The 144,179-nt window shown below is 44.5% G+C and overlaps 2 protein-coding genes across 2 annotated transcripts; both read right to left on the minus strand.

Moving 5' to 3' along the window:
* Window positions 1-57,228: 57,228 nt before the first annotated feature.
* On the minus strand, window positions 57,229-119,722 carry LOC143144393 (uncharacterized). The gene is made up of 2 exons (XM_076306744.1): window positions 118,274-119,722; window positions 57,229-61,455 (listed from the first exon to the last, which is right to left on the minus strand). Exons 1-2 carry the CDS (start codon window positions 119,085-119,087, stop codon window positions 61,151-61,153), a joined length of 1,119 nt encoding a protein of 372 aa, XP_076162859.1. The 5' UTR covers window positions 119,088-119,722; the 3' UTR covers window positions 57,229-61,150.
* Window positions 119,723-130,982: 11,260 nt separating this feature from the next.
* On the minus strand, window positions 130,983-133,375 carry LOC143144947 (uncharacterized). The gene is made up of 4 exons (XM_076307828.1): window positions 132,742-133,375; window positions 131,401-131,877; window positions 131,279-131,352; window positions 130,983-131,186 (listed from the first exon to the last, which is right to left on the minus strand). The coding sequence occupies exons 1-4, from the start codon at window positions 133,373-133,375 to the stop codon at window positions 130,983-130,985; spliced, it is 1,389 nt and encodes a 462-aa protein (XP_076163943.1).
* Window positions 133,376-144,179: the final 10,804 nt, after the last annotated feature.

The following is a 144,179-nucleotide window of genomic DNA, read 5'->3' on the forward strand; positions in this document are numbered from 1 at the left end:
TACATTAAAAGCAAAAAAATTACTCTAGTGATCGTTATTCCTCGCTTTCGTAATCTAAAAAAACAAAAAAATCAAATTTAATGCATTCAGAACACTATTACATTAAAAGCAAAAAAATTACTCTAGTGATCGTTATTCCTCGCTTTCGTAATCTAAAAAAACGAAAAAATCAAATTTAATGCATTCAGAACACTATTACATTAAAAGCAAAAAAATTACTCTAGTGATCGTTATTCCTCGCTTTCGTAATCTAAAAAAACTAAAAAATCAAATTTAATGCATATCAGAACACTATTGCATTAAGAGGAAAAAAATTACACTAGTGATCGTTATTCCTCGCTTTCGTAATCTAAAGAAATAAAAAATCAAATTTAATGCATTCAGAACACTATTGCATTAAAAGCAAAGAAATTACACTAGTGATCGTTATTCCTTGTCTCCATAGTCGAATATATCTCGCGACCGTGACGGCAGCTTCGAAAACGTCTGGCAGACACACGTTCTCTGGAAAAACCATCGCCCACGATCCCGACAGGCAACGAACAACAGCCCGCGCAAGGTGTCGCGGGATCCTCGCGCGCGTCGGGAAAATGATTGACAAGTATGCGACTCGAGCGAGGCGCAGGACGCGGCGCAGCGAAAAGTAGCAAAGCTATTCCTGCGGTTGGTGTTTCCCTGTGGCTCTCGACGCCAGGCCCGCCAACCAGCACCCTCTCCCACGTGTCGGGCATATCATTAATCTTGCTGTGTTTTCTCGCGCCACTCGGATGTAGATTTAGACTCGGGACTCTCCGCGAAGATCTCTGAAAACGTAGGTAAACGCGTACAAGAGTCGCACCAGGATGACTCCAGAGACGTTTGCCCATGCTTCGAGGATGCAGATCGAACGTGGTCGCTGCCCTCCCCATTGTGAACATCCGCCCGGATGTCGCGCGCAAATCTGCCCGAAGGATGCCCCGAAGGGAATGACACTCGCGAGGTCACCTCTTCTCGAGAATTTTTCAACCGGTGATGCGGTAAATAGTGTCTAAATATCGGTTAGGAATTATTTTCGGGGAGTATCGATTGTTCTATCAAGTATGTATTTGGGCCGTAGAGTATGCGAATACAGAGTAAATTGCAATGTAAATACACTCTCTAAATTGCAGATATGGATTCTATGTCTTCGTTAATAAGAGAAGTGGTTATATTTAACGTGTGTGGTTATGGTACCGTAGCATTGATCATGCAGAGAGGTGTGCAGGTGTACGGGGTACTCACCAGGTGAGAGTGACTAATCAACAGAGTGGCATTGGGAAGTTAAAGTTCTTTTATTTAAGAAACTTCTCGAGCCTTGAAATAATTAAAAATTGTCGACAGTGAAGGTCTGAAATATGAGTATCCAGTATTTACGATATCTATTTGTAATTTCCTATAATTATTATGTTACATGTTACCTTTCTTTCTCTTTTTTCTCGCGATAAGTTGTACTCGTATCGAGCGATTACTTTAATAAATGTATAAAGCGATTAACGGAATTTTTATTTTTCCTTTTAGTTAGGGACCTAACTAAAAAGACCCTGCGCACGGTTGCTGATTTACCATCCTTAAATTAAAAAATATTCAACAAAAATCATTCGTATTTATTCATCTCCTTTATACAAAAACATGAATGCAAACGAAATGCATTCTCACAAAAATGCATATAAAATATTCCATACTTATTAATGTGCACAACTACATACTCTTCCCATCGTGCATTAAAACTTGTACGTAAACATCGTCAGAAATATTTTTCAAAGTATGTACTTTTAACATACGTATAAAAAATTTATATTACACGTGCTATGTCGCAAAATTTTCCAAACGCCATCTTTTTTTCGATCCGAGATAAACACAAACGATACCTTACATCGAATGCAAATGAATTTTTTACTACGAATAAAAAACGAAATAGAGTTCAAACTGAAAGCACATTCGACAGGAGAAAGATAGCCTTGATCTCCGATATTTAAAAGTCTCACCTCCCAACAATTCTTCACTGTATTTTCCATCGTACCACTACTATATAGTTACTAGAATTTTCCTCCACTATATCTCCTATCGTATAGACTACGGTGTAGTCAATACAATTTTCCTCCAGTAAATTTCCTATCGTACAACTACAATATAGTTAATAGAATTTTCCTCCTGTATATTTCCTATCGTACAATCACGATATAGTCAATACAATTTTCCTTCCACTATATTTCCTATTGTACAAGTACGATATATCTAATACAATTTTCCTCCACTATATTTCCTATCGTACAATCACGATATAGTCAATACAATTTTCCTTCCACTATATTTCCTATTGTACAACCACGATATAGTCAATACAATTTTCCTCCACTATATTTCCTATCGTATAGACTACGGTATAGTCAATACAATTTTCTTTCCACTATATTTCCTATTGTACAACTACAATATATCTAATACAATTTTCCTCCACCATATTTCCTATCGTACAACCACGATATATTTAACACAATTTCCCTCCACTACATTTCCTCTCGTACGACTACAATATATCAAACACAATTTCCCTCCACTACGTTTCCCATCGTACGACTACAACACATCAAATACAATTTTCCTCCACTATGTTTCCTCCCGTACGACCACGACACAAACACTCGCATTACATATTCTCCGTATCGTCGGAAAAAGTACCCGGATATTAACCTTTTTTTCGGCACGAGAGTTGTCTCCCCTTGACCAGTAGATCTAATCACGGCAAACGGATGTCAGGACTCGCAGTCGGCACGAATGTTATTCAATATTTCTAAAACACGGTTACAGCGCGTACGCAGGTTGCGTTAACCAATTTAAATCGCATTGAACGGTGGCCGAGCGAAACCGGAACGCGATCGAGCCTGATGAAGAAACGCTGCGTGCCGTGTTGATGCGCGTCCGGTTAGCTGTCGCAGCTTTTTACCGTTTACCAAGCACCGCAGCCACGGCGACCGATTTTTTCGCAATTTCGTGTAACTGATGACGTTTTGATGGGAACGATGTTTGCTGGCGAGTTAACGACCCCTCGACTGCCCGATTCTAATGAAGAAATTCATGTCCGACGCTCGAGAGACGAGAGTATTACGAACGGTTTTTACTCCTGCTACCCGGCTAAGGACACTTTGATGATGTTTGCGTATTAACTAATGATCCTCTCCACCTGTGACTCCCTTAATGGAGGAAATTGTGCCTGAAATTGATGCACTGGCTGTCGTGTGCCGTTGTTAACGACGTGTGCCCGCTTCTTGCGTAATGTGTTACCTTCTTACCCATTTTTACGCTCGCTGATGTTGCAGGTGTCCCGTAATATCGATGGTTTCGGAATACGAAATATCGTATCGCGATATCACGGTAGCCACTGACGCGAGTACCGTGTAAACTTTCCACTCGAAATTACGAGAAACTCGACGAACGTTGCACGGAAGCTTCCAACCATCGCGCGGGGGTTGCGACGATTCGAAAGGTTCGACTTCTTTGTTCGAATAATATTATTTTTCCTGGTCGCGATTCTTTCATTTCGCTTCGATACGAAATTACGTTCCACGAGATTCTCGGTATTCAATTTTTTTATATTTTTCACTATCAAAGATTGATCTACCTCGTTATCATATCTACCATATTTTTAGATTTTTTAAATTTCTTTAAAATCAACACGTTCAAAATTGCGATCGTTCGTTCGAGTGAATCGTTCCTAATCGCAGTGTTCGTCTTCTTCTTTGTTGGATAATTACGTTACGCGAAATTGAAATGCGAAATATTTCTATGTTACTTTTTCCATTAGTCTGTCTCGCTTGGAATATTTTCTAATTGTTTTCGTATTGGTAAAGTTCGTACCGAAATTGCGATTCGTGTTAGAAGGATTCGTAAAATAGTTTATTCGGTGGAGATGCGAACTTTCTAAACCGAGAAGTTATTAAATCAACGGTTAGAGAGTAATGTTCTCCTCGCCGATATTAATTACTCGATGCATACATAATGGCCCTCGTGGCTAATTCTTTCGCTCGCGCTAGACTTTCTTCCACCCGATAGATCTTCGAGCAATTTGTTCTGAATTGCAGATTTTCCTTGTTCGTAATCGCCGCGGGTATTTTTTCTTTTCTTTCTTTCATTTTCTTTTTTTTTTTTCGTTTTTTTTCCCCTCGGTCGCCCCGTCAATGTGTAATGTGTCGCGATTACAAGCAGCGATTAGATACTTACTTGTCACCAATGAGTTAATGAGCTTTATTGATCGTCGCTCGCGATACGAGTGTACCGTGATAAGAGAACAAATTAAACGCGATTCAATTAAGCGATAATCATAATTCAGTAGCGTTTCAGCGAACACGCTCCTAAACATCCGCGTATAATAAATTTCTTTCGCGATCCGCGATGAATAAAACTTTCATTAAGGAGGTACACCGGGTCGATCTTTCGAGAACAATGCAACGAAGGAGTTGATGATGTTTTATACGGATATCGATACCAACGGAATATTAACATTGGCGTCATCGACCGCCACATTCGTTCATGAATGACGCCAACGTTTCCGTTACTTTTCAATTGGAACGCGTACGACGGTACATTCTTCACGCCACTCAACTATGAATAACCATATCTAGAAATCCACCGGGTAATTGAAAGCGCGAACATTTTTACGATCGGCTCGAATAGATCGGTGGGAATGTAACATCGATGGAGGAAAAATAAAATAATACGAACGAGACACCGTTTACGAGAAACGATCGAATTTCGTCGAGTTCGCCGCACACGCTTGCACGGTCATTGAAATCACCGTCGAATCCGAATAGAATTTCAGATACACGCACATCGTTCATCTACATAAGTTCCGTTTATGCATTCCATGTTAATATTTCGATCAGGTGAATCTACATGAGAAACGTACATCTGGGAAAATATAAAAAAAAAAAATCAATATCATACATATTTAAAGAATCGTCGAGATAAGGAACGGTTTAAAAAATGACACAGTCGGACATTCGTACGCGGATCGCATCTAAATTTCATATTTTCGAGCGCGGTAAATTTCAAACTGTACACTTTTCCATTGTGTAGATCCGTTCCATTGTCGGTGGTAAATCATGAGAAAACATCGACCACGGGGAGAATATTTACAAACTCCACTTGCCAGTCGATGCGATAGTAATTAATGGTAACCGCTCTGATCGTTTCTGTTGCAACTTTGGAAGGCTTCGACGATTTTCCAAGCGTCGAGAATTTCTATAGAAAATTCTCGGTGGATCGTTATAAAAAGAATATGGGAAGAAAAATGTAAAAAGAAAAGAAAAAAAAAAAAAAATGAATCTCCCCGTCGACGTACGTTCGTCGTGCCGAACGTTCTTTTTCCAATCGATTCGTTACGAAATCCCCCTTTTTCCCCTTTTCCAGCGCACGATCGTCGTCGACGTCGCGCGTGCGCGTGGAAAGTGGGCAGACCAACACGAATGGTAATTACGGGACGTGTATGCACTTCATTAGCACTTACCAGTCGTTGCGTAACGGTCGGCGTGTCATTTTAATGTGAGCACGATCAAAGATTAATGGACGGCGTCGCGGCTGTTACAGAAGGACTCCGAGAAAACGCGCATACCCGCGTGAAAGACGCCAGCCATCGTGATCGACCGTGAATAAAAGGATTGGATCAAATTAAAAAAGATGAAACGCCGGACCGCGCGCGCGTTCCTTTCTCGTCCTGGAAAACACAATCGGCTTAAACTCGGACATTTTCTGTCCCCGCGCTCGGCGAACGTCTCGCAGATTCTTTTTTTTTTTTTTTTTTTTCGAAATTATTACGAATCAACGACGACGTTGCTCCGCGACAATAAACCGCTTCACCAAAGGGTCGAGAAGCCTCTTTTCACTCGCGTTTAAAAGGAACATTGTTGTTCCGATATTCGACGACTTTAACGGCGAATTAAGTCAAATTTCCGTGCAGAGTAACAGAGAAAAGTCGCGAGTCGTGTACCGTCACTGAATGGAGTCTTAATTAATTGCTTAATTCACAAAGATTGGGATTGGAGAAGCTCGTTCCTTGAATTTAAAGAAATTGAAAGGGTTGCAGACGTTAGCTCGTGTATGATTTTTATAATAAATTTCCTCAAGTAAAATTTTGAAAGTGTTACTGAAAACTTATCGTAAATTTCAATTCTTTATGGTTCTTGTTGCGTTAAATAATTCCCTCGAAAAGTTTCGAAATATTGTTCCTTCGGTATGGAGGTATTGAAAGGGGTTGAAGATTGCCTTGTTTGTATTTGTAACATGACTTACAATATGGAAACTTTGAGACTTACTGGTTTCAATTTTTCCGAAATATTACGTTAAATAATTTTCTCGAAACACTCGATACCGTTCCCTATTCTCCTCGAGTACAAAAATTGAAGGGGGTTGATTGTCACTATTATTGTACAAAACATACTTTTAACGAGGTACTGTCTCTACCTTGGAATACCGTGTTAAACAATTCTATCGCAGAATCTTGCTTTTAGTGTTCTAGTTACCTAAAGTACGGTAATTAAAAGGGGTTGGAAGCAAATTATGCACGATTACTCGGTTTGCATTAACAACGACTCGACGAGTTTCTTCTCGAAATTTTCGACTATCGATAGAGTTTAAATATATTAATATCTATATTCTAAAGAATCCCTCGAGGGACCTAGAGCGTCGTTTTGAACAATTCCTCCAATGTATTCCTTTCTCGAGTAAACACCGAAAGGTTGGTCTCCGTTCATAAAGCAACGAATCGTCATCGAGCATCCCTCGAGTGTTCGCGATCGCTCGACTTGCATCGACAACGTCCAAACAAGTGCAACACGCAAAAACAATCGACTTACGGCGCACAATTGAACTTTGAGACCGCCTGTAGAGGCCGAGGCAGGAATGTGCAAGGTAATGCAAGGTGTGCAGCGCTGCAACGGGTCGTCGGTTGTAACATAGTTCACGTCGGACTGCCTCTCCCCTGTGCGTACAATCGCAAATGAGCCCGCGATATTAATGGGCGATCATTAATCCTTTACCGCCTTTAACATATTTTTTTTTTTTCTCTTTCTTTTTTTTTTACACGATCGATTCGCATTCCTCCCGACGGAGACGCCTCGTCGCGAACTGTATCTTGAAAAAACGATCGAGAAGAGCTCAACGCGAGGACACGAGTCATCCTCGGAGAGTAATTGCTCGTCACAATTAACCACGACGTTATTACGGAAGCTCGATTCGCTCGTGACGAGAATCGCGCGTAATCCTGCGAAACGAATAATAAAGTTCCACGGTACCGTAGATATTCGAGACGTTGATCGATCCTCCGATGTCGTACACATTTAAATAAATCACCCTCGAGATAAAGAAACGTTGAAAATCGATTCACCGAAGCATACGACGTTTCTTGTTTCGGTACGTGAAACACCATTCTCGAACCATTCCGTGGACCCGCAGATTCGTTGCAACTGACACGAAATCGCTCGAGAAATCTTTCGAATCCTGGGGTGTTTCTTCGAAATCGATCGTCCACGTTCGTGGATCTCTTGGAATATTCAACGAGCTGTTCCGTTTCGATGTACCGGTAAGAATCTCTAAAAGAACGATACCCTCGAACGTTCGGGACACTTGAAGGTCACTCGGGTTTCATTTAAATCGCGCTTATATATTCTTAACGATCCGAGTTCGCGGTATGAAATATCTTACGATCGGCGGAGGGACCAAAGGAGGTCGAGAGGATCATTAGAGTTCCACGGAGGAAAATTCTTGCACCGAGACGTGAAGGACACTTCAAGGTCACTCGGTTCTAAAACGACACCTATCTATTTTCATCGATCTGGAATTTAATTCGTAAAAAAAGAATCTTTTTTGTAAATTCTACTCCATTTCGTAGATTTTGTACTACCTCGAAGCGTCCTCTACATCCTCGCCGATTTTTCTCCGCGAAAGCTCGACGAGTTCGTGAACTTTCCTCGTGACACGTTACGTTGAATATTTTAATCCTGGATCAAATTTATAAGTGGAAATAATTAAACGAAAACGATTCGCGAACTCGCGCGTTGGTTTCTCGATCGTATCGCACGCAAGACGATCGTACGAAAAACGCAATTTGCATAGAACAATCGCGAGCCCGTTGACGAGCGTCGTGAACGCAAAATGGCGACACGCCGCCTCGAGACCACTGTAGCTCTGTATGCACCACACAAACCTCTCTAGAACCGAATTTGTCGCCTCTTATCAAACAAATTCGGATCTACAGGGTAGATGTAGAGCATTAACTGGGCCTTCTCATATCGGCATCTTACGACATTAATCATTCGCCCTACTCTCTTGTTTACGATTCTTAGCACGTGCCGGTTCTAACCTCTTCGTTGGCCCAGTAAGTCGTCAGACGTACTTCCGTGTCTCGTCGTTCACCGGAACACCTGAAAATATTCAACGATCAGTATTTTCGTTGCAACGCGAGTCTGGTAAACTCGATTAAAAAATATTCACCGATTTAATTCCACCGAGTGACTTATGATCGATTTTACGAACAAGTTTTCGAAATACGTTCGATCGTCGCGAGATTCTCGATCTGCCACCGTTGTGTTTTTTTTTTTTTCGAATTTTTCTTTTTTTTTTTTTTACACTCGCCCCGGAGAAACCGAGTACCCTCGAAGGATCCGATAAACAGTTAAAATTGGCGCTCTCACTAGCCCAGATCAAGAATGCCAGAAGTTGCAGAGTCATTCGAAAATAGACCGGTTGTGCCGAGTCATTCTTCCAGCGAGCAGGGAAGCATCTATTTGTGCCGAGTGTGTCGTGAAACGATCCTCTCCGCGCGCCTGAGAAAATCTATCCTACAAATGATCCTTACAGGACCTGTAATCCTACCGACGAATATATTTTCACGTGCAAACACACCGATCGTGCACTTTCTTTCAAAATAATGGACAAGAAAATTGAATTTTTTGGAAGAAACCGTCTATCTCAAATTTGTATTCTAATCTCGACGTGGACTCTTTTTTTTTATCTAAATACTTACAATATCACGGTATTTTAACTAACCGAGAATCAAAGGATTCTTCGAAAGTAAAGATAGCAATAATCGTCTCTCGACTCGTTTAAGCTTACAAGATGGCGATCGCGAACTACATTAGTCTAAAGTACTTAAATCATCGAATCGTTCTCTCAACCCTTCGAAAATATTCCGGGGACGCTAATGAACACGGCAAGATTCAACCCTCGGGATCATCGATACCGAAGCAACGAGCCGTCAAAGGCAACGTCAGGATTCGGTGGCTTCGATAATCCGTTGAAGATAAATCCTGTTATGTCACTTGGCACACTTCCCGAGCGTGTATCATAGCGGGCTATCTTAGCGACAATAATCATATTACACCTGCAACCGCCGATAGTGATTGATGCTCGTCCCTGGGACCGAAGCCACCTGAGCGTTAACGGCTCACGGATGACACAGCTGAATGCTAGCAAGGTCGTGTTCTCCTTCGTCCTCGTTCTCTTCTTATTCCTTAGCGGTACAGCTCCTTTTATTTGAGCACGCGATGTCGATGTACCTTGCGTTTCCAGGTTACTTGGTCATCCCGAGCGGTTGATGTTTACCTGAAATCATCGCGAGACCGTGGTTAGACTTACAGAGACATCGAGGACCTGGAGTGTCTCTTGCGAACAAAATGGACGCCGGAGACACTGGCTGAACTGATTACTCTATCAAAGACTTTGCTGCCTCTGTGATTTTCAATGGTCGAATACTGACTCTATGTGTACAAATGTTTATCATCGGTGTTTCTTTTAATCTTGGGATGAAATAAAAGTTGAAGAAGTTTGGGAAATTGTTGACACAGGTCATCGAGAGATAGAAGAGAGTAACATTATTTTTTTAATGTGGAGAAATATTGTAAACCTGGAGTAGATTTGTCGACAGTGCTAATATTTAGAGTCTACTATGAATATTACTCTAAATATTAGAGTAGACTCTAATATTATGTAACATGTACGAAAGTTTGTCATCGTTGTTTCTTTTAATCTTGGGATGCCAGAAAAGTTGAAGTAATTTGAGAAATTGTTGACACAGGTCATCGAGAGATGGAAGAAAGTCCATTTTCTTTCAATCTAGAAAAATATTCTAAACCATAAGTAGATTTGTCGTCAGTGTTTTAGTCCTTTGATGTAAAGAAATTTAAATGAAAATGTTTCCATGGAAGATTGTTATAGATTTCAAGTATCGCGTAAAATCGTTCCTTCGAAGTTGTTAGTACATCGTGTTGCGAATGTGGAAGAATTAAAAGGGATTCGAAAATGTCTGCATAATCTTCGAGAGGAAATTCAATTTAGAAAATTGAACAGTGCCAGAAGAAATTTGATACTTCGTAGTCCTAATCCTGTTTTTGTACAAATATTTTCAATTCGGTCTGGGGCTGTTTGTTTGTCGAATTAAGGTGACCGTCTTTGAACGTTAAGCGCACAGTATAAGAGGGATCGAACGACAGGACCATTTGTCAGATTAGGGATATTCGTCTATTCCCTAAGTTTCAGAGGATAGAAGCTTCGTAAGCTGTCAAAATATTTTACAGGATCACTTTGCTCGGGGAATTGAAACCGATAGGCTTCCAGGATTCTTCGAACTTTGTGTCGAAAGTGTTAATCCTCTCGAAATCCTCTCCTTCTGTTTGCTAATCGGGATTAACTCGAATTAAGGGAGGTCGAGTTTCGGACCGATGTCAAAACGCTTCAAAGTTAACACTAGATTTACCAACCAGTCGAAATGTCCGATTCCAACTGCTTTCGTAATGAAACTTACTTCAATAGCATGTTTTCCGAAGTCGTTATAACTTTTTCTATTCTACACATATAGTCAATTTTACAAATTTCTCTTTTTCTCGTCAATCACTTTTTTTCAGATACATATTAGATATAAAATATTCCAAAATCTGTCGATAGTTCTATTATTAAACTCTTCTTTGTGCATTCCACACTTCCCTGAATCTCTGTTCATAAATTTGAAAGTTTGCAATATTTATCGTTCAAAGAAAAATACATCAGTTTACAAAGAGACTATACGTGAAAAATATTCAAAGCTGAGAAACGAAACTATAATTTTATAGTTTATAGAGTTAATTTTATAGTAACAGAGATTTTCTATTTATAATTGTTTAAGCATTGGTAGCCCCGTTTGCTCGATGCGCGCGCAACCGTTACTTCGGAGTGGGGAAATAAATTGAGCGATACGAGCGAGAGATTACTCTTTAACAAGCTGTCCAAAATTTGTCGGAAACCTTAATCCTTGGGAAGCCGACTTTAACGATGACATTCGAAACGAATCCTCGCGCGCACTTATTCACGGCCAGGTAGACGTTGATTTGTTCCCTTGAGAAGCCAATAATCTCCCCACGGGGATCAATAAGCCAACACGGATTGAAAATATGAATTTGAAAAAGTTCTCGATTCACCGTAACCGGAGAAAAGAATATCGACAACTCCAACCGATTACAGACTCGTGATTCGATATCCTGTAAAATTACATAATCGTGAATTAAACGAAAATGAGCAAATTAACGTATTCATAAACGGAAAAGAAGTTTTTACTTTCGAAACGTTTGATATTTCGTACCCTCTCTTCGAATAAAAATGATCGATAGCACTATATACTGTTCAAAATTTAAGCAATGCATTTAAGATGTTTCAAAGTATCTTTAAACACAATCTCAAGTTTTCTAAACATGAATTCCATTATTGCACACTTTTTAATATATTTCAGTCCCAATTTCGACTCTTGTAGTTCCCTTCGAACAATACAACAATCTGTTCCTCTGCTCTATAAAATCTTTTCAACGCTATATTCTACAACTACTACTTTCTTACACTTGCTTCGTGCACATCTAGGAACCTACTTCGCCCATACTATTTTCTACTTTCCGTATCACGGAGTAACAAATTACTACACTTTAAAGAAGATAAAAAACGTTGAGTAAAGTATCTCGTTGAGCCAAAATAAATAATTTGAAAATACAACCGTGGTAAATATTTAAATATTAGAAGAATTCAACCCTCTACGCTGACTCTAAATTGACTCTGACTCTAAAATTTCCAAAGGGAAGAATCGAATAGGAAATTGAAGGGTGTCTCTCCACGAGTTTTCCACAGTTTTCCCACCTTGAAGCGTGCCACGCAGAGGGCGTGCTCGTTCCAGAAATCCATGGAATCCGATAGGTGGAGCGTGATCGGTGGTTGCTGGAGGTTTTGCAGCGTTTCCTTCTATCGACCCGGTTCACCCCTTGGCTCGCCATTACTGTCGGGTCTGCACCCCGACTCTGGCGACGCTATTATCGTTGTCCCCCTGTTCACATAATTTTCGGTATTAGAACTGTTGCTCCGAAGCCATCGAAAACTTTTCCACCCGTTACCACCCTGCAACCCCTTTCGTTGGACCGCTTGGCGCGAGTTACAGCCGAGTAATGGAACTCGCGCGAACGAGCGCGTTCACCGACTGTAATGCTTTGGAAAATACTGCGCGGAAATGGCGAACGACCGATAAGAAAATGTGCTCGATAAGGAGAGAGGAATCGCGAGAATACCGCACCGATGTGAACATTTTTCATATCGTTCGCGAGGCAGTTAAGGGAATTACTTCAAAGAGGTCGAGCGGAAACGAATTTACGATTTTGGACATTTTTAAGTTTCTTTTAAGAAAGAATAGGCAGTACGGGTTTTAATTTGAATCGAAGAAAGAGTTACTACCTGAAACGAAGTATGGATCGTTTTCTTTCCGTGATATCCTATGGATGATTTTTGAATTTCGATGCGAATACAGTTTGCACTTGTTTCGTACCTGAAATAAGATCGTATCGGGAGAATTCTTTCTCGTTTGGTGTATAAGAGCGTTTGCAACGTATTACGTACCCAAATGGACGAGAATCGATCGCAGATGGAAATTGGTTCCGTGCTCGGTGTTGATTCGAGTTCCTGGAATAGAAAGATCGTCTTGAGCGGTGCTCCTCGCGCGATAAAAATCTTGTATTTTTTTTATCCTGTATAAGGTAACCAGGAAATCCGTAAGAGAGCACATCGGTACGCTCGAAAATCTCCCGCCAAACGTAAATGAAATATAGAGTACCGTGTAAGTGGCGATAAAAGCGGCCGAGTCAGCATCAATCAACCGATGAGAGCTTTCACCGTTGCGAGCCCCTCTTCGAACAATCGACATCCGCAACCTACCCCGTTCTGAAAAATAAACCAATCGTGAAACAACTTTTACTCGCGCGGCCCGCTCCTCGGGAAAAGTTTTTACTTTCGTTCTACTAAGATCCAATTTCCTTCTCTTAACGCGGCTCCAGTTACGACGAATCGTGACTCATCGGCACCGTTTCGCGGGAAGGGACGCAAATTTCGCGAAGAATAACTACAATCGAGAACCAACGTCGCGAAAATAAGTATAAAATCGGTTCACGTCGAGTTCAAACTCCATCGAGTAAAGAATTCATTTCGGGCAAAAATTCAATCGTAAAATTTCTCTAACTTAAAATAAGTATTTAAAGTATTAAAAAATGTTCACTCAACTGGAAACTCGAAACTCGAAGGTATAATTATCTCCCTAAGGATACAATTTCGAAATTATAAAATTTCCATAGTTTGAAGTACGTATTTGTAAAGTGATCGATTTAAAAAATATTCATTCTCTGAAATTTCTAAGAAAGTATAATTACCACTTTAAGAATGCACTTTCGAATACACAAAATTTCTATAGTTTAAAGTACATATTTGCAAAATGATCGATTTAAAAAATATTCATTCAACTGAAAATTGGATGAAAATATAATTATCTTCCTAAAGATACCCTTTTGAAAACACAAAATTTCTATAGCTTAAAATACGCGTTCGCACAGTAATCTATCTGAAAAACATTCATTCTCTGAAATTTCGAAGAAAGTATAATCACCACTCTAAAGATGCACTTTCGAAAACACAAAATTTCTATAGCTTAAAATACGTATTCGCAAAATGATGAATTTAAAAACTATTCACTCAACTGAAAACTCGAAGAAAGTATATAATTACCAGCCTAAAGATACACTTAAAAATCCACACACTGTCAAACTTGGAAAATCACCGATTCGCCCCAAACATCGGTCCGTTTTCTCGCACTCGAACAAAGACACGTGCAATTCGAAATCACGAAAGAACGTTACGAACAGTATACTCGAAACTTGGAGCGTAATGTCAACACGTTTGTGAAATCGCGTTCAAAAATTCCCCGCGCCGTTCCAACGGTGATCTTCGGCCAGGGAATCTCCAGAGGGAAAAAGTAGGCACAAATTCAAAGTGAAACATCCGCTCGCGAAATCCCCCATGGACTTTGTTCGTAGGTGACGAATGAAAATCGACGACGAAATCGGAGCGGTTCGAGCCAACCGCGATCGCGATAAAATCACCATGGATTCGAACGAACGGTCCAGGGTCCACGATCGGTTCTATCGCGTCGAAGACTCGCGGATAAGGCTTATACTCGGTGTTGGTCGATCCTCCGTAACAACACAAAGAGGAACACCGGCTGCTCCGATGGCTGGACGGGACGTCATGGCTGAACCGACGAATAAACCAATAAACGGCGCAACCATCTGCTCGCCAGCCGGCGTACATCTCTCTTCCTCCCCTTGGTCCCCGCGGCCTTCTGTCCTCGCCATTCTTCTCCCCTTCGTCCCTCTCTCGCTCACTCTCTCACTCTCTCTTTCTCTCTCTTCAGTCTTTCCCTCTCGCTCGATCCTGCTCCCTGTTCCCCGGTTCCTCGTGAACGCCCCACCGGGGCTCCCCTCGACGCCACCACCATTTTATGGAATCCTGATATGAAATCCACGCGAGGGCTCAGCATCCGTGGGGAACTGCCGCGGCTTTCATTCAACGACAATAAGGGAGCCGAACCAATCCACGATACGCGCGACGGAACCGCGATTTTCGACCGCGGTGAAATTTTCAGAGATAACGCCACCCTCACGGTATCCGGAACAAGGTTCGAGGGGTTGATCGTACCGGGGTTTTCTCTTTTCTCTTTTTTTTTTTTATTTTGCTTCGAGGAACGAGGAAATACGAGGGAGGAGAGGCCAGAGTGGATTTAACGCGATGCGTGTACCAGGGAGGGGGCTGACATGGCGTCGATACCCTGTGTTACTGTTGCGAGTGGAGCGAATTGTGCACGATTGTATATGGTTTGGATGGAATAGTTGCGAAGAATTTTTTTAAAGCTGTTGAGAACGTAGAGGGTGATATTACAACGATATTTTGTGTCTTTCAGTTTAGTGTAAGTTTAGGAAAGTTTAGTGTAGAATTTAATTTGAACAATTCGATAGTTGGATAAACATTTTTGGAGTTGAGTGTTTTTTTTTCGGAGGTAGAGGAGAGGTGAGAGTGGTAATTATAGATTTAACGCGATGTATAGGAGAACTTGATGTATAGGAAAACTCGATGTTCATACCCTGTGCTTCTATTGCGAGTGTATTGAATTGTGTACGATTGTATATAGTTTGGTTGGAATAGTTGCGAAGAATTTCTTTTAAAGCTGTTCACAACGTAGAGGGTGATATTACAACGATATTTTGTGTTTTAGAAAGTTCAGTGTAGAATTTAATTTAAACGGTTCGATAATTGTATAGAATTTTTTGAAGTTGAGAAAGTGTTCTCTTTTTTGTCAAGAAATAGGGAAATACGAAGGGAGAAGGGTGGTGAAAGTGGATTTAACGCGATGTGTGGGGGATGACGTCGCGTCGATACGTCGTGTTTTTCTTGCGAGTGAATTGACTCCATGGTTTTGTTCAGAGCTGTACATAGTTTAAATTAAATAATCGCGAAGGAATTTTTCAACACGCTGAGAAGGTAAATGAAAAAAATATTGGAACAAAAATTGAACGATTTTATAGAATTGCCTCGGGTGTCTTCATTTCTGTAGCGATATAACTTGTAAAATTTTTATTGAAATGTTGACCGTATTGAAAATTATACTAAGAATAGTTAAAAATTACCATATCGTAAGCATTCAAAAATTATTCGAATACTCTCCACTGGAGACCAACCAAACGACTTACTCCGATTTAAAATTATGACTGCACCGTGCGTGTTCGATTCGAAATACAATAATAATTTGCAGCGAAATAATGTAAACGTTGGAAAGTAAAATGGAGTTGGAAAGCAATGGTGGATATTTTCTCCGAATTTGGAAATACGTGACACGCTGGGCCGCCGAATCGAAGGCCGATCGGCCGCCATTATTCCGTCCCTATTAGCTACAAAGGTCCGCGATACCTGCTCCGAAACCGGACAACGAAAAAGTTGAACAATAGTACAGCGTGCATCTCCGCTATATTGCCGCAATAAAACTAAGTTGGCGCTGCGTCCATAAAACCGGACGCGGAATTCCGAGAAGATTCTCGGCGGCCCGTTAACTTTGCATTTTAACGGGGAGCCAGGTTCCAACGACCTAATAGCTCTTCTTCGTTGTTGTTCACAGTTTGCAGAATCACAAACGCTTCGAGTTTTATTCGGTTAACGTTTCGAGCCTATCCGAACGATTCATTTTCACCGAGCTCCGCGCGAAGCACGTTTCCAATTCCTGCAAACGGTCTCCCTTGTATCGAGATACATTTTCGACCGAGTATAGCGAACGAGTTGAAAAGAAAATATTTTCTGAAGAATATAAATATAACGACTAAGAATACTTCGATAAATTCTTTGTAGTACGTACCCAGCGATCGAGCTCAAAATTGATGTCAAACTGATGGACAAAGATTGGAAGAAAGATTTCTCTGTTTGTACATTATCAAAAATAAATCTCAAGAATTGTAATCGTACGAGCTCTTGTATCTTTCATTTTTTATTGCTAATGTTTCTGAACCTTCATCGAATAATGAACCCTGTAACCGTTAGAATATACGAATAGCGTGTATTCGGTAAGTATATAATCATCGTTTAGAAAATGGAGTTCTATTATTTCGTCAACGTCCATTCGAGATTTCTATACGAATACGTAACCGAGAGATTAACAACGTATATTTAAAAATCTTTGAAAAGTTATAACATCGAAGATATTTAGCCGAGAGTATGTTTCGTGTGTTTAAAAATTTTTGAAAAATTCCAGCATCGAATAGATTAACACGAAAGCCTCGATCAACGAATGGAACGAAGTTCCTAGTTGATATTGCGCGAAAAACTATTCGAAGATGAATACGCGCGTGGTTTTGCGGCGCTGTGTATCGGTGTCAGTGGTGGGAATCCACTTGCGCCCATATGGTGGACTGTAAAAGACTAACGAGACCTCGTTGCGTCTCCCATGGTCGAATTGCGGCGCGTGACGTCACTTCTCGCGGAAACGCCTTAATTTACGACCGCGACGCTTTAATTTTTAGACATCAGACGCCGTGGAATTGCGTGGAAACGTCGAATGAACCTCCCGGGAAAGTCCTGCGCGAACGAATCCAACTATCGTTGACAGAGAGACCGGGAGATCAAATCCAATTCAATTCCCATAGCAGAGTAAAACCAGTTCCTCGAGACGAAATTCATTTTACTCGACGGATACCCGATCTCCATAAATTCTGACGCGAAATTTACCGCAGATATGTCTCTTTTCAAATATTTCGCAGCCTAAGAAAATATTACTGATATTAGAAAATAATATAAACAATTGGAGTGCTTCAGAAGGAACCCTTTCCGGAGCAAGGTAACTTCTTTCTGAACGTATATAGTTACTTGTGAGACTTCAAGGTTGAGTCAAAACGTAGTCTTTCGGAAGAATTTAACCATTGTAATCGTTAACCTTGAGTAATAAAATTCTGAAGAATTTTCCCAAGAAAATTTTCGATAAACTGAACTCAATATTTAGGAATAACTGAAACATTTCTTCCTATAATTATTATCGACTCCTCGGTCGTGAAATATAGCGCGAGCCACGGTATTCAAATATATAATATCGCGTTGAAATAAAATAAATCGATAGCGGTTACAAAACGCTCGCAAGGACATCGGTGCTCGGTGAATACGTTACATCGGGCAATAATTCAAATTATCGTTTCAATTTTGTACGTTCAGGTTCTTTGTCGAGTGCTTGTCGATGTCACTTAGGGCGCTACGAGGGAACCGTTCAATTATGAGTATTCATTTACCAGTGTATTTGTTCATTGAAGGATTCGAGGCTCGCGAAAAAAGGAACTGGCTCGTTTCCTCCGTTGGATTTCGATTACGATAGGAGATCGGCGAACCGGCACGCGAGCTTTTGCACAAACGGATCGTTGAGCGTTTTCACGGGGCAACGAGCGAGCCTGTAGCTTTTCGACGAGTGTACCGCGCCACGGTTAACTTTCGTTGAATCTGCATCGCGCCCACGCTCATTTCCATTTCATCGGAACGAAAACGGGACTCTGATGGGGCGTTACACCCGGAGGCTGAATTTTACAGTCACGCGGCTGCGGAACTTCACAGGCTACGTTGCGTTCGAGCAACTGAAAATAGTCCGCGGAACCGGAACAAACAACCACAGGAAGGTTACAAAAATGGTAAAGTTCTGATCGAATTGTCCTGTGGAAATTACTAATAATGTTTGGTAACGTGTATATTCCCCCTTTCGATAGCGATTATGGTACGAGTAAAAAAATTACATCGTAGAGTACAATGGAAAAATAATATACAGGGCTTGTAACTCGCGGAACTGGAACAAACAATAGGAAGGTAACAAAAATGGTAAAGTTCTGATCGAATTGTTCTGTGGAAATTACTAATAATGTTTGGTAACGTGTATATTCCCCCTTTCGATAGCGATTATGATACAACTAAAAAAATTACATCGTAGAGTACAATGGAAAAATAATATACAGGGCTTGCAACTCGCGGAACTGGAACAAACAATAGGAAGGTTACAAAAATGGTAAAGTTCGGGTCGAATTGTTCTATGGAAATTACTAATAATGTTTGGTAACGTGTATATTCCCCCTTTCGATAGCGATTATGGTACGAGTAAAAAAATTACATCGTACAGTACAATGGAAAAATAATATACATGGTTAGCAACTCGTGGAACTGGAACAAATAACGACAGGAAGGTAACAAAAATGGTAGAGTTCAGGTCGAATTGTTCTGTGGAAATTACTAATAATGTTTGGTAACGTGTATATTCCCCCTTTCGATAGCGATTATGGTACGAGTAAAAAAATTACATCGTAGAGTACAATGGAAAAATAATATACAGGGCTTGCAACTCGCGGAACTGGAACAAACAATAGGAAGGTTACAAAAATGGTAAAGTTCGGGTCGAATTGTTCTATGGAAATTACTAATAATGTTTGGTAACGTGTATATACCCCCTTTCGAAAGCGATTATGGTACGAGTAAAAAAATTACATCGTAGAGTACAATGGAAAAATAATATACAGGGCTTGTAACTCGCGGAACTGGAACAAACAATAGGAAGGTAACAAAAATGGTAAAGTTCTGATCGAATTGTTCTATGGAAATTACTAATAATGTTTGGTAACGTGTATATTCCCCCTTTCGATAGCGATTATGGTACGAGTAAAAAAATTACATCGCAGAGTACAATGGAAAAATAATATACAGGGCTTGTAACTCGCGGAACTGGAACAAACAATAGGAAGGTTACAAAAATGGTAAAGTTCAGGTCGAATTGTCCTGGTGAAATTACAAATAATGTTTAGTAACTAGTACATTTCCCCTTTTGATAGTGATTGTGTAAGTCGAAAAATTGTATCGTAGAGTAGAATGAAGGAATAATAACAAAAGTGTTTATTTTCTTTGCTTTGTGGAATCCAATGGAAAATTGAACGAAACGAAAATTTTAATCGTGCGTAGAACTACAAAATTACATTGTAGAGCAAAATGAAATAATAATAATAATAAATATGTTTTCTTTGCTTTATGGAATCCAATGGAAAATTGAAGCAAATTTTAATCGTGCGTAGAACTACAAAATTACATTGCAGAGCAGAATGAAATAATAATAATAAATATGTTTTCTTTGCTTTATGAAATCTAATGGAAAATTGAAGCAAATTTTAATCGTGCGTAGAACTACAAATTACATTGTAGAGCAGAATGAAATAATAATAATAATAAATATGTTTCCTTTGCTTTGTGGAATCCAATGGAAAATTGAAGCAAATTTTAATTCAATTCAATCTACATTGAGGAATGAAAAAATAATAGCAAAGTATTTTCTTTGTTTGGAGCAATCCGGTGGCTAGTCGAAAGCAAACGTAAATTTTCCTCGTGCGTACAACTTGACTAATGAAAAAGTAATAACAAAAGTATTTCCTTTGCTCCGCGCAATCAAATAGAAAGTTGAAGGTAAGCGTAAATTTTCCTGGTGCGCGAACCTTACGACATACACGTAACGACTAGTCGCACGATGAATTGCAACGACAGGCGATCGATTCAACCAACGATTGTTTTTGACCACACACGCAACAATTTTCCAAACTACCGTGTCAAACGACTCGTCCTACGACAACTCCGTACACGTTACGATTATCGTTCGAACAGTCGTATCGAACAAATCGTACGATAAACTGTAACGTGTATGGCCCCTATTACGTTCAAGCACCGAAATAGTTTTCCACGCGAAAATAACGAAAATGGTAACGATCTGCGCCGATTCCCCTATAGAAACGCGATTTGTATCGACACAATCCGTACAATCTACAAAAAGAATTTTATTTTCCAAAAAACTAGGCTCCACGAAGCCAACAAATTTATATTCTACAATTTCACGAGATAAATATTCTAACGCGATAGAACAGTATCTATGCAAATAAATTGCATAGATACGTCAAATAAATTGCGTAGGTACGGTTCTACGTAATTTATTCGCACAGATATATAATTATAATTTTTTTAATTGTGTCAATATCAATGGTAGAAGCGATACGCGCTCGTGTTAATGCGCGTTTTATTTCAAAAGCAACCCTTTGCTCCGGAATTAATTAAAAATGAGGCAGATCCTGACCGATACGTTGCACGCAATGGAAGCAAACCTTTCCGTTTTTGAATAATAGCAACGATCGTGATATTAATTTTAAATTAAGTTAGGTACGCGATGGTGTACCTAAACTTGGAATTTCATGCTAACAAGATCTACAGAACACAAGCTGAATCTTCTTGCCGTACGTTCTTATCTTTCGTACCGCTAAATTCTGTGATTTTATTTCACACATCGCATATAACTGTTTCAAACAAACGGCCAACACCTTCATCTCCAACCAACGCTCGTGTTATTCGCGTGTTTATACGTGAATTTTTAACGCGTTTTCTCTCCCCCCCACATCTTCCTTTTTCTTTTACGTGTCATATTTATGCATTTAAGTTCTTTATTTGTGCACCAACTGCACCTGCTGGGTTATTAGCGACGATGGTTTAATGCTCTAGGCGAAGGGGCGTGGACACGAGTTAAATACTGTTGAGAAACACTTAAAAAACTGCATTATCAATTTCGTGACTCTGTAGAAATTTTCTTCCGAGCTCGCTTCTCACAGATTACCACAGATATTATTTTCCATCGCACAACACCACTTTCCTTAATATATTCACTCTGTTACACGTAGATCAGTGTTAATAGTAATGCAAAAGATATTATTATTCCTATTACATTCACAGACACAATTCGTGCACATATTAAATTCTTTATATTCATCGATGATAATATTAAACACAAAATTTTGCTCCAAAAAGAATGAAAAAAGATTCACGTACATTGGATACTTGTATTTTCTTGTCCATGATAGTGATATCATCGATGATTGTTCCGTGTGCAATAAATCGTGAAAAAAGAGTTATATGGGAGATCACACCTCTTTATTTACTATATTCACTCTGTTACACATAGATCAGTGTTAACAATAATGCAAAAGATATTACTATTCCTATTCCATTCACAGACACAATTCCTATACATATTAAATTCTTTATGTCCATCGATGATAATATTAAACACAAAATTTTGCTCCAAAAATAACGAAAAGAGATTCACATACATTGAATACTCGTATTTTCTTGTCCGTAATCGTAATATCATCGACGATTGTTCCGTGTGCAATAAATTGTGAAAAAAGAGGTATATAAGAGATAACACCATTTTGCTTACTATATTCACTCTGTTACACATAGATCAGTGTTAACAGTAATGCAAAAGATATTATTATTCCTATTAAATTCACACACACAATTCCTGTACATATTAAATTCTTTATATTCATCGATGATAATATTAAACACAAAATTTTGCTCCAAAAAGAATGAAAAAAAATTCACATACATTGGATACTTGTATTTTCTTGTCCGTGATCGTAATATCATCGACGATTGTTCCGTGTGTAATAAATCGTGAAAAAAGAGTTATATGGGAGATCACACCTCTTTATTTACTATATTCACTCTGTTACACATAGATCAGTGTTAACAATAATGCAAAAGATATTACTATTCCTATTCCATTCACAGACACAATTCCTATACATATTAAATTCTTTATGTCCATCGATGATAATATTAAACACAAAATTTTGCTCCAAAAATAACGAAAAGAGATTCACATACATTGAATACTCGTATTTTCTTGTCCGTAATCGTAATATCATCGACGATTGTTCCGTGTGCAATAAATTGTGAAAAAAGAGGTATATAAGAGATAACACCATTTTGCTTACTATATTCACTCTGTTACACATAGATCAGTGTTAACAGTAATGCAAAAGATATTATTATTCCTATTAAATTCACACACACAATTCCTGTACATATTAAATTCTTTATATTCATCGATGATAATATTAAACACAAAATTTTGCTCCAAAAAGAATGAAAAAAAATTCACATACATTGGATACTTGTATTTTCTTGTCCGTGATCGTAATATCATCGACGATTGTTCCGTGTGTAATAAATCGTGAAAAAAGAGTTATATGGGAGATCACACCTCTTTATTTACTATATTCACTCTGTTACACATAGATCAGTGTTAACAATAATGCAAAAGATATTACTATTCCTATTCCATTCACAGACACAATTCCTATACATATTAAATTCTTTATGTCCATCGATGATAATATTAAACACAAAATTTTGCTCCAAAAATAACGAAAAGAGATTCACATACATTGAATACTCGTATTTTCTTGTCCGTAATCGTAATATCATCGACGATTGTTCCGTGTGCAATAAATTGTGAAAAAAGAGGTATATAAGAGATAACACCATTTTGCTTACTATATTCACTCTGTTACACATAGATCAGTGTTAACAGTAATGCAAAAGATATTATTATTCCTATTAAATTCACACACACAATTCCTGTACATATTAAATTCTTTATATTCATCGATGATAATATTAAACACAAAATTTTGCTCCAAAAAGAATGAAAAAAAATTCACATACATTGGATACTTGTATTTTCTTGTCCGTGATCGTAATATCATCGACGATTGTTCCGTGTGTAATAAATCGTGAAAAAAGTGGTAGATTCGTAAAGATGCGTGTTACGTTGCGTGAACCGATTTCGAAAAACACCGATTGCATTCGCGTGGGAGTGACCGAGGACACACGCGTGCATACGAATGGAATTGTTACGTGTCAGAACGGCACACGCGACGAAAAAGCGCGTTGAAAGATTGTGAGTGATGCTTTTAATGTCGAAAAATCACGGGCCGTGTATTCTTTGACGCGGCGGAGGACAACAACATCGATCACCTGACGCTTTGTCGCGTCATGCCGCTCCTTGTTCATTCAGGTGTCGATTCACCGGGCCTGTCGATATGTTTTAACTAATAACACGCTTGGGAAACGGTTTGCACGGTGCATATCGGTTTCCAATGTCAATAGAACGATCCATGGACGAAATCGAGACCCATACAATCGCGAAACACAATGGAATTGTTCGTATTGTTGCGATATAATTTCCTTAAGTCCAATTCTGATCTTCGAATCGAGCAAACACAGTCTAACGAAATACTCGCACTTCGATGTTCGAAGATTATCTAATTCTATCTTATTCTCAGTTTCGTGGTATCTTTAATAGACTGTTCAATGTAATATTGTTCCTTTCTATCAATCCATTTTCTGTAAAATTATTTTTCTAATACAAAATTGTCCCGTTCCCTCGCAAAACACCATTTTCGAAACACAGATGACGACAAATGAAACCAACATGCGGAGATTTAGTCACGTTTATCGTACGTTCAATGTTTAACCATTGTGAAACGTTTTATTGTATAAATTGTAACGGTAGCGGTTAGAAAGTTATCTTTCGTTCGTAGCTCGAAATTTTTACCCGGAATGAAGTTTCCAACGTCTTTGTTTCGAATAAAATTGCAAGATGTGAGAAACTCGGTCTCTTCGTTCGATATTCTTGAATAGTTTTCACCTGGTTCGTATTCAAGGTTTTCTTTCGAAAGAACAGTTTCGAGGCTGTGAACGAGCCCCGAGAAAATCTGTAGGAAGCCAGAAAATCGAGGATTAATCGACACGAGAGGAAAATGGACCATCGTGGCTGACGTTCCAACGAGTTTAGGGTTCGGAAGGCTAGACGCGGAATGTGGACCGAGTGAGTCCTTGATTGGATTCATAGCCGGTTTGCCCTCGTGTGCACACGTCCGCTGGATATTGTCGCCTTCCTGGGCGGACTCGAAGACGATTCGCTGAATGGAACCGACGTAGGACGTTCGAAAAGGAACGCTATAAATAATTGCGACGGCTCGAAACTCTTGTTGTCGAGTTCTCTCGAAAATTGCGCTGTAATCTCGTCCGGGGAACTCGAACTATATTGTGTAGAATGTTGTGACTTGTAAACAACGAATCGATAAAATTATCGTAAACACGGAGAGATGCTATAAATAATTGCAGTGATTCGAAACTCTTTTTGTCGAGTTCTCTGGAATCGTCCGGGGAACTCGAACTATATTATGTAGAATGTTGTAACTTGTAAACAACGAATCGATAAAATTATCGTAAACACCAAAGAAATGCTATAAATAATTGCAGCGATTCGAAACTCTTGTCGAGTTCTCTCGAAAATTGCGCTGTAATCTCGTTCGGGGAACTTGAACTATATTGTGTAGAATGTTGTGACTTGTAAACAACGAATCGATAAAATTATCGTAAACAGGGAGAGATGCTATAAATAATTCCAGTGATTCGAAACTCTTTTTGTCGAGTTCTCTGGAATCGTCCGGGGAACTCGAACTATATTATGTAGAATGTTGTGAGTTGTAAACAACGAATCGATAAAATTACCGTAAACAGGGAGAGATGCTATAAATAATTCCAGTGATTCGAAACTCTTTTTGTCGAGTTCTCTGGAATCGTCCGGGGAACTCGAATTATATTATGTAGAATGTTGTGACTTGTAAACAACGAATCGATAAAATTATCGTAAACACCAAAGAAATGCTATAAATAATTGCAGCGATTCGAAACTCTTGTTGACGAGTTCTCTCGAAAATTGCGGTGTAATCTCGTCCGGGGAACTCGAACTATATTATGTAGAAAATGATGTAGAATGTTGGGACTTGTAAACAATGAATCGATAAAATGGTCATAAACACCAAAGAAATGCTACAAATAATTGCAGCGACTCGAAACTCTTGTCGAGTTCTCTAAAATATTGCGGTGTAATCTCGTCCGGGGAACTCGAACTATATTATGTAGAAAATTATGTAGAATGTTGGGACTTGTAAACAACGAATCGATAAAATTATCGTAAACACCAAAGAAATGCTACAAATAATTGCAGCGATTCGAAACTCTTGTCGAGTTCTCTAAAATATTGCGGTGCAATGTCGTCCGAGGAACTCGAACGAAAATTATGCAGAAATTTGTGACCCGTAAACAACGAATCGATAAAATTATCGTAAACTCAAAAAGATTCTGTAAATAATTCTATCTACTCTAAAATTTCTAGTCGAGTTCTCTCGAATTATGCAGAAAGTTGACTCGTAAACAACGAATCGATAAAACTATCGTAAATACGAAAGGAACTCTAGGATAGAGATAAAGAAAGGAATATTTTTAAAAACTACAACGTTTCGAAACATTCGCTAGTGGATGTAAAATCAAACTTAATTAGTCAATGTACAATTCTAATAATTCTAAGTACGCACATTTTCTAACACGGTGAAAAATTGCGGCAATTCTCCTACAATACAGTTTCCATATAACACAATTCGATAAACTTGAATAACTTTCGTATAACACGAATGTCTATCGCACTGTTTAGGTTTCGATAAACACGAAACGAATTGACCGTGTTACAAAACAGTTGAGTGTATTAATGATGTTTGGATTACAAGACTGATATTAATTGAGACGAGTGTTGAACCAAGCCGAAACATTGATATTAAACATTGAGCCCTTGCGACTTCGATGAAACATCTCAACGTTAAGATATTGAAAATTAAATAACATTGAAACTTCTCAATGTCGAAGAAGAATTCTACCAACGTGGCAAGTATCTGTAGATTTTGTCGAGGATAAGAAAATTTACAGTGGCCATTTTGAACATTTCGTACTCGATAGAGTATCACAGTGTACTATTATATACTGCATTCTACGATCAACGACGTCATACACAATAGATAGCCTTTTTCAATCAATTTAATGGCCACTCTGCAACAGACGTGCCGGGAAATCGATCCATTTCCAACGTCGTAACTACCGTCTCTATAACACGAGTGACCGTTGAAAGAAAGCAAGAATATCGAGAAAATTTCCACCTATAAATGAAAAATTAATAACCCAGAACCATTCTTGTTGTTCCAAGTCATAAATTTTTACTTCCATACTTCTCAGCGACCGTACCGTAACGATATCACTATATCTACCCACACGTTACTCGTACATACTTAATACCAAATCTTCCATTTCTTTACTCACTATCACCTGATCCCGTACAGTTACAATATTTCATTTCCCTGTCCGTTCGTTCCAAGCCGCATGGAAAACTAATCCAAGAGACGATCAGATCGCGCTAAGAACTCGTTAAAGTCTCTCGCTCGAAAACGATATCAAACTATACGTTTCGAGAGATCTTGGAATTTTGCGAGAACATTTCCACACTTTGGTAATTATTTGTTCGCGCGACGGAGTAACAAACCGCGACAAGTGTTCGATCGAATCGTCGTCGGTTTCGTCTGGAAAAATTGCTCACGATCGCGTGTACGTTATCGTAACGAGAAAACGGTCGATCGATCGGGACAATAATTCCGCGGTCACCTTTTTCACCACTTGCGAAACGAACCGAAACCGAACTGTGCCGCGGGTGAGGAGTCGCCGAGCAAATCGATCGGCGTCCCGCCAGATTCCGAGATGCTGGCCGAAACTGACGGAATTTGCCAACGTTGGCGCCACTGGGCCACTTCTTTGCCCGTTTCAAACGGAAACGTAACGACCAACCGGGCCCAGAACCCGTGTCCGCGCCGCGTACGGGGGAAATTTGCATCCGGTTGAAAATTTCGATCAACGAACAAAGGACGAACCACTTTTTACCACTAGAGGAAAAAGAAACATTTTTCTCCCGGAGAGAACGACAGAATAAACGAACGTTGTAAACCATTCGCGTCTATGAACAGAAATTTAATCGTCCAATGGAATAAATTGTTTGATTTTACGAGAACAATCGCGTAACGGATCAATATTTATAAATTGTGAAACAATTCTGTAATAGGAATATCCATTTTGTAATACGAATTTTTTGCTCGACGAGAACGGATGAAAAGTCGTTTGTTTCGTTTGTTATTCGAAATTCGAATTTGTGAGAATTCTTGGTACCCAAGAATGCAGTTCTAGCGTTAACGTTAATAAAACGGTGTATGCTGGGTGTGTAATTCGACAGCGTTTACAACGAACGACCTTAACGGTTAGACTGAACGTATTAAATTAATGGAAAGTACAATTGAGTTGCGAAAAAAATGTTTGCGAGTATAGAATGCGTTGTGATAGAATCTATCTTAATTTTGTCCTCCTTTGCAAGATCTAATTTTACTCAATTTGGTGAACGTGTAAACCTATATGTTACGAGGCACGAACGGACAAACCTAACCTTAATTCGGTCGTTTGTAAGGTACACCAGTGTTTACAGCGCTGCAAAGGCGTTTAATACGCGTACTATTTTGGTTCGATACTCCCTTGTTCGGATGTATCGTACCGACTCGATGCGCCATTGTTTACACCGAGCGTTTGATACGAATCGAGTATGTACATACGTAAGTACATGGTACGTATATTGAGCGGTGTAAACTAGCTCGATAGAGTCGTGAAGGATCGAAAAGTATCGATTTCGAGTTAGAATTCTGATCTAGGTGGTTAAATTCGTCGAATCTTAGATATTCACTTCGAATAAAAAGAAACGTATATGTTAGAATCGATGTTGATCATCTTCCAAGGTCAGATCGAACGAATCGGTGTTTACTTTGAAAAATTTAAGGTTAAGTGTGCCTGAAATTGTTACGTGAAAAATTTAAGGTTAAGTGTGGGTGATTGAGTTAGAGAGTACATTTGATATCGCTAATTTGACTTTAATCTTCTTGGAATCTAGAATTAATTTATGCTTCGATTAATACAACTATGAAGTTAATACAACCCTTTAACATCGCACAAGACAGGTAGATGTTTAACCGTAAGGCGGGAAAAATGAATGTGGATTAGATTTTCGATTAAGTTGGATAATCTAACATATATATTGTTGATTCATATAACATAGGAGAAAGAGATAGTTCGAATATCGTTCTACGATTATTCTATCACGATATGCAAAAACCCAGCGTAAAAGAATATATTCCGATACTACTTCGAATACCACAATCGATCAAATATTTCCACGAGGTACTTCGACTTCTCCAAAGACGATTGAAAATTATTCAGAGTATAGTGCGCCATCTGGTGAACAAATATCCTCGATTCGAAAACAAATGTCGAGTAGCAGCTTCTTGAATCGACCTACGCCATTGCAAATAAAAGACACGTGGTAAATAAAAAAGATAAGAGTGTAGTATACTTCATCTAGTAAACAAATATCTTCGAGTAGACAAGATGTGATTAAATGCGCAAATGTGGATCTTGAATCAGCCTACGCCATTGTAAATATAAGACTCGTGGTAAATAAAAAAGATAAAAGAGTATATTATACGTAATATAGTGAACAAATATCTTCGAGCAGACAAAATATGATCAAATACGTAAATGTCGATTTTGAATTAGCCTACGCCATTGCAAATATAAGACTTATGATAAATAAAAAAGATAAAATAGTATATTATACGTAATATAGTAAACAAATATCTTCTAGCAAACAAGAGGCGATTAAATGCACAAATGTCGGTTTTGAATCAGCTCACGCCATTGCAAATATAAGACTCGTGGTAAATAAAAAAGATAAAAGAGTATATTATACGTAATATAGTAAACAAATATCTTCGAGCCGACAAGATACGATGAAATGTACAAATGACGATTTTGAATTAACCTACGCCATTGCAAATATAAGACTTATGATAAATAAAATAGATAAAAGAGTATATTATACGTAATATAGTAAACAAATATCTTCGAGCAGACAAGATACGTTGAAATGTACAAACGTCGATGAACGGCCGGCCGCATCGGGCTACGCCATTGCGAAAGCATACTCACTGGAAGAAAAAGCGTCGACTGGCCTTGGAACATTTCGGAGCACGTCGACGGAACGTTGCCAGAGATCGCAATAAAGTTCCCACCACCGCGTCGGTCCCCGTTGCCAGTCGGTAGCAATGGATCCCCGACGAGTCTGCGCTCTGGGGGTTGAAAACACATGCATTAACATCGACGCGCATACCGTAACCCCCAAAAGAGGATCTCGAGGCTCTCCGATCGGGCCGGGGAATGCAACGTACGTGACGAGTCCAAAGAAACCTTAACGAATACGCAGCTCCCGTGTCATCCGCGTGTTTCCTCTTCACCCACGAAATAAAAGACCCTCAGTGTCGAAGTCCACACCGCGACGACGATCCCCCGAACATCCAACAACGGTTCCCCCGATTCGGGACCACTTTCCACTTCGAATAAGAATCTCCGACTAGCGAGACAATGTCTACGGTCCACCTTGACATCCATTTTAGCGTCGCGCTAAACCGCACAAGGACGGACACCCCGTGTGACGAGTTGTTGTCGTAGATCGGCGCACCCTCGAATCTTCGAGCACGTCTACGGTCTACTCGATCGTTCACGTAACTGGTCACGAATATCACCGTATTCTCGCCTCGTTTCCAAGGTCTTGGTTAACGCACCAAGAGAAGAGATCAACATCGCGACGTTCACCGACGCTCACCGTTCTCGCGCACAAGCGCCATAGGATTCCCGAGTCTGCGTGCTGGCAAACCCGAGAACACCACGGTCGGATCGACGCTGGGCGTCGCCATCGCGGGGTTGAAACGGCCGGAACCGTGCGGGGTGGTGATATTCCAAGGGCTGGAGTAGAGGGGGGTTAAACCTCGATGCGGAAAGCGGAGCAGACAGTGGCGTGGTCCGATCGGCTCCACGGAGACCCGCAGACTGTTCGGTGGTCCGACTGCGTCCCTACGCGGGCCAGGAACAGTCATTAACATAAATTCTCTTCGGTGACAGTTATTTCCCACCACTCTTCGCCCGACTCCACCGAAATAATATTAGTCCGCCGCGAAAGTTCTGTCCCGTACGAGTAGCCACACCGTGGAATTTAATTTTTTTAACAGCTCCGTCGTACCGATTCGTTCGTGCCCCGCTTTGGGAACAATACTCGGACGGAATTCGACGAATGGAGCTCCGTTTCGACCGTGAACGCCCGAGATGGAGACATTTTTACAGTCTTGAAAATCATTCTGAGAAGTAAATTTCAGGATTACGTAGTCACGTTTAGAAGTTTTGAACGAGTGTGTATTGCGGTCGATAGAAAGGAACTTGGAACTTTAATTTAAATTTTGTGGCTATGGAATCTAGAGATATCTAAATTGCAAACTTGCGGGATTTGTTGAGAATTTAAGAACGAATATGTAGTGTATTTAAGGAATATATGTTGTACAGCCTCGAAAATGATTCTGAAAAGCAAACTTATTGTAAATTAAGAATTTAGTAACGTTTAGAATTTTAGAACGAGTGTGTATTGTGGTCGATAGAAAGGAACTTGGAACTTTAATTTGAATTTTGTGGCTATGGAATCTAGAGATATCTAAATTGCAAACTTGCGGGATTTGTTGAGAATTTAAGAACGAATATGTAGTGTATTTAAGGAATATATATTATACACCCTCGAAAATGATTCTGAAAAGCAAACTTATTGTAAATTAAGAATTTAGTAACGTTTAGAAGTTTTGAACGAGTGTGTATCGCGGTCGATAGAAAGGAACTTTAATTTGATTTTGCAGGCATGCAATTTAGAGATATCTAAATTGCAAACTTGCGAGACTTGTTGAGAATTTAAGAACGAATATATATCGTATTTAACGGGAAAGAACTTTGATTTGATCTCGTGGGTACGTAACGCAAGATAAGGGATGAAAGTTCTGATAGTTTCGAAAAAAATTTAATTTGTAAATTAGAAATATGTATTATTAAGTATCATTAAGAACTTTGCTCTCGTGAATATGGAAGACAAGGTCTGAAACAAGAGTTTCCGTAATTGAAAGAAAATTAAAATTGCAAATTCGAAGAATCAAGTTTAGAAAAGTATAAGCATAGAGACAGTGTTGCGAGAGAAACGTCGGTTAATAAATAATCGTTTATAGGAAGAAAAGCTATACTTTCGAATAGTTTATTTACGACACGCTCGGCCCGGAGATACGTCGAAAGCTGTAACAAGTACGCAACAGCTCTAACGTTTCTGATATTTACTCCACTCTCTCCAATTATGGAAAGCTGAAGTAAATCTAACAAGGGACATACCCAAAATGTCACGCTCACTTTTTAACGGGACTTTGCGCAATGATAGCGCCTGGAATACCGATGTTAATGATACGTGATTTTATATACGTAAACGATCAACGGATTAGGAGATATTCAACGTTAAAATTTGTCGAGATTGTGCATCCACGGTAATCCAAGGAACATTGACAGATGACTTTGTAACGCATTATGTTTCGTACGTGAGTTAAAATCTTATTCGAACAAGGCTCGATCTTTTTAGCTCGAATTCCTTTCGAACGTAATTCCCACAGTAATTCAATCATTGATCAAATATAGTTTATAATATTTCACACTTTGTAAATACAGCTTGCAATTATTAACCAAACGTAGATCATACGTTACGAAAATTCATTGTTTCGTTCTTTTGAAACTTTATCGATAAATACCTCCTAAGCTATTTATCGTCTACGCCTAAATTGTATACTAATAACTTTGGTGTTTTCAACCATCAAAGGGTCAATACTGACCTAATTATTTCCAGATGGTTGTCAAGATACACCGGATAACATATGTTTACCATTTTGGACGCACGACGAGAAATTGTCGACAACCTCGTCGCTAATCGACAAATATTGTTTTCCATGAATTGAATGAAACTTCGTACCGTGGTTAAAACAATTTATAGATACACGATAATTCCTCGTAATCTGCTCCAAAACTGTCCCCTCGTGTCTAACGTTCGTGCTTCAAAATGGCCATCCGCAAAGGGTTAACCTAGTTACATATTCATCCGAAATGGTCCCGTATTAAGCACATGCACGATAGTTTCTTCCATTTCTGTTTCGGGGGGTTTGTTGTCCTCGATTATTCAGATTTCACCTAAATCTAAACCCATCCAAATCTAATTTAAATATTCGAAAATAATCTCACCGTATGAAATATCCAATTAGTAAATATTTCGTTCAATTTTTCCTGTGAAAGAAATATCATTCTTGTGGTACTTTTATGGTAAAATACGTTCACCTCGCTAACTTGTTTAAAAATTGTTCCAGCGGAACGGACATTTTAGAACTCCGATAATAAAAGCTGCACGGAAACAGTTATTTCGGAACTTTTATTAGAAAAAGTTCCGCTCCGACTGTTCCAACGGAATCAATTGTGAAAGTTCTATAACTGTTTCGAGCCTCGGCCTTTTTCCGAATGTAATACCACTGCTAATAATAATAACGTTCTCGCGACGAAAAAAGAAAAATACGTGTACGGAGCCGCGCGAAGGTGAGACTGGGGTGTTATTAAGCCTAACCTATCGCGGTAGAGAGAAACGAAGTTCAAGATTCGCGAATAGGATGTGCATAATTGAAGTTAGCTTGAAACAAAGGGGTATGGATTCAAAAGGAAGTACAGTGTCAGCGAACGCCTGGAGCGATGCACCATAGAAAATATTGCCCATGGAGAGGATTCTTGGCGCGTGTTTCTTAGAAGCGATAAGATTCCTATTTTTAGTCGGTGGAAGAAGTGGGTGGACAGAACTTATGCAGCGATCTAATGCATCGACCAGTCGCGCGAGATTTCAACCGGTCGGTCTCGATCGGTCCTTATCGATGATACTTCGAAAGCGTCGATGTAACAGTGACCGCGCGATTCGTCTCTTTGCTTCGGCGAACGGAGCCACGATGTTGATGCTACGGTGATTCGCGATCGGCAGTCATCCCCACTACTGTTTATGTTTTTTTAACTTGGGTGACCGCCGACAAGGTTAGGTTAATAACAGCGCGTTGTGGTACCTTGCCCTTGCACCGAACGTACGCTTAATTTGCTATCTCCGCGCGATACTTTTTTCTTACTTCTTGGATCCATTTTTCTTTTTTCAGTGTATACAATCTTGGTATAATAAAGAAGCGTCATTATCATTATTATGATTGTTATGATCGTTATGATCGTTATGATCGTTATGATCGTTATGCAAGTTATGATTGTTATAATTGTTATGATTGTTATAATAGTTATGATCGTTATGATCGTTATGATCGTTATGATCGTTATGATCGTTATGATAGTTATGATCGTTATGATCGTTATGATCGTTATGATTAGTATGATTACTATGATTACTATGATTAGTATGATTACTATGATTATTATGATTGTCATAATTACTATGATTACTATGATGGTCATGACTACCCTGATTACCATGATTTCTATGATGATCATAATTACCCTGATTACTATGATTACTATGATGGTCATAATTACCCTGATTACTATGATGGTCATAATTACCCTAATTACTATGATTACTACGATGGCCATGATTACTATGGTTACTATGGTTACTACGATGACTACGATTATTACAATTATTATGGTTACTATGGTTACTATGATGATTATGATTATTACGATTATTATAGTTATTATGGTTACTCTGATTATTATGATTATTACGATTATTACGATTATTATGGTTAGTATGATCATAACTATGATTGTCGTTGCGTATCATGCTCCCCATAATTATTATTTCTATTATTATTACCATTATTAGTACTTAATTATTATCATTATATGATAGTACAATCAAAATATCTCATCATCTATATCAGTACTATTATCGTTACAATTATTATCACTTCATTACTATCATTATTATTATTTTTATTATTATAATCATAATTATCATAATTGTAATCATTATCGCCATTATTATCATTTCTAAGAATATATATACTTCGTTTATTTTCCCCTTGGAGCGGCCCGTTTAAGTTCAACCACCCACGATAGAAAATTCCCCACCCATGACCTGCATATTGATAATTGGCGGTCCCGATTTCGAAACATCGCGCGAGGCATTATTGTACCAGAATGCGGTACCGTGTTCCAAATATCAGATTCAATATAACCGGGACCAGGATGTAATAAATCCTTTTGTAACAACAAGGTAAACGCGATGGTCACGCTTGAACCGAGAACTCCACCCGATGAAGTTTTATTGTAAGGTCACCTGCATGCTGATCAATGGCAGCGCAAACATTGCGGCACCCCAGTCCTATTTATATTCCGCATTCCTCGTGGCAGTATCTTGTTCATGATATTGACCATGACCTTGAGCCTGTCGACGTATTCGGATAGACAGCCTCCGAAGACTGCATAGTCACGAATAATAGTCATTGATCTTGGTCGTGAGATATTACGTTGCGATAACCGATGTGTCTGCTTTCGATCCGAGCACACTGGTATATGAAACTTGTAGTGCATCAGGCTCTAGTGTTATCATTTTTGTTTCGCTATTTTTCTGATATCGAGTTTTGTGTCAAGGTTATCATTGTTTTCAGTATTCTTGACACAGTACAGTAACATTTAATTAAGCAATGGAATTGAATCAGTGTCGTGGAACTGGAATATCTATAAATGTTGAATATATTGGTAAATACAACAAGGAAAGTATTGAAGCTGATAGTGGAACAGTAATTTAAATGTTGAATATCGGTTGAAGTCAAACTGTTATCAATAGTCGATAATGGTATCTTACTGTCTGTCGATATAACAGAAATCTTCATAGCGATTGTAATTTATGTTTGACCGACAGAATCCTCAATGTTATTGACTGAGTTTGGAGCGCGTTTTCAATTCTCTTAGAGTTTGAAACTTAGATCAAATGCTTGGGAAAATTCATTATTTTTGAAGCAACCAAGATTACGTGTTTAATTTACATTTTTTTGTATATAAAGTTACATTTTATTCGTAATGATATTGTTTCTTTTATAGAGAAATAGATAAATTTCAAAAACGAAAACATAATAAAATTAAATTTGACATAAATGTATTTAAGAAATGTTTGAGTAACCATTTTTTTACTTCAAAATTCAGTTAAAATTTATATACACGCAACGACGAGTTTTCTACCTTTATCGACGTCTAACATTACCGACTTTGATGGTTCGGTTGAACGTAGTTCCTAATATTAACGCTCTTAAACGAAGATGTCGTTCCAAAGCCACTGATATTTTACGAGGTCGATACTTCATTTCGGGAGGCAGAAACTTAACAACTATATTAAAAGAATTATCGACATTTCAACTCTAGAAAAGTTCAAATACTCGGCACCAATCAATTTCAGAAAATTAAATATTCCCATTTTATTTCCAAAAACTCAAATATTCCTTATAAATATTTTACTAGTGTTCGTTTCTCAAATAAACGATACTTTCGATCGCGTATCTCACGTCTCTTTAAAATCTATTTCTATTCCTTAAAAATACTACTGTCTTTCGTATCTAGAAATATTCAAATTTATGCACACAGTTTGTATTATCCTTCGTGTAAAATTATAATTCGCTGTGTCAAAGAGTCTAAGCGATGTATTATACCGTGATTGAAACGAAAGGGTTCTTATTTTCCCCTGCACAATTTGTTTACGCGGAAGTTTTAGATATTCGTGCAATATTCCTACGCCAATGTGGCACGTCCAGGTGGTCGTAGGTCACGCGTGGCCGACTCCACCCTTCGAGTGGTAGGCTTAACCAGAAAGGCCCACCTCTCGTCACCATCAACCCCCACTTCCTCTTGACATAATTTGATTCATGATGGCTGTACACCGACCAAGACGCCATCTTATAGCGAGCCACTGAAATCGTTGAGAGCCTCTATCGCTTGATACTGTAGAACGCAAACAAAATTAGATCTATTATCGGCTTAGCGAGCAGTCCTTACAGAACCTGTTCTTGTTGCTTCGTAGATGGCAGAATTTCTCGTTCGCCCAAGGCCAACTTTATGCTTTTACTTACTTCCGTTGCAATCCATCTACGGATCGACAATCTTTGAATGAAAACCTTAGACACACACGCGCAAATTTTACCAGTTTTCGATAATAATTGTTACCTTTAATATTTTTTTCGTTATTTCTCGAAATCAAACGCGATTCAAATTTTTGAGCAGAACTGTTTCAAAATTTTTCATCGAAACTTTTCTCCATTTTTCGTTGCATTTGTTATGAAAATTTTACTCGAGAATCGTTGAATTAATATTTTCGAGTTATTAATTTCGATACGATCAATTTTGTAACCTCGGTATCGCAAGTTGGTATATTTTACGGCTACCATTTTGTCAAGCATATTTTTAAAGTTTCACGAAACAAGCTTCGTATTGTACGTCTGGTGGTTACGCAATCTCATAACGACGCTCGTCGACCTAAACACGCGCACGTGTCACATCACGTTTTCAGTCATCCTGACACCCACGGGTTGCGCCGGCTGAAGTCTTACCTTCGTGCTCCCATGGGGCCAGTATTCCAGAACATGTAACTGACACTGGTCAGAGGAGAAGCACGGTTTCTTCCTCATTGAAACTGACGCTGACTGAATCCGTAGAACACGCGAAACGCTTGTGTTTCTCGAGCTTTCGGTTGAATTCCAACGGCGCAAATGCAGAAACATTTTAGACGAAAAAATGGAACCCAAGTGTCGCGCAACAAGACCAATTGTTTCGCGTATCGTGGATACCCAAGATGTCTCGCGAACTTCTTCTCAACGTGGACGAACTTGAAAGCGACGAATCTAAAAAATCGATGTCACTCGGTTGGGTGTCTCTCGCCCTCCAAGGTCCCTCTTAACGTGAAAAGATTTACGTCGATCGATCGGGTACTCTGACCTCCTTCTCGACGCAATGGAACTTAAAACCGACGAAACTAAAATTGATATCGATCGAACGAAAATGATTATCGTAACAGACCTTGAGCGACCTCGTTATTGGAATCTCGTGATAATTTCAAAAATCCTTCGAACTCCTTCTCAACCTAAATGAACTTAAAACCGACTAATCCGAAAAATTGAAGTCCATAAATTGAGAATAGTAATAGAACTCGGTCAATATCGCTATCGGGGTCTCTGCCTTCCACAATTCCTTTCGAACTCCTTTTTAACAGAGCCGAACTTAAAACCGACTAATCTATAAAATTGACCTCGATCGAATGGATAACGTAAGAGAACTCGGTCAACATCGCTATTAGAGTCTCGGTTTTCGCAATTCCTCTGAAACGGTTTCTCAACGTAAAAGTACTTAAAGCCGAGCGATCTAAAAAATTGACGTCGATCGACCGGGTATCGCAACGGAACTCGGTCAACATCGCTATTAGAGTCTCTCGCCGCCCACATTTCCTTTCGAACTCCTAACGGAGGTGGTTCGAGTCCCTCTCGAAAACGACCGGTCTAAAAAATGAAAATCGGTCAACACGGAGACAAGTTCTCCCACAGTTTCTCAGCGAAGCGGGTCGCTTCGATTCGCTGCCAAGATTCCGGTGTCTCTGGAACGCGGTGACAAGAAGCGCCACGGACAACGTGACAGGTTTCGCCGAGACGCGACAGCCAGCGCAACCCAGACCACGACAATGGGAGATGGCGTTGACACTTCGATAGCTCGTGAATCAATATAGCAGCGGACGGGGGGGGGGGAGGGGTTTCTTAGAAAAATGACGATAGAATGGACGCAGTTGTTTGCGGCTCGGCCGCCCCCGCCTCCCGCCGCCCCTCGCGTTCCGAAGCTGCTGCCAAATCTCAGCCCGTCACCGGCTCGCGTGATTGATATCTACTTCGCTTCCTCCTTCCTTTTATCCGCACCATTCTCATAGAAAACTATACCGTTTGCGCTTTTGTTTCGAAACGAAAGCCCGTCTCGTGCCCGTTGAAGATTCTACGCGACCTTCAGCTTCCAATTGTCGACCATTTTTTTTTGTCTACTTGCCCTCGTGCTTACGCGAAATTAACGCTTCGATGGAAGATCAAAAGTTCAACTTTTCGATGGAGCGAACCGAGCAATGGAAATTTTCGTTAAACTTCCTAATCGAACCTTTTCTCAAGTTTTCTCAAGTTACTCCGTAAAACGAACAAAATACGAAACAAAAGTTACCAAAGTAGACTATTCCATTCTCGTATCAATTTCGTTCACTTCACGGTTTTAGCAAACGTTAGAAATCTGACGAATACCTTTCAAATATTTAGTCTCTCCTTATTCAAACTTTAAAGTTCATCGAATCACAATATCCTCCCGATAAGTCAGTTCAAACTCTAAGTAAAACGTTACAGAATTATCAATCTCCGATAATATATTCCTCTCAATTTTCCATTCCGATCGTACCGGTCTGTTTCGATACCTCTCTCAAAGATTCCCCGATATCTGGACCAGTTGACTCTCTCGCGGTAAATTCTCAATTTCATCGATAACGGTTGCCCAAGATCGGTTAAATTCCACGTGTTCGGGTACAACACTCGGAGCTTTCCAAACTCCCGTGAATTGGAACTCGTGGCAATTGGGTCAGGAAGGTTTCCAAGACTGAACTCTGCGAAGCTGTACTCGTTCCGTAATCGTCTGGAGCGTTGACGGCCGGGATGACACTCGTCGCGCAATTTCGCGCAACAACGAGACCTTTACCGAACGGTGGCACGGCGAAAAGCATCGACCGACCACCACCGACGTGCCCAACCCTCTGGCAACGACGTCGACGTCGACGAGTTAGACGAGCGGGGCGATGGAGTACGAGCCGAGTTCTGCGGCCGTCACGTCGGAGTGACGAGTGCCTCCCTCCGACTCGGTTCCTCGCCTCACCCCCCCTCGCCCAACCGACGCCCACGCAAGCCCATCCGGCGGGCCAACAACCCAACGTCGCCCAGCGCCACCTACAACCACCCACCAGAGGGCCCTCCGGGTTCTCCGGAACCGCGGCGCGCGTTTCCCCCCTCCCCACGGCCAGCCTCTCCTCCCCCCTTTCGCTCTTTGGTTCTCTTCCTCTTCTCCCGCGTCTTCTCTTCGTTCCTTCAGCCACGGCCGACTAGTAGTCGAGGAATTCGAGTTGCTATAAATCTCCCTTGACGGGCGCGATGCCAGGACGTCGGCGGGGTGAGCGGGCCGGGAGGGTGGGGGCTGGTGGTGGAGGTGGAGGTGGAGGAGGAGGAGACGTGGGTCGCGGAGGGCCACGAGGAACGTGGAACGGGCGAGAGCGGGGTGGCAGCCCAGGATACCGGGGATGGGGGAGGGAAGAGGTGAAAAGGAAGGGAACGCGCGCGTTTCAGCCGCACCAGGAATTGTAATAGTTTTGCTCGCCAGGGTTAACGCAGTCTGCGGCCGTGAGAGTCACCCCGCGAGAACAGAAAGAAATACTCCGATGCCCGCTTCACCAACCCCCGTTGCTTTTCGGGCTCAGCCTCGAGTCTTTTGTCGTCAGAGGATACGGTACGCACCAATCTACCACGTGGACACGCACCTACCATTCTTACACGAAGGATCCACGAACCGAGCTACGAGGGGACGTTACGATCGATCCGGATCTTCTCGTTGTTCGCGCACGACCAAGTTTTTCACCGGTCGTGTTTCCAGGACGAATGTCGCGGTCAGGTTGCTTAGGGTTTCTAGACGTTGCGGAGGAAGCCACGAGGTCGAGGCAACTGTTTCCGCAAGGGGAAAGATACTTGGGAGTATCGAACCTTTTACCAAGTTCAACAACGAATTCGAGCTCTGGTTCGATGTCCAGGACAATGGTCTTGCTTGAAAATGGTTTAGGATTCTTGGACTGTGGACGAAGTCCTTTTTGTGGAGTTGTAGAATCCGAGCGTTAGGACCGGATCACCTTCTTCTTCGATTGAATATCCTCTGTTAAAGGATGACTTTTCCTTTCTTTTCGCGTGATAAGAAAATCTCGTAAGACGATATATAGAAATGTTGGTTCGTGAAAATAATGAGACATATTGTTAGTCGATGCCAGCCGGATTTTATCTGGTAAGCTTTCGACCTAACATCTTAGCCTTCTTCTTTACTCTTTTCAATGAACGTGTTCGGAAATGTTTCGGTGTACTCTGTATCTTCGTTTAATTGTTCTACTCGCACATCGTGTTTTAGAATCTTTGGAATAGAAGTCCTTTTTGACACAAATTGGACTATACACTCCCAGCTCTGTTCTTAGTGAGAATGATCAGGTGCACGGTGTATATCCGACAGTTCTGCGTGTAGATGTTGTTCCAGAATCGTTAAGCTACTTCTGAATTCTCTTTTTATAAAAATTACGTTCTGTAATCCAAGCACCAGGATCGATTAACACTCTGTCGATCTTTTTCACTTCTATCGAAAACGTTCACTGTAGATGGTTCAAGCTGACTCTATGGCCTAAGTCATATTACTGGAAATCGTGCCGAAAAAGTTAACAGTGCCAGGTTTCCATATTTAAAGATGTTCACCTAAAAAGTAGAAAAAATGTAGACTAAACAGTAGAAATATTCCACAGGATTACTGACGAAAGAAACTCTGTTTAAAAGTTTACAAGCTTTAGATCTTTGTGTTTTCTAAGGGCTTAAAGAATCGTGGCTTTGGAGCGCCGGTCACCAGTGACCCCCACGTCAGTTTTCCATACTTAAAGATGTTCACCTAAAAAGTAGAAAAAATGTAGCTTAAACAATAGAAATATTCCACAATATTACTAACGAGAGTAACGCTGTTTAAAAGTTTACAAGCTTCAGTCTTTGTATCTTCTAAACGCTTTAGAGAATCGTGGGCTTCAGTGACCCCCACGTCAGTCTTCCATACTTGAGGATGATCACCCCAAGCTCAAAAAGAAGAAAAGATGTAGCCTAAACAGTAGAAATATTCCACAATATTACAAACAAGAAAAACTCTTTTTAAAAATATACAAGCTTCAGTCTTTGTATCTTCTAAACACTTTAGAGAATCGTATCTTTGGAGCACCAGTCACCAGTGACCCCCACGTCAGTCTTCCATACTTAATTTTGTAACTACACGCTTAAACCGATCACCAGCGACCACGGTGGTGTTCAACGTATTAACCTTCGTAATGTTCCGCCATTGGGGAACGAAACGCGAGCGAATTACAAATCGATGAGACTGAAAGAGACATCCTTCGAGGGGTGGGCAGAGAGTAGCGCAGAAGTTTCCAGGTGTCGACCGAGTCGTCGTTGCACGTCAGCCAACGACCAGGTCGCGAGTTCATCAAGTAAGTTGAATTGAAGAAGAACTTGTTTCCTTTGCCCGCGATTCGAGATCCAGATAACAACGGCCACGATTCGACTATCGTGCCCCGTGTCTATCTCCTAATGACCTGTGCCGTGAATCGTGGCCACCTTTAATTTACCGATGTTACGTCGATAAAGCTGCCATTTGCCGATGGAGATTTAAATTCCAGGTCTAATTCACCCCCGTCCACCCTTTGGCGCTCTTGCACGGACGAAATCGGGGGTAGAGGTTACGGTTCCGGGAAACTATGCCGCCATTGCGTTCCGCGATTTCGTTTGCACTCGTTGATTCGTATCTCGGGATCTTTTCCATCGAGAATCCTACGACTTTTCACGAAATTAACGAAACACGATACTTCGTGTTGCACGAGAAACAAATCGATCCATTGAATTTTACGGAAAGGTGAATAGAAGCTGATGTTATTAGCGTAACATAGACAATTTTGTAACAGTGTATTAAATATATAGTATAACTTGTTACAGTTGTGTAGTGTAACTAGTAGAATTGTAATCGATTGAACATCCTCTGTTGAAAGATGACTTTTCTTTTCTTTTCTCGTGATGAGAAAATCTCTTGAGACGATTATAGAAATTTTGGTTCGTGAAAATAATGAAACATATTGTTAGTCTTCGATGCGAGGAAATATCTTCGAATATTTCACAATTGGGAAACTTTGAATTTCGGTTGAATTTTTGTATTACACGCCGATCTTTGTTAAAAATGTACACGCGTAACCGTTATCCTTCTACGACAACAGGATACTCTCGAGTCTGCGTTAAACAATGAAACAGTAAAGGGTTGCTTCCGTTGTTTCGTCATTAGCCCGGTAAATATGCAAAAGGGTTTCCGAGAACCTTCTCAATCGCTGCCACTGATTTATGGTCGAACCCTTTTGCTCGAAATTTGCGACAAGACCATGCAAATGCAACCGTAGCAATAACCGTACAAAAGAGGAGGACGTCCTTTGCATTTGCCTCGCGTGCCTCGACCCTTTGAAGGGCCCAAGGTCCGTCGTTCGATGGGAATCGTTTCGACTCGCCGAGAAGTCTCGCTAAAATCCAAGGTTTTAACAACAATCGAAGGCAACTAGAAACTTCGATCCTCTGCTACCGTAAAATTTCAAGTCTCACGAAAATTCACAGATTCGAAGAACTTAACATTTGTGTCTCCAACGGTTCGACCTCGATCTGGATCTCTTACAAATTTTATGAAAAACAAATTGGAAAAAATATGTTCGAAATGTTTGAAAAAAAAAAGAAAAATGATTAATTAAACGAGAGAAATAAGTTTAGTTATTATTCAAGAGGTACACGGATTTCTTTTCTTAACCTCGAGCTTCCCGACGCGTGATTTTCAACTTTTTAAGGTAGCACGTTCGAAAGTTCGTTGAGCGTCCGTAGCCAAGTTTCTGTAATCGGAAAGTGCCAAATAATTTAATAAAACCGTGTAACTCGTCCCCAGGGGAAGTATTCTTCCCGTAATCGTTCCGCATCGGGGTCAGGAACTCCGCGTCAGCAACGATAGGAACGCGCGTGGGTAGCAAAAAAAGAGAGAGAGAGAGAGAGAAAAAAGAAAAAATGAAAATTACCTCGAAGATAGCGCGCGAGAGTGGTTGCAGTTTGCAGGATCGATAGATCGGTAGGGGAATGTGGTGAAACGCGGCTGTAAATCGGATTCGCAGCGGGACCGTTATCCGAGCCGATGCCACGGAACGGTACTTTTCTCCAAAACAGAGTGCCGGGGCTGTATAACCGCGCTTCGAGAGCATAAATCAATTAAATTATAAATTACTATACAGAAGTTGAGCAAAACGACCACCTGTTGAGGACAGGACGAGGAAGGTACGACGAATGGGGAGGGCGCGGGGTGGGGGTAGCTATCTCGTAAATTCTCTGCTCCTACCTCGCTGTATCCATGTGTAGAAGTGTTTACTCCTTACTTCCTCTCTTCTTTCATCGTGATCTCCTAGAAAGTTATTTACGAGCCCCTATTGTTGCCCCTCGTGTTACGAGCACGATGTTAATTAGACTGTTGCGTTCAACCCTTAATTCCATTCGGATGTATTGAGTTCCAAACGGATAACACCGCTCGTGATTCTTTCCTTGCGCCGGCTCGCAACAACTTCGTATCACGCGGTGCGTTTCCATCGTTTCTTCGAAGAGTCGTTGCCCCCTGCGTCGCGAGGGGAATATTAATTAGACCGCCCTTCGACCCTGGATATCGTTCGGATGTACAACGAGTACTTCTCTTTTCTCAATACTCGACTATTTTGATACTTGGTCAGGTTGAAGAAATTTTTCGTAAATTCGTTTCGTTCGTGGTGGTTTAGGTGCGTTGAATTTTTAGTTACGGAGGACCGAACGATACCGCTTATTTTTACATCGAGAGGATTTTTGACGAGTTAAATCATTTATATATATAACGTCTTATTTCGTCTGCAGGTTCTTGGTGGAAAATGGGTTGAATTGTTTCTATAATAACAAAGAAACAACATTCAATGTTATTATTCACACCGTTCTTTTTCTCATCACTTTTCTCACATGTCTCTATCCTTTACACTTTGTCTTCTCTTCTCTCACTCCCGCCACATGTCTACTCATTCACTTGTCTTCCTACCAATCGAGATCTAACTTATCGACGCTAACTTCACTATTACTGAGGGTGCTTTCCTTACATATATACTAATGAAAAATTTTTGCATACAGAGGGGAGATTATAAATAATTTCTCCGCCCTCCTCCGTACCAAATATTATTCGTAAGAATATTTTCTCGATACCGAGGAAGAATAGACACCTTGAATATTGGGTTCGGAAAGTGACTTCGTTTTCCAAAATGGAGAATATATAACTTAATAAAATGTTTACACACTCTGAAAAAATCGTTCATTTCCACCAAAAAAAAAAAAAACGAAATGACTTTCCGAACAACCCAATAGTTACAGAAGTATCCAATGATCGTTCCCCATATGCTAAAGAAAAACTCGTCGTAACGAACCTCGACCGAAAACTGCCCTTGAAATCCAGACACAAAGGGGTAGGAAGAAAAGAGAAGGTTCCGAAACACCGAGAACAGTTCTCGAAAATTTTATTTTGCAAAAACAATAGAGGAGTGGAGAAACGTCGCTTCCTGTTTTTCTCTCGCTTCGGTTCTCGTCGAGAGCGGTCGCAATTTGCAGTTTTCGAGGGGATCGTTTATGTTTAAGCTTTGACGCGGATTTGGTAGATAAGCGTATAATTGGGAATGCGAAGAAAGTAGTAGGTAGGGACATTGAGAGCTGCCAGGGATGATTAATTCTCGCCTGGAAAGCGCCAGACCCTTTGGAACTCGGTTGTAGCGCCCCTTCCACCCGTCTTCACCCCATCCCCGAGCGAACCAGCCCTCTTCGGTTCTCGTGCAGCCGCCCCGTTCCACTCCACCCTCTGAGCCGCTCTTACCACCGACAGACTTTCTCGTTTCGTTTGTTCTCCGCCCGTGTCATTCGTTATTACATCGTAGAAACTCGCGGATATTTGGAATTCCGAGTGACGTCTAAAGGCCGTTGCTTTAACCGGTAACCCGGCTTCTTACCGCAGCGGCCTCTTTGTCTGCCACGGCTTTTTACCACCATCGTCGTTATTCTCGCCCGTTCTGCCATTTCTTGCGGATATTTTCTCACGACTTTCCGTTTTCGGGAAGACACCGAGCGTTCAATTTCGAAATACATGAATACAAAGCGACGGAGTGGTTCGTGGACTGGAGTTACCCGATTCTGTTACTCGTACGAGTTAACACGTCGTTATTCATCGACGAGTTAGATCCCTGGATACACGGACAGTTACGTGGCCCGCGATGCACCGGAAATAGGGCAGTTTCGGTGGTAAACCGCGAGTAAAAACCGTGGGACAAATTTTTTCGACACACTCGGGGCTCGCTCCCTCGTTCGAAGGTATCGGATTTTTTTCCCGTCGCGGTTACCGCAGAATCTCTCCCCTTCGTTCTCTTATGGGTAATCTGTAAGAAAATTAGAAGCTTCGAGGAGAGGTACCTAAAGACTCAGACCCTCGAGAAATCTGGAACGCCAGGATTTATATACACGGTTCGAAGCTTCGACGAATCGGATACTCCCAAGGCAAGATACTCGAGAGCTTGTTGTCTTGATATTCGAATGTTATGTTTTTATTTTCTTGGTGTGTCTTTCCAAGCACCGAGTAACCTCTCTGTTGCACTTCCTTTATATTGTGCGTATTTAGAAGAGGTATAGAATTGTACTTTAAAGAGTGCTCGGTATAGTTACGTTAAAATATATATCTAAGGTATTTGGTACCAAAGCTTGAGGGGGACATCAAGACAGATACATAAAGCGCTGGAATCCACAAAAATTAGGCATTCCTCGCTGAGAACATTCAAACGATATTGCACTTGATGCACAATATCATGTATCTCGAAATGAAACAATAACTACCGGATGTTCATTCGTACTATTTACTTCGTTTCAAAGTCACCTTGAAACACACACGGTACACTACGTACTCACGAAAAGCTCCAGGAAGACACCAAGGCAGAAACACAACGCGCCGAAATCCCCAAAAATTAAACATTCTTCGGCAAGAACATTCAATCAATCAGATTATCTTCCATATTATTTACATCGATTCAAAGTCACCTTAAAACACATAACGATACGCTACGTACTCACGAAAAGCTCCAAGAAGACACCAAGGCAGAAACACAACGCGCCGAAATCCCCAAAAATTAAACATTCTTCGACAAGAACATTCAATCGATCAGATTATCTTCCATATTATTTACATCGATTCAAAGTCACCTTAAAACACACAACGATACGCTACGTACTCACGAAAAGCTCCAGGAAGACACCAAGGCAAAAACACAACGCGCCGAAATCCCCAAAAATTAAACATTCTTCGGCAAGAACATTCAATCGATCAGATTATCTTCCATATTATTTACATCGATTCAAAGTCACCTTAAAACACACAACGATACGCTACGTACTCACCAAAAGCTCCAAGAAGACACCTAGGCAGAAACACAACGCGCCGAAATCCCCAAAAATTAAACATTCTTCGGCAAGAACATTCAATCGATTAGATTATCTTGTATACTATTTACATCGATTCAAAGTCACCTTAAAACACACACGTCGGTACCAAAACAAGCACGCGCGAAAAGCTCGGGGAGACACCAAGGCAGAAACACAACGCGCCGAAATCCCCAAAAAAGAAACATTCCTCGGTACTCTTTACATCGACCGAAAGCCCTATCGCTCTCATCTAAAAATATACATCCACGTTGAGATGTACATCGAAGGTGATCGGTAGCGAGGCAAGTACGCGCGAAAAGCTCGGGAGAGATACCAAGGCAGAAACACAACGCGCCGAAATCCCCAAAAATGAAACATTCCTCGGTACTCTTTACATCGATCGAAAGCCCTATCGCCATCGTCAAAAAATATACACCCACGTTGAGATGTACATCGAAGGTGATCGGTAGCGAGGCAAGTACGCGCGAAAAGCTCGGGAGAGATACCAAGGCAGAAACACAACGCGCCGAAATCCCCAAAAATGAAACATTCCTCGGTACTCTTTACATCGATCGAAAGCCCTATCGCCATCGTCAAAAAATATACACCCACGTTGAGATGTACATCGAAGGTGGTCGGTAGCGAGGCAAGTACGCGCGAAGGGGAGACATCAAAGAAGAAACGTAGCGTGCCGAAATCGGTTCTAAACTCTCTCCCGGCGAGGGTTACCGAGCGGATCCGGGCACCATCGGTCTCCCCGCGATACGTTCCGGTTTTCCCAAGCGGTGTGCAATTTTTCCCCCGGTTGGTCGCGAGGAAGCACACGAGGGGGGGCCAGGTTTCTCCCGGTGGTTTCGCGTATACGTCGCGTCGGCAGGAGCGGGTCCTCGCGTGACGCGGGGAGTGCTCGCGATATCGGTGACTATTTGCATACGGCTATCGTCTTTCCTTTGTTGCGGGCTCGCCTCCCACGTACGTGGCGAGGCTGTCACTCAGCTCTCGGGGCCTCTCTCCTCGGCCTTCACTCACATCAGCCGCGGATCAGGGGGCTCCTCTCTATCTTACCTCGCCGTTTCTTTTCTTCCTCTCCGTACCCACCGTACCCCTCGCGTCCCTCTTCCGCCTGACGGCCGTCCTCGTCCCTTCGATTTCAAACCTCCCTACGGAACAGACCGTACACCCTGTCTTCGCTACCTTGCCTGCATTCCTGCATACAATTACACGGGGCTGCGCTTATGCATTTCGTGCGTAACGCTCGCTCGCTCGCTCGATCCCTGGCGGACTTTCGACGCGAACCACGCCGACTTCTGTCCGCCCCGATCCTCTCCACCGGTGAACCATCTTTTCGAAAAGTCACGAGGGACTCCCGAAAACTCGAAAGTGAACGAAAAGCAAGGATTACGATTTTTCTTTTATCGAGCTTCCGTCTGTTTTACACCGAAACGCGATTCGAAGGCGAATTCGAAGCTCGAAGAAGATGGTTCTTCAACGTACCCCTTTAATTTTTATACGAAATAATCTTTTATATATATATCATATAGCGCGTGCAAAAGCATAGTTTCTTCATTTAGTAGAAACGTATCGTAATCTTGATCATCGATACCTAAAAATATCTATGGAAATAAATTACACCGGAAGTCCAGTTTCGAAATGACTTCGGTACGATGCAACGAAGTAACGATAAACATTGAATAACAAATGAATAAATTTACGACGAAGTTTTCCGTGCTTATTTATCACGAGTGAAGCGAAACGATGTATGAAAGAAAAAAAAAGAAAAAGAAAAAGGAAGTCGACCTCGTTAATTGGACAAAATTGACGCACGCTCTGTTCTCGCGCGAGTAATTGCCCCGCTGGAACCAGAGCTATCGGTCACCTTCTTGAAAAAAGGTGCACCGGTTACACCGTATCTGGAACGGGATACAAACTTCGAAAGCGTCGAAGCGTCCCGATTACGACATACAGGACTCGCAGGGCCCGCGGGTGTAATATTCAAATTTTCAAATAAACGCAACCGGTGGCCACCGCGGCGTCGTCGCGTATGTCGATGACTATCGCGGCTCGCTGCCAAATTGGGTAACTCGGTCAAACGTTTCAGCCCCGCGGAGATTTACATACAAATTGAAGTCGCGCGAGGAGCATCGATCGCGGCTGCGAAATATGGTAATCTCGCGCTATGCGGCCGCTGCCATCGATGACTTCGGGAAACGTGCTCGGCAAATTGAATTACACTCGCTGCTGACGTCGCGGGGATTCGTGTCCTTATCCAGCCACCGTTCCAGTCGTTCCAGCTTGCATCTTTCGCGCGTTCTTCGAATCTTTCTCGAACCACCCTGCCCCCCACAATACACCGCCGTTCTGTAATTAATTAACTCCGATATTCCCTTGGTCGTTTCGTTGCACCGTGTAGACGAAGCGAGATTTGCACGCTCGGGTCCTCTTCGACCCATCGTGTCCTCGTAACGTATTATTTTTACAATCGATATACTTTTGTAGCTTCCAAGGTTCTCTTAGTATAATATATTGTAAAGTTACAGATAGGAGTTTTAGACACGTTTGGAATACTTTTTGATTAAACTTTTGTATTTTTGTTTGTCTTTCTATTTTATTGTACAGTTCAAAAATAAGTTCCATAGATTCGAGATCTTTTCCATTCATTTTTCTATCATTAATATGCTCCTGTATTATTTCCTTAAGAGGAAATTTTAAACGAATTCTATATATTCGCGACATTTTTCACCCTAAGACCCGCGTAACCGAAAATGCAGTAAGGTTAATGTAAGGTATTTCGCTGTTAGGTATTCCAAACGTTCGTTTGCTCCTTGAGAACATCCAAAGGTGATCGAACGATTCGAAAATTGGTTTTAATAGCGATCGGTGATAAATGCAGCGGACGCGGAGCTCTTATTTTCGAGGCGACTGAAGGAGATGGAGCAAAGGGACCACTTGGGACGAGAGTTAGCATAATTGAGTACTCTTCTGATCCAGTTGTACCGCTAATTGAGCACACCCGAATTCGCGTCGAATCTAAATACATCGAAGAAGTAATCCCTTCGCCTGATCGCGATTGGTGACAAATTCGGTACCGGATTATCATCGTTCTCGAGCGAAAGAACAAACTAAAAATATTTTTCTCCGTCAAGCTCAAGAAAGATCAATACTATTCGTTGTTCGAACTTACCCTTGGTGCGTTCCTCGGGTCGCTTTAGACCCATGGTATCCTCGTATTATTTTTCTACAATTAAAACCATTTCGATACACTCGACTGTGTACTCCAGTATCTTAGTCCTTTTATTCTCTCGTAATCTTAAAAGAACTTAAAGTTTAACTCGAGACGCCTAGAATTATTCAAGATCTAATTTTAACGTATAAAATTCTTAATAATTTAATTCAATGTCCAGATATTCTTCCACACTTTAAATTATATGTGTCTCTTCGTAGTCTGCGAAGTCGTCCTTTGCTTATGCTGGAATCACATCGTACTGTATATAGTCAACAAAACTGTATTAGCTGTATAATTATTCATGTGAGTTTTCGGTATCATTCAATTTCTTTTTTTCACTTCTAACATTTAAACGACGACTGCATAAGATTTTGTAGACGTATCTATATCTCTCAGCTAGCATGTAACGTTAATACTTCTACTTACAAATTTACAAATTTACAAATTTACGAATTTACAAATTTACAAATTTACAAATTTACAAATTTACAAATTTACAAATTTACAAATTTACAAATTTACAAATTTACAAATACTTCTGCCCAACATTTTCTACCAACGATAAAACGTTCAATGTCTATACATCCCCATTTTCCTCCTTTCTCTTCTTGCGTCTCTATATACCTGCACTCTGTTTACACATTTCAAATTCATATTTGAAATAATCTTTCCATATAATTTACTAAAGTTCGTCGACCCGTGAACCAATAATAATAGTAACAAATATAAGAACACTTTTTCCCCAAAGAACTCGAGTGTACAGCGAAACGGAAGAACAATGCGACGAGGTTGACACAGTCCGGTCGCTGAGAACGCTCGATGCGAGCGTTTCAAAGGCGAGTTCCTAACGAGGCAGGAATTAATCTCGAAAGATTGCTCGCGATGGAACTGTGCGTTTCTCGGCGATCGGCGTCTCGAACGGCGGGGGGGGGGGGGGGGAGACGATGGAAAAGGCGTTTTCGCCATCGCGATTTTTTCCCCGCTGGTACGATCGGTGGCCACGATACCCGGGCGTCAAGACAAGAATCTCGACGTTATGGCCGGACAGCCGATCAAAACGTTTGGCCCGAACCGCGGCGCGCAAAACGGGCAAAAGAAGAGCAAGTGGAGTAGGGGGGTCGCGCGGAGAGAGAGAGAAAGAAAGAAAGAAAGAGAAAGAGAGAGAGAGAGAGAGAGAGAGAGAGAGAGAGAGAGAGAGAGAGAGAGAGAGAGAGAGAGAGAAGAGAGGGAGAGGCGGGTGTTCCCCGTAGCGCGCGATACTCCTCGGGCGAGGAGCGGTTTCGTGGCCACGGATGCCGGGTGTCCGTCCGTACGTCGGTGGCTGGTCGCCTGACCGGGGATGGAATGGAATGGACTCCAGGCGGAATGGGACGAGGACGGAGGCCGCATTAATAAAACATTAAGGTTTTGTAGACGATGTATCGATGTAGTGTTTATATTATCTTCTTTGATGTCGACATGTGAATTGGACAGATTTGTTATTCAGACTCCGTACATAAAAGTGGTGAAGTCTTGCTCCGCTCCGTTTGTGGACAGGGGGGGCCTCGGACGCTCGACGAACCACGACCACGAGGAACCTCCACGACCGCGACGAAGACGACGACCACGACCACGACGACGACGACGACGACGACGACGAAGACTCGCCACGGACGGTCAAACGGAACGAACAAACGCGACGCGGACGGGACGGACAGACGGACGGATGGACGGGCTGCTTCCAAGTTCTCTTCTGGTTCCTGGCGTCGCCTGTCACTCAACCGATCGACCGTTGAAGGAACGAGAAAGAGAGCCAGGCGGTGCGTAGCCCGAGGAGGGGCACCACTCCTCCTCCGTCTCACCTCCCCTCGCCCGAGGGGACCCCCTTTCGCGACTTTCTGCGATCGAACGCGGAAAAACTGACACACCGACGCTAGAAGTTTGCCAAACGGGGCCGGGAGCGGCGTCCTAGCGACTCGCGGACTGTTAATGGATTTCCAGAGGCCACCGATCGGGCTTTGTGGAAATCGAGTGAGTTTTTCTCGAACGTTGGAACGGGAAACGCGTGGACACGGTGACCGACTCGTAACGTCGAACGAACCTCGCGCACGGTTTCGTGTCTTGTGCAACGCGACTGGACGCCTACAACCGATACCCGGATAACGCGAAGCTTACCTACCACACCCTGCCGCGATAAATACCGAGACGAACGTACCGGTGTAACGCCGACGGTCAACGAATTCCTCGTTCAAACACCGGGGACGATCGCGTGGAATGTATTTTTCTCGCGCGGGGATTCCTTTTCGGGAGAATCGAGTTTGCGAGTTTTTTAGGTTAGGCGCGCACGAGCGAGCGTTACACGAACATGCTTCTACGTCTCGGCGTTAAGAACGTTTCGATGGAACGAGCTGCTTGGATTCTATGCGCCGAATAGAAAAGACGAAGCGAGCAGTGGTATCTTAACGAAGCGTGGCGGTGTTCCGCACGGAGAACCACTGGGTTTCTTACACGTTGCGCGCGCACTCTTGGACCTTCGAATTTTCGCCTGGTGGAAACTCGCCCTGGGAAAATATTGCATTGGGCATATCGAGAATATGTGATTTGATAAAATGTCTATAGAAAAATAAAATGTCCGAAGAAAAACGAAACGACTTTCCGAACAACTCGATATTTTGTCTCGCGTTCTCGTTGCGTTTTTCTACGGGGAATCATTTCGCGTTCGAAATTCGTTCAAAGTTTGGAAAGTATTATTTGTCTGGGTAATATTTTGTAAAAAGATTTCAGGTGTCCATGCGCACGTACCACACCTGGTCGAGTAGTGAATATGAAACTGAAGTATTGAACTATGAAAAAAATGTTCAGTATTTATATCTCCGACTTTTAACCAACTGTTGCAGCTCTGGATTGCCATAGAGAATTTGTCAAACTATTGCAATAGAATAAATGGAAATTCATTTTTAATGTCTTCAATTTTCAGAGTACATATATCGAATAATCGGTTAAACTGTCTATGATACGTTCACTGTAACGTTTATTCGTTTCGTATTCGTGTTATAAGGCGCGTTGAAATGGTACTTGTAAATAGTGAGCGAAATCGTTCGGATTGTTCCATTGTGCGTGAATTTTTGCGCGTTCGATTACCGCGAAGACAAACAATGCCTCGAAAGAAAATAAAAAAGGGAGAAAAACGATAAGTACCTGTAAACGGAGAAAACATGTAGCGATATCGAAACACCGCCTCTACGAGGGGCCAGCGGTCAAGCGATAGTCGAAAAATTCGGCGCACAGCGCGTTAAGCCGCGTTTCCACGCGTGAAACGTGGAACGCGCTCGCAGCGCCTTCGAGTCTACAACGAGCGACTATTGAACCGTTGGCTCAAGGTCACCGAGGAGTTAGTTGCGTCACTGACTCTACATGTGCCTGTGACCTCGATGTTTTGCTCTCGGAACGTCAGTTGCACCGACAACATAGAGAGTTGCTCCTCTGATAGTGTTCGATAATTGTAATGAACCACTTAACCCTCTCGATGTTATCAACGTGTATACATCATTGGTACACACGTGTGCTACGGACGTGTAGACAAATTTATTAGACAGGATAACTACATTTTTGAAGTATTACGCATATACGGACACATTCGTCAAAAGGAATCAATACCAATATTAATTTCTCACAATTATCGTGCACCCTCTCAAGAGCAACTTCTCTGCAAAGTATAACCGAAATTTTCAGTACGTAAGATTATAGAGACAAAGAGCAGAGAAGACACTTTTTCACGCAATTAGGATTCGATCGAATTCGTATCGTAGCTCTCGTCGCGCACGTGGAAACGTGGCTTTAGACGCTCGAGTATCCGACAACGACAGAATTCGCTCGAAACGATTCTCCGAATACCGACGAGTCTATCTTGGTAACGTCACCCGGAACAGCAACGAAACGCAATCGCACCGAAAACTACCATTCCGTTTGAAAAGGCCACGGTGTCCTGTCCGTTTCGAATAAACACCGGGCATTCCCCCAAACCCCAGCATCTCGGGGTCTCCACGTGCGACGACTACGTCTCCACTTTATTCCCGAGGAACGCGCGCGCGGTATCGATACTCGTCCCTCGATGTCGAGAGCTCTCCCGCCGTGTCCCCTCCTCTGAACTCGGCACCGTGATCCCGAACCTTGACTCTTCATTAATCACCCCGCGGTATCAATGACTGACTGAGTGACTGACGCCAGCCGAGAGGTATTATATACCTAAGGCGTTCGCGCGAAACGCTACGGAGCTTGCTCGTTCGTTCGCTCGCTCGCTTTTCCGCCGCGAGTTTTCCAATCGAAACCGGCGACCAGCCTCGTGGAAAGTCCGTTTCCACGAGAACGATCGCGAAAATTCCTACGCTCGAGGAGCAAGCACCGTACGAAAATTCCTCTCTCGGTTTCGCGCGCGCTGAGGACTCGGTCGGCGGTTAGTTTCTCGCAGCGATGACCCGCGAAGGGAGAGAATCCATTAAACGCGGGATTCGTGATCCGATGGGGGGTCGAGCGGTTATCGTGGAACCTTGTGGGAAGCGATTTCTGCATTTCGATGATCGAGTATCGGATAGAAGTCGCCGAGACACTCTCGGGAATAACGGGAGAAAACGAGACGAGTGTTTCGTGTAAATCTCGGCGGCTGAAATTTCGAGAGAAATTTAAATGGTAGCTCGTAGTAACGTTCGTAATTCAATTTCCAAACGATGCAACGATATCGTGGTAAGATCGATGGACGTCGGGGTCAGTTTCGATTAGGATTTTGGTTCACTTCGTGCCGAGAAATTGGTACCTAAATGGGTCAACGCAACGACGACTGTTAGTGCATGGAAATACGTAGAATAAGCTAACAATGGATACCATTTTCCTAGATTTGTAAATTCCTATCGCGACCCCTTGGATCGTAACGTAAGCTTTATATACGTCCCTGGCTAGAACAATCTAGATCTTTGCATATGTGTAAAGATACCTCGATCGGTATTGATCGAAACGCCCATTTATTATTTCGATAAGTGTTATCGGCGATAACCGATCGAAATTTAAACACTCTTTCCAATAATCACGCGATTGCAGATTCGTGTTGGACGTACGGTAAGATTGTGCGTCTCGGTCGCGTCCAATGGTCAACAAGGTCCCGTATCCGTGGTCCAAAACGCTCGTGTCTCCGAGTACGAGCGGCAATCACCGATTCACGATTGCCTGTGGATCCGGCGAAACGGAAAGAATCGATAATTCGACGGCGCCGGAGTTGGTTCACCGTTCGTTCCGTGCGGTCTATCGTTACGATCTGGAGAACGAAAGTCATGGTCGTCCGGGCGCAACGCCAGGCTAGAGAGAGAGTCGGAGTTCTCGCCGGTAGACCGATCGAATCTGCTCCATCATCGTCGGTAGCACGGTGAACCTCCGAGAAGAGAGCAGAAAGAGAAAGAGAGAAAGAGATAGAAAGAAAGAGGGAAAGAAAGAGAGAAAGAGAGAGTGTTGCGCGCGCGGATCGTGACTTGCGTTCGGGCCTTGTCTTCTCTTGTCTCCTTGTTACACGACTCCTGTCCGTTTCGGTAGTTTTCGAGGGTGTGAGGCTGCTTTATCACGCGCGACCCCCCGCTGTTGTCACGCGATCTTATCGAGCGGTCTCGAGCGGATCCACGCTCGATTCCGGCCGAGCTCCACGATCACCGATACCGGAATATCGATTCTTTCCCCATCACCGTCCATTTTTTTCTAATTGAATTTAACAGCCGGATACCCCCGCCACGAATCTCTCTCTGTCTCTCTCTCTCGATGAAGAAATCACATCGAGAGACACGGCACGGCTTCGTGTAATTCTCGACGACGACGACGACGACCGAAAACGAATCCGCTCACCGATCCAACGATCCAACGGCCGGATCGGGGATCGGTTCGCGCGATCGGAAACGGAGTAAATCACCGGACGATCTCTTATTATGGAGAGGCAATTATTCCGCGCTGCTTGCCGCTCGTTATCTCGACGATGTCCGCGGCGAAACTATTATTTTCTGATGCGCGCGAAATGTATAATCAACTACGGCCTTATTATCGATAATTACGGATAATGCGCGCGACCGATTGAAATTAAGACTCGACAGCGTGGAACGTGGCCAATTAACGAACGATCGTACCGAGCGGAGAAGAAACCGCGCGCGACCGATAACCTCCGCGCTGGGCATCGCTCGATCTTTCGACTCCGAATGTTATCGCGCGGCCTGGTATTCCAACACCAACCAGGGGAGCCCCGCGTGCTCCGGTCGCCGAATCGTAAATATAACAATTATCGATTTACGAGCCGGCGGTAATTAACACGATTTTTATGCGCCGTCGACCGACGTCCCGTTGTGTTATTCCGTCGATTAACGAGCAATTCATAAAGCGTTATCGCCACGGAGGAGAAACCGACCAGTTATCAACGCCCGGTATATCGTAATGCGCAACATTCGGTTGCAATTCAGGCGAAAGCTTTCCTCCGCGCGATATTCCGCGCGAACAAATTGTGCTGTCCGCAGCACGGACGAACCGAGACCCTGTCCGGTGGAACTCTCGCGGTCGGTGGAACGAGTAACCGTGAAAGACACCTCCAGAGAATTTAATTACGTACCGTGGCTTTCTTCGAGAATTTAATTACGAGTGAAATTTCAATTTTTCAACGATGTAAATATTTGAAGCGCTCGGACCGCGATGTCGCGCTCGACCATCGTCCACCTCCGTGAACTAGGTCAGAGTATAACGGTTCAGTTTCCTCTTTTTTTTTCTTCTTCTTTTTTTGTTCTTCTTTCTTTCTTTTTTTTTTTTGTTCAATAGGCCAGAGCTCATTTTGTAAGAGCGATATACGTCTCCGCGATAGTTACGGTTCAATAAAGTATTCAGGTCTCTCCAAACGAGCTAATGCTTTATTTACACTTAGATACCACGCCGTTCGAGTGTAACCGGGATTTCTAGATTCCTCGTCGAACGATCTCTTTGGAGGGAGACTCGACGATGGAATTTCGTTGCCCTCTTTTCGGGCCACGGTCGGATCGAAGCCAATTGGACGCTCGAGGTCACGCCCCCTCCCCATTTCCGTTGCGTATCGCTCGCGAAACGCACCCGAGAGAGCGCGGGCGAGAGCGAGCGGTGGGGATAGGTTCTCGGTGACCTTGAGCGGCCGATTGCTCACGATCGTACCGTGGCGGTTGGCTCGTTTCATTGTTCGGATGGCCGAAGGACCATCTGACGGGTGTCGCAAGGAAATGATGTGTACCAGTCGTGTGTTTCTGTACGTCATACCATTTAATAATTACAATTTAAATTATATAATTATACGACCTTACGCGTACGGTGCTCTAGGTTACGTAGATGTAATAAGTAGGTATTTTAGTTAGACTATTACGTATATTACATGGAATGAAGTAACATTTGAGTTTGACGCTACACGAACGTAATACTTGAGCTTAATTTAAAGTGGAGAACGCATCCTTCGCACCTGACGAGTAATATAGCTTTTTTTTCGTTTACGTTTAAACCCCCGTGTATCTTTCCTCCTCGATCCTTCGATCCGGCGACGCGTGTTACGGACGCGAACGATGCAGTCGGCTCTGGAAACGAAGGCGAAGAAAGTCTTCCGCGAGAACTCGAAGATCGTGTATCCTTGACGACGGATTCTTTCCCTTAAAGAGCACGAAAAACCGAACTCTGCATTCATAGGTACGGAACGTGTTGTACGACACGCGGCGTTGAACAACGAAAAAAAAAAAAAATAATAATAATAATAATAATAATAACGAAACAAATAAAATACAATATTAACACTGGACCAAGTCATTAGCAACAGGCTCACTCTCAATAGAATAATAGCGGTAATATCAATAATTTCAATAATCATCGTAATAATATTAATAATAATAATTATAATCCTCACTATTCTTTTATTTAAATATCCCTATAGGGTACCAGGCGATAACGAAAGAGTTCCCGGTGTTGAGTTTTTGCTTCGATGCATCGACTTTACCACCCAATTACGTCGGATATCACATAAACATAATAATCGTGTTTCGCGTGGTCTCGTATACTTTTCCCTTACCGGTCGAGAGAGCGAGAACGAAAAAGAATTCGAGGAATCGGTCCGTTCGTTAACGCCTCGTACGATAATAACGTCATTCAATATTCGTGTTATCATATATTCAATAGCTATGTACAATTCAACATTAGCCTACTCTTACATCTCTCTTCCCGTCTTGTTCGCTTTCACCTTACATTTCTGACCTCTCTCTCACTCTAAATCTCGATAATATACTTTAGATCCCTGTATTCTTCCGAATTTGCTTCGCGTATTGCGCAAGTTCGCGACACCTTACTAAGCACGGAGCGACAGCTAGCTGCTTCTTTCTTTCTTTACTTTTTTCTTTTTTTTTTCTTCGTTAAGATTCCCGTATCGTAAAAGATAAACCAATTGACGCGCGCGTGCACGCGCCTCGCTCGCGAACGCCGCTATCTAAATTCATTTACAAACACCTGCCGTTTCGTTCGATTAGGTCGCCGAGAGATCCTTCGATTCCTCCTCCCCTTCCTCCTCCTCGTCCTCCTCCTCGTGACAGCTGTCCGTTTTTCGTCGGTTCGCTCGTTTGCTCGTATCGCACGCGGTGTTGCGTATCGTCGCGATGCGCAGTTGCGTGCGCGCAGCCAGACGGGAGGCGCATGCGCGGCCACGGACGAGTCCTCGCTCGCGGAGCACCGAGGTTCGTTGTATCTTCGCGCGGTTTTCGATCGGGAAGCTACACCTTTCCGTACAATTTTGGGACACGATCGTGCCTCTTAAGCGAACAAATCTCCGTGAACAACCACGCGACGAAAATACTCGACACTCTGCGTCGTTCTACATCGAATCGCGTTGCTCCGGCGAACTCGTACGCGCGATACACCGGTGAACGTTCGTCGCTCGTTTCGTTCGGTCGAAGGATGGTGAAACGTCGCGGTAAAATAATCGTTCGTGAAACTCTTCCGCGTACCGATCGTATCTCTGTCACGGTTCCCCGAAACGATCGACTCGACTAACGAAACGAGAGCCCCGATTCCGCCGCGCCAAGTGTCGATCTACAAGTACGGACCGTTCAGGAACAAAGCCGGTCGGCTGCCTCGGGGGGAACATGGATTACATTATTATATTTACAGAGAGCCGGCTGATTCCTCAGCTGCCCACCGTTTCCTTCTTAACGCCATACTACGGATCCGGTCCATTATACGTATCTATAACTCGGCTCTGTCACGCGAGGAAGTACAGAATGGAAAAAACGCTACACGTCGAGAAGAAAAAATGAAGAAGAGGAACGAAGAGAGAGGGTGTACTGCGTGTGAAATCGGAATACGTTTACCACGTACGGGGAGTGTAACATTTTTTTAATAGGTTTCGGGGGCGAAGTGACGCGTATACATACCCGATTAATTTGGCTTAATGCGTTACCACGCGGCAAAACGAGCGATTCGCGCGACGAATCGCGCCAGAACTCACGCTTACCGCTTTCGTCGTTTCGTTTCTTACTCCCTAGAAAATTACTACGCGCTTCGTCGGTGCTGTGAGTCGTTTCGAGAAGATGTGTGTACACTCTGTGTGTATGTGTGTGTACGTGTATACTCTCTGTGTGTATGTGTATACTCTCTCTGTTTGTATATATATATACTCCCCGTGTAAATGTATACTCTCTGTGTATGTGTATGTGTATGTGTGTGTCCTACGAGTATCGCGGAGCGTCGTTCTAACGGGACGTTTCAAAGATTCAGCAGCCTCTATCGAAAAACGGCAGAGAATAGATTCGAGTATTAATAGGCACCTTACGTACTACGAAGTAGAGACTTTAACGTGCACATAGAAACTACGCTTCATCGGGGTAGGCTGCGTCGGTTCGCGAGGTCGAGCCTACCCCCGATGAACGCGCTCTGAGAGACAGATCGAACGAGCGAAAGAAGAGGAAGTGGAAGAAGAAACAAGGTATAAGTACATCAGCGCATCGTCTGTCAACGTTTTTCGTTGGTTCGCAAGGGTAGGGGAGCGGGGACTGTGTATTCGTAGGAGAGGTCGGGACGGGGGCAGCAGGTCGTAGTTAGGTGGGAAGAGGACGGGTTGTGGTAGTGATTCAGAGATGCGAAACAGTGCGCAGCCAGGCAAGACGATTAATTAATTAGTCGTATCGAATTAATTAATCACTTAGACCGCGAATTTCTACGCCTTAAACTACTGATTCGGTTTTATCTCACCCGCTGAGGTGGCCTCTCGTCCGCGTTCAACACCGGTACTTCGTAATCTAGTCGCGGCGAGAGCCCCTCGGAGCGCGTCCAGTCCATTTAATCGGGCGCACGGCGTGCTTGCAGACAATTTTTGGCTTCCCTTCAACTTCGAATAGTCCCGTGACTGTACACGGACCGATGCCGACGGATCACCGGGGAAAGGGGGCAACGTTACGGTTCGCTCTGTTCAGTTCGGCGGTGTGTACGTAGAACGTTTCGAAATAACAACGAGGGTTCGAATCTGCACGGTCGGGGGATCGCGCGGGTCACTTGGAAAAACGCGCGCAATCCGAGAGAAAAGATGTCGCTCGGAGGCGACAAGACTGCTCGTAAAAGAAAAAAGTCTCGGAAACACGGGACGCGTCCACGGACGAAAAAAGAAGAAGGAATAAAAAAAAAAGAATACCCTCTCGTCCCTCGCAACGTGTATTCCTCCCATCGGAGGGTATACCTCCGCGCGAGGCAAAAAGGCAGAAAAGAGAAGTAGAAATTCCGCTTGACGAGTGACAATCCGTCTAGGCATCGGTGGCCTGTGTCAGACCCCGTCGGGTCTCACCACGTGTCCTACTGGAAGCGAAGTGTCCCGGCCCGGCGGGTCACGCGTGACGTCGGTGACCCAACCGGCCCGAAAGCGGAAAAAAGCCTTTTAGAAGTTCTGCTCGCCGTACATCCCGGGGAACCGGACAGCGTGTGCTCCGAGCTCGGCGGGCGAGAACTCGTCCTATGTGGCCAAGTGAGCGAACTGGCCTGGGTGGGGCGCGAACTGGTAAGGGTGGCCGTACGGCGACATGTGGTACGGTACAATGTTCATGCTCGCCATCTTGTGCTCCTTTTTCCACTTCATCCGCCGATTCTGGAACCAGATCTTTATCTGACGTTCCGTCAGGCAGAGGGCATGGGCGATCTCGATACGACGCCGCCTCGTCAGGTAGCGGTTGAAGTGGAACTCCTTCTCCAGCTCCAGGGTCTGGTACCTGGTGTACGACGTCCTCTGTCGTTTCGTCTCGCCGTTCGCGTTCACCGTGCCTGAAAAATCAAATCGATCCGTTAATCGAACGCGATCTTTCAACGTTTCAAACTCCGAATGGACACTAGGGTCTACGATCGGTCGATCGCGTGCGGTAAACGCCTATGGGCGTTCGGTGTGTACGCACGTTGAATGCAAGAAACGATCTACCGCACAGAGGGGACGCTTTGCGTCGAAATCCGTTTTTCCGGGTGACTTTGCAAACAATCGAATAACGATCTACTTTGCTCCTGTTGTAAATACGTAACAGAGAGTATAAGAAACACTCGGGTAATTAGACTTTGTAAATCGAGGACAATTTGGCGGATGTAGGAACCAGAGCACAATGTCTACTCTATTCTGTTAATACGCGGTATTGTTTCGTCAGTCGCTTTTAAGTCGCGAGAAAGTAAACACGTATATTCAAAGTTGTAGAATGGTTGATGAAAGGTGCTTGGACGAAAAACGAAAGCTACGCGAAGTTTTTTTTCTGTCAAAGTTTGGAAATCGTGAACAAAATTTCAAAATTGGATCAATTCAATATATATCGTTAAAAGTATTAGACAGAAGCCCTTCGCAACGAGAGTCGTGACCTCGATGATTGTGACACGCGTCATCGAAACTTAAATCGCGAAACGAAGGATCAAGAGACGAATGGCTCGAGTAAACTCGAAGCTGGACGACTCTCGAGGACGACGATACGTTTGGAAATCTCTAACGACTATATTCGTTTTTCCCATCGAGAACGGCGCCAAGCGACGATTCCCATTTTTCCGCCGCGCTAATAGAGGCCGTGGATGTAACGATTTATCGTACGATGAGTAACACCGATAGTCGTAATCCTGCGACAGGTTGTGCAACAACCCCCACGCGCTTTACAGTTATCGTTCGAACGTTCGTATCGACCAAAAGCGCGTAACTTATCGTATGATAAATCGTCACCGTCCGAGGCCCTTATAACCAACCTCTCCGCGCGTCAGTTTACACGAGAGTACACGAAGACCGCTACTATTCACTTCTGTCGTTCCTTATACCGATTTTATGTATATCTCCCCCACCCTGACCGTTTTTTTCTTTACCCCGTTCCGTTATATTTCTTATTCTATACTTTGTACCGAAGGATTCTCCCATTAATAATGGTAATAATAACGACCCAACCCGGACCAGAAGTGTATAACTTGTCGTGTGATAAATCGTTACGTCCGGGGCCCCTATAACTAGCCACTCCGCGCGTCAATTTACACCAACGTACACGTAGCCTACCACTATTTACTTTTCCGTGTACTCCTTTTACCCGTAATATCTCTCTCGCCGCTTATTTCTCATTTACTTCGTTTCGTATTTTTCCGGTTACTATTTTCTTCCCCGTTAAAAGGAAACTCCCTCCGATTAACGATAACAATACGCAACAACGAACGGGAGCGAGTATCCGACGAGTATCGGTCTCGGAGCAATGTTAAATCGAATTCCGTTCGATCCGGTGCAACGATTCAACCTTCGCGTTTCAACGTGTCCGACCGGTGTTACCGAATTGATTGGACGCGTGTTGCAACGTTAATCGAGGGTACTGGGGAAAAAAATCGACGGAACCGCGCGCACGTTCGTGTACGGTCGGAAGGTATCGCGATACACCGCGTAAGCTCGTATCGTGGGAGCGGAGTGGGGATAAGAGGGTTAGAGGTGGGGAGGGGGACAAAAGGGGACGCTCAAAGGCGCGCTTAGCGGCATAATAGCGGGGGCCCGGGCGTGTAACGCTCCGCGAGTTCGTTAATTATTTCAACGAGTCGCGAGTTAATGCATCGGCCGTTGCTACTGGATCGCGAACTGGTCACTTGGCAGCTGTTTTACCTATTTGCTCAGCACGCCCGTGCCATAAATAATTTTGCAACGCTGTTATTACGATACTCCGCCTATTACACCTATCTCCTCCGCGTTCGCGAACGCTCGCGACTATCTGGTAATGAATGGCTCCGGGTACGAGCATCGGAGAAACCTCGAGGCCGGCTTTAAATACCAATAACCTGTTACTTCTCTGCTTATCCAGCACCGCGCCGCGCCGCGACCAGCACGCGGATAAATACTCTGATTCAGTCGCGGGACCTTAATATTCCAATTGCGTGATACACGAGATTTAATGCCACAGTTTTGCGCGTAGAAGCCGAGAATTACATAACGAAGGAGGCAATTATCCGTAAACGAATGCCTTCGATCGTATATATCCCGCGTAAGGTGGCCGGCCGGTTAAAGGTGGCACGATCCGCGGTATATTTTCTTTATTACGAATCGCGTTACAAAGTCACCGCTGCGCTCGGCAATTTGTATCCTGTCTATTCGGTTTTCTGGACGGGTGCCGTGTAATAACCATAAAACGCATCACGTTAGCGCGGTACGAAACGACGCGCGACCGTGTCAGGTCGCTTCGGGGTGAAGCCACCGATTACGAAGCGACACCGGGAAGAATGAAAAATCTCGCCGTGGAGGAAACTTTAATCGCGGGAACGATTCCCATACGTGGAATCGTAACCGGTGAAAGTGTTGGCGGCGGTAGCCGGGAATGGACAGGAACGTTATCATCGAGGTTTCATCTATGTAACGGGTGAATTACAGTTTCCTGTAAGTAAGACGAATGCTCATGGTTATTCGATGCGTAGCAGATAATGAATCAACTTCAGGCGCCGGAAGAAAAAAAAATGAAACAAATAAATACCGCCCCGATATATTACTTTCGATGTTTCCCAGTTTACGCTGGATCCATCGCGGTACACGAGGCTCCGGGCGAACGAATTAATTCGAGAACGAGAATCCTTGCACGAGTTGGAATATTCAAACCGGTACACACGAACGCAACGAACGAGAGTTTAATCCTGACTGACAAATCTTTAACTTTGTCTTCTGAAATATCCTAGAGTGGAAACACGCGAGTCTCGAGCCGAGTCTCGTCTCCGGTTCTGTAATTTCTGTTGAACGCGGTGAGTTATCGAACGTTTTGGATCATCGATCGAGGCAGGTGCGAGTCGAGACGGAGTCGCGCCTCCAGGGCGATCGTAGATCCATGTCAATGCGGATATTAAAGAGTCGGCTCATTTACAGCAATAATGAATACGCTATTAATAGCATCGCGAGAGGGAGAGCCGAGCGTGGATCGTTCAGGGAGTGCGATGCGGCAGCAAGAACTGCAACAGTCGCGTGTGCGAAAAACAAACTTTCCAGATGGGCGAGAAAGCATGAAAAACATAAACACGACGTAAGAAAACACCGCCGACTGGAAACATCGCGAACGTAAAGTACGTTTCAAAGGTTCACTGTTGGTCAGAGCAGATGGTAGAAGATCGGGACTAATTGGTGGAATCGGATTGGGTAAGAAAGAATCCTTGTTGCAGCGTGATCCTTTGTAACGGAAGAGACCAGAAGAGATTGGATCGTCACGGTCTACACAGTTAGGTGGATACGATCGAAAAATAAGAACCGAGTACTTTCGATAAGCAGAAGATCGGGACCGATGAAATCTTGCAGAGAGAGTTTTACCAGACGAACGAGTTTCGTTCCTATTAAAATCGATCGATCGTGATTGGAATGATTTTAAATCCATCGAGTACGATAGTTGCAGGTTAGAAATTGCAATTTTGCGGTAGATATCGTACACTTTGGATCTACGGAAAGAAGAACTCAATGATTTAAGGTGGGACGATCGAGGTGGTCGTACCGAAGACTTCGATTGTCTTCTTTGTTGCATTATAGCGAGGAAAGTAAGTCATTGTTTCTCAATTGGCCGCTTAGATGTGGACAGAAACATTTACGATAGACTACAATAGTATTCGAAAACTCGGTTCTCCGTTGACCTAAATTCTCCATAGCCTATCTCGAAGGGAAATATTTCGAGAAAATTCTATTGTTCGTTCGATCGCGTTAACCTAACCTCTCCGTCCACTATCCAAATAAAAGGTACTCGAACAGAATTAAAACATTCGGATCTTTATTGAACCAAATCCTCCGTGTTATATCTCAAGGGAAAATATTCTGAGAAAATACAAAAATTCGGTTATTCGTTCGATCTCGTTGACCTAACCTCTTTGTCCACCATCCAAACGAAAGGTACTCGAACAGAATTAAAACATTCGGATCTTTATTGAACCAAATCCTCCGTGTTATATCTCAAGGGGAAATATTCGGAGAAAATTAAAAAAAACGATTATTCGTTCGATCGCGTTGATCTAACCTCTCTGTCCACCATCCAAACGAAAGGTACTCGAACAGAATTAAAACATTCGGATCTTTATTGAACCAAATCCTCCGTGTTGTATCTCAAGGGAAAGTATTCGGAGAAAATACAAAAATTCGATTATTCGTTCCATCGCGTTGACCTAACCTCTCTGTCCACCATCCAAACGAAAGGTACTCGAACAGAATTAAAACATTCGGATCTTTATTGAACCAAATCCTCCGTGTTGTATCTCAAGGGAAAGTATTCGGAGAAAATACAAAAATTCGATTATTCGTTCCATCGCGTTGACCTAACCTCTCTGTCCACCATCCAAACGAAAGGTACTCGAACAGAATTAAAACATTCGGATCTTTATTGAACCAAATCCTCCGTGTTGTATCTCAAGGGAAAGTATTCGGAGAAAATACAAAAATTCGATTATTCGTTCAATCGCGTTGACCTAACCTCTCCGTTCACCATCCAAACGAAAGGTACGCAAAATGGACGAAAAAATTCGGTTCTTCGTTCGACCAAGTTAACCGTTTGCTCCATCCACTGTCCCGAGGTAGATACGGAACGAGCGTAAAAATTCGTTCGCGACGGGGAAAGCTCCGGGAAGGGTTTTCGAGCTTTCGCGTTGTTCGTGGCGAGCTTTCACCGCGGCGGTGGCGAGGTGTCCAGCGAAGCTTAATGACCGGAGCCCTTCGAGCACCGCGTTATCGCTTTCCTCCCGATGTAGCACGTCCCCGGCTTGACTTTTTAATAAATAGTGACCCCGCTGTCTGGCCGCGCGGCTCGCTCGTGGTTGCATCTCGTTTATCCGGCACAGCTAGCCATTTTGTAACGGACAAACAGACGTCCAGTTTCTGGCCTGGCTCGTTATCCTCCTCGCCCAATCACTCGTAATTTCCCTATTTGATTATCGTGATATAATGTACGGTCTATCTCCTCGTCGAGCTTGTCCTGAGCTCGTTTCTTCGTTACTCGTACTGCACTAGTCTTGGCTGAACACGACACAGATGGATCCCTTGTTTCAGTTGTCTCGTCTTCGAAACAATATTCTATTAATGTTTATCTAGTTACCAATCGCGTATATCTATCTTAATCAACCGTAGGTCCAAGTTTCGTGTCTTCATCTTCTAAACGTACACTGATGTGATTCTCATTCGTGCGATGTACGAAATCCCTTATACACGATCGTTTCAATCCTTTATACTTCGTTTAAATATATTATCGATTCATTTTATTACAACTTTTTGTAAAGATATCAGCTTGTTTTAATCTGTCTATTATTTACCATAATTATTTTCACATCTTTTCCTTTTGAATATCGATTATTTAATCTGAAAGGTGATTCTTCCCCATTGGGAGAATATGGTTCTTAGCATTGATCTAAAAACATTAGATTAGGTTTCAATAGCAATTTTAGCTGCATCTCGCTCTTTCCACGCTTGTGTATATTAATTTCTGTAAAATTTACCTATATATGCTTTATGCACTTCTGAGTGTGCGTACCAAAATAAATTAATATAATAACACGCCCACTCAAAGGTACATAGAAATATATCTATAAATTCCACCTAAATTATAATGTTATAACCATGCATATAATAATTATTATTGCTATGATCGCATTTGTAATATAATAATAATAATTATACGAGAGTCGAATACGCGAACATAGTCGGCACGCGTAACCAAGGTCTGTGAACGGGGCCCGGGGGATCGAGGGTGGCCGATCGTCCTCCCGCATCCTCTCTGTGGATCCTTTCTGGTGATTAATTGCTATTCGTGTCCCGCTGACGTCGATACAACCTATGGCGCGCCGCGGAGACAATCTGGACTCTCGTTCCTAGCGATGGTCACTCGGCTCTTTCTCCCGCGAGTTTTCAAGCAATCTAATGGTATAGTCGATGGAAGAAGTAACAGCGAGGTGTTCGAGACACGTTCGAGTGATTTAATCGAGCACAAGTCGTCACACGTGTCGAAATTATCAATGGTACACTCGTATATGCGTCGTGGAATTTTTGCATACTTTCAGGGACAAATTTTTGCTCCAATAAGAACAACACCAAACTGCATCGTATTACGTAACGCGTGTCAATCGAGGACTTCGAAGTACCGAGTTAGCGCCACATGTTTTGGCCGCTCGTAGCCACTAAGGTTGAATCCAACTGCAGAGTCCATGTACCGTATCACTCTTTCTTTGTCTCTCGAATAATAATACAACGATACTGTACCAGAGACCACACACGCAAAGATTTGTCCTCCTACAAGTAGTACTTTGAGTTGCAACAATACTCGTACGACAGGTTCACTCGCTTTCCAATCGCTCTTCGAACCGTTGTAAAAATTATTCTTCGACAGCTCGCATTACCGCGACCCGTACAAGGGAATGAGTAACTTTGCGACGTCACTTCCACTCGTGAGAGTAGCATCGATGGGTCAGAATATTCGAGTTGCAAGAATACTTGTGCAAGTTGACTCGCTTTCCAATTGCTACTCAAATTGTCGTGAGAATTATTCTTCGAGAGCTCGTTACTATGATCTCTACGAGAAAATGAGTAGCTTTGTGACGTCAATTCCACTCGTGAGAGTAGCATCGACCGTTCAGAGTATTCGAGTTGCAATAATACTTGTAAAAGTTGACTCGCTTTCCAATTGCTACTCAAATTGTCGTAAAAATTATTCTTCGAAAGCTTGTTACTATGACCTCTACGAGAAAATGAGTAGCTTTGTGACGTCAATTCCACTCGTCAGAGTAGCGTCAGAATATTTGAGTTGCAACAATACTTGTACAAGTTTACTTGCTTTCCAATCGTTTTTCAAACCATCGTGAAAGCTCGTTACTATGACTTCTACGAGAAAATGAGTAGCTTTGTGATGCCACTTCTACTCGTGAGAGTAGCATTGATCTGTCAGAGTATTCGAGTTACAACAATACTTATTCTTTCCAATCGTTTTTCGAACCACCGTAAAAATTATTCTTCGAAAGCTCGTTATCCTGACCTCTACGAGAAAATGAGTAGCTTTGTGACGCCACTTCCACTCGTGAGAGTAGCATTGATCTGTCAGAGTATTCGAGTTGCAACAATACTAGTGCTTTCCAATCGTTTTTCGAACCATCGTAAAAATTATTCTTCGAAAACTCGTTACTATGACTTCTACGAGAAAATGAGTAGCTTCGTGACGCCACTTCCACTCGTGAGAGTAACATCGACCAGTCGAGTATTCCAGTTGCAACAATACTAGTGCTTTTAAATCGTTTTTCGAACCATCGTAAAAAATATTCTTCGAAAGCTCGTTACTATGACTTCTACGTGAAAATGAGTAGCCTTGTGACGCCACTTCTACTCGTGAGAGTAGCATCGACCGATCAGAGTATTCCAATTGCACCAATACTCGCACGTCAACTTGACTCGCTTTCCAATTGCTCTTCGAACAGTCCTGAAAATTATTCATCGAGAGCTTCTTCGCGTCACCGTGACCCGCACGAGAGAACGAGTAACTTCGTGACGTCATTTCCACTCGTGGGAGTAGCATCGACCGATCAGAGTATTCGGCGCCAACCTTGGCGAATCGGGAAAAACGCTCCGTGGCCGTCTTCGAACTTCCGACAACCTCGCCACTTGCCGTTATTTAAAATAGCGAACCCGTCGAGTGTATTCGCGTGTACGTGTACGGATAAAAACGGCTTGAAAACGGAGCCAGAAGACGAATAGCAAAAAATCGCGGCGTGTCAATCCGAAAAGGAGTCGCACTTCATCGCGGGGATCGCGAACACGGATCAAACTATTAGTATGAACCCCAGCGCCGCTAGGGTATGTCATCGGGAAGGACAACGCGCGCGGATGCTTTTTCTAAATCCTCTCCGATGATTAATGGCTAGCCGCGCGCGCGTTTCGTCGACGTCGCATCGGGCCACGGCTGAAAGAATGCCACGACCAAGGATTCGCATCAACAAAGCCCCGGGACCGGGCGTTCGCGCGCAACCGAGTGCCGCCTTTTGAATAATCTGAATGCGCTCGCGGATCCGTATTCGACGCGAGCCACGAACAAAGCGTACGCGGATAATGATCCATTATCAGCCGGTGATAAAGATAGCCGCGTACCGACCGTGATATTCCGTGACTCGAATGCGTGCCCGGGCTGAAATTTCTTTCTTCCGAGGCCTGGGCCCCCCGATGATTAATCGCTGTCCGTGTCTTGTCAACGTCGATGCACCGGGCTGCACGGAAGAATGCAGGCCCAGTGAAAGTCGAGGTGTGCATCGTTGTTTCTCGCTATCGACGTTCGATGTGTCTTCTTTTCTTTTTTTTTTCTTTTTCTCTCCCCCGTTTTTCTTCTCTTTGGAGGGGATTTCGGATATACGATTCCTCCCGTTGCTTCGCTCGGTTCGGTACCACCGGAAGATTAATACCGTGGCGCTACCGTCTCTCGACTCGGGTCGGGGCCGACTCCATTGGTCGCTCAAGGTCGTTCGTCGTTCACACCTTCGGAGCACTTTGATGTTTAAACGAGACAACTTTTTACGGATGTATTCACGTTCTATTGGGGATAATATTGTTATTTATCGATCGAAGAACAATGCAAGTTGGAAAATTATATTTCGAGATGATTGAGAAAAGAATTGTTCGCTCGTTGAACTTGCGACTATTTAAATAATGTGTAGGGTACTTGTGCGGTGTTCTGCACATCTTAACATTAGTTCTATGCATTTTAAGCGAGTTTAGTTTTGAAAAATCTAAATTACGTAGGGTAGATTTATAGAAAAGGTATGTAACGAACCGATCGAACTCGATGCTTCATTTTTTCCAAAAAGGATACTTGAGAACGCTCGTGTATCCGTACAGATTATTTACAATGTGCAATTTTTATCGCACTATATCGGTGTACTTTTAACTCGATAGAGTTTCATTTTTAACGAATCGACAGAAATAGAAAAACTTCGTTTTTATCGAGATCGAAGTATACTCCGATTTCTACTTTCACCCGATTGCTACTTTTGCAACCCTTTCGAGGTGTCTCCCTGTTTGGAAGCTTATGCTAACAGATTTGTGAAGTGGGTCACCCGCGTGTGACGCGGGTAGAGATTACAGAACCGAGAGATATAACGCAAAGGGGGTTAATCGAACGGAATGGCGGGGATGGCTATCCGGTGACCTTGAGCGGTCATTTTATCGCACCTCGGTTACAGTTCTCGATGAAAACGAGAATAGAGTAAAAACTCACCGGTCGATTTTCTCTTCTCTGAATCTTGAAACGTTCGAAGAATTTTACGTTCGGTATTCGGGAAACTCGACCGCAAATATTCATACTCGACAACGTTAACGACCGTCGACGTGATTCATACACTATTTCATACCGAGCTAATCGATTTCTTACAATCTTTAAACCGGTTCGCTCGATCGAAATACACCCGAAACGTACAATTTAAGCAATCGTTTATCACGTACCGTGTGTTCCATTTTATGTAAATTTTCAACGGAAAATCGAATCCAACAAGACTCGTTCTCAAGTTACTTTCCCAAACTTTTCGATCCCCCGTCGAACAATCTCTACCTATCGTCTATCTCGTTTCAAGGATCGAACTCCGGGCGAAGGTTAGTTCTCGCGAATTTCGGTACGGTCGCGAAACCCGCTCGAAATCCCCGCTCAGGCCGAAAATAGTCGCCACCCCCGTCGCTCCACACAATCGAGGCTTCCGTCGTGCCGAGATAAACACGCGGAGATCATTTTATTCCACGAGACGCTCACCGAAGCGTAACCGAAAGACGCACGAGAATAGGCCGGTTTCCCTCGGTTGATATTTTTTTTCCCACCGTGCGTCCCGAGACCACCGAAAATAACCCGAGAGAATCGGTGCCTCGTACGGAATCACCACGATAATTAAAGTATCGCGGGGCCCCGGGTCACGACCGTTATCGCGAAATTCCCTCCGCGAAATCAGATCGCGCGTAAGATCGGTTCAACGTGCGCGTGGCCGGGCTGCGATCAACGATACTTTTTCACCCGGCCAGGAAGAAGATATTACCGGTAATTAGGGGAAAGCTGGCTCGCGCGAATCGCCGCGGAACAACGTTTTATTAGCCATTTGTTACGCGTCACGCGCGTTACTATTTCAAGTCAGATGAGATCTCGCGGGAGAAAAAGAATCAACAACGAGCAATTAATCTCGTCCTGCGTATTACAAACGCGCGCTGAGTAACGCGCAACGTTGCGCGTATACCGTTGCGCTCCTTCGCGAATTAACGTTTCCGCTCGGTGTTTCTTTTTTTTTCGCAAAGGGAATCGCGAGACGCGGGTAACCCGTGGAAGCTTTTTCGGACGGAATGGTTGTCTACGTGCCACGTGGCCACCTGTGGAAAAACGGTTGACGGTGGTTGACGGTGTTATCGCATCTTTGCAATTAGAAATGGGCGACTCTTAACGCGTTGCGTCATTCGATAAAGAAAACCCGTGATTCGCGCGCGCGTCTCTTCGAAGACGCGTATCGACGCGTCTGGTCGTCGTGACGCACGATTCGCGTGGACATTTTGCAAAGTACCTCCTCCCCGGGTAAACAGTTCGACGATTACCATCCATCGAAAGACTACTGAATTATACATGAATTATGAAACGTCTGCGTTTACGTGCGTTTCTATCGGCGTGTGTGTCGCTTCTCTGGTAGTTTCCCAATTGACCCCGAGCGGATAGAAAATTGTTCGCATTCCAGAAACTCGTTTTACGTAATTCGGACAAAGGTGTGCTCTACACGCCGCTACGAAAATCATTATTTCTCATCGAGTTTCACTTTCCCCCGTTGGTACGGTTCAACGTAACTAGAAATAGAAGAGAGTGACCCCCCTCCGTTTGCCCGCGATAGGGGGTCTTGTTTAGCCACTTTAATTGCGTTTTGAGGCGTTCCAATCCGCGCTCGTCGACCATTTTATAACAAAATATACCGACTGTCAACAGCGGCCACGGTCTTACAAATAAGAGCAGCTGCGAGCATTCGCCTCGTTCCCCTTTGTGCTACGGTCCGCGGCCGAGAAACTTGCCACGAGGAAAAGAAGAACGAAGAGAATGGCAATAAAACTATGCTCGCCGTATCAACATACACGCAATCGTGCAATAACAAAGACGGATTCCTTGCGCTCGTGTTGCTGTCCAATTGTTGCTAGAAACATCCTACGTGGACCGTACACGGGACCAATAACGATCGAGCCTTCCTTGGACACGTGGTACCGGACAACGATAAGAGACTTTCAGTCGTCGTGGCGATTGCATATCTAGGACGCGTCGCTAAGGTTAAGTTATAATTATTGGACAAAATATTGCGATGGGATAAACAAAGGTCGTTGAGTTAAAGTAAAAAGTAAATTGTGAATGTTTAACACGAGTTAGTTGGAATTCTTAGTTGATGGATTTGTAGCAATATGCTCGAAATATAAAAATCCCTCGCAAGATTGACCAAAATGTCAACGCTATCGTTGTACACGATATATGCCTTAACTCGGTCCCGAGCGACGGACAGAACTTTACGGTATCGTATAGAAGATATTCTTTGTAGAGTTGTACAATGTGTCTGTTTAGAAATATTTTATAAAAAGGTGTCCATGGAAGCTAGCGAAGAAATTTCATAGCTTGATAATAATCTTCTATTTTTCGTTTAAGCTTCAAGGTTATGTATGTCGCGTTAACCTACGTGAAGTTAAATTCGTTAAGAGCAACAACTGGAAAGCAACGTTAATGACACCTTAGTGTCATCGAGAGCTATCAAAGGAATCCCACCACCTAATAATAATCCTCTATATGTATTTATCCGAGTTTCAAGATTTTTTACGTCAATTCAATCTCCACAAAGTTAAATTCGTTAAGAGCAACAACTAGAAAGCAACGTTAATGGCACCTTCGTGTTCTTGAGAGCTATCAAAGGAATCTCACAACCTAACAATAACCCTCTACACGTATTTACTCGAGTTTCAAGATTTTTCACGTCAATACAAACTCCAAAAAGTTAAATTCGTTAAGAGCAACAACTAGAAAGCAACGTTAATGACACCTTAGTGTCCTCGAGAGCTATCAAAGGAATCTCATGACCTAACAATAACCTTCTACACGCATTTATTCGAGTTTCAAGATTTTTCACATCAATTAAAACTCCGCAAAGTGAAATTCGTTAAGAGCAACAACCGAAAACCAACGAGAACGACGCCCTGGTGTCCACGGAAGCCACGAAAGGAATCTCACGACCCAACAATAACCCTCTACACGTATTTACTCAAGTTTCAAGATTTTTCACGTCAATTGAAACTCCGCAAAGTTAAATTCGTTAAGTGCAACAAGAACGACGCCCTGGTGTCCACGGAAGCCACGAAAGAAATCTCACGACCCTAATAATAATCCTCTATCTTTATTCGAGCTTTATTTACCAGGGTCGGGAGGGACGAGCAAAAATGTTTGACATCCACGGAACGGCAGAAAGAGGGAAGGAGAGCGACAGGGTCATCGAGTCGCATAGCTGTCGGTGCTGGGAAGACACCGAGGCGACCGTTGGAGAATGAAGGACTGCGCTAAGCGCAGGGCCGTGTCGTGTCAGGCATCTCGGTGTCACCTCGTGTCGTCTAGCGTTTTCGTGGCTCGCTCTTAATAGAACGGGCCACTCGCGCGAGCACCGCCGTGGTGTATTCGTACAGAGAGGCCTGCACCGTACGTGTCACTGGCTGCCACTCGACGAGACCGTTTCTGACCAGGCTGACTGACAGACCGGCTGGCTGAGGCTGACTAACGCGTGACCGGGATAACCTCGCGCGACCCCGCTCGATCGGTTTTCATGGCGTTTCTGACGCGATTAGGGGGCGGGACTGGGAGCTCGTTCGAGATCACGGGCCCCGGACTCCATACCCAAGTACCTGCATCCGTTGGGTCTTGGTTTCGGCTCGATCTTTCGGCACAGTTGGCAACTACCCACATCCCAGAGTTTGCTCGGCTAACAACGCCCGTAGGCTCGCTCGAATCTCCGCGATAGAGGATCCATGAACCCCGAAAGGGTTCAAGAACGAGACGAAACTCCAGCAGTCTGTCCCTGACCAATCCGTGACCAAATATCTTCGTGAAACATGGCACCCAAATTGATATCGTAGTTAGGACGTTCGTCGCTCACGACGTCCCAACAATGGGTCTTCTGACGCGTAATCGGGTCAGGGACACCTGAACGGAAACTTTCTAGATCTAGGTGGGTAGCAGTGAAAGTAGCAAGTTCGCGAACAACGATCGTTCCCGATGAATTTTCAGAAGTGGTCGCAAACGACAGACAAGTGTTCGCGAAGGGAATATTTTCGGTGTCTCGAAATCGATTAGGATCCGTGGTAAGGACAGTTCCGAGAACGCAATTGTATCCAGCGCGATCGGGTATCTCGAATCGCGTTCGATTAATCAAAGAATCGTACCGCGAATGCTCCAGATACAGACAACCGTGAATTTTTTCCACACGGTCGGAGAGTAATAAATGCACACGGTCCGACACGGCGGAATTGTTCATAAATAACGACACGGTGGTATGTACCTGTTTTCGCCTTCGAACGGCAAGCTGGTATCCAGGCAGACCGTTTGCTCGCGCCGCTCCCCACAGACTCCAATTATCAATTGCGCAACATCTTCTTATCACGGGCAACGTAACGCTCGACTTTCGTAATGAAATATTCGTGGCGGTTCGTTCGTTCGTTCGTTCGTTCGTTCTACGATCGCGTCTTGGTCTACCAGCGCGTGATTTGCTCCTAAGCGAGGCGTTAGGGCACCGCCCGAAAGGGAAACTCGAATCCGGGGCAAAGAGCAGAGGGGACGAGGGAGATCCCTGGAAACAAGGAAGAGCGGAACGTTTCGAGCTAAAAATAATCATCGTTCAACGTTCGAAGATTTCCCTATTGTACGGTCTCGAAGTCGCTAAGACAAGGGGTCATCGAAGCGGTACGCCAAGTACCGGGCCTATTGTTTTGAAAGGAAGAGGAGCGAGACAGATGAGAAACGAAGAAACAGAGGCTACGCGAAACTGTTAGCCGAGCATCCAGGCCGAAACAACGACAACTTTTTAAGAGGCATTATCTCGTTCGCTCGGCCGTAAGATCTTGAGGCCGTGGACCACCTAGGCTTCAAAGATGCAATCGTAATTGCATAATAGGCACGATAAACTGGCCGGGTTATTTATGAACCTCTTCTCTTCTTTTGTCGGCCGTGTCAATGGGGAGCTGGGATTTGAACGACGCTGGATGTGTTTCAGTGGATCGGGCCACAATGTCGGGCCCCGAGTAGATTTTAGATTTAACATCGTCTTTGTCGTCGTGCCACGCGGTACTCCTTCCACTCGCGGTTAATCTTCCCGGTGAGGATCGATGATTTATAATTTCTCGCAGGGCACGGATTCCTGTTCGAGGTTGTACGTACTTGTTGCTCTCGGTTCGTCGCGCTGACGTCCGATTCTCGTCGATAAGGGGACCCGGCCACGTTGCTTCGCTGTTTGAAAATTGAACAAAAAGAAATTGAAAAAAAAAGCCTATCGTTCACGGGGACTCGACGACGAATCGTTAAAATTACCGTTGTTATTTACGTGCCCTGTAGAACTCTCTAATAGTCGCTGTAAAGTTCGTGTATACGAATTCGAAGCACTCGAATCGAACACTCGTCGAAATTTCCTTTTCGCGAACGAAATCTCTGGTCGATTTCGGCGATCGATTTGCCAAGATAATTGAAAAGTGAGAAATTAGTTTTTTCTTCGTTCGGGGGTCCTGTACGCGTGCAAAATATACAAAACGAACGTAGATATTGGCAAGACCTTGACCAAGTTCTCGGTACGTCTTTCAGGAACGATAAACTTTGTTCTCGTAAGCGAAAGCGTTATTACGACAGTCTCCCACGGTTAGATAAAATTTAAATGGTCGCTCAAGGTCGCTTCTCTGATTGTGAATCGCGGCAGTCACGACTCCCACTTTTTCGCCGGCCATGCTCGCGGTGTTTCAGCGAAAGGGGAGCATGCGCGTTAGACGATGGAACACGGTGGGGATAGAGCGACCTTCGGCGGTCAATTAATTTCGCTACAACGATGGTACCTGTTGTCCGACATTCCCGAGTGTTGGTGCGCTAAGCAGACGTGTCCAATTCGAAAGTGTAAGCGTAAATCTCAACCGTACGAATCTAAGACTACGTGAATTTATTCATACGCGCGCTTAGAATTCTTTACACGCGAGTTGGATACGATAGCCGGGCTATTTCGTTGACGTTTCGTAATTCGTGCGATTTCTCAACTTGGAATTCTTCGCATCCGAGTTTACCACGATAACCGGGCAACTTCGTTGACACTGTTGACTCGATCGATTTCACGGTTTCGACGAGGTCTTAATTCACCTGCGATCGAATTAGAAAACCAGGACCAGGGTTCGTTCGTGTTCCCGGTGCTCGGTGTTACTTCGATCGGGGTTACACGTTGCACGCTCTCTAGGTTTCTTATCGCGATCATCGACGTTCACCGCGATCGTTTCCAACGTGTTACGACGTGGAATCACCAACGGAGTTGTCTATCGTTACGCATCGGGGCGAACGGGTGCAACGAGGTTTCACGTTTTACCACTTCTGCGCCCTTCGTGGTTCCCGGCTTTTTACGCTGAAAGTCGATTCTCAAGCTCAAGGCTGAATTCCGTGGGCAACGACATTCTTTCCGTACGTTCCGAGCGGCGGTCTCCGTTTAATGAAATACAAGGCATCTCTCGCATCGCGCGTTGCCCCGGGATCACGCGGCTGGAAACACCGCGTGCGCGGGGATCTTTTCTATGCATTTTAGGAATGCGCGGGTATGGATTTATGGTCGCGCTTCTGACCGAAGCGAACCTATCCGTGGTTAGAGGAAAGGCGTTTAGTCGCCTGTAAAAGTTTCGCGCCAGAGGAGATTTACAAAAATCGGGTACAGACTTGCGCTACACGGGTGGAGTACAGGTACTCGAGAGGTACTCAAGGGACGTGGAAAGCGATACTTTTGGGGTTACAAAGTGACACGAGGTGTCTACGATCTTGACACTTTCACGGGCGTGTAACGAAAGCTTCCAAACTGTTTTCCAATCGGAAATATTCGATAAGTATTCGATAAGTGTTACTTTTGAAAGACTTTCTCTCTTGAAGTCTTCTCTGGAACTTTTCTAGCTAGATTCAGAACTTTTAACAGCGTAATGACATTCACCGTTCTCTAAACTTAATAATCTTCTAATATCCAAACTTGTACGTCTTCGATTAGTTTCCGATATCTACTTTTACAGAATACTCCGCCATTGCATCTAGGCCCAGACTTTTTAACAATGGCCATCACTGTGCTCTAAATGCAAGTGACTCTTAGTACTGCTCGATAAAAGGAAAGAACAATGATCGAACGAATTGTCGCTCCACGTGATTCAGATATTGCCGCCAAGCGGGACAGAATACTTCTACAGAATATTTCTACAGAATACTTTTACAGAATACTTTTACAGAATACTTTCACAGAATACTTTCACAGAATACTTTTACAGAACACATTTACAGAATACTTCTACAGAATATTTTCACAGAATACTTTTACAGAATACTTCTACGGAACACTTTCACAGAATACTTTTACAGAATACTTTTACAGAATACTTTCACAGAATACTTCCACAGAATACTTCTACGGAATACTTCTACGGAATACTTTTACAGAATACTTCTACGGTATACTTTTACAGAATACTTCCACAGAATACTTCTACGGAATACTTCTACGGAATACTTCTACCGTATACTTTTACAGAATACTTCCACCGAATACTTCTACGGAATACTGAGCTGTCGCACCTAGACCGAAAATTTTTAACAACGCAATGGCCGTCACTGTGCTCTAAACACGAGTGACTCCTAGTACTGCACGGAAAAAAGTAAAGAACAATGATCGAACGGATTGTCGCTCCACGTGATTCAGATATCGCCGCGAAGCGGGACAGAATTATCTTCCACGACGCGCAATTAATCGTCTTTGTCGAGTGAGGGTACCAGCAAAGACGCGAGCAATTGGTGAACCGCGGCGTACGCTCGCACTCGCGCACTCGCGCGCGCGCGCGCGCGCGCGCGACCGAGCACACTGGAATTGCTCGATTAAGCAGGCTGGACGGAATCAGAATCTGACGCTCGGAAACGGCCGCGTGTCGCATTCCGCAGCGAACGCCGAGCGCATGATAGCGCCTGTGTGGAGTCCCAGTGTGCCTGCTCGGGAGCGGATTCTACGAAAGTATATATAGAACCTTACCACCGCTAACCCCTGCCACGCGTATCTAAGCGGTTATCTGATACGAGCGCGAGTTACCGGGGCCCTATCGACCGCTTCCATCTGCCCGATCGATCGGGGAATTCCAAAGAAAGTAATGGAAGATCCTACGATTCGCGACTTAATGATAAGAAAGAAATTAAGCGTCCTCGGGGGCGCTCGACGTTTCGGGGTGAGCTCGTAAACTCTCGGCACCGCTTTGGGACCTTGAACGTTATGGATTAAACAGTTCGGACTATTTGTCGCCGGTCTAAGCGGAAAGGAGGACTACATTCGAGGATGAACACGCCACGGTGCCTCCAACTTTGACAGCGCCATCGTAAATTGCTACCACTGCACGCATCACGCGGATGGAAAATCATTTCGCTGAATAATATGTAGGTTGTAGAGAAAATTGTATACTTCCAATTGCTAGGATCAAAGTGTAGAGAGAATTGGACAGAAGAAAGGAATTTTTTATTAGATTCGACCGTACCTTGCTTTTGCACCTGCGTATTTATCTTTGCATTTACGTGACATTTTTAATTTGTATTACTACCCCGATGCGATCGCGGAGCATTGAGATTACCGTTAATACCTTGATGGCCGGTGTCACACGTGCGTGACTTCACCGGTTTGCGATTATTGACCGCTGTCACGTGTACGTTCGCGAAGTTCACCGCTTGCAAGTTCTGCACATCGATTCGATAACAAAATATATCTAACGGATATAAGTAAAAACTGGTATCGAACGGTAATCATAGATTTACTTGCTCCGGGAGCATTAGAAGAACATTAAGTTCTATTTAAGTTCGAGACACAACATTTCTGCAAATTAGATACACAACAATCTAGACCTAATGAATAGGTATTTCGCACGGATTAGCACCTAATTGAATACTGATCGAAGACAGACAACTTCAAGGTGTTTCCTTTCAAATAGACACAAATAGAGACACCAGTCTCTTTTCATATGTATATATCTTGCATAGCTAATATCTATGAACATTGTTGCGCGTAGTTCAGAGGCTTCCCACACTGTCTGATCGGTATTCCAATCGAAGAAATGAACTAACTACCCCTGCTCCAAGTGAACATTTACCTCTCGCCAAATTTTGGATCCGCTAGACGTCTTTGGCACCAGAGAGTCATTCTCACTATACTCACAAGTTCCCTTCTCAGTCCCCCATCTACCCTGCACACCTAACGGTACACTATAAACGTTATTTCTCGCAATTTGGAAACTTTATACCTTTCAAATTGATACTCGAACGGAAGAAATCAAATAACCACGGCTAGTTTGAGTGAACATTTACCTCTCGCCAAGTTTTGGGGTCCGTTAGATGTCTTCTGGCACTAGAGTGTCCTTCTCACGTAGTCACAAGTTCCCTTCTCGGTCCTCCATTTATCCTACACACCTAACCACAGACTATAAACGTTATTTCTCGCAATTTGGAAACTTTATACCTCTCAAATTGATATTCGAACGGAAGAAATCAAGTAACCACGACTACTCCGAGTGAACATTTACCTCTCGCCAAGTTTTGGGTCCGTTAGATGTCTTCTGGCACTGGAGAGTCCTTTTCACTATACTCACAAGTTCTATCCTACACACCTAACGGTACACTATAAACGTTATTTCTCGCAATTTGAAAATTTTATATCTCTCAAACTGGTACTCGAACCGAAGAAACCAAGTAACCACCGGTGGTCCGAGTGAACATTTACCTCTCGCCAAATGTTGGGTCCGCTAAACGTCTTCTGGCACCAGAGAGTCCTTCTCACTATACTCACAAGTTCCCTTCTCGGTTCCACCTCTATCCTACACACCTAACGGTACGCTATAAACATTATATCTTACAATTTGGAAAGTTTGTGTCCCTGAAATTGGTAGTCAAATCGAAGAAACCAAGTAACCACCGGTGCTCCGAGTGAACATTTACCTCTCGCCAAATGTTGGGTCCGCTAAACGTCTTCTGGTACCAGAGAGTCCTTTTCACTATACTCACAAGTTCTATCCTACACACCTAACGGTACGCTATAAACGCTATATCTCGCAATTTGGAAGCTTTATATCTCTCAAACTGGTATTCGACCCCAAGAAACCAAGTAACCACCGGTGCTCCGAGTGAACATTTACCTCTCGCCAAATGTTGGGTCCGCTAGACGTCTTCTGGCACCGGAGAGTCCATCTCACAGTAGCCATAGATCTCCGTTCGGTGTTTCGTTGGCGCAGACGAACGAATTCGCAATCGACGCACGGCTGTATCGCGGAGTCCAACTATTTTTCCGCGGTCTGTGTCACGCGTCTCCGGCGCTGATGAGCAAAGAGGGCCGACGACGATAGGGATCAGGCCGGGACACGTCGCCGGCCGGCGACTGGCTCGCGGCCAGTGGCGCCCACGGACTTTCGCGGAAACGCGTCGCGGCGGAGTCGCGCTGCGGTGGCGGTTAGGCCCTGGTCCGTGCGCAATTTAAATTTATCTAGGCGTGTTTTGCGTCATTCAGCCTCCATCCCGGCTGATTTGTGACCTTTCGGTGCTTTCGCAGCTGGCGGCCGATCGCGGGCCAAAGATCGCCGGCCAGTCGGCCAGCAAAATCAACGACCTGTCGACATTCCACGCCGAAGACGACCACGACCACGACCACCACGACCACGACGACCACGAAGAAGAAGACCACGACGACGAAGACGCCCGTCCCGGGACGACGATCGGCCGATCCGCTCTGTCGCTACGCGATCCACCTGTTACCGCACATCCGACCTGCCGAGAGCTCTGTCGCCCGTTAAACCCACCACAGAAAAGCTGCCCGGATCTATTTCGACTGATAAACAGCTGACACGTTCGACCCGCCGTACGGCTAACTCGTCGGTTATAAATTCCGGCGAAGTAATCATTTTCAAAAGGAACCTGCTATATTTATGAGCCGTGACGACCGGTCGAGGCTGACTCGCTGCCACTTGGTACTGCACGCTACCGCCACCGACGAAACTACTTCGGAGACGTTGGACGTAAAAAGGAAGACGATCTGGCCGGCTCGTTACTCGCAGAAATACCGTGGAGCCTCGTGGAATCACCGAAAATTAACACCAGCGATTGTCAATGGTCGATACGCTGGTCGAGAGTTCTTAACAACCATCGAGATACAATTGAAACGAGATTCGATCGGTCTAGTTTGATCGAAGACGATCGTTATCCGTTGGTATAGGTACCGTAGCTATCGTATCCGGTTGGCGTTGGTATCTCTGTACCGGATGATGAGTTAGGGGTTCCGCAGAGTCTATCGTATCGACAAAAAGGAGATTCGGTCGGTCAGAGTTTAGTTCGATCGAAGAGGAACAGTAGGGACGACTTCTGATCGTTACCAGTTGGTATAGGTACCACAGCTATCGTATCCAGTTGGTGTAGGTATCTCCGTACCGGATGATGAGTTAGGGTTTCTACAGTGTCTATCGGATCGACGAAAAGGATTAGTTGGTACTGGATGACTCGCTGCGATGCGTAACAGACGTACACTCCGTGCAGAAACAACGCTTCTTGGTAACACCGGTATTCTCGAAAGCTACAATGGGGCGTCTGTGTTTCCAAACTCGAGGGGCTATTAATCCAACGTGAAACGAATCCAATGCGGTCACGCGACCTTCGAATCTACTGACTTTTTAGGGGAGCGCGTAGTGTTCGATACCGTGGCATCGTAGGCCAGTTTTCAAGGGGGGTCTTGCCCCTATAACTCTCGTCTTACCCTTGCACTCGTATTGTTGCAACGCATGTTTCGCGTTGACCCTATGTTTAAATAGAAGACTGCCACTTGGACGTCTCGTATATATTATCCGCGTACCTCTTGGAAAAATTCTCCATCCGAAACAGGATTAATGGACCCTCTCCTATAGGACCGTTGAAAGATTGCTTTTGTCCGCTAATGTCGCGCATCAGCTTGAAAAAAATTCTTTTCCAACAGCTTCCGACTATTTTTGAGATCCACCGCCCGACTTGGTTTCACTTACACGCTAATCGACTATAAACAAGGGGAGAATCGAGACCCCGACAACAACATCTTCAATTACCCCTATTTTAAAGGCACATCGTTTTGAAACAAAATCAATCCGATCGTTGAACAATTACTTCGTCACTTTCGTATTATTACTCTCACTGCATCGTACTGTTCCCTACATTTAATTGTACAAACATTACATTTGCATACTGGTATAATCACTCGGATACACTCGTATCGTACCGTTCCTGATTCAATTTGCACACCGACGCGATATTATCTATCCATCATCTGTCCGTGTTTACATTGATCCAGGTAACCCGCGACACTTTTCCAATTTTCAGGTCGAAAAACAACCTAATCGAGTCGCATCGATTTCCGTCGTACGAAGGTAACGAGCAATTGTTGGACACGGACCAACCACCGTTGCGTTACTCTCGCGGTGGTAATCGCACCGTTACCGTCGAAAGCTACTCTTCGAGGAAGAGCCCCCGGCCACGGTCGAATTAGATCGTTCCTGTTCCGCGTCGGCCGCGTGGAACGGACAGTTATAAATAGAATCGAAAAACTATTGCTTTTCAATCCGCGCCTCGCAGCGAGAGGTTCACGAGAGAAGCGTGTCGCGAGCAGGGGAGGTGAGGAGCGTCGGGGGTGGGGAAACGGTCGAGCGTGGTGGGCGGAGGGGACGAACGGAAAGAACGCAGGGGGTTGAAGAAAGAAACGACGCGGTCCCGGCGCCCGGGGCAGGGTGGGGGACAGACGGGTTCTCCGGGTGAAGCTTTTATGCCGAAGTTTGCGAGCCGACCGCCTCGTGGATCATTTGTTATCTTCCACGAGAAAGCTCCCCGACGCAAATAGGTTTGTTTCTGGCCGCTTTAAACGCTTCACAATAATCCACACGAACCCAAATTCAATTAACGCCTCGTCGTCGTCGTCGTCGTCGTCGTAGTCGTCGTCCTCCTCCTCCCCTTCGTCCTCGCCACCGCCCCTACCCTGCCGGTTCCTCTGCACTTTGTACCAGTTGACAGCCAACGAAAGTCGCGCGCGGTCTTTCTTTCGTCTCTTTTATGCGCGACCATTGCCCGTCCGGAATATTGACGTACGTGTACCGAACGCTCGATGGCCTTGGGCCCGCCACCGAGTAACACCATCGGGACTCGTTTCGGACGACAACGCGCCAACGCGGGAAAATTATAGCGAAGAAAGATTCTGGATATAGCGAAGAAGATCGACACTGTTAGGTGACTGTTGGTTTTGGATAATACTGGGGGAACTGAACGAAAATCGAGCGAAGAAAAATTCTGGATATAGCGAAGAAGATGGACACTATTAGAGGATTGTTGGTTTCGGATAATACTGTGGAAATTGAACGAAAATCGAGGGAAGAAAAATGTTGGATCTAGCGAAGAAGATCGACATTATTCGGCCATTGTTATTTTCGGACGATAATGCACGATCGAAAGGAAAATTCGAGGAGAGATTTCGCATTTAGCGAAGAAGACAGACATTATTAGACTATTGTTAGTTTTGGATGATACTTTACAAATTGAACGAAAATCGAGGGAAGAAAAATTCTGGATATAGCGAAGAAGATCGACATTATTCGATGATTGTTGGTTTCGGATAATACTGTGGAAACTGAACGAAAATTGAGCGAAGAAAAATTCTGGATTTAGCGAAGAAGATGGACACTATTAGGCGATTGTTGGTTCCGGACGATAACTAACGAAGGAAAATTCGAGGAGAGATTTCGCATTTAGCGAAGAAGACCGACATTATTATACTATTCTTGGTTTTGGACGATACTTTACAAATCGAACGAAAATTTAGCGAAGAAAAATTTTGGATCCAACGAAGAAGGCATTCCAGAAGTTCTATTTAACCACCGAATGGATAATCGAACCGAGAATCAACGTTCACGAGTGCTCAGAGTCGACACTCGACACGATTGACCCTCGATTGATCCATCTTGGGTCTGTTCGGACCCATATTCACCAGCTCCTGCTCCATCTCCAAGTCTCTGAACGAGCGATTCAACCCGTATTAGTTTTATTTCAAAAGTGATCGTTTCGTTGACCCAAATGATAAAAATAGAAAAAAGAAGACGAATCTACAACGTTCATTCCGAATTATGTATCATTCGGAACGTACCCGTTCAATTTTATTAATCACCACCGGTGAGTATCAACGAGACCCCTTCGAACATCCTCGTTGCAACGCACCGGACGTAGAATCTCCCGACGAAAAAAGAAAAACAGTTTAGCGTTTAAAACGCGGCACGCGGAATACGTGGAATCACTCGGTTATCCGGATTTCGAGAGGGTCGATTCGCGGAAGCGCAGGAACGAGGAAGAAGTGGGGGAGAAGGTTCGCGAAGCCCCCGCTGTAAATATAGGGTACCCGGGTCGACGTTAGTCTGGAGGATCGAGACATCGGCACGCGCGATCTCCCCGAAGAAACGTCGTCCATCTAAAATTAAACGTTATCGAGAGGAGAAGGCCCCATGGCGGACGTCGTATCGTCACCGTGTATTCTCACGGAGCCCGCGCACGTCCTGGTTACGTTTTTGTTCCATTCGTAATCTCTCAATCCTTCCCGTGCGACACGGTAAATCATAGTACGTCCGAAATTAGACTCCTTTCAGTGGGTCATCCAACGAAAGGTCTCCTCCGTTGGACGGGATCGGAGAATAACATATTATTCGTTCCGTTTTCTCTTCCCCTCTTAACCTCCAGCTCCCCACCCCTCTCTCTCTCTCTCTCTCTCTCTTTATCTCTCTTTCGGCTGGCTACTCCCCTGTTCTCTCCCGTTGGATTGAATTCACGCGCGGCCCTCCGCGAGCCAGTGCACGCAAGAAACTGTCCCGGCCGAGGGGTTACTTTCGTACGTAGCGGTGGAAAGAGAGGGAACGAGCCGAGCGTAGAGGAAGATGGCCGCTAGGGGGGCCCCAGGATACGTACGTGGGGAGAGACGAACGACGGAACGGGATTGAGGAAGAATGGGGAATAGAGGCTACGCGTCTCCATCCATCAGGCAACGGTCCGATCGCTCGACACACGCGACTCGAACCTACGGACAACCTCCGAATGCATTATCTCCGTGCGTTGGCAGCGGGTCGGCTATCCACCGAGTCGATGTCTTTTCGATAATCAGAGCGTTTAGGGGTCTTTATGCGTTCGTTGAATAACGGATGGTCTCGCTCGCGAGACCGATACCGATGTCACTGTCCTTGCCTCTCAACGTTCCATTACCTATGCCTGCCTTATACGTACCGCGGATGTTTCAAACGTCTCGGACGTCCCGGCCGGGCTATGAACGCCACGGATGTTTCGAATACCGCCTGTACCTCGGGCATTTTCGATTTGATAGACCGCGAGTCGGAGGTCCTGGATCCTCCGTACACCCTGAGTATCTCTCGATGGATGGGTTAGGTGTCCTTGCTCGCCTACTCGGACAGAGAGGTTTCTACAACCGCTCGAGCACACACGAGAGTACACAGTTTTGGGTACGAGATGGCGAGAGTGTTCTTGATGGTTTTCAATGGGATCGTGAGTATCGGGGAATTCTAGAGTCGATCCGAGTTTGAGGTTCCGGGCAGTTGGAACTGGACGTCTTGGACACTTTGGGATCCTAGACTGTGGGATATTTTGACTGTTCAGGAACTATTTGGACACACGGATGTTCTATCGGTTTAAACGCAATGTTCCATGTACTTTGGGTATTCCAAAATCGACGATCACATTGGTAGTGACACATCCTTTTGGGAACATTCGAAGCTTCGATCGTTAGATCTCTCCGATCCTTCCTAGGTGAACGACGCTGTTTGCTTCTTTCGAGTCTAACGAGTCTTCCGAGTAACATTTTTCGTAGAATCGCTCACGAAGCGAAAAGACACCTATTGCATCGTCTCGCGAGAACCTACGAAGGTTAAACGATCGCCGAACAAAGACACAAAGCTTCGAAATTTCGTTTACTGGTTCAATTACCCTGTCTCCTCGTGCTCGCGACAACTACGAATCCGAGACCTTCATTCGGGTCATCCGGAACATTAAACCGTCTTACCCAACGATCACGGAGTTCTCAAACGCGGCGTTAAAAAGAAACCAAGGCCTACAACAACCGAAACCACCGTACGGTACACGGAAATTGAACAAAAGTGTTCGACCATTAATCGAGAATAATCTCTGGAACGACCACAACATTCTATTCAAGCACCGCGGACAGTACCACCGGCCGCTATTAAGGGAACAGTAACTCTCTGTACGGCTAAAATCACCGAACGGTACACGAAAATTGGACAAAAGTGTTCAACTATTAAACGGCAATGATCTCTTGAATGACCACGACCGGCCGTCTCCCCCGAAGAAGGTACTGACATTCTATAAATGTACAGTGCTCGCTCGCGCGCGCTCAACACAGAGTCGTGTGCCCCGCGAGTAAGCGAGCGAGCGCGAGTGCGAGCGAGCGCGCGCGCATGCGCGTGCACACACGTACGGGGGCCCGGGCAGCGTTCACCGGCGCGGGAAAATTAATGACTTACCTTCAGTGGGAACAATACAGTCAGCTGCGACTCTTTACGTGTCTGAGTACCGCGCGCCGCGTTGATGCGAGCTGCCTAAGGTCGGACAAAAACACACAAACGAGCCCGCCGCGTGTGCGTGGATCGATTTATTTCCAGCGGGCGCGAGTGCAAGAACGCGAGCGTACATAATTTTCATACGGCCGCTTTTTCGTTTCGCCGTTAACGCTTAATCCGTTCGACGGTGTGTCTTTTGGCGCGCGAGGACGTCGCGCGCGATTTGCCACGGTTTCGCTGGATTATCGTGCTTTATGCGCCACTTTCCTGGTGCTACATTGTTGGCCGTTACTACCGCCTCGCTGAATCCGGTCATTTAAATAGTTTAACACGCGTTATACTGTATTTTCGGCGGTTGAACCTCTCCCTTACGGCGCCAAAGCGGATTCCTGTTTCCAAGGAGGTTACAAATACGCAGCGGCCATCTTCTGCCGGTGATTCGAGCACTGTGATAGAATTTTCCGTTCGTTTTTTATTTAAATATTGTAATTGAAGTCTAATTCCGAGGTTGTGTCGAGAGTTTTGGTTTTTGTGGAGGTTAGGAATAGGTAGCAACCATCTTGTAACGATCGCTCGGGAAATAGCGATACAATTCGTGGATTACTTTTGAAAGATTGAAACGACTATCTTCTGGCGATGATTCAAGCACGGTGATAGAATTTTACGTTTACTTTCGATTTAAATATTGAAGTAGAAGTCTAATTCCGAGGTTATGTCGAGAGTTTTGGTTTTCATGGAGGTTAGAAATATAGTATGTAGCAACCATCTTGAAACGATGACTCGGGAAATAGCGATACAATTCGTGGACCACTTTTGAAAAATTGAAGTTGAATTTTTTTTTTAAGGTATGTCGAGGATTTTGGTTTCCAAGGAGGTTAGAAAAAAGCAATAGCCATCTTCTGGCGATGATTCGAGCATGGTAATAGAATTTTCCGTTTACTTTTGATTTAAAAATTTAAATCAAAGTTCGATTCTGAGATTATGTCGAGAGTTTTGGTTTTCATGGAGGTTAGAGAAAGGCAGTAGCCATCTTCTAGAGGTAGCTCAGGAAACTGCAATAGAAACTGCTACTTTTAACCTAAAAAATCTAATCGAATACTTCTTTTGAGGATAAATCAAACTCAATAGTTATCTAAAATCCGTTCGAGCAATCCCTTAGTTATTACACACTCGTTAAAAATGTCGTCGACTCTTCTAACGCACTCTGAAACAGTTCCTCCGAGGTTAGAAATTCCTCAGCAGCCATGTTCTTTCTAACGTCGCTCCAAGCAACAACGACACAATCTAATATCTATCTATACTTCAAAAATTGAAACTTAATTTCGCTCCCTAAACAAAATGAAACTCGACAGTTCTTCGAAATCGATTCGAGTTATTCATTATCTGTTCTACTTCTACTCTTTCTCACTAATCATTTCATTTCTAATCATTCTAGATATTTATCATCGACGGTAATCGAAAGATACGAACGAAAACTTTTTCCTATAAATATTCAATACCTAATCTAAACCGATTCGTTCAATTACCTTAAATTGAACTTGTACTTCGGACCGGTGCATCGAACCAACATGTGCATCGTTGCACCCATCGTCGAACCCCATAGTTGAATCGAAGTATCGCGTGTTAACGAATCGAGCGTAATTTTTGATCACGTATTAGCAGAGAATTCACCCGCGAGTAATAATTTCGGCGTAACTCGACAGAATCCGTTACATGGTCCGATCATGGGCGCCATCTGCTTCTTATTTTCCATGCCGAGCGTACACGGTGCAGATAAATATCATCGGAAACGCATCTCTCTTTCCAAGCTCCGGCAGACACGTCGCGGTCCCGTCCTCTATGAATCATGTAGCACCTATGTTTTAGGTCAGGTTGTTCCTCTTAGGAGGCTGTCGGTTTTGATCGGCCATGGCGTTCCTCCTGGTTACCCCGGTCGGGTGGTGCTGGAGCCTCGGAGAAGAGTCCGTGGTGGTACGTAAGCCTCGCGCGAGCATTTATTTATGGTCCGGGATCGCTGGGGTGTACGTGGAACCGCCTCTACACAACCATAATGCTCCTCGCACCGAGCGTCACCCATCAAACGAAGCCCTTCCCCTGCTTGATTCCGATACTTTCCTTCATTTTGTACAGGGGAATTGTCCTTGCCACCGATCGGCCGCTGATACTCGAACAATCGAATATACGTGCACTTGTTCGATTGATGGAGCGTTGTCGTTCGATTAGGAAAATATTTACGCGTTCTTGTTTTTTTAAAAATATATCCGCCATTTTAACATTGCGTTTTATCCTTGACGAGGGTACGCATCGATGATTGGTGCAAGGTGATCGGTTATCCGAGTGTAGAAAAATTCAATTGCGTATAAACATATAGTTACTAATTCAGTTTTGGACAGTTTGCAAAAAAATAATACCAAGTTTGATAGAGAAATATAAGCGCGTTGATTTTTCCCGATTGAAATTAATAACAGTGTCGCTCTGGATTCGACCGTGTTTCTAATTCGAAGTCCTCGTCGTATCTCGGTGGCAGGAAAAAACGAAACCTTTAAACTTCAGCATCGGTTTAATCGTTGTTCGCTCTTTCACGACGGCACCGTTTGAAAATCATATCCGTACAGTAAGATCTCTCGGAAGAATTCACAGTAGTGTGTAAACCTCACGCAAGCATTTATTTATGGTCTCGGGTCACCGGGTGTGCGCGGGGGCCGCCTCTACAACACACTTTACAGAACATATTTTACATCGAGCATCACCCACGGAATAAAGCTGTTTCCTACTTAATCCCGCCTTCCACTCTGATCCGTATACTCGAAACGGTCCGCACCAGTTAATTGACGCTATACCATCTGATAATTGGCAAATAAGAACTATCTGACATCACTCGGCGTATTTTGCTTGGCGCGATCAACGATTCGCCCGGCTTCTTCTGAAAATTTATACGACGTTAATGCGTATTACTTCGTCGTGACTTGGAATTTACACGTCGTGGAACAGGAGGAACGTCGGTTCGTTGCTTTCGTACGTAAGAGGTATCCTCAACGAAATCCTCGCGTACGATCGTTCGAGATACGTGAACAAAATTTCTCTTTCCTTACCGAGTCGAAGTTGGTAATCTTCTCACCGATCCCAACTCGGTGACCATTTGTCGCGATCGTCGATTAAGAAATGATTATTGGGTTCGTTGCTCGTACCTGAGCATTTCGTAGATTGTTCAACGATTTCTGTTTATTTATGAATAATTCTTAGCGAACCGCGATCAAAGGCGGTAAATTACTTTAATAGAGTCTTAACACGAAATCTTATTCGAACGTGTAACGGGTTATTGTTTGAAGTTGTAATTTTGTCGTGTAATTTTGAAGTTTAACAAATCTGACTGGAAGAAAAGAAACAGTGGAACTAGGAAACTAAAAGATAAAAAATTGCTAATTGCACCAAGAGGATTGATCTCTCGTTTACTTTTCAAGAGCGCTGTACAGCTTCAAATTCTTCGATTTTAGATCCATCTGTGCAGCGAATGATTTAGATCCATCTACGCTGTGAATGATTTAGATCCATCTACGTAGTAGTCCGTGATCGGAAGAATAACAAATGACCAAGCATTTATAACAATCTAACAATTCGGAGATCTCGACGATGATAATTAATACTTCGCGGTAAGTGTCGTTTAAGTACCACGATCGAAGAACAACCTTCGCGCTTGTAATTCATAAACCGATTACCCTCGTAACGTGTCAATGCGATTATTTACGATAATCAAACAACTCGTAGATCGAGACGACGATGAGTAATAGTTCTCGGTAAATGCCATTCAGGTATTAATAGCATTTAGTACTACGAACGAAGACAAACCTTCCTGCCTATAATTCACCACGAATCGATTTTTGTAACGCAACAACGCGATTATTTCCAATAATTGAACAACTCAAAAATCAAAAGAACGATTATCAATATTTCTCAATAAATCGTAATTCGTGCTACCAATTACACTTTATCAATATTTCCCGGTAAATCGTAATTTAGGTACCAGTATCTTCTTGCTTGTAATTTATTACGAATCGATTTTTCTAAGATACCGAACGCGATTCTTGCTTGTAATTTATTACGAATCGATTCTTCCAAGATACCGAACGCGATTATTTCTAATAATCGAGCAACGCAAAAATCAAACCGACGATTATTAATATCTCTAAGTGAACGTCGCGTAGCTATCATTTAGTAAACGCTACGACCAACGAAACGCCTTTAATTAACGACATACCGATTTTATTCGTTAACGAGGTCCTTCCCTCTTTCTCGATCTTCGTTAAAATCGATACCGACTCGATGACGACGCAACGACACCGACAACACGGTAAATCTCTCCGCAAGCTGTACAACGTATAACGCTTGGTAAGAATGTCGGGAACCACGGTAAATCGGCGAGCATTGTTCCCGTGAGAAGTGCATCCTAGCTCGATGCACTTCCACGGGGCGCTCGCGTCGATCGGAGCGCAGCAACAGCGCCGGGCCGAAAATAGTTGCTAAGGGTGTAAAAGGGGACGCTGCAAGCTGAGCGTGATTCCGCGGCGCGCTAGGCCAGCCAGCCGGCGCGCAACGAAACGCGCGCGTTCGTGCCCTCGCGGATTGAAATATCCGAAGGATAATTAAGCAACCGAGGCGTGCAGCTGGACGCCGAATAAATAAATAAATTCAGGCACGCGCGTGCGCGAACGCTCGAGAGCTCACGCGAGCCGGTCGCGGGCCCTTGAGCGTCGAATTATGCATACCGTGTTCTTTCTTTTGCCGTTTTATCTCCGTTCGCTCGTGGAAATTTTCTCGTTAATCCGCCGTCACGTGCCTCGAACGGGAAATATATGTGGCGGGGTGCGGCCGTGAAATTGTTACACGGAACGTAATGTGCCGTGTCATAGAACGTAGGTGCTAACGAATCGCGTCGAACGAGGCTCGTTTACTTTTAACCACCGGCTCCGTTAATGGGACGATTTGCGCGCGTTATCCGTTACCCTCTCCCCTATACGCCGATTAACGCGCTACCGTGCTCCGGAAACTCCCGGGACGTTTTCAAGACGATTGCCCCCGCAACGTTTTTACCCCGAGGCGTTCTACCATCGAGAAAGCACCGTACGCCGGATGAGCTTTCTCTAGTACAAAGTAATCCTACAGACACCGAATCGACGTCGAATCGACGTTGGTTTTCACCGGTACTCGCGACACTGTAACTAACAAGGAGAACACCAGAAATGGAAACACGCTTTTTTAATAATTCATACCTGAAATCGTACGCTCGTCGTTCGAGAACTCGTTTCGACGGGGGTACGCGCATTCACGAGATAATTCGAGAGCGCCGCGGAGGGAAATCTTGGCTAGCGAGACACTGAAATAAACGCTTGTCACTTGAAACTGTTTGGAATTCATTTCTTAATTTTCCGTGTCTTGTATTTGCGGAGGATAGTAACGCGTTTGTGAAAATTCTTCGGTACGTTTTCTTCCGATCTAATTAACAAGACACTTACGTTCTTCGATTAGGAGTACTGTACAAAGTGAGGTTAATTCACCGTTGCTCGAAAAATACAGCATCCTTCGGATTCGTTGTTGAGTCTAGTTCTTCGAGAAGGTTTCTCTTTAGAATTTCCTCCAACGCAGTTATAAATACTTCACTACCTTCTTATTTCTCCCAAATAAATCATCTAAACTTTTACATCTGCACAACTGCCTAATCCTATTCTTCCATCTACTCAATCGTGAATAATATATTAATCCTCGTACACTTTAACGCTACTTTTACCCACCATTTTCTCGATCACGTCGATAAATAAACTCAACCTTGAACGATAGTCCTCCCGATCGCGATATTTGTCCTTCGAGCGAATCCTCTCGGCTCGATCGTTGATAGTCCTCTCCGGTTTACTCGTTCCGGAAGCGTTGGTTCGCCGGTAATCGGAAAAATCAACGCTCCCGATTCGTTGTTCAGTCTAGTTCTTGCAAGAAGGTTTCTCTTTAGAATTTCCTCTAACGCAGTTATAAATACTTCACTACCTTCTTATTTCTTCCAGATAAATCATCTAAACTTTTACATCTGCACAACTACCAATCCTATTCTTCCATCTACTTAATCGTGAATAATATATTAATCCTCGTACACTTTAACGCTACTTTTACCCACCATTTTCTCGATCACGTCGATAAATAAACTCAACCTTGAACGATAGTCCTCTCGATCGCGATATTTGTCCTTCGAGCGAATCCTCTCCGCTCGAGTTGATAGTCCTCTCCGGTTTACTCGTTCCGGAAGCGTTGGTTCGCCGTTAATCGGAAAAATCAACGCTCCGGATCGATTGAACACCGAGAGATCGATCGTCGCCGACGATGCAGAGCGACATCGATCGCGCGAGTGACGTATGGAAGCGATATTTCTTATCGCGTTTAATTGAGACGCTACACCGGTGACTTATGGCTACACCCGGCGCGGAATACGCGGTGAACTCGCGAAAAATCGCGTCCACTCGCTGCGTTACGTTCGATTGTGCCGTGGAACGGATCGGACGTATCGAATATCCGGTGTAACGCGTTTGCACGGCTCGATACGTCCGCGGGAAACCGATGCGCGACCACGAGGAAATATGACGTCCGAGTGACGTGCACACGAACGTGTTCCAGCGACCAGCCGCCATTTGTGTAAACAGTTTTCATCGTAGCCTACTCGACCGGCACGAGTATCCTGATTAATCGACCGATGCTTTTGATTCGCGGTCGATTCGCGGGGGTCCTCGAGATCCGACCGATCGATCGTCAATTTTTTCTCCTATCGAGCTTTCGAATGAATCGTTAGCCTTGTACGTGTACACGCATTGTTATTCCGTACCTAGACGTATCGAGTCTGTTACCATTGCTCGATCATCGACCAGAAAAATTGGAAAATGTCTTCCTGGGTGTCAATTTTTATCCTACCGGCTTCCAAACGAATCGTTAATCCTGTACGTATACATGTACGTTGTTATTCGAAATGGAGACATGTGTGTATACACTGTTATTTGACGTATAGTATCTGGTCTGTAGGATGGCTCGATTATCGACTACAAAAATTGGAAAAGTTCTTCCCGTGTGTCAATTTTCCTCCCACCGTGTTTCCAAACGAATCGTTAACCCTCTACGCGTAATATATACATTGTTATTTGACACGTGGACATATCGAGTCTGTTGGAATCGATCGATTACGGTCTACGAAAATTGGAACGATTTTTCACCGAGGTTTTACAAACTCAATTTTTACCGCTACGTAGTCTCGTGTTTTCGGTTCGTTTAGATTTCCAGGAAATTAATATTCTCTCTTAACAATCTTTGCATTCGGAGAATTACCATCGAACTTGAAACGTTTCTAATTTTCAACAGGTCCAATTAAATTATCCCTTTCACTGATAAATCGGAAAAAATACTCGATTAATACTCTCACCCGTAACCCATACGAGAAGCTCCAAAACGTAATAATAGGTTTTCGAATTGTGGGGAATTTCTGTTTCGTCAAATTCCAAGGTTGGTAACGGCACACCCATTGGTCCGTTTTAATTTCAATTTTACGAGTGGTTTCGGTGATCGATCGACGGTCTGGGAAGGAAAGTTCGCGCGTCCCGAGGAGGAAACTTCGGACCGGTGCAAATTGCTCGGGAGTTCGATTACATCGGGTAGAACGCGTTCGATCATACATTTTAAATCGACGATGCGGATGCACGCGCGCACGCGCACGCGCTTGTACTCGTATTCGCTCGCTCGCTCGCTCGCTCGCGCGCGCACGGAACCGTTGATCCCGCGTGATTTATTCGCAAACGAGCAACGGCTCGGCCTCTGTACGCGACTATTACACCCAGATGGTGCACGTGACTGGCTCGGTTATCCGCGAATCGGACACCGACGACGTCCGTGCTTCCCGGATCATTTCGAAATTGCTCTAATTTCGAGTTAATCGTCTGTCGCGAATTACCGCATCGAGCGGAATCAATTTTCACCGACTTCCGTCTGGCATCCTTTTGCCACATTCGAAACCTCTTTTCGCGAGTTTTCACACGCCGAGAACACATCTTCCAAGTGAAACTATTAGCTCGTACGTAGAGTCATTTCGTTATATCAACACGGGGAATATATAATTTAGTGGAACGTTTGTACACTCTGAAGAAATCGTGTTTCACCAAAGAAAAACGAAACGATTTTTCGAACGACCCGATACATTTTTTGTTATCGATTTCCAGCGAAATTACACTCAATCGTTGTTCCAACCGCTGTAACGAACGCGTACCGTGTTATTCGCTGAACTGTGTGCAATTTACACGAACGTGTCGTCTCGAGGACCTTACTCCGCGACACGATACGTCAAACCTCGGATAAAATCTTCGAGAGGATTAAGTTATCGGTAAAAATAGAAAGTATACATTTCGAGAAGTTTTCTGACACTGATTTACGCAACAATTGCGAAACAACGAAAAATCCCCGGGCAACTCAGTAGAAACAACAGTGTTCGTTTGCTTTTCGCGCGCGACCACTCGTTTGAAAAATTACCACGGTCCGGGCGCGAACGTATCGAAATGCAAATTCGCGAAGGATTTTAGAAACGAGAAACGTGTCCAGCGTTCCCGGAGCTTTTTCTTACGTAATACTCTCTAGGAAAAAATTTGTTGAAAGTGGGCCAACCCCTCCCCATTGGAGATTAAGATTCTTCCATCGTGTCTATTAGCTCCATCGTTCGTTACGGATATAAAGTTCTAAAATTAAGTTCTCAGTACGTATCCATGATGGACACGAAAATTCGACCGAGTTGCTCGAAAAGGAAAATTAGAAACTAACGAAGGACGGAAGGTCCTCTCTGTCGAAGATGAAAACACTTCGAACACGAGTTTGCGTGGCTTCCATAGGTTAAAAAAGTTTCCAGTCCGTCTATTAACGTACGGAGCTCAACGTTGCGCACGTAAAATTCCAAAATTAAATTTTTAGGATCTACCAACAGATACGACGATTAACACTCGACAGAGTTCCCCGAGAAGGAAAGCTCTCGGCTGAAAAATATTTCCACCGTATCTATTAATGCTCTGGGCGCAAAGTTACGAACGTAAAATTCCAAAATTAAATTTTTAAGATCTACCGACAGATACGACGATCAACTCTCGACCGAGTTCTCCGAGAAGGAAAGTTCTCGATTGAAAAATATTTCCACGGTATCTATTAACGCATCGAGTAACAGAAGAACCTCTCCATTGAAGATAACAACTCTTCGAGCTCGAGTTTGTACGGTTTCCATACTTTAAAAAAGTTTCCACCCGCAATGTTCACGCATCGAGTTGAACGTCACGAACGTAAAATTCCAAAATTAAATTTTGAAGATCCACCAACGGATAAGACGATCAACTCTCGACCGAGTTCCCCGAGATGGAAAGCTCTCTGTTGAAAAATATTTCCACAGTATCTATTAACGTACCGGACACAACGCTAGGAGCATAAAGTTCTAAAATTAAGTTTCTACCACGGATTCAGCAACAGCGCGACAATTCGATCGTCGAGCGAGTCGCTCGAGAAGGAAAATCGGAAACTGGCGGCGGACCAGGGGACGGGAAATTCGCATAAATAACTCAGGACCAGGTAGAATTGTACGACGATGTTACGCCTCGAGGACACGTTAAATTGTTCCCGATATTCGAGTCAATATTCGCTGCGTGCGTCCGCAATAATCATTGTGTTCGGTTGTTCCGGTGCTCGTGTCGTATCAAGCCCCCAAGACGCACGAACAGACGCCATTCAAGAGCAGGCCATAAATTTCCTGGGGAGCGAAAGACTGCTTTTTTTACGATCACCGGTGCAGCCCGAACCAGTGAACGCTCTGTTTCATACGAGCCTCGAATTCCCTCGGATTTTTTATCATCTTCGAAGCTTTGAACGGCTTCCGATACTTAAATTGGTTATTGTGAAGAAAAAAAAAAAGAAAAGAAGAAGAGGAACGTGGAAAAAGGGAATTAACTTAATTTCTCCGAAGAGCAGGCAGATTTTCGAGAGGAGAAAAATTACGATAACGCTACCACGGTGTCGTCGATAACACGTTACCCACGAACGATCGAAATTGTTAAGTTCGCGCGTAATTATCCGACGACCGCTTTGCTTTCTCTCGTATGAATCTCCGCTACGATGCACCTGCCGGTTAAAATTTCAACGAGTCGCCATTATGCACGGTTTACTTTAAAATTACGGACGCTGTTTTTATTTCACCGGCCCTCGACTTTGGACGACGACGTTCACCAACACGCGTTCGTAAATGGAATTGCTTCTTCGCTTCCACGAGGATACTCCTCGACGTCGAAAGATACGAATTGTGACGTTAGCTAGACGGAAAAAGTCATTCGAGGAAAATCAGCGCGCTGGTGAATGCAACACCGAGTGGAAGGTTAACAATTTTCGCGGGTGAAAATTCTCCAACGTCTCGAAGAATCCTCGAGTTCTTATCAAGAAAGTCGGTCGAGTTCGAACCTTGTAGCGATGCCAATTTTTCGAGTTTTATAACACTCTAAGACTTTGAGAAAGTGCAAACAAAGGAATTCGATTTTTCTCCGTTCCTCGTTTCAATCGTATTTCTAATTCATTTGTGCATTAAACGTGGTCGTTAAACGTTCAAACTTTGAAAGTTTTAATCGGAAAGTTTCAAGGTGTTTACACGCTTTCAAGTTTCTCTGGAATAATATTCAAAGCGGTTCTGTGTGTTCGGAATCAAAGACGGGCATTCTTCTTATCCGGATAAAAGAGTCGTACAACGAGCAAAAGAAGCACTTTTAATTCATTAATGTTTTTATAAAAATGATAATTCACATTGAACATCGTTGCGCGTTATCGTCTCTATTCATCGTTAATTCCAATAACAGTTTCCTCGTTTCCATTCTGATCGAACGTCAGACTTTCAAGACACTTGCACGCTCAAGATGCTCGCGGATAATGTACAAATTAATTCACGCGGACAAAAATCTCGAACAACGAATTACACAATTACCTCTAATTCGTTACAGCTTTTATAAAAATGATAATTCATATCGAACGATGATACGCGTCGTCTCTATTTGTTCGTAATTCTAATAAAATTCTATCTATTCAGCTTCAATTATCAAAAAATAATATGCCCACGGGTCGAAAGAGACCCAAGAAACACTCTGGATTTAAACTCTACGCGAATTGTATCATATTTCTCTATATTAACCCTAGAACCCTAGAACTAACCCTAAACTCAAGGAGTCAATTTCACTTCTTTCGAACTTCTGTTTAAAATTACTCAATTGTCAACGATGTCTCTGCCTACAATATTTACAAACAGTCAAACTTCAAACACCCTCCTAAACTTAAGTTTAGACATCGAACAGACGACTAACGATACCCATAAATTAAATTGCCCTTCTCCCATCTAACTTCAAAGATACGCATCCGGTTAGATGGAAATAATAATACGTTCACCGTGGTTAGTTGTAATGTCAACCGAGCTCGTAATGTCACGGAGTAAAGATCGGGAGGATCGACTCGACGTTAACCTGACCGCACTCTCGGGGAACTTTCCCCCGTAAAAAGGAAGCCACAGGCACTCTGGACTCGTAGCAAGAGGAGAAAGACCACGGTTCGGCCATATGAAGACGTCTCGCGATAAACCGAGGAAGACATCGGCGGTGGGACGATCGTCGCTCGGTTTTCCGGGGACTTTTGTCGCGGGAAAACCACGGAACGTGTGTAGCGTGCCGGCGGGGCTGCTCGGGCTCCATTCAGCGGCAGCTCGTAAATTTTCAGGAGCGGGAATCCTCCTTCGGGAGGGGTTTGTCGGGGCCGAAAGAGCGACTGCAGGAGCATAAGGATCAAGGATCCCCGTGGCGAGCGGGCCACGCAGCAACAGGCGGCCCACTTCGCTCCCGGCACACATCCATTACCCCATCGGCTCATCCCGTTTGCGCTAGCTGCTTGCAATGAAAATTTATGTCCTAATAAGTGATTTGTACCGCGTCCTTGCCACGAACGACTCGCGAGCGCCCCAGACCACGGCAAATTGGACGACCTTTCGGCGTGCAACTTTCGAATCTAACGCTCGTTGTACCCCTTCCAGGCATGTTTTCGAATGGGAGGAGATAAGAGGATACACCATCGATAGCGACGAGCTACTTCCCATCGTGATTATCGAATATTTCAACTCTCTACTGGAGCTGAATAGAGAGAAGAAGTTGTAGGTGGAACCTTTCTAGGTAGGAGTAATTTAAATGGTACATTTTTGTTTTGCTTTTCGAGATCTGTGGATCTTTAAGATTTTCTTGTGTCTCGAGTGACCTAACCAAGACCTAACCCATACCTAACCCAGACCTAACCAAGATCTAACCAAAACCTAATCAAGATATAAGCAAGATCTAACCAAAACCTAACCAAGATCTAACCAAGACCTAACAACCGACTCGCGTTAAATTGGACGACCTTTCAGCGTGCAACTTTCGAATCTAACGCTCGTTGTACCCCTTCCAGGCATGTTTTCGAATGGGAGGAGATAAGAGGATACACCATCGATAGCGACGAGCTACTTCCCATCGTGATTATCGAATATTTCAACTCTCTACTGGAGTTGAACAGAGAGAAGAAGTTGTAGGTGGAACCTTTCTAGGTAGGAGTAATTTAAATTGTACATTTTTGTTTTGCTTTTCCAGATCTGTGGATCTTTAAGATTTTCTTGTGTCTCGAGTGACCTAACCAAAACCTAATCAAGATATAAGCAAGATCTAACCAAAACCTAACCAAGATCTAACCAAGATCTAACCAAGACCTAACAACCGACTCGCGTTAAATTGGACGACCTTTCAGCGTGCAACTTTCGAATCCAACGCTTGATGTACCCCTTCCAGGCATGTTTTCGAGTGGAATGTGATAAGAGGATACACCATCGATAGCGACGAGCTACTTCCCATCGTGATTATCGAATATTTCAACTCTCTACTGGAGTTGAACAGAGAGAAGAAGTTGTAGGTGGAACCTTTCTAGGTAGGAGTAATTTAAATTGTACATTTTTGTTTTGCTTTTCCAGATCTGTGGATCTTTAAGATTTTCTTGTGTCTCGAGTGACCTAACCAAGACCTAACCCATACCTAACCCAGACCTAACCAAGATCTAACCAAAACCTAATCAAGATATAAGCAAGATCTAACCAAAACCTAACCAAGATCTAACCAAGATCTAACCAAGACCTAACAACCGACTCGCGTTAAATTGGACGACCTTTCAGCGTGCAACTTTCGAATCCAACGCTTGATGTACCCCTTCCAGGCATGTTTTCGAGTGGAATGTGATAAGAGGATACACCATCGATAGCGACGAGCTACTTCCCATCGTGATTATCGAATATTTCAACTCTCTACTGGAGTTGAACAGAGAGAAGAAGTTGTAGGTGGAACCTTTCTAGGTAGGAGTAATTTAAATTGTACATTTTTGTTTTGCTTTTCGAGATCTGTGGATCTTTAAGAAGATTTTCTTACGTCTCGAGTGAAAGTTTTATTTTGCATTTTTTTCCAGCTTAGAATATCGAAAGGAGAGTTTTGCAATTGCGAGACGGAATTTTAAGAATTTTGCGAGTGGAGAAATCTATACGTGGAACTCTCGGAGGAAAGAAACATCCACGTGTGAAATTCTCAAAGGGAAATATTCGTAGGTAAAATTTTCAAAGATAGACTTCCACGAGTGAAACTTTCAATAGGAAGAAATCCGTAGGTAAAACTTTCTATGCATTTTTTGGGTAAATCAATTACACGTTCTTAGATATATCAATTAATGGAAATATTAAGTTCTTTGAAAAGTGATTTCGTTTTCCAAAATGGAGAATATATAATTTAATAAAATGTTTACACACTCTAAAAGAATCATGTTTTATTTTCACCAAAAAAAAAACGAAATGACTTTCCAAACAACCTAATAGTTTCACTGTAAAATTTCGCGTACTTTTCTCCCCTCCAAAAAAACCAAATATTGTCCATTTATTATCCAGATGAGAAACCACTTTAAGGTTGATTCACAGTTCCCTTCGAGGCAGTGTTCGTCGACTGTTGGTCCAAATATTCTTCGGACCACCGAACGAGACAGTGACGAACAGCGCGAACACACCTGTGCAAAATTCAATGATGAACCTCCTGACGAATAGTGTGGATCCACCTTTAGTTCGTCAAGTTGAGAGTTCTTAATACAGTCTCGAGTCTTTTCATGGCCCGAAAGTGAGAGAGTAGTCCCGATTCTTCTATTGTGTGTCTTAGAAAGCAAACGCTGAGACAAACGATATTCTAATTTGAGAGTAAATATTCCGAGGTAGGCAACAATTGAGCTATTTTCCATTCTTTCGTTCGTCTATGGTCGGCTGTCGCCGTTGCCCACTGGCGAATAAGTTACGAGCATTCGTTTTTTACCTCGTGTTGGAAAACCTAACCCCACTTTTCTGTGTCACACGCCCTTGCTCGAGCAGTCCGAATGGGTAAACACGAGACCGAGACAGAGGTCTACGTCTTCGTTACACCGGAATACAAAATTCCATCAACAGGGATATCTTGATATTTACGTGACATTGTTGACCTTGAATGTCACCGTGACCAATCTTAGGTTACTCATCCATTCCTCTTTGTCGGATGTACGTCTTAATTCACGAGTCGTGGAATACGTGTTAGAGAAGCATAGGTTAGGTCGACCCGCGATTACCGAATGGAAAGGAAACTTTGTAAACGCTTTACCAATGTTTCCTGAATGTAGATCCTAATGAGAGTACGGTTACATAAAAGAGAGGGAGAGAAGTAAAAGTGTACAGCGAGCGTAAACGGTAGAAATGCATTTAAAGTGATTATAGGTTGTATTATTAGCGTTTAGAAGCTGCAGACGGATAGAGAAGTACAGGTTGGAACGATTCGCGTTCATCGAACGAAAAATAAACTATACGAACCCTCTATTAATGCTTCGATCGTAGATGTATTTCCCTGTCGAGAATATTATTACGCGAAAGAAACAATAATGAAGTCGTATTAGACGCAAATGATAGAAATGTGATCGGAGTAATTACAGGTTACGTTGCAGAGTACACTGCGAACCGATCGATGATAAAATAGATAGAAATTATGGGTAAAATGTATGTGATTTCGTAACGAGAGTGGTGTTGGTCGGTTAGTCGGAAATATCGTAGTATGGTTACATTATGTTGCACGCAACGTTTGCTCTATGACAGCGCGTAACTGTACTTCACGTACCGCGTTGAAACTCTCTAATCTATTCCGTTTACTTGTTGCGCTGTACGTATACTTTTTTTTCTCATATAACGAGACTTCCTACTATTATTTCGACAGGAATCGTAACGTAGAAACTCTTTAAGGAGCAGTTTGGTCATAGGACTGTTTCGATCGTTTTTACGAGTCCATTTCTAAACTGCACAGACTGTACCATCGAACATAGTGCTCGAATTAGCGGTAATCGTTCTTTCGATCTCGTACGGTTGAATCGAAATGATACACTCGGTGCACGATAGTAGAATAATAGAAAACGCGTGAAACGATTTCCGTTCGAGAACGATTACGACACGATATCGTTAAAATTCCCCACTCCTTAACGGAGCATCGTCGGCCTCGCTTGACTTTACGTAAAAATTCCATGAAGTAGCAATCTCGCGGTTAAATTAAGTATTGTTAACTTAGATCGCGGGAGGGAAAATGATGTAGGCGCGCGGGACGTATCCCCGTGGACGAGGCCGTGGTGTAGTCGTAACGCGGAACTAGCTGTATATTTGACAGGGAATTGCTCATGCATGCTGATTGATTAATGCATACTAATGAAAAGAATTTTTGTTGTTAACTAAAATGAAATATGCGATGCGACCGGGAAAACCAGTTCCAGACCCGGCGTTCCCGTGTTAGTTTCGCCTGTTAGCCATGGTAATCGTAGATGCATACACGTCTGGCGTGCTCTCTCATCATCGTGCTATCGTCGAGGAACCTTCCAACGCAAAATGATCTCTAAGCTTGTTAATTTCGTACCAACTATCGTTGAAAAGGAAAAAAATCGATCGTTGAGAGCGAGTATCCTCGGTACCGTTCAGCTCCGTCGTTTCAACGTTGAACACCGTTTGGGAATTAACCGTAATTAAATCCTCGTTGCAACGAGGGAGGAGGAATCAATTTCGTCCTCCCGAAGAAACCTTCTTTATCATTTATTCGCGACTCGTTTCTCCGTTAAGTAACTTTTGCGCAGAGAAGTGCCCCGTTCCGTGTTTATTTATAAACTAACCACGGTTTAGTTGCCACACGTAAGCTCGTTGCAGGAATGGTATATTTTATTTACCCGGAAGATATATTCTTCGCAATTATCGTCTAGACCCGAAAGCTTCATCGAGGCTGCACCGAGCGATCGACGCATAGTGCTTCTGGGTCGTTTCATAGCGAATCGATCATTTTCTGTACACCAGATCAGGGGATTTGAATATCTTGCGAAGAGATGTTCGAGTCGTCGTTTCGTTGGTTTCGAATTTGTTCGAAGAATACAATCGATGTTCCCGATTTTTGTATATTTCGTGGAAATGAATTTCTATCGCCGAGATTATCGATCGTATCGATCTTTCTTTTGCTTTTATCGAGAAAGATTAACCTATCGGGGTAAATTGTTTTAAATCCAACAGTCATTTCTGCAACGCGAGAATTATGAACAAAGTCTTATTTCGAAGATTTCGGAAGGAAGATTTAGCGTTGAAAATCTTGCAAAAATATTACCCGATTCTTTGGAAGTTTTTGTATAAAACACGTAATTTCTAGAACTGATAATCCGTACTCGATCGAGTTGGATCGCCTTCTGTCGTGGCAGTAATCATCGCAGATGTATACATCTTACGCAAGAATAGGAAATGATTTGTCTATTCCTAATGACACCTCTCCGAAGAGTTTCCGTGTATCGCTAGCGATGGTTCCGGTTACAGAAATTGCCATCGGTAATACCACCGTCTTGGAAATGACACTCGCGCACTTACAAGAAGCAGTACCGCACCGTAGGAAAGTTTCCCAAAGACTGACGTACTTCCAATATGACACTTGGTGGTGTAGAGGGCACGAGTATATTATTATTTTGGGCAACCGATCGGGCAAAATTCCGACAACTAATTTATTATTCCTGCGTCGACGATTCTAGGTGAACGGAAGGACGGTACGATGAAAACAGAACGTACTCGCGATAAAGCGTCTTACGATACGTTATCAGGTACACACTTTGCTCGAATAAATTTATTTCTGACAGTTGTTTTCTCGAAATGAGACAAACCTACTTTCCAAACAGATTCTAAACTCTTTCAATTTCACACCGAGTCACGACACATTCGAGTTTTGTAAAAATTTCTTTCCCTTGTTTCGAAGCGATCGATTCGTCACGGATTTTGAACTCTTTTAATTTCACACCGAACCACGACACATTCGAGTTCCAAAAAAAATGTCTTCTCCTTGTTTCGAAGCGATCGATTTGTCACGAAACGATTCTTCCTCTGTTCGTTGCAATCTCTCCATCGAATACGTCTCCAAAGACCTCGCTTCTGCTCGCAACGCGTTCTCCTTACTCTTCGTTCGTTATTCGTCGACAAAATTACGTCCCACGAGTCGTGGTAACAGGTTCCAACCGCTCGATATGCAATCAATGATCACCAGAACAAACGAGTTGAGCGCGATCGAGTTCGAACTGTTTTAACGCGCGGTCCAATCGCTGGATCTCCGACATGGGAATTTCTCAAGGTTGCTACCCTTACCACCGCCAGGTCCACGAGAATTGTACCTTCACTCGTGGCCCGTTTGCTCGTCCTTATTTATGGCGGAATGATTGACCCGTGATTACGGGCCGCGGGAGTGAAACGATCTTCCGCTTCCCGAATGGCGAACGGTCTTCCTTGAGAGGACACTCGTCGATTCGAAAACGAAATCTCACGGAAATCTTTCTCTCGAACGCGAAGCTTCCCACCGATCCGAGTTTCTTCGTTATCTTCTTCTAAAAGTTCCACAAATGAAATTGAAACTAACAACGTTCGACGATCTCGCGTAGTCGTAATATCGACAAATTTATTTACGAAATATTTAACGATAGAATTGTCAAAATAAAAATCTAGAGAGCCAGCTATCCACGTTGTTTTCCATGAATCTCTTATCAGGAAAATGCCGCGGCGTCTTCCGCCGAGCGTCGCGATCCGATCAACTTTCTACGAGCAACCTGCGTAAAATCTATGCATCCGATAGCGTAACTTTAATTGCTGTGTTTCACTCATTTGCAATTTATCGGGTATCAAGACGTCGCGGTGGATCCTGCTGGACGATCTACGATTTCCGAAGCATCCTCCCGAGCTGGAGGAGCTCCCGGAAATTGATTTAAAAGGAGTCTCGTTATCTGGAATGGTCAGCGTTCTCCCCGTCCTGTTATTAAAATTTGGACGAGCCTTATCGCGGACGCGCGTCATTGAAAACAAATCTAGAATTTCTTCTCGAATGAGAACACAAACTGTTCCGCATAGTCGTACCCATTTATGTTACATTAACGCTTCTCCTTCTCCGCTTGGATCCATTTCTTAGATGTTTTTAACTCATAGGATCATCTGGAGAAGAAATCTAAATTCTCGAAAAGAAATTCAAGATAATGCGCAACACAGAGTAGACCGATACACGCGTGAAATCTTTTAGTTACTCGAGTGTACACGTTTATACGAGCGTTCAGTCGAGTAGCACAGTTGCGTTCTCCCTTTGTCCCTGTCTAGAATAATTTTTTGGATAGCTTTATCCGAGAGCGATCTGGAGAATGGATTTAAGCTCTCGTAAAAGAATTTAGGGGTACGATACAAGACGCTCGTAAGAGTGGAGCAAATCGTCCAGTCACGTATGTCCGCAAGATCGACTTAGAGGAGGATAAGGAACGATCGTGAGCATCGTTCTATGATCAGAATGCGTTTTCTTCTTGTTATCATTGCTGGAGGAATTTACGTCGAGGTTCGACAGCATCCGGCAGCACAGTGACCTTTCGAGAGCCCTGTGCTTATTGTTCGCGATATCTGCTTCGCCAGGTGCAATAAAATCTATCACGGCTACTTCCCATCTGACACAATATAACCAAGTTATTCCCAGCGTCGTTCGAATCTCCGAAAGTTTTCTCAACGATCGAGTCGCTTAAATCGCGCTCGTAAAAGTGGACGTCTAGCCGGGTCTGCGTATCCAGAGTAGGCTTTCTTCTCGTTACAGCAACGCGCGGAATCTACATTCAAGTTTCTTCGTCCGACGGTTCATCAACCCGTGGAAACATTCAGCCATCGACAGCCGTCTTTCGAGAGCTCGAAAGCTCATTGTTCGAGACATCGTCACCGCGTCGTGCAATGAAACGGCATCTGCTCGGTCCCACGTTACACTCGTGCTATTTCTAGCGTCGTTCAAATCCCCGTAAGCTTCCTCGGCGATCAATCGAGCCAAATTTTCGAAACAGTATACGCAGTGACGTGGTGTGCCACGTAAAACTAGACGCGGAGTTATACACGCGTCCTGGTATCCAGAGTAGGTTGACCGACAGTTCTGACGGTTCGTCAACTCGCAGGAACGTTCAACTATCGACAGTCATTTTTTTCGAGAGCTCCGAGAACTCATTGTTCGAGACATCATCGCCGCGTCGTGCAACGAAACAAACAGCATCTGCCTCGTTCCACGTTCCGAACGAGAGCTATTCCTAGCGTCTCTCGAGCCACCGAAAGCTTTCGCGGGGAACGAGCCGCTTCGAGCATCGCTCCTACGGTCGAACAATCGTCCAGACGTACAAACAAACCAACGATCGGTGTTTAACGGGTTCGAAGAGACACGTTCACGGTGTTCCATGACCGCGTACCTAACCCACGTGAGTCAAATCGGGATGCAATTACGCGTTCCAACACCGGAGCCACCTCACGGACAGCCAGTCCCCGTCTTCCTGAATCGTTAACCCGCGATCCAATAGGGCAAAATAATTACGCGATTATCCAACGGGCCGGCAACCGAGCCTTTACAACCAGACGCTGAGAAATTCAGTGGCAATGGACGCTCGAATGGCTTATTTATTATCTTTTTAATTCAATCGACACCAGAATGCGTTCGGAGGAACATTCCTTTTTACGTTGCATCGGCTGACAAATACGGTGCGAGTTACTTATTATTTCTTTCGAATAAATTGCACGAGCATATTATCTGAGAAAGATTCCTTTTTACGTTGCATGGGCTGACAAATACGATGCGAGTTACTTATTATTTGTTTCGAATAAATTGTAACAGTACATTATCTGAGAAAAATTCCTACTTATGTTGCATCGGTTTATAATTACAGTGCGAGTTACTTATTATTTGTTTCGAATAAATTGCACGAGTATATTATCAGAGAAAGATTCCTTTTTACGTTGCATCGGTTAACAAATACGGTGCGAGTTATTTATTATTTGTTTCGAATAAATCTGAGAAAAATTCCTTCTTACGTTGCATCGGCTGACAAATACGGTGCAACTTATGTTAGTTATTATTTGTTTCGAATAAATTGCATCAGAATACGATCAAAGGAAAATATATTCTTCCGTTGCATTGGCTAACAGATACATTATCGTTATTTCTTTAAATATATTGACACCAGAATGTGTTCGGAAAAAAATATATATTATTTCTCCGCTGCATCGGTCGATGCAACTTTTCAATGAATTGGCGTCAAAGTTTCTCGAAAAAATTCTTTGTCTACTCTGCGCGGTCAAATAAATATAAGAAATTATCCGCGACGCGTTTGGATGAAAATACCAAAAGTGGTCCAACTATGGCAACTCTTCTCTATAAAGGATTCTTCTCGACTCTGCGTGATTCGTGGACGTTAGCGCGAGTTCCAACGATCGACGATTCGCTCCTCTGGACGATTTTCCGGCACACGACACGCCCCGAATAAACATTTGGCAGCGGATTGGAGGCCAGCTCTCGTATTTGCATTTGTTGCTTCGATCGGATCAAGATGGGTAAACGTAGTGTCCTTAGAAACGAGAGATTCGGTCGAGTAGAGAGTGGTTTGGTATTTCTTGGTACTTGTTTCGAAGAAAGCAATGATAGCTTGCACCCAAGTGGTAAAATTATATTTAAGAGATAATTATAAATCGTTTTATATTGTCTACTTTTATCACCGGCCAAGTCGAAGAATCATCTTTAAATATAAGATTTGAAGAATTACAACCCTTCCAAGGTCTCGACGAGTGCCTAAGACGATGTCTCAAATTCTCAACATTGAAGTTCTTCTCGAGTGTCGATCGTTCCACTGTTTCTTGAGTATGTCTACCAGACACAGAGTAGTTGTTATCGACAAGAAGAATACATTCTATACTCCCAAATTTTCACCCCAGATTTTCATCCCCTTATCGTAAATATGTCGATCGAAAGGTCGAGTCTTATGTAGCGACTTGTACGTAAAAGTATGAAATTCTCAGTGCATGGAATGCATTCGATGCACTCGAGCTTCCACGTCGACTGTGGGGTCTGAGAACTATTTAAATTTTACTTATTTAACTTACATAAATCCCAACTTTTCGATTGCTATAATTTTTTTAAAAATTCAACCTCTTCAGAGACTCTCGATCGCTCCAATTTTTCGGGAGACTCGACATTTCGATCGCTAAAGCAACGACTTCGAAACGTTAACGTATTGTTCGCGACGGTTGGACGTTAACTATGACACAGTGCCATAGTATTTCCACATCGACCGTGGCGACTGTTAACTATTTAAATTCTACTTGTTTACATTACATAGATCCCAACTCTCCAATCGCTACAATTTTTCCAAAAGCTCAACCTCTTCAGAGACTCTCGATCGCTCCAATTTTTCGAGAGACCCGACATTTCGATCGCTGAAGCAACGACTTCGAAACGTTAACGGATCGTGTTCGCGACGTTTGGACGTTAACTGTTATAGAGTGGCTAGGATTTGTTTATCGGCGACACCTCTGGTGAAAATAATTCCACTTTGGAATTCCTCGGTCCCGGAGACGACGACTGCGGATCCCCTCGGTGTTCACCGTTTGTTTCTTCAAATCGGACGTCGAGACGTTTACGTATCAACGCCGGCCTCAAAGCGTCGCGACGGTCGGGCGAGCCGACAAACCGCGCGTCTCGCGTTGCCGGCTACGATGCCTGACGAATCAATTATTTCCCCCCCTCTCTCTCTCTCTCTCTCTGTTTCTCTTAGGAAGCACGAGCACGCGAGATGTCTATTTTCTTACGCCGAGCCCGCGACGAGGACGTTCTTTTCCACTTTCAGCGGCCGAGTTCTCTCTTTTCCAACGAGCGGACAAAAGCGTCGCGATCGCGACCGAGTAACGGACGCTCGACTCGTTCCGCGATTTCGCATCGGGAGAACCAGCTCCTCTGCCGTCTTCCATCGAACTTGATCCTCGCTCCGTAATTACTCCTCGTTATCGGCAATTATATCGGCAATTACCAGCGACCTCGTAATTACTTTCCTGCGAAATCCTACGGAATCGCGACGGGGGATGATCTCGTTGGTAATTTCGGAGAACGTGCCGCTCGGTAGGCAACGGTATAAATATTAATACGAGAACTGGTCCGGACGTTGGGTCTTTTTGCGAGAAATAAAATTATTTCGCGTACAAGCTTCCACGAAGCGAAGGGGACAGGGTGGACGAGATCGTTCCAAGGTATCAATGATTATTTACAATTCCAGTCGACACGGTTGGTAGAATCGATACAAAGCGCGATACTCTTACCGATCCCCGATTTACGTAATTTGTCGGAGGGTTCGGTTCCAGCGTCGTCGAACAAGTTACCCAACAAAGGCCGTTTTATAAACGGTGTGTCGTCGCGCGGCGATGACAAGCCCGAGAAAGAAACGTTCTCGCGCCTATCGTTCGGACCTGTGGCTTGAAATCGGCCTCTTGTCCAACGACTTAACCTCTTACGCGCGATACTTGTAGGATTACGCGCAATAATTCCAGAAACCCTAACAAATCATCGGATACAAAGGAAACGTCCCCCCTTCGGGCACGGTGGAGCCGCGCCGCAATAAGACCGCGCGCGAACCGTTAAAATTTATTAGCTCGAAAGACGTCATTCACGGGCTCTCTCTGGGCCGAGTGATCCAATTTCGAGTATCAAAATCTCCCGCCGATAGCGAGCGTTTCCGAAACCGTTTGAGAAACGCTCGAAAAGCACCTGACCACTCGTAGAGATCTATTTCAAGGGATCAGTCGTTCGTTAAACGTCCCAGCGCGACCGAAAAATGCAAATCAGCGACCTTGACGCGGATCTTAATCAAAATCCAAAACCAGCCGGAGCGTCGCATCGTATCCAGTGTTTGGACGCGGTAACCAGAAACAACGAGCGAAGTGTACGGTCCTTTGCTCTCGGGGTTCGTTTGGAGAAGACACGGCCAGGTCAGAAATCACCTAGCATAATTATCTCGAGTACAATTACCCCTTTGACGGGGCGAGTTTCGTTGCGACTCTTCGTGATTTACGGCCGCTCTTGTGCAGCTCCGTCTCATTGATGCACAATTCTACGAAGAAGGCAATTATCACGGCGCTGTCTCCTCCCGAGGAAACGTACAATTAACGCCGCGGGTCGCTCGAGACGTCTCGTCGAGGTTCTTGCCCGAAAAATTCGGTTCCCGGCCGTTCTGTACGCCATGTTCCGGCCGAGACTCTGAGGAACCGTTGTCCCGACTGTGACGACGAGCTGCCCGCCCGACCTGCCTCGTTGCAAACCAACTTTTCCTACCGCGAAACGTTCTAAATATATTAACCAACGTTCGCGAACACGCTCGATCGTTTTTCTTTGGTTCTGCATCGACTTCCATAACGTTTCCAAATTCTCGAGCTAATTCCGTCGTTACGACCGACTACCTTGGTGTTTGCGGAGGTTGTGTCTAGGTACGTTGCTTCTTGGCGGAAAATATTATTAGAACACATCGAGGAACAATGTTTGTAGCGATTGTCAAGTATGGAAGTCTAAATAACAATGTTTATCTCGGTAGCGATTATTAGATATCGAAGTCTAAATGACAGTGTTGGTAAACGATTGTTGGGTATTACAGTCTAGAGAACAGTGTTCATCTTCGTAGCGATCGTTAGCTACGAATGTTTAAAGATACAATTTAAACCTTTCTTTCTTGATGTATCAGGTGTACCGTCCTTTTTGCTGTTCAAAGACACTATTTTTTAGCGTATTGTTGAGAAGAATCGAAATCCAGGAAGATTGCAAGTAACTTCGATTTTAGTCATCGTTTCGAAGAATTCGAGATGAAAATGTACAGTTCTCTTTAAATAATTCGAGCTCGATATTCTCCAATTCTTGCCACATACTCTCCACGAAGAACAGTGTCCCGTATGCGATGAAGAGGTCATCGAAGAAGAAGCTGCACAGTTCCCAAAAGAATCTAAACACGAACTAAGCAGCCAACAACCACGTATTTTATATCCCTCGCGTCATCGCCTGTCCTCTGAACAGAAACTACTCTCCCAATCGCTTGTAATTTCCCTATTTGATTACCGTGACACAGTGTACGGTCCCCGTCCATCTTCTCGTCTCGTCTGCCTGCGTACAACGCGTCCAAACCTCGTGTCTTTGTTACGCCCACTGTAATCGTAAACACGATCTCTTTTCTACGAATACAAAATTCCCTACCTCGTTTATAGCTATCACTAAAATCTCTATCTCGTTACACTATCTCTACTACCGTTTGTATTTTATTTACCGCAATCTATTAGTCGCTGTTATTGTCGTTGCATTCGCGTTTGCACGATTCTTAATATCTAACTGAAACGAAACTTACTCTTCTTGCTTTCGATTCGTTATGAGAACTCATTATTCAAACGCGATACAAAGTCGGTTCTTTCTCGTACCGTTTAACCATACTTGTTCGTTGTTTCTATGTGTTTTGTTACACTTTGTTACTATCGATACTAATTCATTACTTGATGCATCGACGAGGCATCAAGAAACATCGGACAGTACTAACAAAGCATCAGGTAAAACTGACTGAATCCCTACACTTCTCTATATTTTTAAGGTTAGGTTTAGAATTTACCTAAACTTAATATTACGGTATCAATGAAGCATCGGTTAATATTAGACAGTATTGTTGAAACATCACGGGGTAACGTTACACAAATTCCTACATTTTACCCGTATACTTTTGAGGTTAGGTGTGCAAACGGCGCTGTACTCCGCTCCATTTTCTCCCAACGAGTATTCTCTGCTAAAATGGCGCAGATTTTACGCGAGAAAGGCGTGAAAAATAAAAAAAAAAGAAAAAGAACACTCGAAATTCCTCTTCGTTGTAAAGGAACCATCGAATATCGGGGTTCCAGCGAGCGTGGGGTGAAATTGTTCCCGCTACCGTGCGGGAGACCCGTGTCTCCGTAATCCTAGAGTCCTCGGGGACCACGGGGTAACCAAAAACACAGTGAACGCGGGAAAAAGGAACCGAGCCGCGCAGGGCGGAGGCGTGAGCTGCGGAGCGAGAGAGGAGGAAGTCGAAAGGCAGAGGAAAGGAGCTTTGGAGTTTTCGTATCCCGTTTGGGAGGCCCGTCGAATGGGGCTTCGGCCTTCGTTCGAGAGAGGTCGGTGAGAAAGAAAAGAGAGAGAGAGAGATAGAGAGAGATAGAGATAAACAGAGAGAGAGAGAGAGAGAGAGAGGGCACGGGCCGTGACTCGGGGACGCGAGCGAGAGAGACGACGAAGGAAAGGGCCCCCCGCGCCTTACAATGCAGCCTGATTTATGGCCCGGGCGCACATACATAGAGTTACACACGATATCATAATACCATTAATTCTTCGTCAAATTCCCCGCTGACTGAATCATACTGGCCGCGCAGTAAATCACGCGGGGCGACTAATGTGAACGCGACCAGCGCTCGCTGTCTTATCTCCTTTGAACCACGGGGGCAGGTGGATCCAGTCCCTTGGACTCCGCTGAATTACTCTTGGTCCTGGACTCGCTACACGGTGCCCCTCGTGGTTCCCTTAAACTCCCCCGAACGAGTGCCCTCCGCGCCGAGGTCCTCCCGAACCAACATCGACGCACTCTATTTCTCCACTCCCCGTTTCCGTATTTTTTTATACCTCCTCGCTCTTCGTTCTCCGAAGATCACCAACCCCGATTCCACGTGATCGGACCACCATCGCCAAGCAGCCACTTGTCCGGACCGTATGGTTTTTACGTAATCGAGATTCACCGGAGGGATCGGCCCACGGTGACGATCGTACCTTCCGGGATATACTCACGTGGGCGTGTTCACGGCTATGGATAACGTTCGACGAGGAGGATTTTTTATTTCCAGTCGTCCGCCGCACCGATGCGACTGTCTTTAATGAATCGCGAAGACCTAGGTACGCGCTGCCCAGCGTTGTTTGGACGCGAGCGTGGGCGGCTCGGGTTCGGTGGTCCTTCGGGGGGCTTCGGGACGTAAAGCTTCCAGCCGATTCTTGATAGATGTCCGGTGATTCGATTAGGCGACGGGGGAAATTGTTTTTAACGACCGCGAGAGTACTACGTGGAATTTTTTTCGAAGCGGGGGGCCACCGAGTTTACGGAGAGCGGACTAGGGGGGCTCCAGGACGAAGAGTTTCGAGACGATTTTTGATCGTTTGATGATTCGTAATGGAGGAAATTATTTTTTATGCAAAGAACACCACGTGCAGTGTTTTTCAAAGTAGGGGGCCCTTGATTTAAAAGAAACGTTTTACAGTACGAAGAGGGCTTTAGGACGAAGAGTTTTGAGAAGATTTTTTATCGTTTGATGATTCGTAACGGAGGAAATTATTTTTTGCACAAAGAGTAATCAATGTTTTTCAAAGTAGAGGGCCCTTAGTTTAGAAGTAGCGTTTTACAATACGAAGAGGACTTTAGGACGAAGAGTTTTGAGAAGATTTTTGATCGTCTGATGATTCGTAACAGAAGAAATTATTCTTTACAGAAACAGTACTTAATGCAATGTTTTTCAAAGTAGGGGCCCCTTAATTTAGAAGTAGAGTTTTACAGTCCGAGATGACATTAGAAGGAAGAATTTTGAAAAGATTTTTAATTACGCATCTTGAGAGCACTGTAGAGATTTTGAAATAAGAACCTTCAAACCTAGAAGACACTTTACAGTTTAGGAGACACCCGAGAGAAAATACTCGTCCGGAGTACTTCCCTAAATATTTCTTCGTACTCGATGAATAAACAATTCGATCAATCAATACCAATCCAACTTACTCTTGGATTAACCAGTATGATACAAAGAATATTTTCATCGATAAATCGAGGGCGCAGAAGGTCTTGTCTGTTGAACACCGATTTACCAGGTTCCAGCAAGGGACTTGGTAACGCGTTTCATGGTTTTTCATAAAATCTTTAGTATACTTTATCCGATTACTCAACGACTCGATTTCGTAGTACTTCCCCATCTTTCACGCTCTTTCCTCTCGTTACATCTCGCCACATTATCGTCTCGATTTCCGTTAAGTCTTAACGATAAAAAGAAATTCCTAAATAGCTAGACGCTTCCGTCAGGTTCGAGTGTCCCCTCTCGTTAATATCTCAACCTTCGCAGTGTCGCGCCAATTTGTCAAAATCAACAACACTTTTATTGCCTCGAATCGTCCCGATCGTCGACTGGTTCTAGCGAGTCCCAAGGTCGCCTCACGGATCCTCTCGTCGAATCGTCGACGTCGATCCATCGGAAATCTTAACACCTGTATGGGGATACTTTGCTTCCGTTTTCCAGCGACTCCGTTTCGCGGATTATGGTAACGAAGAGACACGGTCAAAGTGGCGGACCGGTAGCGCTATAAATTTCTCCTAATTCGTCGATCGCAGTGGCGTGGCCCGACTCGTCACGATTTTACCTCAGCCGACGCTACTGACACAATACTACTCGAGCTCGTAATTTCCACCTAGTTTCGAACAACCCCGTGGCTCTGTCCTATCGATTATTTTTCCGCTATTCTTGCACGGTTCCCGTCTCTGCACGTCAGCCATTCCGCGATAACGCGAAACATTTACCGAAGCCACGGTCGAACCGCGCGATCGTTCCGGATCGACGAAAACAATTTTAAAAAAACGACCGATGGTAAAAAATCCCTTGGACAACTCGAATCGTTGATTTTTCATCGTAATCTCTCCGTAACCAAAATTCGAGAATACATTCCGACCTTGAGGTAGAGATAGAAGCCGCTAATTTGACCGCGCGGCTTCCCGTTCAACAACGCAGAACGTGATATACGAGCGAGGATCGCTATCGCGGCGGAGTATCGAAATTTATAATCGCGTCGTTAATATTTTAGCCGGTTGATTTAACGTTCTCAAGGAGCCGTACGCCGTGGAATAATCGCGATTATTAAAGAGAGTCCGCGGCACAGCATTCCTGTTATGACACACTGGCACAAATTTTCGTGGCGCTAATCTACAAATCACCCGCGGCAACTTTTTTCTTTTCTTTTCTTTTTTTTTTTTCTTTCTTACGCGCCGGCGATATTTCTTTTTCGTAGATTTTTCCACGATGACTTATCCCACCGATCGGGCCCCGTTGCCCGACGCGCGATTTACGGCCTAACAGAAACCGCACCGCGCACGAGCGGACGAATTTTACGCTTCCTTTTTTCCTGCCGCGATTCGTTTTACGGAATCCCGCCGCCACGGAACTCGCGCGCTCCTCCTCGCCTTTCCGCTTCTGCGACGCGGGGAAACACGAGAACCGGCAGACCGGTACACGCACACCCACACCCACACCCACACCCTCTGGCCCCGGAAATCCGAACTCCTTTTCGGTAATCGGGTAGGGGGGGCCCCCGTGGAAAATCACGAAACACGTGCACGCGTCGTGGGAGGCGAGAAACCTCGAGGAAACGGCGACGTTTACGAGCATCTCGAGGCATTGTCGCGCGATTAGTCGACCCAGGTCCGTTTAATCTGTTGGCTCGTTCGCGGACTCCGTTTTCCCGATACGGGCTTTATTACGGTGGAACAAATCCTGCGAGTATTGCTACAAACGGGAATACACAGCGAGACGAGAAAAACACCGGTAATGCGAAACCTACGATAGGTCGCTCGATAAGTTTTCTCCTTCGATAAGAAACGGCTATTAGGCTATTGGGTTCGTCGTTTTATTCCTAGAAAGACGGTACCACCGTTTGTCGAACACGCGTGAAGTTTCACGTAGATCGACTCGTTGGTATATTTACAGTTGTTCAAAGCTGAAGTATCTATTGAAATAAAAAGAACGACAGAACTTATCGAACCACTTAGTATTTTCCGTTTCGAACGATCAACGAAGGGAGTGGTTCTACGTTAGATAGGCCTTTTAATTAACGCGATGATCGTACCTAGGTCTCTCGTCGACGATGTCATTTTTTAAGATGAAAATGCAATGAAAAATATTCAGTCTCGAATCGAGAAGCAACGAGACGAACTTTAGCATTTTTCCTGCGCTATTTGAACAGCGTTCACTGGAGGGCAGTTTTGGAGAACGGAGTGGAAAGCGGACACTTTCCATTCGAGATTTCCACAGCGCTTGGAAAACTTTGACGGAGCAACGAGATAACTCTGGAAAGCGTTTAAAAATTGCACGAATCCGTTCCAAGCATCGAGCTACTGTTAAAACAATAGATCTCGCAGGTGTTAGGTGTACTTTGTTCACTTCCTGATCGTTGTTCGAGGAGTTACGAGAAATTGGGCTCGCGGTCTCGAACATTAGCGACGGTGTTGAACATTTTGAGAGTGGGAATTTTTTGCAAACGTTAGTCAAGCACGAGTGACGTTTCCTCGTGGAGAGATTAGGAAAGGAAATACACCTGCAATCGCGTTAAGCGAGATTAGCCGTAGGGGGACGATGTCGAGAACATTCGCGCAGTTAGAAAATGATTTACGACGTTCGAAAGATTGCGATTCCGATCTTTGGACATCGACGGCTGTATTCTGAACGAAGCACGAGAGAGTCTTTGCATCGTTCTGGAAGATACCGGTCGATCGTTTGGAAAAATCGGGTTTGTCGCCTTAATCGCGTTAGTTGGAGGAAAATTTACCCGATCGAGTATCTGCGCTATGCGTTTCATCGTGAACAAAACTGTCGCCTTCTCGAGAACCGAATACACGTGAAAATTTAATCCAAAGAAATTAATCGTGCGACTGGAATTATCATCCAAGAAGCAGGTCTTTCAAAGATACTGTTAAACGTTGAATTGGAAAGTGTCTCTTGTTGGAAATAGAAAATAGTCAAAGAAGAACACCGTAAATGGCACCTAGATCGTTTACAAAGTCGCTTCTATCGAAACTCGTGCTCGATCTTTGCTCCAAAGAAACGGAACTTTGCAAAGTACTCTGAGAAACACTCGGAGAAACTTTGAAAAATAACTCTGCGACGCGATGAACGAAAAAATGAGGAGGTTCGTTCCTACGACGTGGTTGGTCGAGGAGTCACGGCGAACGAAAAGATCGGGAGGTTCCTAGGAGATGGTTGGTGGACGAGTCACGGGGAACCCCTTGACTCGATGGTGGTAGCTCGAATCCACCTGGACCCGTTTTCCGAAGGTTTCGCGGCGCGCGACCTCGGCCTACCGACCCACACCGGGGCAAACCCTCCCAATTAAACGCAATCGCGCGGACATCGTTGGGAGCCACGCGCGCAACCGGAGAATAAACGAAAAAAGAAAAGAAACTCGAAGGAAGAAGAAGAAGCAGGAGAAGAAGAAGAAGAAGAAGAAGAAGAAGAAGAAGAGGAGGAAGAAGAAGAAAAAGGTCCGAACTTACTCTGTCCGATGTGCACCCTCTTCATCCACGGGTAAATCTGCGGCGGTGTGCCACCGGAGGCGTTCTGCTTGTTCGAGGAGTTGTTCCCGGTGCTGGAGGTGCTGGAGGTCGATGATGCCGGGGACGATGCGGAGGTGGCGGTGGTCAACGTCGATGTCTCCTCCGGTCTGGAGTTTCCGCTCGGTGGCGAAGCGGCGGAGGCTGCCGCCACGGATGATCTCAACGAGGTACCCGGTGGCGAGGTGAGCCCCGTGGCGGATTTGCTCGCGCCCGAGGCTACCAGGGGCGTGGGACTGTTCCTCGAGGTGGACGTGGTCAGATCCTGGGGCGACGCGACGCTCGCGGAGGACGTCGAGTCGGCGTACTTGCAGCTGGAGGTGGACGGAGCCGATGGTGCCGATGCCGCTTGAAGCAACGGTGTCGTCGGGTCCTGGTGCAGCTGGGGATGATGTTGCTGGGTATGATGCTGGGACTGTTGTTGAGCGTGTAGACCGTGTTGCTGCTGGGAGGTGGTCGTCGCGCTGAGCCTCGGCTGGGGCTGGAGCTGGGTGTAGTCTATCATGCCCGCGGGTGCCGCGTGTGGCATCCCGGCCGCCGGCGTCGCGTAAGGATGCTGAGGATAGTGCTGTTGCGGCGAGTAACAGGGCGCCGGGTAACTGGTGGCCGCCGCGTTCGGATTGTAATAGTCCCCGCCCGCGGGGGACGCCGCCTGCAACGGTTCACCGGGCGAGTTCGCCGTGGCTCGTGGTTGTTGTTGGGGCTGCTGGCCCGCGTAGCACGACGCCAGCGAGTTCACGAACTGATAGGAACTCATCGTTTACGAACGCGGTTGCACCAAGTCGTCGACGATCACTGTACCCGATCGTTCCGCGTTACGACATTCACGGATCGGAGGATGAACAACAACACCAGACGGATCGCTACGGTCGTGATCCCCCGCGAATATTAACGGCCGGCGGCTGGTGGACGTACGCGCACTCTCCGGTTAAGTACAGGGCCGTGTCATCGCGTTCGATGGTGTCTCACGACACCGGTGGCATGTCGCGCCGGCCAGGCAACGACTACAGCGGGGCACCCGAGCCCGATACAACACTTCGGGGACGATGGTGGGGGTCCTCGGACGATCCAACGCCCGGGGGACAGAGCGGAGAAAAAATAGTCCCGTGCCCGCGACACCGACTCGGCGTTCGCACCTATCGCGCGGCGTTACACGCGGATAAACACGGATCCCCTAAACGTTGAACCGATAACGAACGAGTCAGGGGGAATTACGCGAACGTTACGGGACGAGAGACAGGGACCGGTGCGCCGGGCCGCTCGGCGAGCGCGTCGTCTCTCCTCTATCCTCGAGACACCGGCTCGGGTTTACGTGGGCCACGTGGGCCCCTACCGTCAAACTTATTTCCCAACTTATTTTCTCAACGAGCGGTCACGAGTACTCGCGATTATTACCTACGAAGAACTCGCGGTGGCTGGCTGCAGTGGCGCGTAACGGCCGGATAATCGGCTCGCCCCATCGAAGACGCGAACCCTTGCGCACTTTCCTCTCTTCCACGATGATCCGTCGTCACGATCCCCGAGCGTGAGCCGTCGTGCGAGAACAACGCGGGAAAATCCGTGGAACGTCGTCGCGTGAACTGGATATCGTCCCGGTGGTGTCGCCGATGGTAAACGAAAATCGGTGAACACGCGACGCGGTGACGAACCGTGAATGGGAAAAAAAAAAGAAAAGTTTCTCGCGGTAGACGCGGTGAACGGTTCGCGTACCGTCCGACGTTGGCACCACACGGTAAGCCGGTGTGTGCCCGATATCACCGCATTAGGGGGTGAAGCGTATGCCGCGGCTCGGCGTTCACCGTTCCTGTTGCGTGCGCGGAGGGTGGTTGGTATCGTACTGAAGGCCTCGCCGCGATCCAACGGAGGCCCCGGTGTGTGCGGTAGCTTGTCACGTGCCCGCGCTCTCTGCGTGTCAGAGGAGAGCGCCTCGACCAATCCCCGTCGTTCGTCAAACCTTGATTGGTCTCTCCGCCGGGCGTAGGATTCTTCAACCCCGTTCCTTGCGTCTCCGTCGGGTCTACGGGTGCTCGGTGATGGTGCTGCTGATGGTGGTGCTGCTGCTGCCGCCGCCGCTGCTGCTGCTGCTGCTGCTGCCGCTGCTGCCGCTGCTGCTGCCGCTGCTGCTGCTGCTGCTGCTGCTGCTGCTGCTGCTGCTGCTGCTGCTGCTGGCGCTGCCGCCGCTGCTGCTTGCTCGTGTGGTGGTGTTGCCTGGCTGCTACCCGACGTGACAAGAGCCGACGAGAGGGGTGTGCGAGCAGGACAGGAAATCCGAGGGGTCACAGAGAGGGGATAGTACCGTCAGGGGGGCTAATGGAGAGATATTCGGGAGCCCCGAGGACCGATGGTGGGGCGAGGATCTCGTCGTTGCTTCTCTCTCGCGTTCTCTTCTCTGCAACCTTCTGGCCGCGACGTCACCGAGAAGTAGTCTTCCGCTCGACGTCTCCGCGAGCGAGGGGGCAACGCGCGCACGCGCCCCCTTCCGCGTACACCCTCGTGGCGTGGAAAGAAGGAAGAAAGAGGTGGTTCCCCGCGGACGAGCTCCCGTGCGCCGGTTCTGCTCCCGATCCAACCTCGCGATCTTCCGTTCGCGATCGAGCTTCCCTCACGGATCGTTCGCGGTACGATGTACTTCGCGTCAGATCGTACGCGGCGCACGTCCACGACTCGTGTCGACGACGTTCACCCGGCGTTCACCAGTGGGACGGCGTCCTTTTTTTTCCTTTTTCTTTCCTTTTCGATCTCTCTTCTTCTATTTCTCTCTCTCTTGCTCTCCCGTCGAGCGGCACGTCCCCTTGAGCGAGATCCACGGCACGAAAAAAAATTCGCTCGACGAGGTTCGTTTCTCAGATCGGTCGCGCGTTGGATGGCACTACTCGGTCGTCCGTTTCCGGACGCATCGCGGAACCCGCGAAACAGGACGGAACAGAAGTCCGAAGCGCGGTAGCGCGTACGAAGCTCACGCGCGCGAAGAAGGGGCGCGCATAAGTCAGCCGGCACGGCCGGCCGCGGCTGACAGTTTTATGAGAGTTTGATAGTCTCCGCGGCGCGCTGTTCTCCGTCGACGGGTGCTGCGAGAGGAGCACCGGGAACGTGTCCGTGGGAGAGACGGAGCGACCGCGTCTGGCGGGAAAGAAGGGCCGGAACCGGAGCGAGCGAGAGGGAAACACGCGCGCACTACGCACCGCACTCTTTATTGTCCCATAAATTCAAACCTGTTGCCCGTAGCCGAACGAGAGAGGGACGGGCCGAGGGACGGAGCGACGGAGACGGGAGACGACGGACAGAGAGAGACTGTGTGTGTGTGTGTGTGTGTGTGTGTGCGTGTACGTGTGTGTGTATACGTGTGTGTGTATCTGTGCGTGTGCGATAGAACGAGAGAGACAGACAGAGACAGAGAGAGAAAGAGAGAAAGAGAGAGAGAGAGAATGGAAAGCGCGCACGAGACTAGGAATCCTCTCCCAATCGCGCGGGTCCGATTGACGCCCCCGTTATCGCACGTACGGCGAACCCGGACGCAACTCGTAACTCACTGAACCGACTGAGCCGGTCGAGAGGAGAGCCTTCGGAGTTGGCGGCTCCAAGGCGAGCAGAAGCATGTGTGACGTAGTAGCCAGTTGGTCAAACGGGGGGCACCGCGGGGTGGCGACGCGCCGGTGGGGTTCCGGAGCGAAGGGGACGGCCGAGGAGGCGGAGCTCTCTTTGCTTCTCGCGGACACCCGTTCACGGACCGACTATCGTTCGCGTTTTCCGCGCGTATTTTCCGCGTACGAGCGCGATCAGTACCCGTTACGATCGACACCGGTTAACCCGTCTGTCTGTCCAGTATCGCGCGCGTTTCTACGTTCGTCGAACGTTTCGTCCCGTGTGACCATTGTTTCTCGTTTCACCGGTCGGGTATCGGGACTCGAGTACGCGCAAAATAAAAAGAGATAAAAGCGAACGATGCTCGCCGCGGAAAGCGAACGGTGCGTGAGCGCGCAAAGAACGCGAGAACTCGATTATTTCTCGAGCGTACGGCCCGATGGGAAAAGGAAAACCACGAGGAAAGCGCGTAGTGCGCCGCTCGCTCGCCAGATGTGGCAAGTGCGGCCGTTCCTGTTGAATTGTCGCGCGCGCCCGCCCTCGACCGCCCCACCCCTTCCTCGACGTTCCCCCACCATCGGCGCGCCGCCCCACCACCGAGCGCCGCGCCGACGGAACCGGCTATCTCTTCCACTTTAAGTTCTCTCGCGGTTGTGCTCGTGTACGCGGGCTTCCCCCACCACTTTCTCGGTATTCGCCACTTCGGAGCCCCGGTATTTGTCCTACACCTACCATCCTTCCTAGGCCTCTCGTTCCTCGTCGCGGCGCGCCGCGGCGGCGTGCCCTGAGAACGCGCGCGCGCGCGCGCCACCGATCTCGACGCGAGGAGGGAGACAGCCGGAGAGAGAGGGACCGTGAAACAGAGACGGACGGACAGACAGAGAGAGAGGTCGACGAGCGATCGCGGGTTCGGACACGGTTCATCCTTGCCCGCAAAACAACCGACGAGTTGCTGGAAACGCGATGACGATCGTCGAGACGTTCGCGAATTCGTCATCGCGGCGTCCTTTCGTTTTTGCTCGCGAGGGGGAGGTTTCGAGCCCAACCGCCCGATGGGTGCTCGCGTCGAAGGGTGAACGAGATCGGACGGGAACTCGACGAGCACCGCGCTTTCGGATAAGTATCGATTGTCGGTGGTGGAAGATGATTCAAAGCGGAGCCAAATTGGGGAGTTGCTTATTCCTCGCGTTGCCGAGAATAGACCTTCTATTAGCGAGCGCACGGTTACGGGACCATTGTAGACCTTTATTGTAGCGATTCGACGGTACCCGGAACACGCAACACCGTGCGGTTCTCGTGGCCCGAGATTCCACCGATATTAACCTCCAATTTCGTTCCCGCGCAATAGGCTTTCGACCGGGGAATTACTTACGCGTGGAAATTTATATTTTACGTTTTTAAATCGTAACGTGCGAGTAAATGGTAAAGTTGAATCGATGGAAACAAATGCGATCGAGTGCGATTATCGTGGAAATTCGAAACGCAATCTTTAGAGATAGAATAGACGTCTCTTCCCTCCACATGGGATTCTACGAAGAATAAAATAAGTACATCCAATAGTTTCTTTACTCTATAAATCTTCGAATGGAAATTCTTGGGAGCTTTTATTCATGCATCAATCTTCAGAGAAATATATCAATTACATTTACATCGATCTATCGTCACGACTGGAGCGACTCGTCTACAAAGACACTGACATCCCCAAAGTAGCTCTCGACTTTGACCAAGCCCTGCAAGTTTGCAGAGCCCCTTCGTTTCAACACGAGCAAATTTCCCACCGAAACATTCAAAAATAACTCCTTAATGTTGACTCTTCCGAAACATTCAACGTTTCGCAAAAATCAAAAACGAAAAGTTACTTCAATACTTCCCACAAAAAATTTCCTACACCATCCGTCGTCTCGACGAAACATCGTCGCGACTTTCCCAACGGAACCACGCGCGAAGCGTAAAACACCCAAGAGCCTCCGTGGAGGCTCGATGTGTCGCGATTTCGGTGAAAACGGATCAGAAGCTGACGAGAATGAAATTTATTTATAGAAAACGGTAGAATCGTTATTTACGTTCGGGGCACGGTCGAATATACCCGCATGGATAAATATATACCCTGTGACCGCGTCTGGTCGCGGCTCGGGCCGCCCTTTAAACTTTCCATCGGGAATAAACGGCGAAACGCGGCGTTAATTCGTATCGAGACGATAAATATCGTTCGGAGCGAATCGGACGAGTGCCGCGAGAAGGTCCCCCCACCTTCTGGGGAGGGGGTTCCGTCTCTCGGTTGGTTCGCAGGGCTCGCTGGACAACGGGTTCCAGCGGGGGCCCCGGCCGAGATAACGAAGTCATCACGTCAGGACGTCGATGTATTTCAGACTGACGTAATGAAAGCCAAAGGCATCGTAAGGGATCCTCCGGTGGAAGCGAGTCGGGCACGGTCGGTGTATTTCGGTCCGATCCGTGAAACGTTGCCTCGCGGCCGCGTGTCACTCTTCGCTGCCTCTTTCTCTCCCCTCCCCTCCCCTCTCCTCTCCTCTCCCGTCCGCCCCGCCCCCTCTCTCTACCCCCGTCTCGCCTCTCTTTTCTCTTGTTCGTCCCATTAGAATTTCTAATAAAGCCGTCGCAGGTGTAAAAAACGTATCGGGACCCCCATGAATCACGTGTCGCAAAGCAGAGCCGCCGGGACACGTGTATAAGTGTCCGCCGCCGACCTCCTCTCCCGCGAAAACAACGCGCAAACCGTACACTCCGCATCGTCCCTCCAATTTGCTGCGCCCCCGTAATCTAGCGGCTCGTTGGACAGGGACGAGTCCGGGGAAGTGATTATTGTCGTTGATACCCGGGCTTTAACCGGCTGCGAATCATTGCGCGGCGTGTTTGTGTATCGTTCCTCGTGCCAGGGATGGGATCGAGAGTCTCGTAAGTAGCGGTTAAATGCGCGAGGGAACGATCGTGGAACAAAGGGTCGCTAAGTTTAACCTTAGAGCGTTCCTCCGCGAATTACCAGAGGAGTCTACCGGTCAGAGGGTGATCTGGTTCTTTTAGTTTACGCGATGTACGGTCGAGGGAATTTTTGAGCGGTCGGTGGTGCGTGATGGATTAGCTTTGAGTACGAGAAGGTTACGATTGGGGTATTTGATCTAGGAGTGCCTTTTCGTTCGGTCGTAGAGGCTTTGGATCGAAAATGGTGTCGATGGTATTTATTGTTACAGTTTCGAAATGTTCGATTTGTCTTTGGGTCTAGAATGGACTCGAAATGGTGGTTTTAACTTTGTAATATAAAGAGAGTTAAGAAAATATGGAATCGTCCAGAAGTGTAAATTGGAGTAGCTTTAATCGTGATTATGAGAACGTTATTGGTCGAAGTATTTAATCTAGAAGTGTCTTTTCGTTTGGATGGAAAATGGTCTCGATGATATTTATTACAATAGTATTTAACTTTAAAGTGTGTTCGATCTGTCTTTGGACTCGAATGTTTGAAAATGATCTTTCTGTCTTTGTAACGCAACGAAAGGAGATGCATAAACATTCGATCATATTCCTCACACTAGTAAGATCGTAGTAAGAGAGTATACATTGTGCGAACAATTTGGATCGAAAAAGAGCCGAGGAACGCGCTAGAGTTAAGGAAGCACGGTACTCTGGAAAATGGACGAAGCGTGTTCAATTGGTAGAGAATAGAGGTCCGTGAATCGACTCGGTCGAATTGATTTGCAATTTTCTGCTACAGCAACGCGGGCGACCTTCCTTCGTCCGTCAAAAGTAGTGCCCGCGTAAACATCGCGTAATCATTCAGAAATAGGAAAGGTAATGGAAGAATTCAACGTGTCTGCTTATATTCCGAAAACGTTTCACGAACAACGGAATTGCTCGCGTTTCTGAATTAGAAAGCTCCGTATCGTTTCGTCAAGGTCGTAGTTGATTCCTAGATTCACATAAATTGGACAATTTTCATCCATTTACGAGTATCATGCGTCCCTGAAACCATTGACCCGTTTCCAAATCGTGCTGCCACATTTTCCAAGAAACGAGATCCTCGAAACGCAACAACGTTGCAACTGCGTAAAATATCGACTCGTCCGTGTTCGAACGTTTCGTCGCAAAATGGAAAGAAATCACCGATAGGTGAATTAACGGGGAGTAAAACATTTCACGACGCGCGTTACATCGCGAATCTTGAACGAACGTAACGCGATTCGAGCACATCGTGCGAGGAGAATTTCGATGCTTATTCAACTTAACCTATTTAGCACGGAAACCGTCTATTTTCGCATACTGCAGCTAGACGGCGCTCCGTTACGATGTAACCTTGTTATTGGCTTAACCTATTCCACATTCTGCTATTAATTCTAAAGGAAAAGAGTGCCGATAAATATACAACCTGACGCGATCCGATGGTTGCTCAGGTTCCGTCGTGGACCACAAAGCAGCTGTCGTCTCGCGTCGTACGTAACGCGTACGCGAATCTTGCACGCGAGAACTTTCAATGTCATCGGCAGCTTCATTTTACATAATACTTAGCATCCGCGAAACGTAATATCAATTCGTTTGGGCACCACCCAATCCCGAGCAATTGATTCAGATTTATAAGCGCGTATTGAACTCGATTCCACCTCTGGCCGTAGAATACGTCGGAGACCAATGACGCAACGAGTACGCGCGAGCGCGTTTAGGAGGCTGAGCTTTTAATGTAGATCTTGTTTTGTCGTGTCGCGGCTGTCACGATGCTCGTATGTTAAACCTGTGCGTGGACGGTTTCACGCGTCTGCATAAATAAGGGCGACCAGCTCTCCGTTTTTTCCTCTCGTCGTCGACGCCTCGTAAACTGCTGCTTCTCGTAAGCCGGGACGACTAAAGCGCGACGATACCGTACTCGATGCACGTGCACGAAGGGCTCGTTTCTGCGCCAATGAAACTCGACGAGAATTGGTCTCGGTGTATACCGAACGGAGAGTAATTTTATCGTTCGCATTTATCGTCCATCGTTGCAACAAATTTATTTACTCATTCTTTTATAATTGTACCAATTCGGTGCAAGTCGAATAATTCAAAGTATGATCATCCGTCCGGTATTCTATCTTCGATCGAGGACACTACAAAGCGAGGGTATTTTTCTTCCGATTCGAAATATTCCAGGGAGTACAATCTTATGGATTAGAGTGTCAAAAAACGGAAATTTGATTACCAGAAATATTTCGATTGGAAATTTTCCTCTGCACACCTTTGGTCCTCGAGCTCGATTACCTCTTCGAATAGTTAGTACCTCGTGTTTCAAAGTATCGACAAATACACCCACGAATTCGTTCAATTCCTCTCCGATGTTCTGCTCATCGAACGTTAAAGATACCCGAACTTCTACAAGTTCCTTTTCGAAAACAAAAAGAAAATAAATAAATATATATACGTATAAACTCCTCGGAGAGGAGGCAGCGGCGCGGGAGACCTGATAAATTCCGCGCGGGTTACCCGGACAGGCTGCAGAGAAAAAAAGAAATATATTCAATTCGAGGTTCACAGCTAAGACGCGTTGCAGAAAAACCAATACGTATCCGCGTGCCGGCCATGATGGATTGCCGGAGCTATGGGAAACTATCTGTCAAGCACAATATCGACCCTCGCCCTCTTCGTCCAACCCCTAGAAACCGAAGGTTCACTCTCGCTGCTGGCGTTCGTCCCAGGGTTGCGCTCTGCAATGTAGGTTTACCTATACACTGCCGTACAAACCTTTTCCCAGCTCCCCCCTCCTCTACTTTTCTCCCTCTCCGCCCCACTTCTGGCCCGGAGAGTCCGTGACCATTTCGCAAATGGCACATCTCCTCCACCATGGATCCCGCTGTTTGCATAAGAAAGAGCGCGGAATCTATATTTAAGAACGGCGAGTAGCAGCTCCTAAGCGCGAGGAATCCGCGCGATAAGGGTGGCCCGCGGTTCCCATTAAAATGTTTTATCGATCGCCATTGATGACCCGTGATCGCCAGATAGCGAAGACACGATTCGCGATTTAGCGGCCTCGTTTGCCAAACCGTTTTCGTGGCCTTTCGTGTACCACGACGCGATCCAACCCTTAGCGGGCGGTCTGAATTAATTTAACAGGGTAACGTGAACTTTTTTTTCTAGAACGCGTACGTGATTTTGTCGCCAAAAGAGAATCGTGAAAGAGTGCACAGAATCGCGAAACATCGTTACGAAACGGACATTAATTTTAGATACTTTCTGCTCTAGGTGCTTGGGTTCGATTTTAAATACGAGCTCGGATAAACACTCAGGTTTTTGATATTTACGAAAGGATTTGGAAAATATACTGCTGTGAAATTACGCCGATACCATTTTTTAAACCGTAAACGATATTCTGGCACCACGATAAGTGTCCGAAGTTGTGAGATATTATTACGGAGTGAGAATTAATTTCAGGCGGTTTCCACGTTAGGTTGGGTTTCAAACGAATTCGAATGGAAAATATTTTGGCAACAAGAAGGCAAACATTCTGGATCTCTAATGTTTACGACAGGATGCGTGATGTACGTTGGTATAAGATTGCGATTAAATGTGACTTTCTTTTTTTTAAATCGCGCGCACACTGTTTTTGGCACTGCAATAAGTGTCTGGAGTTGTGAGATATTATTACGGAGTGGATATTAATTTTGCGAGTATTCTGCGTTAGGTTGGGTTTGCAATGAATTCGAACGGAGAGTATTTTGACAAGAATGCGAAGATTTCGATTCTCGATGTTTCTGAACGTAGTTACGAGGGATAATAAGTTACAGGGATTTCACAAGATGTAACATTGTTCGAGGACGAGCAGTAACGCTTTTCGAATAATTTATTTTCACTGTAAAATATATTGCTATAAAATTACTTGGTACGCCTTATTTTAATTCGACTAGTATCTCGCTTAGAATACGGTTAAAAAAATATTCACAAACTCTTAATAAATAAATTTATGTCAATAGTAAAGAATTCTATAATTCTACGGTTATGATTGTCGAGAACCAGTGTCCGTTTGCAGGAGCTTGATCGATTTTTTAATTCGACACTATTTTTTATCACTTTTACGACGCTAAATAAATCGTACTATTTACATCGCTTTACCAACTAATAGGAACATTCTGCGTTGTTTGCGCACACGATTCGCGAACAGCGTTTAAAGTAAGAAAGAAAAATTCCTTATAAATTACATAATTACCATCGCGGTTCCGTTGAAAATAAATCGAAAATGAAATCGTGAACCTTGGATGCAAATTCGCACAAAAACAACGATCTCCACGCATCGGTCGTTAATTTTCGAACGATCGATAGGATACTGTAACTCGGAGCACTTCGTGATTTTGCGAACAAAATTAACGAGCACGGATCTTGAGATCGCGACGACACAAATTAGAACGTTTGAACGAAAAATGAACGAAAACTATTAATCGGCAATCGTATCTAAAAGGTTGTTTCTCGAGAAAGTAAACATAAAGAAGGACGCTCGCACACGCACGAGGAACGTTTTCGGCCATCTTGTTCGACGCAACGACGCAGCTGCCGAGCGATCCCCCACTCCTCTTCATCCCTTAACTTTTCGACTCCCTGTATTGTGTCCCTGTTCCACGACTCGCCAGAGTATCGGTACGATGTAAACTTTTGTCCGTTCAAATTCCGTTCACCGATCGTACTATTTTGCTTTCAGCCACGAGTCGGTCAAACTTGTTGTTCGAAAGGACGTCGTCTTTGTTAGTCCGCTTCGAAAGATCAGGTCGGTGTCGACGTTTGGACGCGTTCAACGACATCTCGTAGTTTCTGTGGTAATTATATTTTACAATCAATCTTGCATCGTTTCAACCGTCCTCTGAACCAGGTCGTCGACTACTTTGCATTCGAGCTGCAGCGAGTCCTCTTTCGAATACCTTTGAGTAATTCTGTATCGCAATCGCGTAAAAATTATTTCTTCGATCCTTAACTTCCACTGCGACTCGATCGGTTCCGAAACAGGAACACACACATACGGTGCTTGATTAGGGAGCCTCCCTCCTCGATACGAAAGTTTCCCCAAGCATTCGTGGTCTTCTATCCTCGACTCTTTCATCGAAAACCTCATTTAACTTTCCGTTGCGACCATGTTGAATTTATTTCCTCGAGACTGTTAGCGTTTCAGCTCGCGTATATTCTGCGACGATTATATTTTACCTATGGTTTACTACCGATCCAATCGCGTAAAAGTTATTTCTTCGATCCCTAACCTCCGTTGTAATTCGATCGGTTCCAAAAATTGGAACGCACAGACATGGTGCATCGTTAGGAATTCTTCTCGATATAAAAGTTTCCTCAGCATTCGAGGCATTTCATCGTCGACTCTGTCATCGAGAATCTTATTTAAAGAATTCCTCGATTCGACCGTACGCTCAATCTTCGGAACGAGAATGTCTCAAATGTACGGGACTCGAGTTTCTAACTTTGCAACACACTGGTATCGTTTTAACAGAGCGTTGAAGTATCTACTCGCATCCGTTATAATAGTTTCAACTGCAAAGAAATAATACAATACGAGGATGCAACGAGTCGGGGAACATACTATGAACGCATTGCGGTCGTCTCCGTTGCAAATACGTTAAATCCATCTTGTGGAGCCTGTTGGTCGCGATACGATGAAAATTGTGATCAAAGCGGGATTTCAAAGAGCTTCGTTCGAAGTTTCCACGAACGATTCCAGCGCGTGTCCGAGGCTTCTCCGTGTTCCCTAAAACCTTCCGAAAGGCGTAACGAAAGCGGAAACGGGGCGATGCGCGACGCTGAGTCAGCGTCATTAATCAGTCGAGTATGAATTTTAACGGGGCGCGTCAAAATATTTTCGAAACGACGTTCGCGGTACTCGAAGCGGAGGTGTAGCGAGCAACACCGGCAGCCCTTATGGTTGCGCTGTAACGCGAAACCGATCTGACGCGCAACCGTGCCTGAGCGAAATGCAGCGTGAACGGTCCGCGTTTTCGGGGATACCTGGGGCCATAGGACTCTCGGGCTGTTCGGCTGGCCTCTGTCATAAATCATAGCGGTTGCAGGGTCAGCTGGCCCGATCTAGCCTCCGAAAAGCGTTCCCACCTCACGATCCACCGTAAAGCTCGAACTTTGTCGTCTTCGTAATTTCCTTTCTTCGGGATTTCATATCGATCGACATCGTTGAGTAGCTCGTTGATAGCACTCGAAAGCTTCCGTGTTCATCGATGAACTGTATCGAGGTAGCGTCGAGATGGAGCTCGATGTGTCCTCTTCGGTAGATCGGGAGATCTGTTAGACGTCTTTGGGGCTAGGGTAAATAACGAGGTCCATTCTTCGCGATTCCCTCGTAATCGGCTCGTGCTTAGAAATATTATTAATTGCCACTACGTTAATTATTACGTTAACCAGTCTTCCATCAGTCGATCCGTTAGGGAATTTTTTATGTACAACCGGCGCGAGTACGATTACTTCGCCTAAACGTGTTCACGATTCGCCGTGGTGGTCGAGTTTCGTCATCTGACCGCCGTAATTCTGCTTCTGGAAGTAATTATGACCGTCGTACATGCCCTGTTGGTGCTGCTGATGACGATAATGGAGATAGGCCTCGTGGAGACGATGATACTCCTGCACGCCGGTAGTCTGTTGAACGGGTGTAGCGGTTTGCACGGTTTGCATCGTCGTGGTCGTCGTCGGGGCGGTGGTTGTCCCGGTTACCAGCAAACCGTCGATCGGTGATACGCTCTGACTGGTCGAGACTACCTCCTCGGTGTTCATCTCCATTCCGTTGTAGCCCAATCTGCCGTCCTTCTTCGCCTTCATGCGACGATTCTGGAACCAGATTTTGATCTGACGCTCGGTCAGGCAGAGCGCTTGTGCTATCTCGATGCGTCGTCTCCTGGTGAGGTATCGATTAAAATGGAACTCTTTCTCCAGCTCGAGCGTCTGGAATCGGGTGTACGTCTGTCGGGTCCGTTTGTGTCCACTGCCGTTCGCGTCGCCTGGAACGCCACAAGCAAGTGGAAGTTTTTTAGGTTAGGGGACGACTAGACGCGGTTAGGTAGGATAGAAGTTATTCGTGACGGTAGTCTTTCGAGTTAATGCACGAATGTTTCAGTTAGTCGCGATTGTAGTCTTCCGAGTTAACGTACAAAAGGTTTAAAGTTACTCACGATAGTTAAATTAGGTCGTTTAAGTTAACGTACAAAAGTAGTAAACTGATTCGCTATTATAGTTAACGACTATAGTTCGAGTTAATTAGAAAAGTTGTAGACTCTCTCGCGACAGTAATCTTTCAAGTTAACGTGGAAAAATTGTGGACTTATTCGGGACTATAATCTTCCGAGTTAACGTACAAAAGTTGTAAACTTATTCGTGATTATAATCTTTCGAGATAGCTTCCAAAGTTGTAGACTTTCTTGCAACTATAATCGTTCGAGTTAATATAGTATACAAAATTTGCAAACTTATTAGCGACAGTAGTCTTGCAAGTTAACGTACAAAAGCTGCAGACTTATTCGCGACTACAATCTTTCGAGTTAACCTCCAAAAGTTTATACTTTCCCGCGACAATAATCTTCCAAGGTAACTTCCAAAAGTTTATACTTCCCCGCGACAATAATCTTGCAATCTTAACATACAAAATTTGTAGACTTATTCGCGACAGTACTCTCCCAAGTTAACGTACAAAAGTTTCAGAGTTACTCGAGACGGTGGTGTTCCCAATCGACATCCAAAAGTTATCGACCAAAATGAACAGGACCCCCTAAGAAGTCTACTTGCCACGTAACCCTCGTCGTTGTTCTCTATTTCGCTTTACAACGACCTCTGTAAACATCGAAAGTAAAATTATCTGGTTGACCAACCATTGGAATAAGAAGACTTCATCCATGGATAGTCGACCTGGCGCGTGGCCTGTTCCTCGTACTCGTTCACCTCCTTGGGACTCTGCTTCCCGTCGTTGTTGTTGTTCACGTAGCCGGCGTATCCCTGTTGCACCGCGTAATCGGGCGGCGAGCTCGGCGTCATCATCGTCGGTGTCACGCAGCTGTTGGAGTGCGGCTGCGCGGAGTACCCTTGGTAGCTCTGCATGTACCCGTTCCGCGCTTCCGGTTGCTGGACGCGTTCCTGAGCGTCCGCGAGGAATCCAGCGATCGGTGAGGTTCGGTCCGTGGAGGAGGTCGGCGTGTACGGGGGCGTGTGACACGGTACGTGGGGGACGTTCCGACCGATCGAAGGGGTGGTCGATTTGCCAGCGGTATTCGCGTAGTCTTCACCGATGGCGTCCTTACCGTGACGGAGGAGAGTCTCCAAGAGACTCGACGGGGGCGAGAGACCTTGGGCGGGTCTCTGATTGTAATCCGAGTTCGAGTGCAGCTGCTGATGCGCGGTCTGATACGTGGTTTCGGGGTACATAACCTGTCCGGATCGGTCGCCGATGGACGACTGATAAGGCCAGTAGTCCGCCTCGCTGTTAGCGAAATACGTGGAGCTCGTCATCGCGGAGACACTACGGATCGGGAGGACACTGCGTCGGACTCGCTTGGACACTCGTTGGTGTCACATGGGCAGACTCGATCCGTCCGAGCACGTGGATCGGGTCAGGACCGATCTGTATCGCGCACCACCGATCACCGAAAGTCCCACTTTAACCGAGCAACCGAAGAACTATCACCGAGCACGCACAGTTCGCCACTTCCTACTCGTTGAGTCTTCCGGAAGACGAGAACGGAGCGGAGGCCCTCTTGCCAGGCACCGAAGCCGACTTACAATGAAATGAAACGATTCCTGTCCCCGTGACGATTTCGACCGTCCACGGTGCACAGGGGGTTCCACGCGTGCCAAAAAGGGGCACCCCGGCAAACTTTCACCGGTTTATTGCCGTACCACGCGGACAGAGGCTGGCGGAGGTGGAGGGGGTTCCGACTACCCTCGAGTTCACCGGGGTTTGTGTAGCGCCTCCCGTGGCTACCGCAGGGGAGCTCCTCGGTTCTATCAGCTGCCCTTTGATTCGAAGTTAAGGCCACCCCCGTTACACGCACCCGCTTTCTCGATCCGTGCCGCAATCCCCTCCCACTATTAACGCTATTGACACAGAACCCATATTGGCTCCCCTTGCGCCCGACCTCGCACAATGCCTGCCATGTGTGCGACCCCCTCGAACGGATCCCGATCGTCCCGGCCTATCGGAGCCGAGCAACAACCCCCTCGTACACTGGAAGCTGTTTCGCGAGATGCTCTGATAAAATACAAGCGAATTGATAAGTGGCGTTTAATGACACGCCGGAGACTGGAACGGGATAATGAATTTTTCAAGCTGGGAGAAAGAAGCACGGTTTACAGGGATTATTTATGACTCGATTCAGACGACGTTAAGGTGACATAATTTTAGGGTGGCGCGATTGCGAGACCGCGATCGCGATGCAACTCGAACCAGTCTTCCGCGACAGGGTACTTACTTTCTTGAATAGATTCTAGAAGATTTAGAGATTCGTTCGGAGCAGAGCCAGGTAAATTGGTGTTACGGAGAGTTCTCGTTGAAATTAATAATATTTATAGTGGATAAATTAACTCTTTGACGGTTCCCGGAGCTATTTTTGAAGTAATTTAGGGAAGAGTTATGTAGCTTCTTACCTGAGAGTGGAAGTAATTATTAATTCAATTATAATATTTGTTAGCAATTGAGTAACGTTGTTGGTCAATATTTTTTTGATTTATACTTTTGAAGTTAATCCAACGAGGAAATATTGCATTTAAGAAATATTTACAAATTAGTTCCGGTGAAGATTCTTTAATATCGATTCTTTCCGATCGTAGGAATATCCTTGTAAATGTTCAGTTTCAATATTTTCTAGTGTTTTCACTTATAGAAAAAAAATTTGTTTAATTAATCTAACAAAGAAATAGGAATGTAAAGATTCTTCCATAGGGACGATTGTAACAATATTCTTGAAAATATTTACTTCCAATATTTCCCAGTGTTTTCATATAAGGAAGAAAAAAATAGTTTAAATTAGTCTAACAAAGAAATACGAGTGTAAAGATCCTTCCATACGAACGACTGTAGCAATATCTTTGAAAATTTTAATTTTCAATATTTCCCAGTGTTTTCATACAAGTAAGAAATAAATAGTTTAAATTAGTCTACGAAAAAAATACGAGTGTAAAGATTCTTCCATATGTACAATTATAGCAATATCCTTGAAAACTTTTAGTTCCACTATTTCCCAGTATTTTCACACAACTAAGAAAGAAATAGTTTAAATTAGTCTACGAAAAAAATACGAGTGTAAAGATTCTTCCATACGGACAATTATAGCAATATCCATGAAAACTTTTACTTCCACTATTTCCCAATGTTTCCATACAACTAAGAAATAAATAGTTTAAATTAGTCTACGAAAAAAATACGAGTGTAAAGATTCTTCCATAGGGACGATTGTAGCAATATCGTTGAAAATTTTGAGTTCGAATGTTTCCCAGTGTTTTCATTTAAGGAAGAAAAAGATTGAAATAGATATTTCAAGGAAGTAAACAAAGAACGCGCGGGCAAAGCTAGACGCAGGCAGTCTTGCGAGTGACGTCTCTTTCTAGAAGCCTGACCGGCGACGATTAATCAACCCTGCTGAACCCTCTCTCTCTCCTCTTTCCTGTTATATACACGTGCATTTAGCACGTCTCTTCTGCCCCCGTTCACCTTCTGTATTTTCATTAATCCCACTTTCGTCTCGGAGCGTTTGCGAGGTGGGGGAGAACGCCGGCCAGGAAAGGCCGAAGAAAGCTGAAGAATTATGAAAGTAGGCTCGGCTCCTTCGAGAGGGTCGCGGCCATTCAACGCGCCCGAGACAATCGAAATCTTTTCTCCCCCACCCTTCGACACGGTGCTCGGAATCTATCGTACGGATTACTCGTGTGCATTCGGTGAAGGGAACTCGTGATCGGTTCAATTGCACCGAACAGTAATACCGAGCGATTATATACACCGTGGAAAAATTTCGACTAATCCTCGAATAAACAAGAGTGCTAGGTAAACGTTCAGTTCGCAAGTGCTTTCCAGTTAATACTTTGTCGTTGTTCCCTAACGACTACGATTATTATCGAACCAGTATCGATATTTAAATTGTTGATCATCCTAAAGTTTACATTCTTCCTATTACTGAATTTTCTATCGTTACGGCATACTATACCTCGAGAATTATTTTTCAAGGCTGATTAATCTCTCCTCAATATTTTCTCCGACTGTTATTCATTTCTACAACGGTTCGTCCATTCTTGTGTTCGATTTCGTCACGTATCTCGGTTCAAATTTCTCCGTTCCTAGTACTTTTGAGAATGAATTCCCAAACGAGAGAAACATTGCCAGATGTTCCCGAATTCTCGGTCCGGTATCGAATCCATTCGCTCGTTTGCGGATCCACGCGCGCAATCCACCCTCCGGTTAACGAAGAGATTAATGTCCCTTACGTCTCATGTTTATTAATTTCCGTTTGCAAAGGTGAGAAGATTATCGTCGCTGTCAACCGTGGCGGGGTGGATGGATAAAAAATCTGTCAGGTTGGAGCACCTCGAGCGGGCCGATCATCGGGATTAAGTGAGACACAATCGGTCTCGCGGCAGACGTTAACGATCGGCTTACGGTTGTTTAAAGGGCCCTGGTCTCTCGAAACAATTATCGTTTCGGCGGAGATAATAGACGGCCTCGCGGACAAACTATAAATAGTAAAGTAACCCCGAAAAAACGTGATTGATGATGCGTTCGACGCGGTGACCAAACCTACGGGGACTCCGTGCGCCCGATCGGGATGGACACGCGTCCACGCGAGCACTAGGACGTTTCTCGATGCACGTACACGGAACCAACCGACCCACACGAAACACGCAAATGATGCCGGGAGAAACGACCGCGACGATAATAAATAATAATCCGCGAAGGGCGATACTTGTGGGAAGGAACGAGGGTCCCGACACGGAGAGAGAGCGTTTCGCGAACCGTAAATGATTTCACCTACTGACTTAATTTTCCCGCTGCCGCGGGAAACTACGCCCGGTTCTACGCTCCTCGAGTTGGGGAATCGGGAGGTACGAACGAGGGATACCACGGTGCCGGGAAACCGAGAAGGTGCCATTAAGAACGATAATAGGGGACGTAGGACGTCTTGCGTCGAGGAGGATTTTAGCTTCGTTGTCGTTGAAATTGTATCTGGAGACGGTAGGGAACGAGTTTGTGGGACTTTCACACTAGGGGGAGGTGAAGAGTTTCTCGAATTTGGAAATTTAGTCGACGACTACGAGATAGAACTTATAAGTGCGTGGAAAGTAACAGAGAATGCGACGGGGAATATGATACTGTGAGTTGTGTTTGTATAGGTGATGTTTGTCTACATTTCGAGTGTTTGGATCTACGCGCGGGTAAATGAATGGTAGGCGCGGAAGACACGCGTCTAGATTTAAACAATTGGAATTGGTAATATTGTAGAATGTATAGTCCCGAAGAAACTTGGCTAAATATAAGAAAGAAGGCAATCGATTTTTCCGAAACAATGTGTCTTTCGATGTAAAAGGATACCAGTAAGACCCTTCGAAGTGCCAATAATTACTTTTACGATCTCGAAAAGTCAGTCAAACGCGAACCACAATACCCCAAAAGTTCCCAAACTTTCGAAGTGACCACTCGATACAAATAAAAAAAAACTATACATATATTCCGCGTCACCAACGCCAAGGAACATTCGCTCCACCTTTCGAAGTGTCGACAGTCGTGACTTCACTGCCAAAAGAAATGAATCCACCCTGGAGACCTCAAAGCTCCCAAAACAGAGATCAAGATGTCCGAGCGTGAAAATCGACTCGCGACGCGCGAACAACAATAACCTCGAAAGTGCTCGAACGACAACATCGCGGGCAGAGCGACGCGTAACGGATTTCCGGAAAAAATCAAGCAAGGGGTGGTCGCGGAGTGAAAGTTTTACAGCTCATTGTCCGTTCGTGTTTCGGGTCTGGGATTTTTCGTAACTGCTCGAGGCGGCTACGCGAGCCACGTTTACCTGCGAGTGGACAAAAACTGGTGAACAGCTGGCAATAATTCTGTTTATGGTGGTTGCCAGGTTTGGCCAACCGGGCAGGCGACATGGGGAACGTAAAAATGAAGACGACGTTGACCCACCACCACCACCACCACCACCACCACCACCACCATCGTTTCGCCCTGAGTGGGGATAACGCGTGGGGAGGCGCGTGTCTTCGAGACTGCTCGGTTGTTAAGGGACGCTGCTATTTATGAGGCGGACTCATAAAATATAAAGACGGCGCACTTTGGCTGCAATACGTCATCCCAGGTGTCGTTCAGGTAGTTTGCTTAATACTATGTCTGGTCCCGCTTGTAAATAAGGACCCTGCCTTTTCTTTCTTTTTTGCTCACCCTTGTGTCTCCTATCCTTGTTGGCCGTCCGTGAGGAACAGGACGGTCTATGGAAGTCGCGACAACGGGAACTCATGGATTTCAACGTGTAATTAAGACTTCTGATCGTGCCGCGTACTCCGTACGTACCGTCGAAGGTCCCGTGACGATAATTGCGACGAATTACCGGTCGGGACGAGTGAAATACTAATTATATGGGAAAGCTTTGAGCGCAACGAGAGCAGCAACCTTCGAATCGAGGACTCGAGCTGACCGATTATTATCGATTCTTTATTCCACGGGAGGAGACCTGGAACATTGCGTACGTTTACCGAGGTTTTGTCCCAAATTATACAAAATCGAGTCCGGTGAACAATTAGAAGGGACGAATGTGTACTTTAAACGAGTGGCGTAATATTCGGTATGGAGAAAACATTTTTTTGGACGATGTTTTCTCTGCTGTGTCAGTCAGAAAAAATGTTACCTCGTTTCTTAACTTTTCCCGTGCAAGATTTGTATTTTAAATAGGTAAAGTAATTTTTAGAACGTTTAATGGAAATTTAAAAGGTCTTGTAACAGTGCATTGTCCGAGTGTACGACTTTCCGGTATTGAAAGTAGAATTTTTTTAGACATTATTCACTCTATTGCGGCATTGTAGAAAATATTACATCGTTTCTTAACCTTTATCCTACAAAACGTGTACCTTAAATAGGTAAAGTAACTTCTGTAATGTTAAACAAAAAATTAAACTCGCAAATTCGTCACACAGTACTTCTTACTATCAAAAACAGAATTTCACTTAGCTTTCAACATTTTAATTCTTTATAAACACACATGTTACGGAAGATATAATAATTTTTTACAATACTACGTGTCTACAATTCTTTATAAACACACATTCTACAAAAGATACAATTGCTCGTGAGACCACATGATAATTATGAAGCGATACATCTCTGTACCTTTAAGCACGTTCGGTAAGCCCCAGTTTGCCCGAAGGCCCAAAGGGCCCAATTTTCGATAAAAATCCACTCTCTCGAGTCGCAGCGAAACGAACGTAGCGGAAGCGTCTTCTTCGTCCATCTGCGAGGCTCGCGAACAACGAAACGGGGGACGAACCAGTTACTTTGAATGCCGATTCTTCCACGCGGGACAAATTAAATTGGGGCTACGCGTTGCGTGAAATGGCGCGGTATCTCGGGGGGTACGGGGGGTGGGGCACGAGGTAACATATGTGCCCCTGTCCGCCCCGTGTACCTTCCTCGGAAGGGACAGAAATTTTCGCCCGCCGGGAGGGCGTCGTTTGCGACCATTTGGGAAAATTGGGAATATCGGGATCAAGCCAGACGGCCTCCATTATTGTTCGATTGATTTATATTTTGTTTGCCCCGTGACGCGGCCGACTTTACGGATCTATCTGCCGAAACCGACGAATCGCGGGCCCATTTCGAAACTACGATGTTTGCTCCGACATCGAACCGCTTTATCCAATCGAATTCGCTAGGTCCGCGATTAATTAGAGGTTAGAAAAATTCAGACGAAGAAACGCGATGTTCGTTGAATTTTCGCGAACATTTCCGGGTATCTATTGTAAAATTGGTAATATAATCGGTGAAATTTTACCATTCTTGAATCCCCCGAGAATAAACGTACCCTAGAACGGAAGCAGAGAACAAAGAATAAAATAGGTTAGGTTTAACCCTCGTAGTTAAAGATGACCGAATCGAACTCGTTCAATTTATCTTCAACGTGATTGTTTCAATTTATCTTCATTTTACATTTGTCGTAACCTTCTTCTTGTCGATATTATCGCGACACACGGAGCGTTGGGAATTATCGATGATTTCTTTATAATTTATACCGTTTGATTTTCTTCTGTAGAGAAACGAATGTCACGGTACTTTCTCGACGAACGTTCCTGTAACATTCTTTCGGTAAACGGTAAATATTATTGCGACATTAGGAGAGGAAGAAATATTTCCTCGATCGTTTGTTGTTTGTTCGTTATTCGTGTTCTTCGAAGAAGACTGAAGGTCGTCGGTACTCGACATCCGAGTACGTTTCGTTTCTACGAAGACGTTCGAGTACGTTTCGTTTCTACGAAGACGTCCGAAGACGTTTCGTTTCTCCTGGGTTTCGAATGCAGAAGAAGGAGCGATAGAAAGTTCAAAATGGATGCTCATGAGGTGAAACCAACGGCTTTAATGGCAGCGATAGCGAGAACGGGACAACCAGGCGTTTCGGGGCGGAGCGGAAAAACCGCTGAGCAATCGTTCAAAGGGCGGCCGCACTTTCGGCCAGGGGCATCGGAAACTGGAGCAAAAACCACGATACCTTTTCTCACGTTGACGATATACTTTTTCGACGTTTTTTTGTCGCGTCCGCGTAGAGTTTTGTTTAAGGAGCGCGAAGGGTTGCAACCACCCCGTGACTGCAAGTTGCGCGATGCAGCCAGTATCGAGCTCGCTTTGTTTAAATTTATCGCTCGAATCGAAGTCGGTGCTCTATGCCAACAATTAGGAAACAGACTTTTGATATTTACCGATGGAATGTCGTCGGGTCGTCACCAGCGTTGATAATAAAATGTCACGTGTACCGGAGAGACTTTCGTGACTCACTCTTTAGGAATCAAAATTGACATTTGGGCTTGTGTCGTGGCGATACAGACGATTTTTAATTGGAAGAACTCGGATCAATTAATATAGTAATCTTCAAAAATGATAATACGCTTCAGCCCTTTCGTTCGACGAAGAAATCAACAATTCTTGTGAAAATATATTTCTACGCGATGTAAGTCGATCTAATCCGTAAGAATGTTAGTTATATTTTCATATCGATTAGAAGACAGTTGAAAATCTCGGTTTAATAATCCCTCAAATTCAATGATTGATAATCTTGAAATATAATAATCAGAAATTATCTTGAAATAAATTTCTACACGATATAAATCGAGATAATTCGCAAGAATGTTAGTTATATTTTCATATCGATTGTAACGCAATGGAAGCTCTCTGAAGTGGGTTATTATTATCAATTATTGGACTTGGGAGATTACTAAACAGTCTTCTCGTTTGCTAGAGGATCCAGCAATTACCTTGAAATAAATTTCTACACGATATAAGTCGAGATAATTCGCAAGAATATTTATAGTTATATTTTCATATCGATCGTAATAGAATCGATCATCTCTAAATATTAATAATCTTCCAAATTCAATGATTAAGATTCCAAAGACACCTTCTCTCGTACAAACTCCCTCGAAAGTACACATTTCCAATTACGCTCTCATCGACATGGTAAACTACGCCACGTGGATCACTTCAGGAATAGCTGAAAGACTTCCTAAATCCGAAATCCGAAGACTCTTCGACCGGTCTTCCACGAAACTAATAATCCCAGGCACAACGCAGGTACTCGTAGCACCGGCTACCTTTCTCGCGAGTCGAAGTCCCAGGCTACTCGAAAGATTAGGATCGAAAGGGTAAATATTGACAGCTATTAACCGACGACTAATTTCTCGAGTGTCGGTCACGCCCGTTGCTTAGACTCCCGAGGGATTCGCATTGTGCGAAACTCTGTTCTGTACGGGTTTCTCGAAGCGCCGAGAGACGAGTAATCAGAATGTGACGAGTCGACGACTCTCCCCCGGGGGAATTTCGAAATTTAAATACGGCAAGACTGGCTCCGGTGGCTCGTGGGTTCACGGACGAACACGTGTAACATCGTAGAGGGATTTTGCTCGGCCGAAACTCGGCCCGGAGTTCTTCTTCGTGGACAAAGAAACGCAACACGATAAACACTCGCGTGGATATCTCAATGAGATCGCGCGCGCCAAGGTAAACGCCATCAGCGATTATCGGAACTGGTCGGATGTTTCAGTAATTTTATATATTTTGTTTTACGAATTACGTGGTACGAATGGTCACGAAAATTCAAGTAACGTAGTCGGTCGATGTATTTTAAATTACAGAAGTAAAGAACATTCTACAGTGAAACTTCCATGACCGATGCATCGATGTTATTTTCGAAAGTGAACAATTTTCGTGGAATTTTCCTTGGTAATTTTACGGATTTTTGCAAACAGTACGGTGCGGATCAAAGAATTGTGAAAATTCAAGTAAAGTATTTCCAGAGGATTTATTGAACGAAATAAGCATTGTATTTAAAACGATATAAAAAATATACCTCCGTGCTTAAATTCCGATAACATCGATCGAGAGAGAGATGTTTAAATTATGAAAATTTTTCAAAGTTAAGTATTAACTACGTCGATCTTCGTAGGTTTGAAAATATCGATCGAGAGAGAGATGTTTAAATTATGAAAAGTTTTCAAAGTTAAGTATTAACTACGTCGATCTTCGTAGGTTTGAAAATATCGATCGAGAGAGAGATGTTTAAATTATGAAAATTTTTCAAAGTTAAGTATTAACTACGTCGATGTTCGTAGGTTTGAAAATATCGATCGAGAGAGAGATGTTTAAATTATGAAAATTTTTCAAAGTTAAGTATTAATTACGTCGATCTTCGTAGGTTTGAAAATTAATCGTTCGAGCAGATCGTTCGAGTCGTTCGACAGTTATCGAGCCACTTTGTGCAAATACACCGTAGAATTGTACGCGCATCTAACTGCACTGATTGCAATGGCTGATGCACGAGTTAGCCACCGAAGCCACACCCCGCGTTCACCGTCTTTACGTCATTTCCGGTGCATCGGGATATTTCGCAACGGAGATGTTAATCTTCGATGAAATTCCATCGCGCGGCCCGGGGAATCGCGTTACCGAATTACGCGCGCACTCGCCGCGTCCATCAAACGAGATCCGAAAGCGGAATAGAAAACGAGCCGGTTCCCCTCGAACTCGGAGAGGAAATTTTCTACAGAGAGATGGCGCAATAAACCGCGCGTTAAATATTAATCAGCGACCCGCGAGCCGATTTCCTGAAAAGAGTCGCGGCGGGGTACAGTTTCTCCTCGAACAAACTCGTTTTCACATTTCTTGGAGTCGAAAGTCCCGTCTCGATGTCATCGCGCTGTGCACCGTTGCTTCTTTTAAACCAAACATTTTTTAAAACATTCTCGAACACTCACTTTTCGTTTATTACGAGACACGTATCTTTCTTAGATATATATAGAAATTTATAGAATGTATAGAAATATGTATAGAAATTTCGAGCCTCGATGGAGAGAAATTTCGTTGAAAGATAAGAGTTTTTTATCTCTGAGAATCGTCAGAGTCTCTGAATACAAGTGAATTTATTGGTAGCGATATTGGCGCAGGTACCGAATCGAATGGAGGAGAATTTTTGACCAATTGGATCGATATTCTTCAATTTCTTTTTGTTCAGAAGTTTGCTCTAGCTGACACTGTTTTCGTAACTAAAGAATGCATTTAAGAGAGAATTATTAGGATAGTAAATATATTCTTATAGTATTGTCTGTCTTTTGTGAAAAATTTCGAAAGAGGAACAGCTCCTCGAAGTAATTATTGGGTCGTTCGGAAAGTGATTTCGTTTTCCAAAATGGAGAATATATAATTTAATAAAATGTTTATACACTTTAAAAAAATCGTGTTTTATTTCCACCAAAAAGAAACGAAATGACTTTCCGAACAACCCAATAGCTTCTGGCCCAGGTAAGACTAGATTCGTCATTGGTTTCCTTTAGATTCTCTTCTAAACTTTTCACAATATCATAATATTCTCTTGTAAGTTTTTCGCAGTATCGTAATATTCAGTACCCTCTCTCAACAATTTATAGACATTGTAAAATTAAGTCCGAGTGCATAGGGTACGCGAATAACCCTCTAAACTCTCACCCTCTCACGGTGTCTTAGAAACTGTCCTACATACATTGAAACGTTTCAAACCCTCGATGATGACGTCCGTGTCACTTTCATTTCCTCGCG

The sequence above is a fragment of the Ptiloglossa arizonensis genome, chromosome 3 (assembly GCF_051014685.1).
Source record: "Ptiloglossa arizonensis isolate GNS036 chromosome 3, iyPtiAriz1_principal, whole genome shotgun sequence".
NCBI lineage: Eukaryota > Metazoa > Arthropoda > Insecta > Hymenoptera > Colletidae > Ptiloglossa > Ptiloglossa arizonensis.

Excerpts from the sequence above, each read along its gene's own strand:
- LOC143144393 (XM_076306744.1), bottom strand. The coding sequence starts at position 119,087 with ATGAGTTCCTATCAGTTCGTGAACTCGCTGGCGTCGTGCTACGCGGGC. Across the intron at positions 61,456-118,273 it reads GAGGGTGCACATCGGACAGA|GCACGGTGAACGCGAACGGC; the intron begins GTAAGTTCGGAC and ends TTGATTTTTCAG.
- LOC143144947 (XM_076307828.1), bottom strand. The coding sequence starts at position 133,375 with ATGACGAGCTCCACGTATTTCGCTAACAGCGAGGCGGACTACTGGCCT. Across the intron at positions 131,878-132,741 it reads GAAGTCTTCTTATTCCAATG|GCGACGCGAACGGCAGTGGA; the intron begins GTTGGTCAACCA and ends GTGGCGTTCCAG. Across the intron at positions 131,353-131,400 it reads CCAGAAGCAGAATTACGGCG|GCGAAGTAATCGTACTCGCG; the intron begins GTCAGATGACGA and ends GAACACGTTTAG.